The 144179-nt window shown below is 35.5% G+C and overlaps 1 protein-coding gene across 3 annotated transcripts; it reads left to right on the top strand.

Annotated features, from left to right (window-relative positions):
- Positions 1–37925: 37925 nt before the first annotated feature.
- LOC131071072 (serine/threonine-protein phosphatase 7) lies at positions 37926–92751 on the top strand. 3 transcript variants are annotated; one of them, XM_058006772.2, is made up of 5 exons: positions 37935–38632; positions 62639–63133; positions 64370–64516; positions 91444–91551; positions 92282–92751. In XM_058006772.2, the coding sequence occupies exons 1-5, from the start codon at positions 38087–38089 to the stop codon at positions 92354–92356; spliced, it is 1371 nt and encodes a 456-aa protein (XP_057862755.1). In that variant the 5' UTR covers positions 37935–38086; the 3' UTR covers positions 92357–92751. The 3 variants fall into 3 exon arrangements, 2 of the variants coding, with proteins under 2 accessions (XP_057862756.1, XP_057862755.1); XR_009112461.2 differs by lacking the exon at positions 92282–92751 and having other exon boundaries at positions 37926–38632; positions 64351–64516; XM_058006773.2 differs by lacking the exon at positions 64370–64516 and having other exon boundaries at positions 37926–38632.
- Positions 92752–144179: the final 51428 nt, after the last annotated feature.

The following is a 144179-nucleotide window of genomic DNA, read 5'->3' on the forward strand; positions in this document are numbered from 1 at the left end:
CAGTAGTTAGGAGACAGGTGAATAACTCGGAGTGGACGACCAGGTTTCAATGACGTAAGATTGACTTGGTTGACACTACTTAGGACATGTAATGTGCTCTTTTGATTACCTAAGACTAGGACATTGATCAGTTTCAAGCCATGAAGGTTCCAACAAACTAGGATGTCACAAAAGTGACTGAAATATGTACAAGCAAAAGCAAATATGCAGGAAAGCGGGAATGCCAATGTTGCGTTGATAGATGGAGTGCTCGAGTACAAGAGGTGCGTGTTTACTAGGTTTTTACCTGCTTGGCAGAGATTCATATATTTTTTTTTCACCAAGGTGCCTGTTTACCAGGTTTTCACCAGGGCATTTTCTCTTCTTTTTTTCTTTTTTTTTTCTTTTTTTTTTCTTTCTTTTTTTTTGAATTTCTTCAGGACATTTTCTGATTTTTATGATTTCTTCAGGACATTTTCCGCTGTAAAAGCTGCAGGAGTAGAGAATATTTAGGTGAAGAATTTCTTCAGATGGATGGTGTTAATCAGTTTGTAGAGTTGTTCTCCTTCCGATGTTGAAAGTTGATAAGCACCAGAGCCAAAAGTTGTAGTAACGATATAGGGACCCAGCCAGTTGGGTTCAAACTTCCCTTTGTTATCTTGAAACTATTGATTTTTAGGATTCACTCTTAGAACTAAGTCACCAACCTGAAATTATTAGTGTCGAACTTTCTTGTTATATCCTTCGGACATTCTCTTTTGATACACTCTGAGATGATCAAACGCCACTTGTCGATGCTCATCTAGCAATTTGAGCTCTTATAATCTAGATATTCTATAGTCTTCATCAGTAACAAGACCTTGCAAGGAAACTCTTAAAGATGGTATTTCTACTTCAATAGGTAATACTGCTTTGGACCCATACACCAAAGAAAAAGGTGTAGCCCCAGTAGGTGTTCTGATACTTGTTCTATACGCCCATAGTGCAGGATTGAGCTGCAGATGTCAATCCTTCCTGGATTTGTTCACTGTTCTATGCAAGATAGTCGGTAGGTTATGTTAGATGACTCTGCTTGTCCATTACCTTGAGGGTAATATACTGAGGACCAGTGTTGTTTGATTTTAAACTTCTCACAGAGTTCATCTAGATCTTTGTTCTTAAACTGTCCTCCATTGTTTGTTATAATTGATGAAGGTATACCATATCTGCAGATGATATAGTTAAGAATAAATAGACCTACTTCTTTTCTGGTTGCCTTGATGAGCGAAACCTCTTCTACCCACTTAGTGAAGTACTCAGTGGCAGTGATAATAAATTTATGTCCATTAGATGATGCAGGATATATTTGGCCTATCAGATCAAACGCCCACTGTTGGAAGGGTGAGTGTGTCACAAAGGGTATGAGATCCCTTGTCAGAGCGTGTATAAGGTGCCCATGCAACTGATACTTTTCACAGGTTTTAGCAAATTTTATAGCTTCTTTCTCCATGTCTGGCCAGTAGTAGCCAACCCTTAGTAGTTTGCATGCTAAAGTCAAACCGTTCAAATGAGATCCGCAAACACCTTCATGAACTTCAGATAATGCGCGTTGAGACTCCTCAGTTTCTAGACATCTAAGCAAAGTATTACCTAAACCTCACCTGAATAGGTCATTGGCAATGATGACGTACCATGATGCATTTCAGATTAGGTTCTTTTTTTCATTTTGGGAAAGATTAGCAAGAAAGACTTTGTCACGTAGGTAAGAGAAAATGTGGCTATAACAAGATGAGTCATGTCCAATAATAGATCAAAATACCTGGGACTCAGGAGATTCATAGGCAGGGTAATGTAACTCTTCCACCAGGAATTCAAAGCGAAAATTAGACTCCTGTAGTTGTGGTATAGATGCCAAAGTGGCCATTGCATCTGCTGCTCTATTTGTTGTTCTGAGGATCTGCTGAAATGATACAGAGGTAAAGTATTTCTTAAGGTCATCCACCATCCTCTTGTAAGGCATCAGTTTCTCATCTCTCGTCTGATATAGGTCATTAATCTGGTTGATAATGAGTTGAGAATCTCCATAGATGTGTAATTCCACGATCTTCCACTCGATGGCCAGCTTGATCCCATTTACCAAAGCTTCATCTTCTGCAATGTTGTTTGTGCAAGGGAAGAGAAGTTTGTAAGCTTTTGGAATTGAGTATTTCTGGGGAGTAATAAATAGTATCCTGGTACCAGAACCATGTTGAGTGAAAGACCCATCAAAGAACATCTTCCATGATTGTTCAGTAAGGTGCATGATTGATTCATCTGGGAATTCTATATGCAGAGGTTGATCATCTTCCAGTGGAGCTTCAGCAAGTTGGTCTGCAATAACCTGTCCTTTGATGGTTGTATGTTCCACATATTCAATGTCAAATTCTGTAAGGACCATGACCCATTTGGCCAGTCTTCCTGTAAGCGTTGCTTTACTGAGAAGATACTTGAGTGGATCAATCTTGGCTACTAGCTTAATAGAGTGTGCCAACATATAATGCCTTAATTTTTGTGATGCAAAGACCAAAGCTAAGCATGCTTTCTCTATTATAGTATAATTCATTTCATATGACACCAATGTTCTACTAATGTAATAGATAGCTCGTTCCTTTTTATTTTCATCCTGTTGTGCCAGAAGTGCCCCCAGTGAAGTATTTGTAGCTGATATGTACATGATCAATGGCTTACCTTGAATCGGTGGCATTCATATGGGTGGATTAGAAAGATATTCTTTGATTTGTTGTAAATGTCATTCACAATTTTCATCCCAGTTGTATTGAATCCCTTTCCTTAATACCTTTGTGAAGGGTTGAGCTTTGTCAGCTAGCTGAGATATAAAACGCCTTATGGACTGAAGATGGCCTTGTAGACTTCTCATCTGACTGATATTCTTTGGTGGTGGCATTTCCATTATAGCTTGGACCTTTTCAGGATCAACCTCAATTCCTTTTCTGGATATTATGTACCCAAGCAATTTTCCTGATGTTACCCCAAATGCACATTTCTTTGGATTTAAGCGGAGCTTGAATCTTTCCATTCGATCTAATATGAGGCCTAGCTCTTGAATGTGTGCATATCTCTTCATAGTCTTTACCAAGGCGTCATCAACATAATCTTCCATGTTTTTATGCATCATATCATGGAAAATAGTGGTTACTGCTCTTTGGTAAGTCGCTCCTGCGTTCTTTAGACCAAACGGCAGAACATTCCAGTAGAAGGTTCCCCATGCACATGTGAAAGTTGTCTTCTCTTGATCTTCAGGTGCTATCTTGATCTGATTGTAACCAAAGAATTCATCCATTAATGAAAACATCTCATATCCAGCAGTCATATCTACTATCATGTCAATGTTGGGCAATGGAAAATCATCTTTTGGATATGCCTTGTTGAGATCCCTGAAATCTATGCAAACTCTAATAGATTTGTCTGCTTTTGATACAGGTACTATGTTGGATATCTATTCTGCGTAGTCTATAGCTCTGATAAATTCAGCTTTTAGCAATTTCTCTAGTTCAGCCTTGACTAGTAGTGCCACATGAGGATGCATTTTTCAGAGTTTTTGTTTGACTGGTTTAACTCCTAGCATGATAGAGAGATGATGCATGATGAGATCAGGATCTAGTCCTGGCATATCTAATTATGTCCATACAAAGTTGATCTTATTTTCTAAAAATAGATTGCTAAAATCTTTTAACTCTTCTACTGATAGTGATTGAGCTAAATGAATGATATGTGGTATCTCTTGACTCCCAATGTTCACTGGCTGAGTTGGCTTGATCAATATGGAAGATCTCTCTTGGAAGTGACTTGGCAGTATATCAAGTATCTCACCTTCAGGCGCCTCAGAGAGGTTTTCACCTTTAGGTTCGTCCTTTATTTTCTCTTTTTTAGAGTCTGACACCGCCACAATGTGGTTTTCGCCATCAGATCTTTTATTCTTATTTTTCTTGTTTTTGCGACTAAGATACTTGATATCCACTTCAGTCATGTTTTCATTATGTTCGTTGGTGGAAGAGTACATGGGTTCAACTACATTGAGATAGTAGGCTAGTGTATAGTCATTAGCAAAAGTAGGTACATTCAAGGGTTGGTTTTAAAGGGTGCAATCAATCAGTTCTAGATGCATTAAGGATAAGGTTGGAATAGGCTCAAGGGAGTTCACAGTACTATCATCATTGTTTCGGACCGACCAGTCGAGTTCCAGAAGACTACCTTGCATATTTGTCTCGAGACGAGGAAGAGTTATGACACGATTATCGTCATTCATGTTAGTATGTATTGGACCTAATTCAACTGACCTACTTCTAGCATCGTTACCTACTTCAGACTGGGCTACATATCATGGTATAACAGTAGACAGTATCTCATCATTCATGATAGAGTAGTCATAATGCGTTGTTGAATAGTTGTTGTCATAGACAGAGCTCCTATCTGAGTCATCAAAGTCATAGGATGGAGTTGCTGACTCATCTTCAAGTGGTTTAGTGAAGGCATATATAGTATCAACACCCACATCCTTGATGCTACAAGTTCCTTCATGATTTGGTTCATTGATTGCTTGCATTTGACACACTTGTGGACATGACTTTGACAGTTCTGTTAATTCGTGTCGTCTGTTCCATTCAGCTTCTTCTGGACTGATGACTGGTTCTTTTTCTGTAGCTTCTAGTTCTTCTTGTGTAGTTTCATACCTGATTTGTCCTATCTCATTAGGAGGGTCGGTAGGTGAAGGAATTGCTTGTGTCTTTTCTTTCTTCAGCTGTCGTTCATAGTCTTCTTGTCTTTTTAGTCTGATTTCTTCTATTTCCTTTTGCATTCTTAGGCGTATCAGTTCTTGTGCATCATTTGTAATAACTCTGGATTCTTCAGGGGTGTCTATAGTAGATGTATCTGAGAGATGGTCAGGACCCCATTCATACTCATTTGAATTAGTTTTTGAATCATCTATCTGTTGTCTACCAGTATATGTGACCAAAATGTTCAGCGTTGCAAGCAATTCTCTGATTCTGTATACTTTGTCTCTCATATCCTCTGGGACTTCTACTTCCTGTGGTATTATAGCTAATATAACTGGAACTTGATTACCATATGTTTCCTCTCTTTGGGTGGGCAATTCTTTTTGTTCACCGTCACATTTCTCCTGAGTTTTTTGAGTATCAATTTCTTGTGTTGTTAAAGGTAGTACCTTTTTCTTCCATTTACGTTGATGGTGAGATGTGTGCTTCTGATCTGATGACTTTCTTGGATCATATCCCAGTCCAGCTTTATCATTGGCAGACTTAGTTTGTAACTAAATAGGTTGAACAATACCTTTTTGACATTTGCCAAGAGGACCAGTACCTGAATATCCCATCCGTTGAAGCATCTTATAGCCTAGACCATATTGTGTTGGAGAAATCTCACAATGTCGTATTTCTTTATCTACACTATCTTCTTTGAAGAGAGATTTAAGGACATCATCCCCTTCTATTTCACCTGCAAGAGAAGTAGAGGATTGTATAAAGGTGCCATCATAAATGACTTTTAGAGTTGAAGTTTGTGGCCTCATACCCTCTGATGGTTTTCCCAACTATCTTGGTGATGGAGGAAGAGATGTTAGTGAGAGTATAGGCTCTATCTTGTAACCATCCATGCCAGTGGTTGTGATTCTCAGTTTCTTTTCCAAATCTTTCAGCAAAGATTCCAAATTTTTAGCTGTAGAAGCTGCTCTATTATTAGGAACAAAAGCATCAGCACCCTATGTTAATGCATTGCAGGTATAACTTGTATCGGTCGGAATACTGACTTCTATTCCATTATAGGGAAATTTCAGGCATTGATGATATGTAGATGGTATTGATTTCATTTCATGAATCCATGGTCTACCCAGTAAGATGTTGTATGAAAGATGAAGATCCAGGACTTGAAAAATGACATCTCTTTCCACAGGTCCTACTCTGATTAGTAATGATACCAGTCCCTTAGAAGTTATTTCCTCTTCATCATAAGCCTTGATTGTTATCTTCTTTGTTGGATCAATGACATTCTCAAAAAATCCCAGCCGTGTTAATAGATTGTAGGTACAAATATTCAACCCAGCACCTCCATCTATCAAAATACGTTTAACGTGGTGTTTATGAATCATGGCTTCAATGAGTAATGGTTGGTTATGTGGGTGACTCAGTGAATTATCATCTTCTTCAAAGAATGTGAGATAGTGGGGTGAGGTCAGGTGACCTACCATAGATTGAAACTGATCTATGTCCAAATCTTTAGGGACACTGATGGTAAGTAGAGCCTTGTCCAAGACCTCTTTATGAGCAGAAGGGATCTTAAGAAGTTCTAAAATGGAGATTTGAGCATTGGTTCTCTTCAATTGTTCGACAATACTATAACCAGGAGAAGACGATGAAGCTGGTTGTTTCGATTTAGCCATGGTTGTGTTTGTTTGTCTATTTGGCAGTTTTGATGTTGTTTGATCAAAAGTTGGGGGACTAGCTCCTGGGAGAGAAATCTTCCTTTGAGCGCGAGTCACGGCATTAGCATTCTATGCTTGACTTTGGTGGTCTGGGACTATGATCACATTGCAATATTCAGGTTGAACAGATTCAATCATGTTGATCACATTATCATTGTTAGTGTAAGTATAATTGACTCTAGCTCCTCCCTTGGATTTTGAGGAATCTCCTTGTTCATAAGTGGGTAAGAGATCTTTAAAGGCCTTATGATCAGCATTAGTTGCGTGATTTCCAACAATGATCTTGCCTGCGTCAATGAGATCTTGGATTTCATGTCAGAGTTTCATGCAGTGGTTTATGTTATGTCCCTTGTTCTGATGGTAGTCACAGTACTCATTTTCTCTCCACCATTTGGGTCTAATTTCTAGGTCATATGGTCTGGAATTGTCTGACAATGTTATCAGATTATTTGCCAATAAAGTTTTAAAAGCCAATTCATATGACTCATCTAGAGGAGTAAACTCACTCTTAGGCTTTGAGACCCAAGCTTTGTCTTTAAACCACTCTCTTCTTTTCTTTGGGGGATTCTTTGTTGTAGTTTCAGCTGCCTTGAGTGCTTGTGTTCCACTGGCCAAGTTAAATATTATGAATTTTGTTTTTGCTTTGACAGTATCTATCACTCCGTCACTAACGACGTTCTTGTTGTTGTCTTTGCCATATTTCCAGTATTTGCTCTTTTCTTTAGAGCTAGAACCTTGCGATGTTTCTTTCCAAAGTGATATATCTCCCTTTTTGATAAGCACATCTTTCATTTTGACAGCGTTATCTACCATTTTGTTGAATGAAGGGTGTACTTGCATCTGGACACTGTATTTCAATTCAGGGACTAAGTTGTTGACGAAGATATCCATTTTCTCAAGATCTGGGATAGTTCGTGAATATCTAGAGAACATCTTTCTCCATCATTGGAGGAAAGTGAGAAAGGGTTCTCCTGTCTTTTATCTGGTATTGCAAAGCTCTATCATAGTGACTGGGTGATGAATGGTGTATGAGTATTGTTGTAAAAAAAGTTGGATTAGTTCTTCAAACTTTTTTATTCCTTTGGGTAGGCTTGCGAACCATTCCATTGCTTGACCCCCTAAACTCCTTGGGAAAAGGCGCATGAGGTACGTTTGATCACGCATAAACTCCATACAAGTGACACAAAACTCTCTGACATGATCTTGAGGATTTGAGGTACCATCGTATTTATCAAATTTTGGGATCTCAACTTGTGAAGGAAATGGAGACATGTAAAGGTTTTTGTCAAATGGGAATGGGCATATTGTGTCCAGAGAATATTGTTTTGGCATTTTATCTTTGTTTTCTATTCTTGTGACTGCAGTTTGTAATGCTTGCATTTGTTTGCTCATTTTTCCCCATGGTGTCTCTTCCTCTTTAGCAACGAGGGCCTCCACATTATAACCAGTAGGGAGTTTGGCACCTTGTTTTGCTAATTCTAGGAAATAGTCTTCTTTTTCCCTAGCCATGATGACCTTCATCATTTTCCAGAATTCTTTATTATTTTCACATCTATGTACTTTGTCTTCAGGAGGTTTAGGAAGCTCAGATTCAGTTGATGAATCACTGTCAGTGGCATGATTGCTGAAGTCGTCATGAGTATTTTGTTTATTAGCTTATCTTTCTTGTCTTTCCCCAGACATGGTGGGAGATAGGGGCTGACCAAAGATTGGTATGTCATAAACTGGTATCTGTGACAAGGATAGTTTATTGTAAAAGAGGTTTTCCAAAAAGAATGGATTATCTTTTGACACAAAGGGTGTTTCTTTTTCCTTGTCCTTTTTGTTGCGAGAATTTCTGGTTTGAACAGGCATTTTGTAACCGACAGGACCAAGAGCAAGATGTGTTGCAGAAGTCAAGATCAAATTGTAGCTAGTAGTTTGTTTAATGTAGTAATTAAGAGAAGTAACTTAAGATCTGGTCTGGTTTTAGGAACGATCTATCTTGTGTAATACGTTATCCAAGTTGACTTAGGTTTGATAAAATGTTTGTTTGAACTAGCTGAGAAATGATCGACAAAATCGTGCAACGCAAATGCAGAGGTACACTATCAAGGTTGTTTATGCTTATGAGGATGATAACCAGTTTTAGGCTCGCTGTAGACTATTTTGGACAGGTTTAACTGTTCTGGACTGGCAAAATCAGAGACTCGTACAACTGTATTTCTGAAACCGTACAATAGTATAACAGGTTTAGGACGACAACAATTTTGTATCGTACGAGTTGCTACCTAGTACCGTACGACAAATGGGTAGGTCCCGAACGACAAATGATTCTGTTCAGTTCAGTTTCGTATGACATAGGATTTAGCTTAAACGACAGACTGTTTGGTTTCGTACGACACAAGATTGGACTTAGGACGACAATTTAGTATACTTGTATGACACAGGATATGGTGCAGGACGACAATTCAGTAGACTCATACGACTATTCAAAGAGCAGAGACTAAAAATTCTGAGTTTTTCAATGGCTAAGTATGACAACTGAGTATGATCAATTCTGAAATGGACTGATTTTTTACCAAGATAGGCTAGTTTTGACACAAATAGAGTTTATCATTGAGTTGTTTGATCTATTTGATTTGTTTTCTCCAATTTCAATATTTCATTTTTTTTAATTCTAGGGATGAAAACATAGAAAACACGCAAGATATGTAATATTTCAAGCACAGCACGCTAACCCTATGGAAGTTGGCTTAGAGAAGAAAACCTTTGCTTGCTGACTTAGGTACACACCCAATAGCTAATTAGAATACGATCGTTGAGTCTCACACAATGGATTCTCAACGCTGTATTAGCCGACTCCAAATGCTAATGGGGGCACGATATGGCAAGTGTCTTGGGAGAGTTATTATCTCTCTTGCACAAAGATTATCAACCTTTCGAAGGTGAATCGGGTAGCTTCTATTTTATAGTTCTTAATCAGGAATTCTGTTTGAAATTACCCCTTGAAGTCATGCAAGCATGATTGAGGCCTATAGCCCAAAAAGGTACCGAAACAAGTTGTAGTCACGTAAACGCGATTGAGATTGTGAGGTCCTACAAAATGCCCGATATGAGAGATCTCAAAGAGAAAACTCAGATAATCCCATCCTCTGAGACTTTAATCATCAGAGACCTATTTATTATAGTGAGTTGGAATGATCAGGTCCAGTTGTACTCACTTGGGTCGTTCTCACAGGGTGATTACTTTTTCCCACTGTGACAGGCCCGCTAAAGGTACACAAATCTCAAAATTTAGAAAAAAGTTTCGAGGGTCTAGATTTCTGATTGTCTATAAAAGACAAGAGCATACTCTCCTACCTCTTAGATTTTTCCAAAAACATGAAAGACAGATTTGTTCTTTAACCAGATAGCAATTTAAGTGCCTAAAAAATGAATTTAAAGAATACACGATGTTTGGTTGATTCTCTTTAGGCAACTTGCAAAAACAACGCATCAGTAGTCATGTTGTTTTCATTCTTTGACAGGCGTATGTTTGATTTGATAGATTATTTGACAAGCATCCTGCAAGAAATTGGTCAGGCTGTAAAAATCTCAGGCAGACAGAAGACAATCTAAGGTCAGCGTTAGCATCATCAAAATTTAAGCAAAAATCTTGAAAGGTAATCTGTTTTTAATCTATCAGAAAACAAAATCCTACGACAATATTCATAAAACAAAACAACATAATAGTTTTATCGTACCAGTTAGAAACCAGTGTAGAACGACAAAAAGATAGCATAAGCAGTATGTCGTACGAGTTAGGAATCAGCATAGAACGACAAAATATAAGAAAATCAGTATGTCGTACAAGTCCATAGTCCGATTCATACAACAATTTAAAGGATATGATCTTGTTTCGTACGATAAACTACAGGCATCAATATAATGTCGTATGATGCAGTGAAACTGCTCGTACGATATTTCGCAGAGGCTGTACAGACAAAACCTGCAAGATAAAAAAAAATGATTTTGAGGCCAAAAAAGTAGTTTTCCGCCCCACTGTGGGCGCTAGAAATGTGTGTGTGAAAAGTGGACTAAGAATCTGTATCTGCAAGACACAACACTTCAATCAAGTCACTACATGCATGGTTAATTAGATATAATCAATGAATAATAAACCATAACAAATCGACCCATTGTCTTCTAAAAGATGCGATTATAAGATTGCTCTTAGATTATTTAGCAATACCAGTGACTAGACAACATCAAGACGAAGGATTTAATCTATATGAACATGATGAATGCTAGATGGATGCAATATTGATCTAACAAGATTTAAGCAATATTAAGATAAATGATTTAATCAATATGAAATAACTAACATGCAATATATCAATGAGTCTAGAGCAAAAACAGTATAATAACAATATATTCTCCAGCCTCTTTTGAATGAGAGATGAGCCTGAATTTATAGAAAATTCAGAAAGAAACCAATGGTTGAGATCAAAAGATGACGAGCAGTCAAGATTTTCCAAGAGGAAGCACAATCCAGGTGAATGGATGTGATTGGATGCTTTTCTCAGTTTTAAAGGAAATTGAACTAAAATTAAGATAAAATCAGGAAAAAACTTATTTATTCTCTATTTCATTCAATTTTAAATTTAATTGCTTTAATTGCTTTCTTTGAGATTATTTATCAATTTTTAATTTGTTTTTTTTTCAAGATTATCTCCAATTGATTTCTTTTCTCAAATTTTTAATTCTTTTTTGTCAATTAATTCCTTTTTTATTTATTTCCTTTTTTGACGATTTATGCTCAATTGATTTATTTAATTAAATTAATTCCTCTTTCTTGATTTGATGGCAAATTGATTTATTTAATTAAATATGCAAAAGATATTTAATTAAAATAAATAAGATAATTATTTAAAATGATTTACTTGGAATGATTTAATTAATTAAATAAATATTTAATTAATTTTGCCATGTGACATTTGATGATTAAAGAATTAATTATGTGCTCAAGATCTATTTAATTGCCTATGGTTGGGACCTTGGTGATGTTGTCGAGATTAGGGGCCCATGGTTTAGATGACCATTTTTAGGGTATTACAAATAACACTATCATAATAATTAATCATAGCCTTTACCAACCCATGGAGAAGCCTAAAAATTTCACCCTTGATTACTTTCAAGGCCTAAACAACTTGAGCCTCTTAAGCCTCGAAGTGACTCCCTTTTTCTATCTTATCAAAAATGGAAAAATGAGATGATCATATCTTTGAGTAATCTTAGAGACCCTAGACCTATTCCTCCTCCTCATGATGGACCTAGTATCCTTCTTACACCTTATATTCCTCCTATATATGTGTAGTCTTGTTTGCTACATCTTACAAAGGAAAGCACTAGGCATATCCTATTTTTCAACCTAGTAGGCCTTTTTGCATTCCTCCTCCTTTAAAGGAAGATAAGAAGCTTATGTCCATTGATTCTCAACATTCACAAGTCTCAGCTAAAACTAAAAGGAACTATTGTATGAGAGAACATTGATGAATATGTCATGCTAAGTCTCATGAACTTGTTTCCCAAACCATTTCCTCCTTGAAGACACCAAATGTTGACTTGGTCCCATTTTTCCATCCTATGCCTAACCCTAAGGAGGAAGTTCAACTTAAATCACCAAGATTAAAAATGCTCAAGAAAAATGATAGTTCATGTTATTTTCATATTAGAGATCCTATTTTTATTAATCTAGATGATGAAATGGATGAAGATGTTGTTCATGCTAACAATGCTAATTCTAATTATTTTGATTATATGTATGACCTTATTGATGTTAATCATGATCTACCTTCACATTTTTCAAAAGAATTAACCCTAGTTTCTATTGAAAAACAAAGTGACTCATCATTAGAGCATGGTCCTTGTTTGGAACTTGTGGTAGCACCATCTACCATGCTCAAAGTAGTTCCTCTTGCATCTTGTCCACCTTCCCAAAATAATGTTCAACAAGATTGGGAGGCAGATGATTTCCTTGATTAGCTTCATTCATGCCATAGATCCTCTCTTATATGTTTTCTCTTTTGTAATGTGTTTCCCCCATGATGTGTTTTTGTGTTAGGTTATCTTTAGATGACCCTTGTTACTCTATTGGTGCAAGGTAATAAAGAAGCCAAATATATTGTGGCATTCTTCTATTTGCATCTCAATTCTTCTATATGTTGTCACTTGTGTTGTATAGTTTGGGACAATGCAAAGGGTTTAAATCTTTGTTGGTCTCTTCCATGTTGACTCAAAATACACATGTTCTCTTCTTCCATTGAATTTGTAGTTCCACTACCTGTGGGGGATGAGGTCAATTCCATAGAAAATATATTTGATATATATTATTTATCATAAGAGCATACTGACCCTAAAGTTAGTGGATCTCTTATGTTCTTTTATGTTTTGTGACCATTATCCTTTGATTTGTCCTTTCTTAGGGGCATCTCATTGTGGTAACATGATTGTCTTTTGATGCATGCTACCTTAAAGCAATTTCTCTTGATAAGGCATATGTAATCACTTTAACATGGGGCCATACAATCCACTCGATGTTACACTTTATGCACACACCATGACAAATTCATACTCAAGTTACTTTGCAAACATAGCCTTTTTCTTTGTAATTTTGTATTTTTCTTTTTCATGACTCATAGTAAGCAAATCTTACTAGGCTAGCAGTCATGTTCTCTCTCTCTTTTCTCTTTCTTTTGATGTTCTTTTTATCTTGTTATTAGAGTAGTAAGATCCTAAATTCTTTGGGGCCTTAGTGTGTCTTGTCTACTTGATATCTTGATGAATGCTTTCAATGAAAATGTTTGCACTTTATTGTGAGTATGCTTTGTCTCATACTCATACTAATGTGGGGGCTAAATGTAGCGTCATAAATTATACTCACCTAAAATTTTGTCCTCACTTGGACTTGACTTTGGTGCTTCAGCTTCCAAGGCCTAACTAAAGTGTTTATTCAACTCATATAACCTATCAAACATTATTTTTCACTATCTCCACAATCTTCACCCAAACCTGGAGCCCCAATTTCTAGAACCTTGGTGCCTAATGCCATGGTCCTCTGAAAAAGGGCCCAATTTGGGGCCTCATAATAGTCACATAATTCTAGAAGGGACCTATATCCCATGTCAAATTGTGTTAGAAATTCAATATTTTTTTTCAACAAGCAAGTATAAAAGGAGCTCTACCCCTCTTATTTTAAACCTAACCTTACTCAAGATCTCAATTACACTTTAGCAAATTCAAGTGAGCAAGCAATCAATCTTTCATCAAGAACTGGAGTAGAAGTGAACTCAAGTTTTAGACATTGAAGATGACATCCATGATCTATATTTTATGAAGACAAAATAAATGAAACACTAATTCCTTTGTGAAGGTCAAACAAAACTTCATTGAGGTATATCATTAGTGTTTCAATCATTTTCAACCTTTCCCTCAAAAGGAAAGTATTTTACTATAGTCTTTCATTACATTTATCAATTCAATTTCATGGTTAATTCCAAAACCTAGGTTTGACCTAAGGCAAACCCCTATTCCCTATAATTTCCCCTTTCTTTTTATGTGCAAGAACAAGTATAGATTTGTGCTTGGGAGGATCATTATAGTTTACAGAGATGAACATGTTCAACTTTCAACGACAGAAAATTTGAAGGACCATGGCGAATTGATACTACCTGGTCCAGAAAAATCATGCCAAACTTTTGAGAGTAGATTTTAGACAGTATATATTGCCCAGATACAGGTCAGTGGCTCCATGTGACATCTGTAACTTACCGTTTTTGTCAAAATACTTCAATTATCACCTATTTTGCCCTAATAATCAACAGTCAAATCAATTAAAAAATTTGGAAGGAGAAAGCCCCTACTAAGGGAGGCTGGAATCTAATTATAATCTTGGTATTTAAAGCTAGATCTATTAGATTCCATCTCCTCCTTAATGTAATTATTAACTAGGTCATTTAGTGGTTTTATTATCTTAATTAACCCTAACCCTAATTTTATTTCCACCATTATTGTATGGTATCATTAATCATGTATGTAATGGATACTCCAAAATGGAGATGAATGTAATAATGGTTATTGGATATGTATTGATTTTGGTTTACATGCTTTAGTGTTGGAATCAGACACAATGTATAGTCTCTTATGCTCCTTTATCATTGGTGTTTAATTATGTTATCATAGGAACATTTCTATTGGTGTTTTAAAATGAACATAGATGTGATGGTTAGTGCTAGAGGTTTATTTAGTCATATCCTAGTGGTCCATGAGCTATTGACCTAATCTTGTATGTAGTGTTAAGGTTGTGGCATCAGGGAACCCTTAGAGGTGACTTGAGTTATCTTGGTTGGTGTTCTAAGAGTTTATTCTTCTACACGTGCATAATTGGTTACCAGTTGATTGACCATATCTTGAGGTTGAGTGTTACACTTGTATGTGTTGTGCATGATAAGACTTTAATACTAGAAAAAAAAAATATTTCCATGTGTTTCTTGTACAATATGCTCTTATCCTCTAGGATTCCTTGGTGAGGCATTACATCGGGTATTAGAGCCCATGTTCCAGCACTGGGATCTTTGGTTACATTATCATGCATGAAGTGGATTTTTTTGACACATAGTTGTGTGAGTGGGTGTGTGGTGAGTTAGCCATTATCTTGTTGTTTGGGTGCTTTGCATGGTTATTTCGAGAGTTCAAGATGAACCGAACTAAGTAGCTTGTGGTGGAGGAAGAATACCTCCTAGATTGTTTTCAACTCCGGAGGATGGATAATGTAGGGGAGGAGATTTTCCCCCTCCAAGATGATAAATCTTAGAAGCCAAATCTATCAGTCGCTACCTCGTCAAACATGCGCTAAGATGAGCCAGGGGATAACAAGTGACTACACTAACTAAAACATAGAATAACAATGCAGAAATGATAATATATAAAAATTGAATTCACAGAACAATGCAATATCAAAAGAAGGTTATACCTTCTGGATGACGAGCTCTCAGGTTTAGGATGGTAGCACGGGGTGCGGACACCAACGCGATGCGTTGTAGTCTGTACAGCCCACGAACAAAGATAGTCCCAGAAACATACCTGTGTGAAGTCCTTTATGCACAAACCATGTATGTCACCTGCACACATTGAGGCAGGGAAAAATGTTGGTGTTGTATAGGGGCTTGCCTCAGTCAGACCCCCATTTAGGTGTTTCCACCGCCACGGACAACCAAATAGATAGATTGGAAAAATAAATTGGAACTTGGTAAATTAAAAAGTAAATGCAAATGAAAACTAAACTTCATTTAACAGAAGATAACTCCTATTGCATGCAATAATTATTGAAAGATATTGGAATAATGGAATATTGGAAATAAATATTTAACAATCCAAAGGACTCATTGCATGTAAAAAATACTGGTGAAAGAGAGAGAGAATGATCATGAAGTCAAACCCCTCGTATTTGGATTCATGAGTGTGATGAAGCCCACTTGATCGCTTTGTTGGTAAGAAGCCACCACGAGATGACTGTAGCTTAATATTGGTAGAGTGTATGTCCAAGAGTATGAAGAGAGTAGTAAGATATCAAGAGCACAATGAGAGCCAAGAGCCAAGAACCCAAGATCGATAACCCTTCAAAATGAGCTAGGAAGGGTTCTTAAACCCGAAAGGGGCACGAAGAGTCGTTACAACGAAACGCGAGCCAAAGGACTCGCGTCGGACAACGTCTGACTCTCTGCCATATTTGAGATTTGACCAGCTTTTTAGGATGTTAGTGCGGCATGCAAACGTCCCCGTGTTGCACTGACCTCCATCAAAAAGTAGGCCCAAAGGGGCTTTCAAGGCATTTCAAGGCAACTTGTCTTTCGAGTCCATGATGTCAAAATAACATAATTTTGATCATAGATTCATCATAAATGCACCAGTCATCATGCACAAGTGTCATAAATGCACTAGGAATATTTTAGGACACTACATTTTGCCCCCACTTTAGTGGATTGATCGGTTGTAGGGATCAGTCACACTAAAGTAATTTGGAAATATATGTTCATTAAGCTCATGCAGTGCAATAAATACAATAGATGCAATAAATACTTAGCCAAAAAGGATATTATATAAGCTGCAAAGGTCAAGTCGGAAATCATGAGCAATGCCCCCAAGTATCCACAAGGAATCCAGTTTTTGGTATGACGAATTCCATACTGCAAGATTGGAAAATTTGTCGGCATGCAAAACAAATGAAGCTACTTTGGTGAGAAGAATGCTTAAGGAGCATTAGTACAAATATAAGAGAAAAATAAGATGAAGGCGAGTATATGCCCCCTCGTGTTTTTCCCCATACTACAGGCATTGATGGAGAGGTGGGACGTAGACACCGTGTCTTTTCAGCTACCTAGAGGAGAGATGACAATGACACTAATCAATGTCTACCACATCCTACGACTTCCTATCTGGGGGGAGCAAGTGTCACTAGTGATCCTTTCTGCAGTAGAGCTGGGTAGACAGTAGGAGTGGGCCCTAGGGTAGAGGGTATACGCCATAGGGCACATGTACCTATGAGCTCTGGGCCAGGGATGAGTGTTGATTCACTTGGTACGGTGCAACGTGATCATGATCATTGTACAACGGGTGTTGACATATAGTCGTGGTTCAAAGCTAGTTGCAGGTTTTGATCCTTTGATCCGGGAGATGGAGGAGAGGCAAACGATGTATGCATGGGGTCGCAGCATGTTAGCCCGTTTATATTATGAGCTCTCTCGGTACGTGCACCATGAGTACCATAGCCTCACAATGTGCACTCTCTTATAGGTCTGGGCCTTCGAGCACATGACTTGCATGCGACCAGTTGGATTCTCGGTGCTGATGTCATTAGACATGCCACGGGCACATACATATCTAGTACGACACGAAGGATGGCGGATGGGAGACCTCACTTACTAGATGGTCACCTTCAATCATCTCGGTATCAGAGATGTGATATGGTAGCTGTAGACGTATAAAAATGACCATATTCCTAAATGAATATTTTATGTTCATTTCTCTATTTGATTAAATCCAATTTAATTAAATTATCCACATTCCTCTATTTAATTAAATAAATTACTCAATTTATTTAAATAAATTCACTATACCATTTAATGAATAAATCATTTTATTCAATTAAATCCCCCTATCCACTTTTAATTAAATTCAAATTTAATTAAATAGTTATCCTAAATTGAATAAATCTAATTTATTTAATTTCTCCAAATTACAACCAAATTGAATTAAATCATTTAATTCAATTAAAACCTATTATCCCTCCATCCACTTGCAAAATCCCAAACCCCTTTCTAATCCCTTCTAGAATCTTCTAATCGCTTCTAGTTAACCTAACCCCTCCTCTAAACTTTGTCACATTCCTAAGCAAAAGGGAAGTCACTTCTCAAAAACTCAAAGTCTTTGATAACCATTAAAGGTTTTCAACCTTCAACCACCAAAATCCTCAAAGTCTTTGAAAACCATTGAAGGCTTTCAACCTTCAACCACTTAATCCCCAAAGTCTCCAATAACCATTAATGGTTAACTCAAACCCTCCCACATGGTTAAAACATTTGTTTTGACTCAACCTCTATCCAACCCAAGGGTCTCATCAGGCCATTAATGCTTTGACCATGATTATCTCTTAATCATTTGCACAAAGGTTTATCCTTCGATTAACTCTTAATCCAATGGGTAAGCCTAACTTAGACTTGACCCTTAGCCTTTAGATAACCATGAGGTCTTCTCAGGCCTTTAATGCCTCCAACCTCTTCTCTTAACCCAACCCTATGTTGACATTTGTCACCATTTCATTGGTGCCAATTGTGCACATGGATCCCCAACTTTCAAACCTCAACCCTTGATTAAACCTTTCAATCCTGACCATCCATTGCCCTATTTTTGCTATAAATAGAGCTCTCATTCCTCCATTCTAAACAATTATCTTTCAAATTTGAAGCATCACACTTATGCTCAAATATATTCAAGCTTTCATTTCATATATGCTCATCATTTAGCCTCTCTTTAAATCAGGAAGTAGATTAAATATGCATGTTTAGATTACTTTCTTTATCATTTTAGTTCAATCATAGACTAAATATAGTATGCTAGGATAGTATTCATACTAATCTTGTCATCTTATCGTTTAGTTTATTATCATACATAGCTTATAACACATTTCATTCTAAAAATCTATCAGAGCATCCCTCGTTCTTGCATTTGCCATCCCTGAACCATTTTGCTCAGTGATCTGAGAGCAAAACATTGGTTTGAGGGACATTGTGAGATAGAGAACCATGGGACCCTCCTTGGGAAGCTGAGTAATACGTTATTACTCCATAGCTTGCATCAAGAAGTCCTGTGTGTGTGTGTGGACTAGTATTCTAACATATTTTCACATATTAAGTTTTATCAGCCCACTTTTCCCGCATACAGTAGCCATACCGCAACATGGTGGTCTGGGCCATAGACCATACACAACTTCTATGAATGCAGAGAGAGTGTTTCCTACTCAGCCGCTAGGACCATGTGGTGATGTCATACTACTGGCGGCAATTTATGCGATAATTTGGGTAGGCGTAGACTATTTCACCTGCTACTTTGACCTCCACACAATCAGCCAGGAGTGTGTTACGACCACATGACCTGCCCCATCCCACCCTCAGAGATGTACAAGACAGTCCATAGGGGAGTGACAATGATGACATCGCTCCAAAGCTTGACATAGACAATCTCAGAGTCACACCAGGGTTTGTAGGCTGGTGGAGCAGGATAGGTCCAAAACTAATCTTCCCACTAGATGCATTTTGGAAGCGGGAAAAGTTTCCCTATGTCGGCCTATGATGAAAAATCAGCCAATTAACCCTAATTGGCAAATATATAAGATGCATTCTTCTCTCCTATTTGCATAAGTGGAATAAGCGAAAGTAAGGTGAACAAGCATTATTGTCATTCAAGCATTCAAGCATTGAGCATTCTCAAGTCTCCTTTCAAGGCTAGGTGTTTCATTCAAGTCAAGGATTCAACCATTGAAGATGAGACCTCTTGTGACATATAATTCTACATATCCTTTCAAACCACTCTTTCAACATTTCAATTGCATCCTCTCTTGAGGTGAATTCTATTTTAGTCATTTACTTTCATTACTTGCAAGTACTTTTCATCATTTGGTTAATTCCAAAAATGGGGTTTGACCTGAAGGAAAACCCCCAATCCCAACAAAATTTCCTCTCTTTTTCTGTGTGAAGGTTGCAGGTGCGCAACTGTATTTACAGATTCAGACTCCATTCTCAAAGGCGGAAAAACCCTTTCCAGTGCACGGATTTTTTGAAGGACCGTGTGCACTTTCAACATGGTCTCGACAACTTTTGCCTAAATTTGTAGGGGAGCTTTGTCTCCACATTTTACTACTAATTGCAGGTGCACAACTTCATCCCGCATTTCTATCTCAACTCATAATCATTTCTTTGTTGCTTTTACACTTAGTCTTAAATCTTATAATTCAAACTATTGCATTCTAAAAGAGGGGTTACTTTCACTTTCTAAATTCATTGTCAATTCACTTAGCATTCAATCTCTTGAGAGTGGATCTAGTGAATTCTTCCCCCCTCTTTTAAATGTAATGTGTGTTTGAGAGGTTGAAGATAATATTTTGTGAAACTTTCACTCCTTTCCTTGAGGTGAGAAAAGCTTTCCTATTGACTTCTCCATCACCCCTTTTCACCACATTACATTTTGGTGAACCCGACATGTTACATGCTTGACATTTCAAATCATTGCATATTTTTCATTTACAAGTTTAATTTTATTGCAAATTTACAAAACTTAGTGGTTAATTCAATCAAAACCCTAGTTTTCAAAAATTGGAATTGAACTTGTGTCTTGTAAAAATTGTTATCTATTTTTTTAGATCTAAAATTGTCTTTGCTTGTAAAATTCAATTTCATCATTGTCTTGTTCAAATTGCAAATCGAATTTATAAAATTAAGTGGTTAATTGTCAAAACCCTAATTTTTAAAAATCAATTTGAACTTGTGCAAAACTTGAATTTACATTTAATCTTCAGATTTGTTTTCTTGCCTAAAATTCAAATTTTCAATTTCCCTCCCTTTTTCAAAATTCAAAATTTTAAAATTCAGAGGTTAGGTCCTAAAACCCTAATTTTTTAAATTAATTGGATTTTGTGAAAATTTCAATCAATTTCAATTTTCTAGACATTCTTCAAGGTGGCCTATCCATTAGGTTTGACCTTTTTCAAATTTGCAATTCAACTTCTTGTCTTTTTCAAAATCCTATTAGGGTCCTATTTTCACATTCAAACCTCTATTTCGCCTATCTAAACTTCGTAAAATCAACCAATTTTTGGGGGTTAGCTCTAAAATCATCATAACTTTCATCCCTGAAAAATTTCTAAAAAAGTTGGGAGGACCATGTGCATTTTCAACACGGTCCCTGGCTTTTTTCTCGAAATTTCGAGAGACTGTTATGACTATATTTAATTGCTTAAATCCAAGAAATTGGTTGATTTTCTCAAATTTTTCTCTCTATAAAATTAAAAATACTTCCCAATTTCAATATCACAACTTTCAAGGAAAATTTTGAAATTAAGTGGTTAATTATAATCTGCCCTGAGTTTAAAAATTCAAATTTTAACAAATTTAATTTTGAAATTAAGTGGTATTCAATTGGCCCTAATTTTAAATCTCAAATTAGTGGTATTCAATTGGCCCTAATTTTAAATCTCAAATTATTACATTATTTTGGAAATTGTGTCATTTCTCCTTTCAACAAAATTCAAATTGTGTAATCATAAATTCCTTGAATTTTGCATTATTCAATTTTGCAAACTTTGGTCCCAAAATTCAAAATTCAAATTTTCCCTCTAGTGCATGAGTTTTACCACTATTAGTCCTACCTCTACTATCCCCATTAGACAAAGCATTAGAATTAAGGCTTCCCAAGGTTTATTTCTTGAGGAGATAGAGCCTAATTTGGGTGACTTCTTTAATGAGGATAATGATGATTCTAATGATGAATAAGAAGCTTTGACTAGAGTTTCCATAGATCAACTTTCAAAATTGGATAATCAATTTGACAACTTTCAATAATGGATATCCCAATAATACCCTAATAGTGAAGCTCTTCCATTAATTGAAGGCCTAAAGCGCATGATTCAAATTGATAAAAATGGAATTGATATATTACGTGGCATCGCTCATATTGTTGATTCTAATGTCATGCCTATAAAGAGTTGTGCTGAGAACTTAGGTTATTCACAACTTTCTACACAAATCAACCATTCTATTCATTTGACCACTCTAATGGCTAGTATTCCTACTTTCACTTCAAACATCATGGCTACATCAACTCAACATGCCATACCTACCACCATTAGTCATGGGGACAATCCCTCGACGAAATTGTTGTACGAGAGATCGTCGATGAAAACATCGTGCTATAGCTCGTGAAGTTGTTCCTCAAACTATTCAATCTCCCAAAACTCCAACAGTTGACATGATTCCCTTTTCTCCTAGACAAGATGTTGAACCTACATCTCCAAATCATAAGTTGCAAAAAACATGTGATGGTTTTACTCTCATTCGTGTTCGCACTCCTTTTTCTATAAATCTTGAAGAAGAAATAGGTGAAAATATTATTCATGATGGCAATACAATTCCTAATGCTTCTGATAGTGATTATGAATATGTTGATGTGAACAAATATTTATCTATAGATTTCTCAAAAGCCTTAATCCTAGCTCCTAGAATTGAACAAAGCAATTTAGCACATGAGCATAGTCCTTGTTTGGATCCTGTGATAGATCCATCTGTTGTGCTCGATGTCACTCCTCTGGCATGTTTCTCACCTTCCCTAAATAGTGATCAACAAGATTGGGAGGTGGATGACGTGCTAGATTAGCTTCATTAGCACCGTAGATCGTCTACCTCTCTCTCTTTTCTTGCTCTTTTGTGACCATTCTTCTTTGTGTATCCTCGTTCTTCTATGTTCCCTAGTAATGTCTACTTGAGGACAATGCAAAGCATTGAGATCTCTTTTGGTCTCTTTCATGTTGACTCAAAAGACACCTTCTATTCCCTTTCTTCCAAATTAGTTTCCTTTCTTTGGGGAATGACAACTATTCTATGCATATATATAAAATATACATGAGTTATCATACAGCATACTAACCCCGAGGAAAGTGAAACTACCTCGTGATTTATGTTTGTGTTTATTATCCTTGGGTTTATTCCTCAATTGGGGGCTAAATCCTTTAAATAACGTGCTCTCTCTCTTTATTTCTCTTGGGTGTATCTTCCTTAAAGCAACCGCTCCCGATAAGGCATGTGCGATCTCTTTAACATGGGGGCATACACTCCACTCAGATTTTCCTTCTGGATACTCAAAGTTACTTAGTGAACTTGGCTTTAGTTTGTAATTTTTGGTATCCATTCTTTTGATGACTCATAGTGAGGGATACCTTGCCACAGGCAGTCGTGGTCCTTCTCTCTTGATCTTTGCTTTTACTTTGTCAATCAATGTTATAAGATCCTTAGTCCACTGGGGGCTTGGTGTATATTGCCTCCTTGACATGGTGAAAGTCTTGCAATCTTGTTTCCTTGTACTTTACCAGTAGTATTGGCGTATGCTTGTACTCCCACTAAAGTGAGGGCTAAATGTAGCATCATAAAATTGCAACCTTGGAATTTTCAACCACATTTGGGTCTTCACATTAGCGAAATGAATCCCTAATCCTGATTGGAGACCTGAGACATGCTCACACTGCCCAAAGCCTGCATTTCCTCGCACCCCGCACTCTCCTTTGTTGCTTCTTGTCCTGAATTAGGGCAGGATATGGGCGTGGCTCCTTTGTCCTTGCCCTATTTCGGGCCCCCTCCATTCAAACTTTGCATTGGGATTTGCATTTTGGAACGGAAAAAGTTTCCCTATGTCGGCCTATGATAAAAAATCTGTCAATTAACCCTAATTGGTGAATCTATAAGATGCATTCTTCTCTCCTATTTGCATAAGTGGAATAAGTGAAAGTAAGGTGAACAAGCATTATTTTCATTCAAGCATTCAAGAAATCAAGCATTCAAGCATTATTTTCAAGCATTGAGCATTCTTAAGTCTCCTTTTGAGGCTAGGTGTTGCATTCAAGTCAAGGATTCAACCATTGAAGAGGATACCTCTTGTGACATACAATTCTGCATATTGTTTCAAACAACTCTTTCAACATTTCAGTTGCATCCTCTCTTGAGGTGAATTCCATTCCAGTCATTTACTTTCATTACTTGCAAGTACTTTTCATCATTTGGTTAATTCCAAAACTGATGTTTGACCTAAAGGCAAACCCCCAATCCCAATAACATTTCCTCTATTTTTTGTGTGTAGGTTGTTGGTGCACAACTGCATTTACAGATTCAGACTCCATTCTCAGAGGCGGAAAAACCCTTTTCGACACACGGATTGTTTGGAGGACACGATGTGCACTTTCAACACTGTGTAGACACCTAAAAATTTCTCATTAATCACGTACTAATTATTCGTCTAAATTAGTTAAATAATTCTTTAATTATTTAATTAAGTTAATTAATCTTATTATTCTAATTTCATATTTCCTCATCATCTTACTAATTATTCTATTTCCGATTCTATCATTATTTAATAATTTTAACCACTTTCTAATATTAATTAAATATTTATTATTTAATTAATTCTAATTAATTCCTCAAATTTAAATAATCTTTATTATTTAAATAAATTAATTCTCAATTACTATCTCTAAACAATTAATCATTAACCCTCTTCTAGTTTCTTTAAATTATTTAATTAGCTAATTAATTCTAATTCTTTTAATCTCATTTAATTTAATTAATTGATTCTTCTAATTTCATTAATTCTTTAATTTCTATTTCTTCTAATTTCAAATACATGTGCATGATTTCAAAAATCAAATTGAAAATCAAAGTCAAGTTCTAAATATATTCAAATACTAAATTGAATTTAAAATAAATTCAATATTTGAATTAAATCTCATGCAAAGATTAAATTGAAAATCAAAGTTAAAGTTCAAGCACATGCTAAATTAATTAATTCAATTATCTCTCCAATTCCTATTTCTATCTTTTAGTTAACTTTTTTCTAAATGAAGCTCTCAATTAGCTTTCAATCAGTTAACTATCTACTCCTCTTTATTTCCTCCAATCACCCTTTTTCATCTATTAATCAACTTTTTTCTCAATCAGTTAACTCAATTATCTATTCAATCAATTGAGTTTCACCTCTAAATTAGCAGTTCAACTATCAATCAACATGTGAGCTCACTTGAGTTCCACCTCTTAATCAATTTGTTCCACCTTTCAATCAATCCTCGCCAATAATCTATAAATTGAGCATTCAATCTCCATTTTCAATCCTCTCACAATTACTCAAGAACAATCACGAGCTTTGAATCTTTGTGTCATTTGCAGGTTGTCAACACAGTATCTAAGAGCCACCATACCACAAAGAGGAGAAGAGCAATGGAAGCTATACACAGTCTTGGAATAGGGGGGATTGATTGATTTAAATAATATTCCCGTTTCTTGCTTTCTGTGTTATTTCATTCTCTGTTTGTTTGAATTTTGATTAGTATAGGGATTCATGATTTTCCTTTTCATTCCTAGTTTACTTTACATTAGATGAATTTTTACATGCGACATTTTGGTAAACCCGACGTGAACAACAACTAATTGACCTTCTCTATTTTCTGTGTGATTTTTGCAGGTAGTACGGATTCCAAAGCGGATCTCATCATCACATAATCGTGTTTGCATCATCACGCAATCGCATAGACATGATTACACAATCGAGTAGACAGGGTCATGCATTCATGTGGAACCCATCACGTAAAAGCCCTTACAAGATCACACAATCATTCTATTAGGATCACACATTTGTTAGGAATATTGTTGTTCTGTTTATTTTGTGCTTTTGTATTTTCTTCTCTCTGTTCTATCAAATTCTATATGAAATTAGGTAAATTTGAGTATGGTTTACTTTTATTGCATGCTTAATTATGAAATTTTGTGGCACGTAAGGTACAATTCAAAATTTCAGGTGCCAAGAGGATGAAGGAGCAAAGAAGACAAGCCAAACGCTATTAGCAAATCCTCAAAACAAAAAAGAAGATATAAGATCTAGAGGACCAACCATCCATCAACATATACAATAGCCTAGTCATCTCATATAGGGTGAAATATGATTTGCTTAATATAGAATGGATGATGAGAGATCTTGCTAGAGCATCACAATCTGTTTTGTATTTTCTAGATCAGAATTAGCTTTATTTTTCATTTTTGTGTTTGGTTTGTTTGTGGATCATGCAATCTCTCTGTTAGGATCACGCAATCGCTCTGTTGGGATCACACAATTGTTCTGATAGGGTCACGCAATCGATTTGACAGAATTATGCAATCGGCCATACAAGATCACACAATCACTCAGGTATCATCACACATTCTTTTTTTTTGTCATAGTTTAGTTTTCTGTTTTCCATTGGTTATATTGGGTTACTGATTATATGTCTGCAGCCTGTGGCGAATTTATAGAGAGGATTAGATTATTATTGAATCATAAGCACTCATTCTCTCACACTTCAATTTTTGGGTTTTAAATTAACAATGGTTAAAATGGACATGCATGTATCACACTTCAGTTTTGGGCTTAAAATTAAGAATGGTTAAAATGGACATGCATGTATCACACTTCAGTTTTGGGTTTAAAATTAACAATGGTTAAAACTAACATGCATGCATTCACATTTCGGTTTGGTGTTTTAAAATTGACATGCACATGCGTATCTAACACCTAAATTTGGGTTTTTAAAACGAATGTGAATCAGGCTGCTCAATAGATTAACTCACATTTTTTTAAGGGAAAAAATATTTTATCGTGTTTGGGGTGGACCTACTGTTGCATTAACTACCTTTCCACCTATCTTTGGGGTCTTGGAAGAAAGGGATAAGGTGACAACAACACCCAATTTTATTTTATTTCAAGTAGTGAGGGGTATCTTTGACTGGGGATTTCATCACCCCATAGAGGTACTTCGAATTAAGATGCGTTGGGGATATCATCTCTCCTGGTGTACTCTCGAGTGGGTTTTTTGAGCCGCTATATAAATATATTGGTCAGGCGATTAGAGTGTTGAGTGAATTCGACGTATGTGGGGGTCTTCCTTGCACCGATAAGTTCAACTAAAGTCTTAAGTGGCTTTCTCTAAGAATCTGTTGTTGGATCGGGAACCTTAGAAATTTTTATAATAAGAACCAACTTAGTAGCTCAAATCCTATATTCAGTGATTCCGAGAGCGCGGATCGTACCCCATAGATTCCCTTCATGTACCTTGCATTGTGAGACAGAAATCCCTCAGTGATAAGATCTTCGGATCTTTGGGGTAAGAGAGACTGGCATGCTCGAGAAGTGTGTGCCATAGAGTGGAGCCAGTGCTGCCAGACTCTCTAGCTATTCATCTTGTTTCGGTATTTCATAAGGGCCTCATTTGAATGGTTTCCAATTTCCATCCTAAGATTGTCTTCTATGCTTTTATATGTATTGTTGTGTCAGACCAGTATTGAGTCAGTATTGGGCTATTTCAGGCCCTACCCTGCGTATCTTTGAATTCTCAGAGTTTGGTTGAAAACAAGTTCAGTCAGCTATACCTGCCTCCAAACAACTGTTCTCGGATTTGGGAAACAACAAACTTGTACTACACACAAAATTACTGGAAACAAAGTCCATTTTGAAACATCAAACAGTCCTGCAAACTCAAAATTTTACATACTTGTGACCATAGGCAATCCTTGCATAGTCCTCATTTACATCCTTACTATCATCCTTAGTCCTTGCATAGTCCTTATTTACATCCTTATTATCATTCTTAGTCCTTGCATAGTCTTCTTTTACGTCCTTATTATCGTCTATTGTCTTTGCATAGTCCATGCATAGTCCTCATTTACATCCTTATTATCATCTTTAGAAGTTGCATAATCTCTATTTACGTCCTCATTATCGTCCTCATATACGTCCTTAGATTAAGTCCTTGTCTAGACCTCACATACATGATGGACTTGTAAAGCACTGAGAGGGGACGTGAATCAGTGACACCAAAAACAATACTACTTTAAACACTAACCGGTAGATATACTTAACAAGTTTGTTAAACACTATGCATGTAATCCAAAATGATATTAGTGCATCCACAATAAGTAAAACATCCACCATAACACAAGTGTTTATACGTGGAAAACACAAATGGGAAAAACCATGGTGAGATGGGACTCACAAGTTAACTATCTGCAGTAATAGATAATTGATCGGCTAAGGTCTACAAAAAGTTGCTATGCTAGGAGCGAATCCTGTTAAATATCCCAAAGCTTAGTTAAAAGCTATACCCTGTTAAAGGTAGTACCCTGTTAGGAGTAACCTCGGTAGAGGATTTCTGAATCCAAACTAATGGATCACTTGATTAGAGGATTTGTACAATGAATCTTGTTAGAGATTACCCGGTTAGGGGATTTGACTATTGCAGTGATTAGAAAATAATAGGTGGTGTGATCTAGTAGTAGCACAACTTGCTTGAATAGATCCTCTTTTGTGCACTCAAACTTTCATTACCAACATACTCTTCAACTTAACACTTATGCCTTCGCATCAAATCATTTCATATAATATCTCCTTCGCTCATATAAAATAATTCATTGTGATGTCAATATATAGACATTTAAATTTCATGTCGGCCTTTAGAAATCATATCACAATTTCCTAGGTGCAGTGTGATGCTCTACAAAATGGACAATGTTAGACTAAAACATGTGGTCGTATAATACACAAAAACACAAGAAACAAAGACAAACGTTAGTGTTAATCAACCAAAAACAAGTCTAAGCAGGCATACCAAAAGAGACACTAAAAACATGATGAAATATTTAACTATGGAAGCAAATACAACAAGGCATCTCCAAATGCCTTCTACCATGCTCTTAGCTCCTTCTCCCTTGTTCCTCTCCTCTCCAAGTTCCAAATTAGTGTAGCTCTCAGCAACTTTTTTCACTATGGATGTCTTATGGAGATTCAAGATTGAAAATGCTTATAAACTTATGCTATGCAAGTGTAAAAATAAGCTAAATATGAGATGCTATGAAATGAACTAAGATTTATTTTAGTCCAAAATGACAATATATTAGTGACTTTATGCTAAAATGCTCTCTAAAATTGACTATAGATTAAATGCATGCAAGTTTTCAGGATCTGGATTATGAAGAAATGGACTCTATTTATAGGAAAAATGGAGCAATGGATGGTTGAGATTGAATAATCTCAACAAGGGTCGGGATTGAATAATCTCAACAAGGGTCAGGATTGAATGATATTCAACCCATGTGAGGACTTTCAACCCACTCCCAGAATGACAAGTGTCAATATGAGATAGGTTGAGAGGAGAAGGAAGAAGCATTAAATGCCTGACATGATCTGAGAGTTAACTTGGGAGTTAAGGTCAAAGTTGGGTTGAGTGAATAAATTCAATATTCAAATAATAATGTTTTTATCCAATGGATAAACTCTTGTGCAAAGGTTAAAGGGATAACCATGGTCAAAGCAATAAATGCTTGAGGAGACACATGGGACACATGAGGGTTGAGTTTAGGGGTCAAAGTCCCTAACCATGGGTGCATGTGGATTTTGTAGGAGAATGCAAGTGGGAAGAATTTTGGGATTTTCAATTAAAATAAAATCATTTATTTCAATTAAATGGTGTAATTTGCATTTGGATAGATATTTAAATAAATATTAATTTATTTAAATGTGAATGTGAATTTTGGATTTAAATAAATCTTAATTTATTTACATGAGAAAAAGGAAGATAAAGCATTTAAATGCTTGAAGACTTTGAGGGAAACCTTTAAAGGCTTAAGAAGACTCTAGAAGGAAGTCATTAAGTTTGAAGACTTTAAGGGAAACCATTAAAGGCTTAAAAAGACTCTAAAAGGAAGCCATTGAGTTTGAAGACTTTAAGGGAAACCATTAAAGGCTTAAGAAGACTCTAGAAGGAAGTCATTAAGTTTGAAGACTTTAAGGGAAACCATTAAAGGTTTCAAGTGGGTGACGATAAATAGAATTTTAAATAAATAATTTATTTATTTAAAATAGTTGTGCAACTTGCATTTGTAGGAAAATGCAAGTGGGTGGAGGATAAAGGTGATTTAAATAAATATTAATTTATTTAAATGTGAGAGATGGGATTTTGGGGGATTTAAATAAATATTAATTTATTTAAATGTGAGAGAAGATTTAATTAAACAAATATGATTTATTTATTTAATTAATGGTCTGAATTTGGTTAAGTGAATTAAATCAAATAAATTGAATAATTTATTTAATTAATAGGAGAAGAGGGTTAAGATGAATTAATTAAATATTAATTTAATTAATTAATGATTAATGGTTAAATAATCAAATAAATACTAAATATTCATTTAATTAAGTGGACAAATTTATGTGACTACACAGTGTATCTGGTCAAACAATCATAACTCGTCACAAAAATACCGCCAATTTTATTTCGGTGAGGATAACTCATCACGACTAGTGATAACTCATCACATAATCAATGAGTACCAATTGAAACAACAATACCGGTTGGAGTTAAACATATAAATCGTTTGTCCTTTGATGATCCTTTGATAATCTCTGCTGGATCTTCAGGGTGATGTCGCGTTATGTATATCCATATATAAATACACTCTGGTTGTCTCCATGTATATACCGATTGGATATAAACTTCTAGTATACCGGTTGCAATATAAACAACTTTGAAGTCACGCTGGTAGACAATATGAACATATGTGTGTGTACATGTGTTTCATCAATGACAACATATGAAGTCATTCATTACAATCATCATCAAGCCAACAATCTCCCCCTTTGGCATTGATGGCAACACTTAGAAAAAAATTCAAACTATACAACTAAGTGTGCTTACAAAAAAAATTGTACACATACATTTTTATTCCTACTCCCACTTACTACATACAAAAATTTGACAACACACATACATATACATACATATTTCTACTCCCCCTTTGACAACACACATACATATACATACATATTTCTACTCCCCCTTTGACAACAATGCCAAATTGGAAATGTAAAATGTATACATATAGCAAAAAGGTGTATCAAAATGTTTTACATATACAAAAACTTTAAAAATCTAAATCAAGGTGTATGCATTGCAATCCTCATAAAAATGTCACTAAAGTTACACTTCAATTGAGAAAAATCATGTTCCCATGTCTCTAGCAAGTTCTCAGTGATCACAATTGTGGTCATGATCTGAGTACAAAACTGTTCTATTGAATCAAGTATACATGTCTCTGGAGTAGCCAAAATTGCTTCTGCATTCTTGTAGGCTCTTTGCAATATGTCTACTTGGGGTTGGAGTAGATTCTTCAATTCCTTCAGGGATCCGAGTCGTTTTGCCTTTTCAAAATCATAGGTATCTAACATGTTTTGCAAATCATCCACAGATTTGCCAAAAACAAAAATAGAATCTTGTAATGGTACATATGCATTGCATATCTTCTTTAGCTCTTGCTCTGTTTCAATTTGCCTGTTATTGATATCAGGATAAAAGAATGAAACATTAGAAGTAGAGGCAAGAATTTTCCCTCTTGTTTCAATAGCTTTTCTTAATAAATCTTTATTAAGAGATAGAGCAATTTTTCCTGTATCAATCTCTTTCATAAGCTGCTCTCCACGCTTCTTCTCGTAGCTCTTCTTAGCATAAGTTTGTGCAGATTCTTTTAGGGACTTAAGTTGATCAGATGCATCAATGACTAACTGACCAAGTTTGCCAATAGGAGTTGACAAATACCCTGTAGCAGTTTCTGGTAGTAGACTTGTAAGAATATCCACAACATTCTAAATGGTTTCTGCTTCCATTCTCTGTTCTTTAAGTCTCTTCTTGTGTGCCCTAGATTGTATGACAATTGCAATCTTCATCATTTCTGATGCACTCATGTTATCATCAATTATAGGCCTTGTAATGCCTAGTGAGTCATCATCATCTTCATCAATCTATTGTATGACTAATATTTTTACCGGTTCAACATATGTCTCCTTATTAGTCTTCTCCTCCTCTTGTCCTTTTTCCTTCTCCTATTCAGAAATATATTTAACAACTTCTTCAATAGGTTCCTTCTGAGTAGCCTGTGAAACCGGTGAGAGTTGGGGTTTCACTGGTTGTCCATTTGCTAGTTGTTCCACTCTTGGTTTAGTTGTCGGTATCTCAGCTGTAGTAACCAGTGAATTTGTAATTACCAATGGCTGCATATCTGGTGCAAAAACATTTCCAGATAGATCTATTGCTTCTTGAATATCATCAACAAGTATGACTTGTTGGGAAATAGTGTCATCCTTCTTCTTGATAGGATAGACAACATCAACTTGCACAATTTCTTCCTCATCCATTTTTGGTAGATTAACAATATCTTGCTCATCTTTAGAACACTGTATAAGCTCTTGCATCCGTTGAATGTTGCGAGCTATTTGATGAGTTTCAATTTCTACAGGTTCCACTTTTCCACTAAGTAACTTCAATCTTCTTGACTTGAAAGAAAATTAAACTTTGTACTTATCAAGCAATACAATTAACTCTTCCTTTGATAAATCAGAAAAATATTGCACAAATACATCATCAATAATTTCTTTTTCTTTCTTCACATCTTCCTCCCATTTATTCAAAAGAATAGCATATAAGGAATCAAAAATATCTTTCTCAAGATCTCGAGGTAATCTATTATAATGGCATAAATAATTGATTACCTGTTGAACAATTTTTTCCTTATGATCTTCATTGAATGAATCAAAATGTTCTTTGACATTATCAAACCTATTTCTTCCCAATGTCTTTACCATTCTTTCAAAATTAGGCTCAGGCTTGTAAGATAAGACATTAATAGGCACAGTTGCCTTTGGCACTTCTTTCATTGGTTTGGATGCTTTACCAATTGCTTTCATTTTCTTGGGTTCCTCCTCAGTATCAATATCTTCAAATTCTGCTTGGAGAATAAGTTTCTGACCTCTTGTCTATGATGCAGTCTGCTTCTTTGCATATACTTTAGGTTCCAGTTCCTTTTTAGTTTGGACACTTCATGTCACTCTGGTGCTTTTTATTATCGGAGGTGCTTGCTCAACCTTCTTTCTCTTACCTTTACCACTTTTGGTTGGAACACTACTGGTTTCAGCTATTGCAGTTTGCTCCTCTGCAATATCCATTCTTCTTTTTGTCTACTGGAGATGCTAACAGGTTATTGGCATAACCAATCAATAAGTCATAATTGACTTCATAGCTCATGTCTTCCATTTCATCTTCTCTTGGTTCAATAGCCTCCATCAGACATAAATCAATGGTGACTGTGAAAATGATGTCCTTAGCAAAGTTTTTCACCACATCCTCAGGTAGCCTCATTCTCATACTCATTTTCTTCTGAAATTCATTGAAATATTTATTCATTGCAGCAGAGAAGGTGTTCCTCATAGCCTCAATGTTATTCTTAATCTGGTCAGTTACCGATAGATCCTTAGAGCATTCAAGATCACCAATTCCCAGTAGGAAATTCTAGAAATAAAAGAATAAACCAATCAACAACTGACCAAATTTAAACTTTTGATTGTTGTCCTTCTTGATAGATTGAAGATTCAACATTAATTGGCTCCTTATGGCCTCACATAGGTCATAATTAGCATTTTCAGCTATCATTTTTATAAGCAGTATGCACTGCTGCAGATGGCACACTGTTCATTCTACTAGAATAGAATATTCGGTAGCCTATAACCATAGTTGCTAGTTTAACTGTTGGGTCCTTAATGTTATTGACAGAAAAAGCACGCCCATAAGAGGTTGATGAGGTTAAAGTGTTTACTGTCTCTTTTGAAATTCGCCTTAGCTTAGGTAATTCACTGGTTGAGCAAAAACCAGTTACTGCTTGAATAGCCTCCTTGGTTATAGTGTGTTCTTTCTAAATACCTATTCTCACCATGAACATGACTCAAAATAATTCGGATATGTTTCTCTTCAAAATTTTCAAGAAAATAAGTTGCATTATGAAAACCTTTCTCATAAACCCTAATATACTCGGGTTGAATCTTTCCGTTTTCATGGCAAAGGGATTTCAACTGAGAATAAATTGACAATGATCTTAAATCCTCAATTTTACAATCAATGTAGCTAGACAAATCTCCTTTCACAATGACACTGCTAGGAACTTGACATAAGGCATTATAAGACACAATTTGTTCCAACTTCACAACCTCCATAGGTTTAGATGTGATCATCAATTTCTCTACATGCTTAGACGATGATGCCATTTCAGATAGACTAGATTCAAAGCAGGTTTTAACAAAGAAATACCTTAATTCACGCGCACTACCTTGTTTACCGGTTGATTACTCATGCACACCTGTTCTATCTTCACTAACCTTCAAATCAACTTTATCACACAAATCACGATACAACTTCGACTAAAATCAGCTAGCAATTCTCTCTTTGCTTTGCAAGTGCTCAAGAATTCTCTCTCGAATGAATTAGGGTAAAAATAACAAAGTAAAACTCGCTTTTATCCTTTTTACCTATTGCATTAAATGCTCGTCGCTAGGGTTACAAATCCTAATTACACTGCTTAACGATGCATAGAATATTAATAGGTGTAAAACTGGTTGATGAACTTCTGAAAAACCGATTGACAAAAGTTATCAAAATTTCACACATAACAACTCAGGATTCAAAAACTCTCTTACCATTCGTCTTTCAGGGGTCCAAAAGTAGATTTACCATTATGCTCCCCTTAGCCATATTGAAAGGCCCAGTTCACCAGTGCAGGATTCTCCACACTGGGTGAAGGATTAATTTCTTCTGCAGGTACATCATCACTCTTCTTTTTCCATATTCGGTTTATTTCTTCTTTGGTTTCCACAACATTAACTTTCTGCTTTCCTTTATGATCATTAGAATGATTGACTGGTTTGTTCTTTCTGGATCTGCAAAATTTTGCCATGTGTGTCGATTTATGACAATGATATCATGCCATTCTAACTGATCTCCAAGGTCCAGCATTACCTCTTCTAGTTCTCCTTCTGCAATTCATAGCCACATGACCAAAATTGTTACAAATGGTGCAAATGACATTTGTTACCTTTTCCATCTCAAGTGGACTAAACCGGTTGACATAGGGTCTTTGCCAGTTCATGTTACCCCGGTTATCATAGTTTCTCATCTAGTTGCCATTAGGTCTTGGATTCATATGAGGTACTGGATTATTTGCTCCATATATGCATTCAACTGATCTATGTCCATACATCTTGCATGTGAAACAATGACCTTCAAATCTCTTGGACATATACCTAGTATTTGTATTGTAGCTTGCATTTCCATTAGGTTTGTTTCTACACACATTTGCAGTATGACCAGTTTTATGGCAAACAAAGCAAACATGCTTAAAAACCTTCTTACCGGTAGGCTTTTTAGCCTTAGGAGCAGTTTTGTCCTTATCAATGTTGCTCTTTGTACCAAAAGACTCTCCTTTCTCAAATGTGTTAAAACCAAGTCCAGAGGTATCACCTTTCATCCTTTGTGATTGAATTTTCTCATCTAGAAAGGTAGAACTTTTGTTGAACTTTTCCAGTTTCCCATTAGCTTCAGTAAGTTGTCTGGTAAGATCTTCATTATGTTTTGACAGTCTCTCTCAGAGATGATGTCGATTCAAGATCTAGTTGTAAGGTCTCTTTTTCTTCTTTCTCTGCATGCCAATGCTCATGCAAAGTAGCATTCTCTCGCTTGATCTTGGCGATCTCATGATCTCTCTTTTTGACAAGATCTTCAGCTATCCTCCTGGCTTCCAATTCCTGACTCATGTAGATAGTTAGGCTTTCTAGCTCTCTCCTCAAATTTAGCTTTTCACCATTCAGTTTTTCAACTTCTTCAGCTAAAGCATCAATATTGGCCTCATCTGAAGAACTATTATCGGATATTTCCAACAGTTGTTCAATTATCACTCTCCTTTTGACTTGAGAAGCTTTCAGTTTGACCCTTAAGGTTTCAAGCTCGTTTCTACTTGCTTCAAGCTCTCTAGCCATCTCAAAGTAACTCATATCCCCCATGGTGGCTTTAGGGTTTCCTTCCAAGCGATTAATCTTTAAAGAAGTTAGGCTCTGATACCAATTGATGGACTTGTAAAGCACTAAGAGGGGGGGGTGAATCACTGACACCAAAAATAATACTACTTTAAACACTAACAAATAGATATACTTAACAAGTTTGTTAAACACTATGCATGTAATCCAAAATGATATTAGTGCATCCACAGTAAGTAAAACATCCACCTTAACACAAGTGTTTATATGTGGAAAACCCAAATGGGAAAAACCACAGTGAGATGGGACTCACAAGTTAACTATGTGCAGTAATAGATAACTGACCGATTAAGGTCTACAAAAAGTTGCTTTGCTAGGAGCGAATCTTGTTAAAGATCCCAAAGCTTAGTTAAAAGCTATACCCTATTAAAGGTAGTACCTTGTTAGGAGTAACCTCGGTAGAGGATTTTTGAATCTAAACTAATGGATCACCTGGTTAGAGGATTTGTACAATGAAGCTTGTTAGAGCTTACCCGGTTAGAGGATTTGACTATTGCAGTGATTAGAAAACAACAGGTGGTGTGATCTAATAGTAGCACAACTTGCTTGAATAGATCCTCTTCTGTGCACTCAAACTTTCATTACCAACATACTCTGCAACTTAACACTTATGCTTTCGCATCAAATCATTTCATATCATATCTCCTTCGCTCATATAAAATAATTCATTGTGATGCCAATATATAGACATTTATATTTCATGTCGGCCTTTAGAAATCATATCACAATTTCCTAGGTGCAGTGTATCTGGTCAAACAATCATAACTCATCACAAAAATACCGCCAAAATTTGTCAGTGAGGATAACTCGTCATGACCAGTGATAACTCATCACATAATCAATGAGTACTGGTTGAAACAACAATATCGGTTGGAGTTAAACATATAAATGCAAAGTGAAAAGTCAAAACACTTCAATTTTCACTTTTTGCCTATGATTGTTGAGATTACCATAAACCAACAATGAATGATCTCAAAACTATTAAGGCAACCACAAAACTATCAAGCTGTTGCAAATATTCATGATTTTGGTCCTTTTCATTTTTTCTTAATCCTCATTTACTAATCTCCTTCTAATACTCCCACCATATTAAAAATGCCCTTTTTCATTGAAATAATGCAAATTAATTTTTTTTACAAGATGCAGGTAGTTAAGAGACTACCGAAAATCCAACAATAACAATTGCAACTGTAAAACCAAAAAACTCGTAAACAATAGCAAATAACAACTATCCCAAGACATGTACAAGAAAAAGTGTCGTAAGTTCAAAAATAATTTGATAAAAGAAACACAAAAAAATGGACCTTTTACCCCCTCTCGCCCAAAAAGAAAAAGCATCACAACTTCAAAAATAATTTTATAGAAAAAACTCATAAATCTTTATACAACTTCTCCAATAGGGGAGAGGGAACAATAGGTGATAGGGGTACCAAAACATGTTACGTTAGGTGGATAAAATTGGCTCGACAGTGGTTCATTAAAAATGTCATATCAATGTTTATCCCCAAAAAAATTCCTCTAAAATTTAAAAAGCGACCGATCATGCGATACCATATCAGTCCACCATTAAACATGACTTAGTCCACACCTATTGATCTCATCACTTTTTTGGACCATTTTAGACACCTTCACAAAAATGCATGTTGATGTGGCATCATATTTGATCATGTGGACTTGAAAACAATTTTTTAAAGTAAGGAAATTGAAAAGCAAATTGTTGTACAACATTGAGAGTAATTTCAAATATCCACGAAGGATTTTGAGAAGCGCAAAGTTAGGGTGTACACTAAACCCTCTGCCCTAAATATGACATCAAATGAGTCCATGGTTAATACTTTTTTTTTTGTTAGTTCAAGGATATCCCCATGACCCAACCTTGCGCCCAACCTGCCTTGCCTTGATCGGTCTTACTACCAAGTTGAAGCCAGGAAGGGACGAGCTGAAGCGAGACAACTCCCTTAAAAATACACACAGTCACCCGCAAACTACTTACATCATAGTCCGTACTTTTTAGATTACTCACTTACTCACACCCAAGAAGAATGTTTAAACTTGTCCTTTCCTCCAAATTTAAAAAATAAATCCACCAAAGACCACCACCAAATTCCACTACACTCCATTACCGTATAAATTTAGCATTGATTACTCTCTCGACAAGGATCTAGCCCCACATGGATTTGTGATAAATAAATAGTTGCGATTCTCCCGGGTAACCAAGTGATAACAACGACAGCGAAGTTTTATGACGCAGGAATAACTTTGGGCCATGGCTTCTAAATTCTTGTGGAGTCCACCATATGATTAAAAAACCGAAAGCAAGTAAACTTGTGAAAAAGACCCCCCATATTCCAACAACAGGGACTCGACCGTAAAATGACCTGCTTGCGCACAAACTACAAAGGCAAACAGAAAACAAAAGGAGGTCTAATAGCCTTATGCTGCCCCTGCTACACCACCATGGCTTCCTCCTCTCTCTCCAACACCAACTACAACAATATCGAAGAAAATGATGAAGGAAAACCTCCCCCACCGCCTGGTGAAATACCGCTCAAATGGCCCTCCAATGGCGCGGTAAGCTTGGAATGGGTGGAGTTGTTAGGCGCCACTTTCGACTGGTCTTCGAAACATGTTGCTCCATCGGAGCTGCCGTCAGTGCTGCCGGTGAATGTCATCGACAGTTTAATAGTGGCGGCGTCCAAGATTTTGCACAGGGAGCCCAACTGCCTTCAGATCGATGTGCCTGAAAAGGATTGCAGCGTTGTTGTAGTGGGCGACGTGCACGGCCAATTGCATGATGTTTTGTTTCTACTGCGGGACGCCGGGCCTCCGTCTGATGGTCGCCTTTTTGTTTTCAATGGAGATTATGTCGACAGAGGTGCGTGGGGACTCGAGACTTATTTGTTATTGCTCGCTTGGAAGGTATAGGATCCTTTACCCTTTTTCCTATATGTGAAGTTTGGATTCATTTTTGTTTGTTTGGAAAATTTCAAAATTCTCTTGTGCGAATTGAAATTCGGCTTCCTGAGTTGGATCCTGTGCTTTGCCCACTTTGGATGATTTAAGGAAATTTGCATTTGTTTTTATTCGATTGGTGATATTTTCCCCAATTTCATATATATAGTTTTTTTGATTGTTAAGTTACCCAGGCTGATAAGTTTTCTCATTAGATGTTGAATGTGTTATTTTACACAATTCAAATTGAAGGAAAATTATCGCATCTATCTATAGATGTTGTATTTTACACAATTTCAAATTAGAAAAATGTATTTACTTTTATGTTTCAAGGGCAAGTTATCCTTACTGTTAATCTTTGCATTGGATTGGTTAATGTATTTTACATGATTTCATGGAATGATTCACCACTTAGTCCGTGGAAATCTGCATTGATATTTTTAGTTGAAGTATTGGGTTGCATTGTCATATCGAGAGTTTGACTTGTTCCGACTCTGAAGGCCCATTTTAGGGATTGTATTAGGCTTCAACTAAGAAAATTTCAAAATATTTGCAAACATTGGAAAATTAAATCAATCAAAATTCTAAATAACCAAAAAAATGATTTAATTCATCCAGAATCTCAAAAAATCTGTTCTCCATGCTGTAAATCATGTTATTCTCTTATGGGTGCTGCAAAGTATAGATTGAGATTTTATAATGATGGAGTGAGGGGCCGCAGTGCAGCTTTTATGCAATTTTCTTCCTTTATTTTGATTGTTTGATGCCACCAAGTTGAGCCAGATGGAATCATTTGGACCGACTTATCTTCAGGTTGGACACGTCTCACAAGTATGATTATAGCCAATTTTAACAATTAAACTATCCGTTGAAGATTTGAAATTGGATTGCATTATGAATACTCCAATTATTTACCAATTACACTATAGAAGTTTGCATTGATTTTATAGAGGTCTGAATTAGATGTTTTTATTGGATGAATCTCGCTAATACTGTGATTTGTGGGTATGCTTGAAATTAGGAAAACTGTAACAAACTAATAATTCTGTGTTTGAAATTACGGAAAATTGTAAGGAAGCATTCAGTTTTAAAAGTTCAGTAAACTTGGGAAACCTTTTTGGTATTGGACTCTCAGTGTATGTTAAAAATGATTGAAAGGAAACAAATGCATTTTTTTAAGAAATGCCATTTCACTGGCAGCCATGAATTTCCCTATTTGTAATTTATTGTTGAAGGTTGAGTGATGAGACTAAACAATGTCTCACCTATTAGCAGAACAAACTTTGTATTTTCCTTTAGAACAACTGATATGAACTTATTTGTGGAACTAATTCCTTATGACTGTTTTAAAGTGAATATATGGTGTGTTTGTATTTATTTCTTCTTGATGTTAAATATGCCTAAATGACCAGGAATTGTCTTATTTTTTGTATATATCCATGTCTTTTGTGTCAATAAGGGCCTTGTGAAGAATAGAAGAATCTAGAGCTAAAATAGTAACACTATGGAGTATTCTGAAGCCCTCGGAGCTGTCCAACCATTTACAGTCAGCTTTAGAATGAACTAACAATTGGCTCCGGAATAGCCCAGCCAGCTCTAGAATGTGGGGGATGGCAATGAAACTAACTTAGACTGGTGATGAATGACATTTGACACCTATCCTAGAAATTTGGCAGAAATAATCACAATTAGGCACCTCTGGTTGCATATTTTGTTGGACACAAGTTGTAAAGAGTTTCTTGATTGCCCTATTTGTAGTGCTAACATGCACGTCCTATTTTAGAGGAGTCAATTACTCCAACTGATTGTACAACTCAAGTAGCTACAACTTCATTTACCATCTAAAATTATAAATATTTCGAGTCAAGATTGAAGTATTGTTGTCCTGTACTTAGAATTTAAGAAAAGCATCAAGTTGATATTGAATCTATTTTATTTCATGCATTGGATTTAGGAATAAAGAATCGCTGCATGATATTCAATTTGACAGTCTTAGATAAGTTAGGGTTCTATAGACCATCTTCTTCAGATTGTTGATAGAATTAGTTAGTTGATGAATAAAAAAGTCAAAATAGAGAATATCTAGAGTGTAGGTAAAAGGAGAAGTGTATGAACCAATTTTATTGTTTTTGAATGAGAAGCAAGCAAGTTTGATGTCTTTGTAGAGTCAAAGAGCCAATCCTGAAGGCGGAGTAAGGCTTTTTCTTTATCTCAGTGTGATACTTTCCATTTTTTAAGTATTTTATTAATTTTTATGTTTCTAAATTTGTTCCAGTTGCTCAGTTTTCTGTGTAAAACCTACATGCATTTAAATTTGAATTTTTTAGAAAAGATAAAAATAGTTTTTATTTTATATTTCATGGAAGTGTGTTTCTTTTTTCAAGCAAGTGTATTTCCTTTTCAAGCGTGTTTCCTTACAACAACAATAGACTAGACTTGATTTCAATTATAACAAGTTTGTAGGCTAGGATAGAGTTAGTTGAAAAGAAATTACTGCCCTAAGAACTCAAAATCCTATTGCGTATCACCTTTGAACACCAGCCTGGATTAGTAAAAGTTAAATGATGAGTAATTGAAAACCTACAATGACGCCATCAATGAGTTGAAATGCTATTCCTTTATGACCATTGTTACCTTTAAACCTCTAAACTAGATTGACCGTGGAAACACTAAAATAAATATCTAAGATTGAATTCCCATGTAGTGTGATAAACCAATTTCATATAGGTTGTTCTGAAAGATTCTCTTTCATCCCTCACTGAATCTTCATATTAACTTATTCTCGTAATTGCCAATGTTAATTACCAATTGAGATAGAATTTGTGTAGGATAGTGAATATAGAGGGACTTTTGATTGCAGATTGGGTTGGATATATGATACATTCCTTTAGTCATGTCTTTTATGAGACTTCGATTGGTGACTTTTGGATGCTTTGGTCTGTTTTAGATTAGATATTGTCCATGTAATGGGAGTTCTAGGGAGTTATATGTGTCATTGGACTGTGATACAGGGGTCTTGAGGTATTTTTGCATGTCTATGTGTTCATTACCATTGGATACAGACTTTCTGTAGGATAGTGAATATATAGGGACTTGCTATTGCAGATTGGGTTGGATATGTGGATAGCAAAAGGCACGCTTGTGATATGTTTACTTTGTTTTGAGGTCTGTTTAGTTGGATTGGTTAGCCATAGGTTGTGGCTGCCATTCCAATTGTTGTGTTGAGTATATGACAAATGCTTGGTGTTAGTATGGAGGAAATGGACTTTAATGTATGTGTTTGGGTTGAAGCATGCCATTTAGAGTGTGATCTTTGCTTCAGTTTATTATCTTTTGTGCTTGGGCATGATGCAAGATAAGTGTCGTGGTCAAGATGGTGGTCAGCTGGGTGATATTGCAAATGTTTTGTTGAGGCTGTGAGCATAGAGTTAATTGGTGTAGCATGGTTATACTCTTGGTGGTTGGTTCATTTTGTCGAAGCCACTTATGCTTTTGCAATGTGAATATCAAGTGGGAGAATGTAGGATTCGGTGTGCTATTCACCTTGCATATCCTAAGGTTTATTGTAACTTATTGTTCATAAATGATTAATTATGTATGTATTTCCAAGAAGCATGGAGTGGGAAAAATAGGATGTCCATGTGGGGGTAAAGACATATGTAATTATTTTATTATTCTTTAGGGATATGAAAATATAATTGTAATGAGGCATTGATGAATGGGTTACATAGTGGACTTGGAAATACTGCAATATTAGTAAGGTGTAAGATGTAATTAGTGATTCATGGGGGAATGCTTGGGAGTCATTTATGCCAACTTGCATAATGAAGGTCAAAGATATTTATGTAAGAGTTATTATCTACTCTACGATGATCCAAACATGTGAGGGTTGTGAGAATTCTTACCATGCTATTTTGGGGCCTTGTTTAGGCCCATGGCATTTTGTTTTGGTATTTTTTGAGTTTCTTTAAGTCCATATGTATTGGAGACATGGGAAAAGTGATGTATGGAATGAATTTTACAAATTTATGTTGCAAGATTTGTACCAGAAGAACAAGAGTGGTGATCTCATTGAAGTATTGCATGAAGAAGCTTTGTGAATGTATTGTAGCCATATTCATTTGGTAAAACATTGAATTGTGCAGTGCTTTGTAGGCTGCTTTTTCCTAGAAGAGTTTTCCTAGGTTATATCTATGTTTCTGTCTTCTTGTGTTTGATTCTATTTTTCTTCTCTTTTTCTCATTCCTTGTAATGTCCTCACTTTAAAATAGGATTCAATAATAAAATTAAAATACAAAAGAATAAAAAATAAAAATTTAAATTAAAATATAAAAGAATTAAATTAAATATAATTAAAATTTAATTAAGTTAATGAATGGTCAAAAGGCCTGAAATGAAAAGTTGTGAATGGGAGAAGAGAACCTCATTTGTGAGGGAGGAAGAGAAGAAAGAATGGAGCATGTGAATCAAGGAAGAATCAATGGAAGAAGGAAGGAGTGGGAAGTAAATAAGGAAGTGACTCTTCGAAAGGAGGGCAGAAATTATGAAAGGTTGTGACTCTTTCAATGGATAAATGATAAGGGTTGTGACTCTTTTGAAGGGTGGTGATTGTAAAAGGTTGTGACCATAACAAAGGGCAGACATGATGAAGAGGTGTGACCCTCCCTCACATTGGAAGATATAAGGGGAGAAGATTTTATTTGATGAGGACATGGAAGCATAGCAGGAGTTCTCATTAAGGAATCAGATCAGACCTGAACCGTGATACACTAATCTCTTGTGGGCAAAATATAGGGTGATTCAAATAGGGGACATTACATTCCTTTTTAAATGTTGTTAACATGTCAAAATGTCGCTGAAATTTTTGTAGATTGATTTTCATGATAATCTTTTCAAAGGGTTAATGTAGAAACACTTGCATGTTTACTAGTTGAACTTTGTTTTGGGTTCAATTGCTAAGAGGTTTGTGGCTACTTTTTCTTACAAAGAGGATTTCCAATTTTGGTCTTTGATTACATTTCTCACACATGAACTTTGGATGCTCTTACAACCTGTGATATATATTATCAAAAAAATGTTCGATTAATTACCTTTGTTGACATCATCCAAGATGAATTTTTACTATCTAAAACAAGGCAATGGATTTTTGGCAAAAAATAATAATCTAAGGACATATGTTGAACTCTATATTTAATAATTACATCATGGACTTTCATTTCAACCGTTGATTAAATGATATCATACCTTGGAACAAATATCCAAACATAAAGTTTAACAACATTGTATATTGAAGGGCACAATCATGTTGGAATTTTCAATAGAAAGAAAATGTTTCAAATACGAATTCCACTAGATTTTTCTTTAGAAACATTTCCTCATTGTATGACTACAACTACTTGGTACATTGCTCTTTGTACAAGTAGGATAGGAGAATCTTGATGCAAAATTATGATTGGCTTCTTATTTAGTGTGTTTGACCTCCTCCTCCTCATTGGATAATTGTTTTTTTTCAAATCAAGAATTGATAAAGAAAGAAGGAAAGGAATAAATTATATTGATGTTCATGAATGACCAAGAATAGGTCAAAATGACTAGAGCATGCAATTGTAACAATAGTGAAATAATAGTGGAAAAAAGGGCCCTAGACTCAAAATTAACCAAAAGAGCAAAGAAAAGAAAGGAAACAATGAAATAGACAAGTGGGGCAAACCTAGCATGGTAACCTTGAAATACATACAAGTACAAATTGTTGTTTGTAACTAGGTCTATATATGGGTTCGGGTTGCCTTAAGGCAACATCTGAACCCATTTAGGACTGGTCCCTATCCTAAATGGTAACATGCCCCCAAGTCTAAACCCAGCCCTATACTTGCACGCCATCCTAAATATCCACGCCACAATAACTATATTGGCACCAAAAAGGGAAGGAGGCCGACTTGAATTAATAAAGGTTAAAGACATATATAAATAAAGATATCTTGCAAAGACAATTCATTCAAGTTCAGCGAATTAGCTCTGCATGAAAAGGTGTGAATTTATAAGGAGGGTGTGAACTTGTCTAGACTTGTGCGAAATTGTCCAAGAGGACATAGGGCATTTTGGTGCAGTCTTGAAGCATGCAAAAGGGGCAGATCTGATATGTAAAGATCAGATTCAGAAAAGCAAGCTAAGTATTGTATGTTGTGCAATAAGAGTGAATACATAATCTGACCTGTGGGTCTTTAATGCTGGGTTTTTCCTCCTTGGAGGTTTTCCCAGGGTATTTGTGTTTGTCTCTTGGTTCCTTGTTTCATTCTTGAATTTACTTGATTATAGTTTACTAAATTACAAATCTGATTAATAAACTAGGGCATGATTAAATGTTACAAATCTGATTACTGATCTAGGGCACGAATTTAACATGGTATCAGAGCTAAGGTTATACTAACCCTCAGATTTCAGTAAGCTCTTACCTTCAGGTTGCTGTTCGCCTTTTATTAAGAAAATGACAGGGGTGAAGTTAGAGGGCATCATCGGGTCCTCATCAAGGAGTCATTCTTTAATTCATTAAAGATTGTGGAGATTCGAGTGAAGAACCAAAGAAGGAAGTAACTGATATTTCTCCTTTCAGATTTTCAGATCTTTGGAATGCAAAGTATATACTGTGGAGTCATTACCTTATTCAGACCTTCAGAGTTGTTGATTTTCAAAATTGGTCTAAACCCTAGGTTGGTATATATTTCATGATTCTTAAACCTTGATGTGATCCGATCCAATTTTAATAATGATTGAATCTTTGATGGTATGGTAGATTTATTTAGCTACTAGACATGCAACTACTATTTTGTATTGCTAACAAAATCAGTTGTATTCCCACCAATCTTCAAACCCTAGCTAACTGTGCTAAGGCACATCAAGAGGAGATTGCGAATTATGGCTTTTGAAGATAGATTGCAAAGATAGTTTCTTTTGAGAAGCTTTCGGTTCCAGTGTCAGTGTTATCTAAACATCAACAGGTGTATTTTTTAAGTTCTTTATTAACTTTGTGATGAGAGACTTTATGATAATTGAAGGTTAAGTATTCCTGTTGAATATATGGGGTTTCTTTGTCAAGTTGTAATAATAAAGGTTTCATTATCAATATTTGCTTCTTATGGGTTTGTGCTTACTTAGTTTTGTGAAACCCTTGTTGGGTTGTGTGAAAGGAAAATAATATTCTCTTTGAATTAACCCGTGGTGGGCCAATCATGTTTTGAGGTTCCCTGTGACAGGTGTGTATCCTTGCAGGTCTACAAGCAAGTTTGTGCCTGTGTTATCCCGAGTTACCATCCTTATATCATCCCTGTTGCATTCGAGCTCATGTCATTAAATGTTGTGACAAATGCAGTCTTATCATGCGTCAGTTATCTGTTAAAATAATTGCATGATAGGTTGCTTTCAGTTATTTGGTTATAATGATGCTCTTTCCTACATAGTAGAAGTTAGAATGTATTGTTGTAAATAGCATATGTAAGAAGAGTGAAAGATGAACAAGTTAGTGGTCTCCTTCTGTGATTAGCATTGAGATCTCTTCAGGCTAAGGTAAGCATTTCACTTGTTAATTTCTTCTACTTCCACCAAAGCTGAATATAATTAGGATCTTGTTCAGCAAAGTATGAAGATTCTATTCTACTTGATATTTATCAATCATATGTATGTAGTCATACTATATCTTGTGATTGGGTTTCTACGAAATCTAAATTTCAGTTGTTTAGTTTGAAAGATGATTTGGCTTATGTATTTTGCTTGCTTGAATCTCACGCCTGTTCTCTTTTATAAGTATATAAGGATTCTTTCAGGCATGGTTATTCGGATGGGAACTAGGTTGTATCTCAGCTTCTCGGGGTTAAAGATGAAGGTTTTCTGAAAATTCACCTTGCAGAAGGTGAAAGTAAGAGAAAAGCAAGTAGCATCTTCAGTTGTATATGATTTCTGGTCCCTTTATTGATTCTTATTTGATTAAGGATTAAGAGGGAGTCCTATCTTCAATAAAGACTTAGTATTAAAGAATTGACAATCATTTGTTAAGTCTAGGGTTTTGTAAAGTTCTAACTTCCTTTCTTAAAGTATTTTGGTTTTTGATGTGATGATTTAACTCTATTCTCATCATTGGAATATAAGGAATAATTAGTGCAAAGATCTAAATTTATTGTCTTCTAGGATTAGAAATATGTCAAGGATCTAACCAAATTATTCCAAGTCAAGTATACTTTTGATATTTAGAATAATGGATTGTAAACCTTTATGAAAACTAACATAAAGATTTAGGATGTGTGTAGCAAAGTTTGATTTTGCAGATCCATCTGAAGACAAGCAGCTGATTGGTGGATGCCTCAGCTAATTCATGATCAAGGTTGAAGCATGTTGTTGCTGCCAAGCATATCTTGTTGCATTTTGAAAATCTCAAATGATTGTGAGCCGAAGACTGTAATCACCTCAGAAGGCTAACTCAGATTTTGAAGTGTCTCAGATAAGGGAAGTCGGTTCAATCTCCTGTTGTAACTTGAATACCCTATGATCTCTTAGGACTACAACAAACGGTCCTCAGTCATGCTGAGTACTACTGAAGCTGAATTCTTTGGTGCATGAATTGTATCAAGGAAATTTTGTGGTTTTGCAAATTCTTGTTGAATGGTTTCTTATAATTATTTATGATCAGAATCATATAGAGATACCTGAAAATTCAGTGTCTTATGGCAGGATAATCTTGCGTTGCAAATGTTCTCGCCAAGTCTTTTGAAGCTTGAGTACTTCAGAAGATAGACTTGGAGCTGTGGAGAACACCGCCTTGATTGAGAAGGAGTCTCAACCTCAGTGATGCATTGTGTTTCATCAACCACCCTCTACGGGTAATGTAAGGTGGTAGTGTAATCTTCTCAGGGAGAAGAGTAATTGTTACCATCCTCTGTGGGCAATGTAAGATGGTAGAAAAGATGGAATTTCATCCTATGCTTGTCTGCTAGATGGAAAGTGTACTAGATAGAAGATTATGTTTATTCATTCTTTGCTTGTGTGCAAAATGGAGGACTATGGTTTATGTAAATTCATTCTATGCTTGTGAGCAAGATGAAGGATTATGATGTTACATTCTTCTCTGAGAGAAGATTGAAATGGAAGCTCTTCATCATTCTTAGCAGGCAATGGATGGTGTATATGCGTGATAGATATCATGGAAAGAGTCCATGATGTGCATATATATACTTGTGTTTATTCATGTCTTGCAAGTGTACATGATAAAGTTCTAGATTCATCCTCTACAGGCAAGGCAAGATGAATATTACAAAAGGTTCCATGATGAGTTTCCATTATGTGATTTGGTTACTTATTACTTATGGTTACTGGCTACTTGTTGTGATCGTCTCTAAGGAGTGCTGGCTGAGTTCAGATTACAAATTACAGATTACACAATGAATGTATCAGGAAAAGTACTTTGGGTATTTGCTTCAACTTGGGCTCTGCAGTGATCTCTTGGGCATGTAGAAAGCAATCTTTCGTAGCATTGAGCATTGCAGAAGCTGAGTACATTGCAGCATATGTTGCATCCAGAGAAGCAGTGTGGCTTCGCAAACTCCTCGTTAGATTATTTGGTCAAGCTAGTGGTCCTACCACCATTCATTGTGATAATCAAAGCTGTATAAAGATGTCAGTAAATCATGTGTTCCATGATCGGTCCAAACATGTGGAAACACACTATCAATTCATTCGAGATATGGTGCAAAGAGGCACCATTCAACTAAAGTACATTAGCACGGATGAACAGGTTGCGGACATCCTTACTAAACCCTTATCCAGAGTGAAGTTCGAATACTTCAGAGACAGACTTGGTATTGTGGAAAACGGAACCCTGATTGAGAGGGAGCTCCAATCTTAGTGACTCTATCTGCTGCACTTTGATCATTCTTTGCTTGTGTGCAAGAATGAATTGAGTCCAATCTAAGATCTATATATGGGTTCGGATTGCCTTAAGGCAACATCCGAACCCATTTAGGACTGGGCCCTATCCTAAAGGGTAACATGCCCCCAAGTCTAAACCCAGCCCTATACTTGCATGCCATCCTAAATATCCACGCCACAATAACTATATTGGCGCCAAAAAGAGAAGGAGGCCGACTTGAATTAATAAAGGCTAAAGACATATATAAATAAAGATATCTTGCAAAGACAATTCATTCAAGTTCAGCGAATTAGCTCTGTATGAAAAGGTGTGAATTTACAAGGAGGGTGCGAACTTGTCTAGACTTGTGCGAAATTGTCCAAGAGGACATAGGGCATTTTGGTGCAGTCTTGAAGCATGCAAAAGGGGCAGATCTGATATGTAAAGATCAGATTCAGAAAAGCAAGCTAAGTATTGTATGTTGTGCAATAAGAGTGAATACATAATCTGACCTGTGGGTCTTTAATGTTGGATTTTTCCTCCTTGGAGGTTTTCCCAGGGTATTTGTGTTTGTCTCTTGGTTCCTTGTTTCATTCTTGAATTTACTTGATTATAGTTTACTAAATTACAAATCTGATTAATAAACTAGGGCATGATTAAATGTTACAAATCTGATTACTGATCTAGGGCACGAATTTAACAAAATTGTTTTGGAAGGGGAGGTTCCCTCTATGAGGTGGGTGCTCATGAAGACCAATCTGGCAATTGAGATAGAATCAAATAGAATTACGTGTTTGTATCTTGGCACATGTTGGAAGAGACAAGAACTATGTTACTGGTTTTGGTACGGATTGTGGATCCAAGAAGAGTGGCCAAAAATGGTGGCCCCTTTGGTCTTTTGCTTGCCCTTGCTTCGTATTTGCTTTGATGGCATAGGTACCCATACGCCATTCTTTCCATTGCAAGCTTTGATGCCTTGCCTAGGTATTTCAAACAAACGGGATTTCACCTGAATATATGAACTTGAATATCTAACATTACATCCCTGACAAATCCAAATATAGCTCCCACTACCTAGAACTAGTTGTATATCTAACATTACAGCCCAGACAAATCCAAATGTAACCCCCACTACCTAGAAGTAGCTCTATCATATCAATGTACTTCCATGAGGGAGAACTTGGGATCTGTTTTGAAATTAGGTCAAGGTATGGAGCTAGAACTAGCTACCATTGTGATTCTTATGGCAAGACATTTTATAAACAACACTTCCAAAAAACATTAAAACAAAAAAATAGACATTTAAAACCTAAATCTTTTGATACATTCATAGAAGAATGAAAGAAACTTACCTCTTTGCAAAAGTATTACTCTATGATCTTCTTGGCAGCCAATGGACACTTGTAAATATGTAGGAATGACGATACTGTTGTTGTATAATGCAGACCATTTGAGGCAAGAAGGTTTCTCTTGCTTCCAAAACACACATTCACACAATAGGCAATTTGCTGCCCACAAACTTAAATATCAATGGCGCAAAGATTGCAACAAAACTACTCAATTTTATTCATTCTCACCTCACAATCAAACTATTAATTTGCAACATATTTAGGCCTTTTCATTGGCCTCTCTCTTCCTGCACAATGTCCTCCCATACAGACTTTGAACATGGCCAATTCTAATCTGCTCTTGCCCTCACAATAGTCTCAACTACCCTCTCCACACTCTGCAGCTATTCTAAACCTAATAGACTTCCCCCCCTTCCTCTTTGGCTGAATCATTTTTCTGCCTATTGGGCCGATACCCCCACAATCTCTCTGTTCAAACAGTCATGCATTATCCTCTGCATTTACTGCATTTGCTAATTCGAAACTGGAAATCAAAACTTGAAAATGTTTTTGGGTGATGCCGATTGTTGGTCTGCCCGGATGCTCCTGCATCATTGTAGAACCTTCTAAGATCAATCTTTAACTCCTTTTGTTGATTCAACAAGCAAAAGTAAATGTTCAAACTCTTGGAATGACATTTGTTTTTCACAATGGAAAAGAGCTAACATGAACTTGTTTTGGTTTATCATATGTTTTAGAAGTGAATTTTAGGGTTTAAAATTCGTTTTAGGTTGCTTAAGTCAAATTCAAAGCAAAAAAAATAAAAAAAAGCAAAAAAAAAGGTGCAAGCAATGACAGGTTTGCTAGAGTTCCCTTTGATTCCTCGCAGGTTTGCTTGGGTTCATCCCAGCTGAATTGATAGTGTTTTTGCAGGATTTTATCTGAATTTGTAGGCAGACTGGATTGGATCATGGTTCTACTTCCAACTAGATCCGGATCCAACCTGTCTGCAAGCAGATTTGGCAACATAGGCCAAGAACATTACCATCTATCATTGTGGAAGTACCAATGCATTATTTGAAATTGCTCATTGGAGAGTTTCTAGGGCTAAGACTGCTAGGCTGGACAGTATTAGGAGATTGTTGATTCTGCTTAGAGTTTGAACAAAAGTTTGGCACACTTTATATTTCAAGCCCAACATGAATAATTATGTGCTACTTAAGCAGTTTATTCAAAATGTGAATGCCTCAATAGGACTGGCAACATAAATGTTTTCCATGGGTGAACAAGTAAATGAGACAATGTCTTAGCATGTAGGAGAAAACACTAAAAAGTGACCATTTTATACACAAATATGATTTGGGCTATAGTGTTGTTTCATCAGTCGAAACAGGTTTATTATGTCCAAATTGATGTGAAGGTCCTAAGCATTAAATTTGATTAGGCATTGCAAAGTTGCAATGGCCACATTAGGTTATGATGGAGATTTTGATGGAAGATATTTTTCACATAGCTCATAATTGGATTTACAACAAGCAACATTTTGTCAGAAAGGGATTCTTCTTTTTACTTTTAGACTAAAAACAATAAGGCGAGTTGGCTAATTGAAACTGACATGAGTACAATGATGGTTTAATGATCTTGTACTTTAAACCTATATAATGTTAACCACATATCCTTGCAAATACATTTTCATTCTGCAACCAATAAGCAACAGATTAAGGCAAATATGGTTTCATTTTTTATTTGACATACAACAAAAGCAAAGCACATGCTAAATAACAATGAACTTTTAAATCACAAATGTGTGCCTGGTAGACTGCTGCACAACATCTACAACAGTTTACGAATTATTCATGCTTTATATTCTCATCATCATTGACAGGTTTGGCTCTTACATGAGCACAAGTGGAAAAAATCTAATGATGTTTTTTTGTGAGACAAGTTACTTTCCTATTGAAATTATGGAAATCCCTCCAAGTACATCACTGAAATAATTCAGTTTTACAAGTGATAAATTCATAAATTTTTAGTGGTTGCCATAGGTTTTTAAACTGCCAACAATTTTAGTCGTCTGTTTAAAACAAATTTCAGAATTAAACTTAGTGAATGTGTCCATGTGTGCTGTTTACCTTTTGTTATAATCATGACATGAAGCCATAAATAAAGACACAATATTTATTTGAAGCCTTAAATAAAGATAAAAGATGTTTCTGAAGCCATGCTACTGTTGCTGGGAATATGCTTCAATCCTGGACCCTAGAAGATGCAGTGTAGGTGCATGAGAGAGGGGATTCCATTTTCCAGATAGGGTACATCATTACATACATATACATATATAGTTGTACACATGATTGTATATATACATATATATTTGTGTGCGTATATATACCATAGAAGCAAAAATTGTAAAAATATTTTGATTAATTGTTGAAACTGTGAATTGCCACTGGTCGTTATTTTTACCCTTTTAAAAATTGCCATTTTTTTGAAATTGTGGTCAATGCTTTTGACCAATCATTTCCCATTTAATCATATGTTTAATTGCAATGAAATAAGAAAAGATCAGAAACTATGAGCAATCTGATGTGCATTCATTCATCAATTATTATCACCTCTGCTCTTTAAGAGTGATGGCCAACAGTAGGAGCTGTATAACCAGCCACATGCAGCAATGTAGAAGCTGCATTCCTTGCCTCAACAATTATTTCGTGATCTGACAGAGGTGTCACAGGAAGGAAGGGTTTCTCAACATTGTCAGAATCAAACACATTACAGCTCTCCTCTGATTCTCCATTAACAAGCATAGTCTTGAAAACCCTCGCCTACTGCAATATTACTAGGAACGTCTATCAAGCTCATGGAATGAGCCTGTTAACACCATGCCCTTGAACTCTGCGCCAGAGATAGGGAGCACCTCCACTTGAAGATCCCAACCCAACTTAAGATCTCATCCAAACCTCTCCTAAATTTTTGACACACTAGGCATTCCACTCTCTTCACTGCAGCCTTGTTCTTCACTGGCTGGAGAAGATCAGAAAGAAAATAAGAAGCAACTTTTTAATGAAAATGGCTCCTCATGTAAAGCTTCAGATGGTCTACACCCAAAATCTCCTTTATAGCTGATTCAATCAGTCTTGCATGACAGATATCATATACTGGCCCTCTGAAGGCCATTTCGCTCGTCTCAGAGAATGAAAAGAATATTGGCTTCATATTTAACACAGACACATAATATTTAAACTGTCAGGGCATTAGCAACCAAGGATGCAAGCTATGCAGGTTTCAAAATAAGCAGACCAGTGAATAGCTACCAAACATGCAAGCAATGCAGGTGTCAAAATAAGCCGAGCAGTGAATAGCTACCAAGTATGCAAGCAATGCAGGCGTCACAATAAGCTGAGCAGGACTGCCCACATCAATAAATAACATATGAAGATGGTCCTAAGGTGTTCCCACATGTTGAGTGTAATATCAAACCATAGCGCAATTTTTTTCACAATGTAGGAAGAGCAGATACCAAAGGAGAGGATGATTTGGAATGATTTAAATTTTTTTAAGTCTAGATGTTGCCCTAAGGGAATCCAGTCCCCACATGATTGGTGGCATCATGGCCTTATTACCCAAGGGCACCTAAACATAACAACCTATGATGAATTCATCCAAAGGATTATCAAAAGATTTGATCAAAAACATCCTGAAAGATACTTCAAAGAATTGATACAGTTGAAACAACAAAGAACCGTAGAGGACTATGTAACGGAGTTCCGAAAAATTTCAGTCATGGTACTTGGGATTTCGGAAAGTAGACTAACATACCTATTCATTGAAGGGTTAAAGGAATCAATCTGGGGTTTGGTAAGTGCCCTTGATCCTACAACATTTGAAAATGCAATTCAAAAAGCATCAAGGTTAGAAAGTACTTCATCAAAAGACAAGCCCTACCCAAAGAATCTAACATCAAACAAACATACTAAATCCCCCATAAGAAAAATTGGCATCAAAAGGAATTTCCTCCTAGAAATGACTTTGAAGAACTTCAAAAAGGAAAATCATATTTCCATTGTAAGGAAAAATGGGAGTATGGGCATGTTTATAATCAAGAAGACCTTAAAAGGCAACAAAGGAGACGTTAAAAATAAAATTTTGTGCTACAAGTGCAAGGAAAAATGGGGGCCAGGACATATATGTGGAAAAAGAAGCCAAGCACGTAATATAGAGGCAATGCTCAACAAAGAAGAGTGGTGTTGACGTGTTTTTTATGACAGCATCTAACACAGAATAAAGTTACCAATGGTCACTTCACTCTCTCTTGATCAAAGTACGATTGCATGCTAAGATTGCAAAAAGTTCAAACAATAGACTCCAAGGTTCCTTTATGCTACGGACGCGACTCAGTTGGCTGATGTGATTGCTGGTAATCCAAGGGGCCTTACGTTTGGATCGTTCTTTCACTTATTTGCTGTGGCTGGAAATTCATCAGCAGATATGGCAATTTTGCGATGATTTTGCTTCGAATGGACTAAAATGAACTGAAAATAAAGGGGAAAGGGTTTAGAAGGATCTAAATCTATTCCTAAGGGCAGTGATATCAACAGTGAATGCTTTGGTGGAAAAATTCCAAATAAACCAAGCTCTGCATTGCCAAGATTAACTACAACTCTGCAAGAACTGGTGCAATCTTCTCAGGATGTTGAAGGATTTTCAAATCAAGAAAGTGCATTTGAATACCCAAAACGGCGCAATCCAAACGACTGTCCACAATTGAACTTAGCACAAGTTTAATGGCTCAGGCTAATTTTACACTGCAACTTACAATCAGCAAGATGCAAAAAGTATGAACCATGGAAATTCATCAGACACCATTACATTGTCCATTGAAATCAAAGCACATTATCTAACAAATGAGAAAATAAAATTCTACTCTAAGTGAGGAAGGTGAAACCATGCAAGTCTTGAAAAAATAACTTAAGTGGACACCATCAGAGAACAATTTTTCATTGTTATTATCTCAAAACTTATCGCAACAATTTCATACAAATCTCCCCCCTTTACAAATGAGGGGGTCACCCCTTTATATAGGCCTCAAGCCATGATTACATGCAAAACCCTAATTAGGGTTTCACCCTAGAAGATTCCCCACCCAAGATGCAACAAGGTGGGAATCGGCAATAAATACCTCATAAAGCCCATATACAATTAATTACAATCCTTCCAAAAATGGTACCCATAAAGCATTGAATGCATCGTCATCCATCAAGCTTGCCCAATAAATTGTAAATGCAATAAATATACCTCCATGCAAAATCGCCACATGATGCCATAAATGCACCATCATCTCCTGAACGTGATGGCTGCATGCAAGAAAAGAATCTGCCATAATGCCTTAAATGTGACGGCTACATGCAAAAGATGCTCCATTAATTCTTCATGCGTTGACCTGGCTGCCACTTGGCGAGAAACCCTTGGAGAGAGAAAACTTTATCTGGGAAGAATTTTCCCGAGATTTGAATTTTCCTAGCCGTGGAGAGGATCTTTCATCAATTCTGCACATTTTCTATTTTTTAGGAAAATTTTCGAATTAGGGTTCCACAGTCTAGGAGAGAGAAAATTCCCTCACGACTCCAAATATATCATCATTTTGAAATTTGGATGATTTTTGATGCCCGAAAATGGATTTTTCAGAAATTTTCCCTTGTTCAATTCATCCTTGATTTCTTCCTTGCCTTAGAAATTGTTTTTTTCACCTTCAATTCATCCCGACGTGGAATTCATGTTGTGAAGGAATTCTCCTTTGGAAAGAAATTTGTTCCTTACCCCTGAGGAAGGAAATTCTTCATGCCTTAGCCAATTTTTTTGAGTTTTCAATCCTGAGCATGGAATCTTCATGGTGGAATTCATCACTTCAAAGCCTTGGAAGAATTTTCCTGACTGGGCATAGGATTTTGACTTTGATGGATAAAATTCTTTCTTTCATGTTCTCCATGGATACCTTTGTTTGGCCTCTATATTCTTCCTTAGGCGTTATTTGCACTTCAGAGAGGGAATTTTGAAGTTTTCAATGAATTCCAAGGCAACCTTACTTTGGCGCCCTTCCTTGATGCCTGGCGCAATTCTTCACAGGGCATGGAATTTTGATGTTTTCGTGAATCCTCCATGATGGTGTGAGTTTAGCGCTCTTTCTAGGCTCAAGGTGGAATTTTCCTTAAGGCAAGGATTTTTAGTTTTTTGATGCTTTCCATGTACACCCTTGTTTGGTGCCATTCACCTGGCATGGGCGCAATTTCCTTATGAGGGAGGAATTCACTATTTTCCATGAATTCCATGGCTCCTTCTATTTGGTGCCCTGTGTACTCCTTGGGCACTATTTTTTCTAAGGCAAGAAAATCTTGATTTTCCACATTCTCCATGACCTCTTGACTTTGGCGCCCTTCCAACTCCTAGGGCGGAATTTTGTATTGGAGGAGGAATTTCACACTTTGGAGTTCTTCCTTGACTCCCTTGTTTTGGCGCCCTTTCCTGTGCATGGGTGGATTTTTCACTAAGGCATGGAATTCATGATTTTGGTTTTCTCCATGGCATGGGCACTTTGGCGCTCTTCCTTTTCTTAGGGTGGAATTTTGACTTGATTGTGGAATTTCATGCCTTGTTCATTTTCCCTGAGGCCCTGTTTTAGTGCCCTTCTTCCATGTTGGGTGCTATTCTCTACTGCGCATGGAATTCACTCCTTTTTCACCTTTCTATGCACAACTCATTTTGGCGCCCTTGTCTCATGGCGGAATTTCTTCATAGGGGAGGAATTCATGATTTAGAAGATTTTCCTTCACTACCCCTCTTTAGCAACTTCCTTGACTGTTGGGCGGATTTTTGATGGTGGGGAGGAATTCACACTTTCCCCGACTTCTCCATTTTGGCGCCCTCTTGAGGAGTAGGGCGGATTTTTGCATAAGGGGAGGAATTCATGATTTGTTGGACTTTCCTTCATCCCTTGGATTTGGCACCTTCCATAATGCTAGGGCGGAAATTTGCACAGGTGGAGGAATTCATCATCTTTCACACTTCCATGCATTCTTCATTTTGGTGCCTTAACTCACTCATGGGCGGATTTTCACATAGGTGGAGGAATTCATGATTCTTTCAATTCTTCCTTGACCACTCCACTTTGGCGCCCTCCATCATTCCTAGGCAGCATTTGTCACTGGGGAAGGAATTCACTTGTTTTGCAATCTTTTCCTTGTCTCCCTTGTTTTGGCGCCCTCCTAGTTGTTGGGGCACAAATCCTACCTAAGCCAAGGAATTCACAACTTTTCTATCCTTCCCTGACCACTCCACTTTGGTGCCCTCCTGAGGAGTAGGGCGGATTTTTCCATGTGTGGAGGAATTCTTGATTTCCTTTCTTCTTCCTGACTAAGGTGAATTTCTGAGCTTCTTCCGAATCAAGCTACCATAAATGGATTTGAGGTGATTTCCCCGACAGAGACAAATTTCTCGAGCTTTCCACTTCAGGAATGGGCTTCCAATACTTAGCCAATTTTGACTTATTCTATCTGCTTTTCAAACCTTTTGGATTTAGGAGTAGTTGTGAATGCTTGATCTTCATTGCTTGCTTGAATGGTCCTGTCAGAAATAAACTTTCCAAAAATAGAAACTTTCAAAACATTAGCGTTAGACCCCAAAACAGGACACAGGAATGACTTTCTATAAATAGAAACTTACTAAAAATAGTAAGTTTGATTTTTGGTAAAATGAAGACATTCCGGGGCTCAGTAAAATCCCTAAAAAATAGGAACTTTCTAAAAATAGAAATTTGCTTCGTTTTTGCTCAAATTTTACTGGGAGGCTCCTCAAAGGGTCCTGATTCTAGTTCCATGTTGAGTTTTTCCAAAACCCTACCAAAAACCCCTAAAATCTAGGACTAAAGGCAGAAACCCTAAAATTGATGAAACATGCCCTAGACTTCACCAAAATCACTCAAAGGAAAAGAAGACTTGACCAATTCAACCCCCCAAACACGTGCAAAGCAAAGAGACTGGAGAGACTGCTGCAAAAAAACCCAAAAAACAAAGCCAAAAGATCGAAAGGGCCTAAAAAGTAGGGGTTCCCATTTGCAATGGGGCGATGTGTGAAAATGTCACAACAAGTGGGAGGAGAGGAAGGAAAACCTAAGCAAGAAAAGTGTGATGATGAAGAACATGGAACCCTAGCTGCAATCTGTAGAGCATCCAAGTATCACCCTTTTTGAATTAAAAGTGTTATACACAGACAAAAAGTAACCGTCCTTGGGAATAGTGGGGTAACCCACAACTTTCTTGATGAAGGATTTTAAGGGCTTTAAAGTAGCCTTGGCTGATGGGTCCACTTCCCCATGTACTGAATAATTCCACAACTACGTATCACCTTGGGAAAGCATCCAATCCAAGAGGATCTCTACGTTGTAAATCTAGGAGAAACCAATGTAATCTTGGGTACCCCATGGTTACACTCTTTGGGACATTTCTACTTCCCGAAATTGGAACTTTGTTTTAAACATAACAGGCAAGAAGTCCTTTTATGAGGGCTATTCGATGGATTACCAAGAGTAGTTTTATTCGAGAGGATGGAAGTAATCTTTAGACATGGACAAGGGCAATGGGCTGCTCAATGCATGATTCTTGACAAATCCTCTTCCCAAGGCAAAACTATACACATTGATATCCAGCCAATCTTTGACAAACACAAGAAGGTATTTGGCAACATCCCACGTGACTTTCCCCCAAGAGAGGTTTTGAACATATTATAGAGCTTGAAGAAGGGGCTAGGCCCATAATCCCTACACCTTATAGGCATCCCCGAAAGTTCAAAGAAAAAATCAAGAAAACCATTAACAAGCTTCTTGAAATGGGTCACATTCAGCCTAGTTCTAGTCCCTTGCCTCCTTTGTGGTGCGAGTAAAAAAGAAGGACGACACTATGAGAATGTGCATAGATTATAAAGCTTTGAACAAGAAAACCACAAAGAACTGTTATCCCATTCCTAATATTGATGAACTAACGATGAACTTCATGGAGTAGTATATTTCTCAAAAATCGACCTACATTTAGGATACCATCAAATTAGGGTGAGAAAAGATGTCCCCAAAACAACTTTTAGATGCCATTTTGGACACACTGAGTTTTTGGTCTTACCATTTGGACTAACAAACACCCCTGCTACCTTCCAATTATGTATGGACCACATTTTGAGGAAACAACTAAGGAAATTTCTCTTAGTCTTCTTTGACGGTATTTTAATCTGCAGCAAAACTTGTGAGGAACATCTAAGACATAGACGAAGTGCTGGGAATACTTGAACAACAATCATTATTTTCCAAACTATCTAAGTGTGAATTTGGATTGGAGGGAATTTTATATTGGGACACAAAATCAGTGCTCAAAGTGTCAATGTTGATGAGGAGAAGATTGAAGTCATAAGGAGTCGACCGAAACCAAGGACCTTAACACACCTAAGGGGATTTTGGGACTTTGTAGCTATTACCAAATATTCGTCAAAGGCTTTTTAAAGATTACTACCCCATTGACTGACTTAACCAAGAAGGGTGCATTCTTCTGAAATGAAGAGGCACTACAAACATTTGATAAACTTAAGTAATGAGCTCTTGTCCCGTTCTAGTAATCCCAAACTTTTCATTACCATTTGAGTTAGAATATGATGCTTTTGGCGAAGGCATTGGAGTAGTGTTAATGCAAAACAAACATCCTATAGCCTTTGAAAGTAGAAAACTAAGGAAACTGAAAGGAACTATTCCATATATGACAAGGAGATGCTAGCAATCATGCATGCTTTAGCTAAATTTAGGCAATACCTAGTCTATTGGAGGTTCGTTGTAAAAATCATAAGAGCCTAAGATTCTTCCTAAATCAAAAGGATTTAAAGGATAGACAACAAAAATGGGCCAGTAAAATACAAGCCTATGATTTTGATATTGAATACATGAAAGGGAAAAACAACGTTGTAGTAGATGCCCTTTCATGAAGACCCCATCTATGCTCCATAACAAGCATCTCTGCAGATTGGAAGAATTCAGTTGCTGCCGAATATGCCAAAGATCCACAAGCCAATGACATCGTAGAAGGGAATATACGAAATGAAGAATATAAGGTGGTGAGAGAATTCATCCTATACAAAAATAGGGTATACCTTGTACCAAGCTCAAAGATGAAAGAGAAGATCATTAGAGAATACCATGACAACTCTTTAGCTAGCCACCAAGGATACTATAACACTTATAAGCAAGTAAGAGAAATACTCTTGGAAAAGTATCAAGAAAGATATCCTTGAACATTTTCAAGAATGTATGACTTGCCAAAGGAACAAAGCAAAACAGACATATCTAGTAGGCCTCCTACAATCACTACCTATTCCTAATAAAAAATGGGAAAGTGTTTTTATGGACTTCATAACTGGTCTCCCAAAGTACAAGGTACACATTACATACATGTGGTGGTGGATCGCCTTACCAAATATGCACATTTCATGGCAAATCCACCCACTATAGAGCTTCTCAAGTAGTCGATGTTATATCTTCAAGGAAATTTTTATATTACATGGCCTACCTAGAAACATCGTTAGTGATAGAGACAACTGATTCCTTAGCCTGCTTTGGCAAGAACTCTTCCGACTAGCAGGGATAGAACTCATACCAAGCACAAGTTATCATCCCCAAACTGATGGATAGACGAAGATTGTAAATAAATGGTTGGAAGGATACCTAAGGAACTATGTTACAGGGCAACAAAATATGTGGATCAAGTGGTTACACCTTGGGGAATATTGTTATAATTTCAACTTTCATATGTTGATAGGGATGAGCCACTTCAAGGCTCGTATGGGTATGAGGCAACCCCATTTGGAAGTTTGATCCTCCAGTGAAGTCATGTACTAGGGGCCAAAGACTTTGTGCAACAAAACACGGATATTATGACTACACTCAAAGATAATCTTCAGCAAGCCCAAAACCAACAAAAGCTCAATGCTGATCGGAGAAGGACTGAAAGGACATTTGAAGTTGGGGATTTGGTTTTCCTAAGATAACAACCAGTCATCGATCAAGGTAAGTGGAGCCGAGAAACTTAAACCCAAATTCTATGGGGAAGGTTGCCTATGAATTGGGACTACAGGGTAATAGCAGTATCCACAATAACTTTCATGTGTCCCGACTCAACAAAGGTGCTAGGACAGCATGTTACTCCATATTTGGAATTACCTCTGCTCGATGATGAAGGGAAGTTAATTCTGGAACCTGAAACGATTCTGGATCCCCTTCTAAGTTGACGACCCCATGTTGAATGGACGAAGTTTCTGCCACTTGTGGACCAATGGGGTGTTGTATCCTGCCCTTGGGCTTTAGATAAGAGGAATGTTTCGGGCGCCCTATCACGTTTTCCTCTCCAACCTTTATGATGGCTAATTGTTGGAAATGAATTAAGAATGGACACAATCATAGGTAGGTTATTAAGGTGACACAAATAGGGAGTGCAAAGACAGGCTCCCCCACTAAGTAGACCACCCCATGTTGGATGGATGAGGTGCCTGCCACTTGTGAGGCAAGGGGTGTTGTATCCTGCTCTTGGGCTTAGTGCAGGGGATGTTTTGGGCACCCTATCATGCTCCCCTCATTCAACCCCTATTATGGTTGAATTCTAGAAATGAACTATAGATTTAAGTATGTGATGTTAATTGCTTATTTACTTTTCAATTCAATAGACATTATATGATTTAATTATGGAATGCTATTTAAATTGAGGGATATTGCAAATGATTATTAGTACAATTGATTATATGTGAACATTTGTATGCTATTAGATCCCTAATTGGTTTATTGGCTGATATTATTACAGGGTTTACACCATAGTTTATGTTGGAAAGGAAATTGTTAACTAGTGAGTTTGCCTTGAATTTGTGATTTTAGGGTAAACGTAGGAAATCTCCCAAGAGGGGACATTACATTGCTCCATATCTATCAGGAATACCTCTTGATGTGCCATCAAGTACATTTTGAAAACCTCCTGAGGAAGAGGACTCCATTTCACCTTGTTTGCAGCATTATCTCAATCACAGTTTGATGCCGTGTATGATGCTGAATCCTTTGTGGCAAAGTCTTATTTTAAGATGTTAATATTTTCTATTTGCAACTTTACTAGTGTTCTCAAAAATGGCAGAACGTTTCATCATCCATAGATTGGAAATTCTCTGGACCTAAATAAATTCCTACCCACGGATCATACAGTTCTGTAGTGTAGTATCCCATCGACTTCTCTTTTAGCTTCAAAACCTTATTGCAAGTTGGAGGAGCATGCTTGAAATGGAAATTACACTCTTCACAACTCTGGGAATTCTATCCATTTTAAATTAATATAATATTTGATATTTATTAATATCTACATAATATTGAGGAGCATTCATGAAATGGATATTACACTTTTCATAACCCTGGTATTATATCAATATTAATTTAATAGGGATGACATTTTTGTTTGAAATTGGTGCGAGCCCACGCAAAGTATATCTGGAATGAATTTGTTCTTGCTCAAAACAGATATATTCTGGCTCTCTGTTTCTAATATGCAATTGTCTCTATCAATGGCCGATAAATTATGTTTAGTTCTATGTGAATGGTATTTGATTTGTAGATCAGTTATGGAAAAATATTTATTTTGTATTTTCCATTGATGCTGCTTGCTATATTAATGTTGGCTTGCAAATTTGGTGCTGCAGGTTTTTCTACCTCATAGAGTATTTCTCCTCCGAGGGAATCATGAGTCAAAATTCTGCACCTCTGTCTATGGTTTTGAACAGGAAGTGATGGCCAAATATGGAGATCAGGGCAGGCATATTTATCGTAAATGTTTAGGCTGTTTTGAAGGACTTCCTTTGGCATCTATCATTGCTGGTTGTGTTTACACTGCACATGGAGGACTTTTTCGCACTGGTGAGTTGCCTTCATTAAAAAGATCAAAGGGAAAGAAGGGACGCAAGTTTGTCTCAGGTGCAGATTCCAAAGTGTTAAAGCTTGGTTCTTTAGATGAATTAGCCAAGGCTCGGCGGGTAGTTCTTGATCCACCTTGGGAGGGTTCAAACTTGATTCCTGGTGATGTGCTTTGGTCAGATCCTTCAACTCATCCAGGTCTTTCTCCAAACACAGAAAGAGGGATTGGCTTATTATGGGGTCCAGACTGCACAGAACAATTTTTGGACAAAAATCATTTAAAGGTAAGATTACTGTGGAGCTTGGTGCATGTATAAGGCTTGCTTATGCTATTTGCTTTTCAGCACTGGCATCATTTGATTAACCTTTTTCAGTTATGGGTATGCAAACCAAATTTTTTAATGTTTGAGCCTTTCTGTCCCCTCATAGTTCACCACTATTTTATCACCATCTTTTTGTTCTTGGATTTAACTGGACATTTCCAAACAAGGTTGGCTGTGACAGTTTTACTAATAATTATGATTATTTCTTTGCTGTTTTACATTTTGATTTTATTTAATGTTTGATGTGGCAGAGATGCTATTTTAGCTAGGTTGGCTTATGACCTTGGCTACAAGGTTTAATGTCTTTTTATGAGACAAAAATGCTCAATTTTTTTGAACTATTCAAGGAATTGACTGTGAGCCATAATCACCAGGGGACAGTCGATTAAGAGAGCCTACACCAGTGGGTTGTAAAGCTATTAAGAGAGCACATGCATTTTCTTTATCAGGAAGTGGCATGCACAAGATAGATAGATGTTTTGATGAATATTAAAGAAATTGGATATGATCCAACATTGTAGGCAATAATTTACAACTTAAACTTCAAATTTATATTAAATCACCAAGCATAAGGAGTTGTAATGGTTACAATGGCACTTTGTAATCTAAGTAGAATTATTTATTAAGAAAATCGCTTCACTTTATATAGGCTCAAATTGTTCTCAAGAATAACTTGATAGAATAATATAATTGGTCATTAAGACCAACAATATAATGTATGCCCCTATCCTTTGAGGATGGAAAGGGGTAGGAAACTCTCAGACAGAATATCTACTGTCTCAAGGCTGCTACAGTCAATTGTTGTAGACTGGCTATAGAAGGGTGATCCAGTCTACATTAACCAGTGTGATCTTTTCTGTTTCATATATCTGTGACATTCTTTCAAGTATGAAGTGGTTTGTAATCCTTTTTTTCAGTGACATGTAAGCTTGATTATCTATAGATGGACTCAATGTTATGTAGGCATCAATGGTTGATCAAGATTTCAGTTCTTGTCAGCCTTGATTTTGGGGCCTTCTAGCAATGGTTGTATGAAGATAAACGTCTTGTTTGAATATAAAATCTTGAGCTTGAAGTATGAATTATTCTTTTGTGAAATCAAATAGTCTTGTGTTTGCTTGCTGAATTATGGCTTAGCATCATGATGCTACCTGTAATATAATGTTGAAATGTTGCAGTTTCTTTTTGGAGATGCAGTTGATTGTCAGGTCACACGAAGGACCTGATGCAAGGGAGAAACGAGCTGGATTAGGAAGAATGAATAAAGGGTACACCATTGACCATGTTGTGGAATCAGGCAAGCTGATCACTCTTTTTAGTGCTCCAGATTATCCACAATTTCAGGTTGGTGCTTGGTATTGATTATATCTGGAGTATAGAGTTTATTTATTCACTTGCTTTCTTGTTTGTGTGCATTGTTCATGGCATACACAGGATTTTATCTATTATACTTGCTGTTTAGAGTTTTTTGTATCTGTTTGCCTCCCTCCAAAATATCTACACATTTCCTTTCAATAGAGCTTTGAAAAATTGATTTAAATTATGTTCGTCAAGACACACAACAACACACTCAGGAAGAGTGAGGAGAGAACAAAAACCTAGCATATTAAAATTTGCTATGTTCCAAACTAAAAAAAGTTAAAAAATAGCTTGTAAGAAGATTCTTTTGTGACTATAAAAAATTGGAACTTGTATGCAGATTCATAAATAAATAAATAATCTGAAATAAATAAGGAGCAAGGAAACATGTAAATAAATAAAGAGCAAGGAAACATGGAAATAAATAAAGAGCAAGGAAACACGGAAGGGCACATTCTTGACTTTATCCTTAATGTAATATCCCCAACTAGGGATTACCTGAATTTTGTCCTAAATTAGTAATTCCACAATATAGTTTATCATTTTTTTAATTATTTGAGTGGCTTAATCTAGTCATTCAATAAACATGGATTAATAGCACATATTTTACAAAGAATGATAAACATGTCTTTCTACCTATAACCGATCATAGTTTAGTTTGGTAGGAAAGCCTCGAGAGGGCACCTGTAAACTGCTCAATCCAACTAAGCCCAAGAGCGCACAGTGTCCCACTATGACAACTCACCTTTTGGCCATCAAGAGGCAGGAACGTCCCACTATGACAATTCCATACCTTGAGGTGGCCTACTTAGCTTGGGAGAACCGGTAAACTGCAATTCCCTAATTACTTCCTCCATTCATTCTTTTGATTGATTACGAGATAAGACATATACACATATATTAATAATTAAAGTATTTTATTTATAATCTTATCCATAATATTTATAATTCGTTCTTTATATACATATAATCTTATTGATATTATTTCGAGTATATATGTTTGTATATCAAGCTATTATAAATCTTGCTAACATCATTATCATATATAAATCTATTATCCTTATTCTGTACTAAATCTTTTATATACTATGAATGCATATTTAGTTATGACTGTCTTACATATTGCAGTCTATATTACTATTAAATTCTGCTTAAGAACATTAGCAGGCTTCATATATTAAGCATACATATTAAGCACATCCCCATGCATACCACCAAGAACAAGGATGTTACTGCCTGTAACTTAATAACAGTTTTGATCTGATCTGATCCATGGTGACGTCACTGGAGGTTTTTGATTCCTTTCCTTTATATCTAGAGGTCACACCTCCTCATTATGGATGCCCTTCGGCAAGAGACACACCCTTTCACTATTAGCACCCTTTGAAAGAGTGCAACTCTTCATTACTTCTGCCCTTTGAAAGGGACACTACCTTTCACAATCAGATCTGCACTTATGATACCCAAATTATACCCCCTTTCAAAAGAAGTTCTCTTCTCCCTTTTATATCTCATGTTTAAGGGAGTCACAACTTTTCATCTTATGCCTTTTGACTGTTCATTAAACTTAACTAAATTTTAGTTATATTTAATTATATTCTTTTATATTTTATTTCTAATTTTATTTTTATTCTTTTGTATTTTAATTTTATTATTATTTATTATTAAATTCTATTTCAAAGTGGGGACATTACACTTAACCAATTTTCTGCAAGATTTTAATACACACAGACAACAAACTCAAGAAGAGTTAGCAGAGAACAAAAACCTAGCATATTAAAATTTGTTATTTGACAAACTAAAAAGAGTTAAAAAATAGCTCCTAAGAAGAGTCGTTTGTGACTATAAAAAATTGGAACTTGTATGCAGATTCATAAATAATCGGAAATAAATAAAGAGTAAGGAAACATGGAAGGGCACATTCTTGACGTTATCCTCAACAAATTTTCTGCAAGATTTTCTTCCTCCTGTTTTAAGATTTTATTTTTTCTCTTTCACAATTTCCTGATTTGGAAGTTGAGGCAACTTATGTGGTAGAACTTCATGAATAGACATTAGTACAAGAGGAAAATATTTTAGGATGCTATTGCTCATGCAGGACCAAACAAATTAAACTTAGGAGGTCAACACAATGGATGTTTATGGTTGCGCCTTGTTTTAGATTGAATATGGGGGTTCTATTAAAGGGCCCCATCCTAGCTAGAAACAGAAAACACACACCTTATTAATAAAAACATCTGCATAAACAAACCAAACATTGGGCAAAGCAAGAATGGAATGGCATATATATCAAAATTTGTAATTACCTACATAGATCTTTATAGCTATGACTTGAAGAAATAAACATTCTCATGGAGACACCAGGGCAATTCAGAGACATCTCATTAATCAATCCTTGTGAGCTGTTCTCCAGCAGTCATAGGTACCACTAGAGAGTCCATTTCTATAAAGTGATATCTTCTCCAACTTTAGCATCACAGGACCTGTTGCACCCTCAAGCGCATTGAATTTAATACCCTTGATATTTTTTGCTAACCTGTAAAATGCCTTTGTGATGAGAAAGTACCATGTGCTTCATTACCAAATTGATGTCCTTACAGAATGCATACAACACCTGAACGTGCTCCATTAAAGCTTTAACTTTTCCCTTTACAGCTGTAATGCCTACCTCCTTGTGAATGGCCTTAGATTTAGGCAGCCAGAACTACATATCTTGTTTAGGCATCACCATCTCGTCTAGATTGTGTAGGCATCACCATCTCGTCTAGATTGTCTACCACCTCCAAAGCCAAGCTGATAAGCAGATCTTGAAGGCTCTCTCTAAGCCTTCGTTCATACACTGCCATCTTAAGATGTCAGGACACAAACAGCTAACGATTTTTCTAAGGCAGTTCCATGGCATGGAGGGTCCCTGGAGTTTCCCCCACTCACCATCAACCCACAAATAACTATAGCACCTGGAGCACATCCTAGAGCTACAATCAAGTGGTAGAACAAAAATTTGCTACCGCCATACTTAATGGTGCATAGCATCTCCCATGAGAAAACAGCTTCTTATCTGACAATTATGAAGGATATCAATGAATGACATTACCCTTATATGTGCAGGAAGTCCCTTACTAGACAAAGCTTCATAGTCATAATGACTATCAATCTTTGCATTACTAGCTATTAACTCAGGGAGGGCAATCTTGCAGAAGAAAATTATGTTTGCTGAATATCCTGATTTGCCAAATATTCTGCTAAAACATGTTTATCTCTAAAGCAGTGTGATATTATTACTATCAACTATTTCTTTCCATTTAAATATTGCTCTAAAATGGCCCTGAGCTTGCAATTGTGCCAATATTGCTTACTCATCGCTTGCACCATTATTTGTGAGTTCCCTTCAATCTCTAGGATTTGATGGTCTACCACATATGTTGTTTGTATTCCTGCAAGAAGGGCCTCCTGTTCCACTTCATTGTTCATCTTCTTAACTAAAAGTTTTGAGCCTGCCAGCTCAAAATTACTCTTTGTATCTCTTATGACAAAGCTAGTCGCTGTTGTCCCAGGGTTTAATTTTGAAGCCCCATCAAAATTCAGTTTTACCCCAACCAATGGAACCTTCCACTTTTTATTTTCACTATTCTTACAAGCTATGATCATGTAAATGGGAAATTGGCTTCAGTGTTATTCACAATGAAAACTGTAAGTCTAAGAAGGTTTCCATTCAATTGCTAAACATAAATAATCTGGAATGCTGAAAAGTAGGCTTCATTTCTGAATCATTTGAAAGACATTGGTTTATGACCTATGATAGAATATGGTGAAGAGTGTTTTGAGTTTTCTATCAAGGTGGAAATATGGTGATGACTCAGATATGGAAGCACCTATATAATTCGACACACAAATTGGCATATGGCTTAGAATGTTTTCCTTGCAAACTATGCTGTCAGTTGTGTTGTTGCACCCAATGGAGGTGTATAACAGATACCGACCTAATTTAATTTAAAATAATGTCTAGGGAACATCGCTAGAAGAATACCTGACACAGTTCAATTAAGTCTAATTCAACTGAAAGATTTGAAATTTGAGCATTTTGATGTCTTCAAATATACAGTATATACAGATTGCATCAAATGTAGTCATAATCTAATATGAGATCAGTGAAGATTTCGGGCTAATGTCTTAAACAACTGCACTACCCATAGAATCTGGGAGTTAGCAAGAATGATATGAACCAAGGCTGGAAGGGGACAATGTTGACATTTAGTGTAGGGTATTGTTGTGACATTTTCACACATTGCCCCATTGCAAATGTGGACACCCCACTTTTTCGCTTTTAGGGCAGGTATTTTGCTTAGGTTGCCTTGGTTTATCAGTAGTTTCCTGGTTTTAGCCCTTGCTTATGAGAGGATGTCAGTCAGAATGTTGAAAGGATGTTAAAATTATTAAAATGATCCTAAGTGTCAGGTTGCCTTAGCTTATCAGTTTATTTTTCTAAGTTTTGAGTTTAATTTGCCCTAAAATTCGAGCAAAAATGATGAAGATGTTGCAAATTGGTGAGATTTTCTGTATGCAAGTGCTAAGAGTCCCCTATAGGAGTCGTTTTCCCGCTCCTAGAAGGTGAATTAAGCAAAGTTGCATGGACACGGATACGGTATCGGATATGGATATGGCTATTTTTTTCAGACCCCCAATATGGATACGGCTGGACACGTCATTCATAAAAAACACATACACATATTTAGCACAATTTTCTAAGTTATTCGAGGAGATTTTCATTACTTCAAAAGCAATTTAGACACATAATTTCTACATAAATAATGATAAGTTGATTTAACATTTTACAATATGCAAAAATAGAAGAGTTGCATTGGAAGATAACCCAAAAAATGGGTCACTGAAATAGAAAAAACATTTCATTTGTCATTTCTCATTTGGTGTAGGTTTTGTTAATACCATTTTAAAAAAAAAATGCATTAATGAAGTTTTTAAAAATTAAATTTAGGAAGATTTATGTCAATTTTTAAAAAAAATCAAATCACATTAGTATTTAGAACGGTTGGAAATCTAGGATTTTTGGGCATGCGTGGGTACAATATTCGACGTGTATCTGGGCTGTATCGGATACGTATCCGTTTCAGAAACGGGAACGGATATGGGGAAACATGTTCCCGGGGAGGGACAAAGGAGTTTCTAGCAACTCTAGAATTAAGTCATAAATGCACAAAGTCCCAATGGACTCTTGTTTTCCTCTACTCAAATGCAGTTAAAATGATGAATGTCTTGATGCTTAACGATAAAAATTATAAGTCTGGGCATTTTCAGTGCAAAAAACACCTTTGTCCCGATGGAAAACATGAAAATAAAGTCAAAAAATGAGTTATCTTGATGAAGGACGTTCTTTTTCCTGAGTTTTAAGGCATAAAAAGGACATTTTTCCAATGGGTCATGATTTTCCCCACTCATTTTTCTGATAAGGGGCGTTCTTCCCCAAGTATCTTGAGAATTGTCCTAATGGACCATGTTTTTCCACTAGGAGGCCCAAAATTTGACGGAAATATTCCCGATGAGGTGCAAATTTCCCCAGGAATGAATGATGAAGTTTAATGCGGACAAAATTCTTTGTCTTGATAAGGGTCATTTTTCCCCAATGCTGATTTATGGACAAAATTGATGGAATTCTTGTGTCCAGATGGAGATTGAATTCCCCAAAATGGGATGTGTGAACAAAAGTGACAAAACGAATATGATTTTGGTGTCTAGATGAGGATCATTTTTCCCCAAGTGCCTCCTGTGATGAGTTATGGTGAAATTTAATGGAAACTATTCACCCAATATGGATCGATTTTCCCCAGTTGGCTCAAATTTAATGAAGGTGAAGGATTTTAAATGCAAAGGAGGCCAAATTAAATTGTTTCTGCCTTGTTATAATTTATTTAATGCCCAACAACAATTATTTAATGATAAATATGTGATCCCAATGCAAAGCGATTTTCCACCAGGCTATTATAAAGGCAAGTTTTTATCCCACATTGCTTGTGTGGTGAACTATCAAGGCAAAAACATGAATAAGTATGCCCAGCCAGCATTATAATATTATTATAGTTGCCTTGATGTGATTGTTGAAGATGCTGATTGGAGGCAGATTGAAGACTACAGTTAAGTAATTTTTGTCTAAGTGTCATTTAGACACCATTGTTGAAGGATAATTGCAGATTGAAGGGGGCAATTTTGTCCAATCAAGTTTGGCGCCACCATTAGAGGGGGATTGACAGTGATTTTGTGTGGCTGGTTATGCCACAATTTTGGGCGATTTTTTGAATGCATTTGTGGCGCCATTGCTGATGTAGAGGGGCGACTTCATCCATGTTCAAGTTTGGCGCCATAGCTGGAAGAATTTTTCGACACCATTGCTGGCTTTAATTTGAAACTTCATTCCCAGCCATGTTGATTTGTTCTTAGACCATTTCCAGCTATCATTGGTGAAGGGCGATTTTGTTTGGACACCATTATTTGAAGAATTTGGAGGTATTTTGTTGGACACCATTGTTGGTGCAAGTCTGAAGCATCATTTCCAGAATTATTCTCAGACTGAAGTACCACTTCCAGCTAACTGATGTTCACCATTTTCTGAGTATTTTCAGACTTTCAGAGGGTGTATTCAGACTTTAACATAAGAAAATCAGACTTCAATACACCATTTTCTGAGTATTTTTTAGACATTCGAGGGTGTATTCAGACTCAAAACTCATAAAATCAGACTTTATTACAACTTTGATATAAAAAATAAATCACTTTTTGAGTGTTTTCATACTTCCAAGTGACATTTTCAGACTTGGGTATACTTTTTTGAGCTTCAAATTAATCATTTTCGAAGTATACCAGGGTGTTTTCAGACTTGGTACTCAGAAAATCAAATCTGAGACAACTTTGCAACACCTAAATCAACCATTTCCAAGGGTGTCCTCAGACTTTATACTAAAACATCAGACCTCAGATTGTATCAAACATGCCATTTTCTGAGTTTAAAGGGTGTCTTCGGACTTATTTATTGCAACCAGACTTATCTTATGTCTGAAAATAAGGTTTTCTAAGGACAAATTATCCAAATTTTGATCAAATCCTTTGTAATTTTCAGAATTATGTTACATAGTCCAATTTTCTAATTGAAATCATAACCAAAGATAATTTTGGAAAATTAATAATCAACTTACCCATCGGGAATGAGGACAAAGTAAGGAACATTGAAGTGTCCTGACGAGGTTAGAATTTCCACTCCATCAAATGGTGTTTGAATCAAACAGAATTTTCAATGACAATGAGTCTCGATGGGGGTTGGGTTTTCACTTGAGGGCAGAATTACAAAGGAAGGGACAAATCAATTCAAATGAGGATCGATGACAAAGTAGCCCCTATAGGTTTCAATTTCCACCAAGTGAAGGAAGGGACAAGGATAATGCAGATGTTTTGAGAATTGATCTGTTCGTATGAGGATAGATTTCACACCAAGGTTGAAATAAAGTTTATCCCTTAGGTGTTTGATTCAATATTTGTTTGTTTTGTAGGTTTTCTCCAAGGAAGGATTGCATGATGATAAAGGCTTGAGGAGAAAGAAGATGCATCTTGCAAGGATACCAAGGGCTCAACACTTTAGGGCAACAAATGCGGATGAGGAAGATCGACATTTCAAATATTGGAAGAGGGTTTCAAAACAAGGATTTCAAAAGCAAGGTGTGGACTAGATCAAACATTAAGAAGACTTCACCTTGATGGTGAACAAATGAAGGAAAGCAAGTTCAAGACATATGCACAAAGGATTTCACATCAAGGAATTAGGGACTACATCAAGGAATCTCAAAGTCAAAGAATGTTAAGGAGGAAACAATTCATGGAGAATTCCCTAACATATGGATGAAATTCAAAGTATCACAAGGAATTCCAAATGTCATGAAGAATGTTCAAGGCAAATTGATTAAGTCTACAAGCAGGTTGAGGTGGCATTCTAGTCACCATTCGTCCAATCAAAGGGGTAACAAGACAACATTCATTCAAGGAGGGAATAGGTGACACATGGCACTACATCAAATATTATTTATCTTACCTACCCTCATCTCTCATTGGCCAATGTAATGGTGGTTGTAAGGCCATTGATCTTGAATCGATCTGAGCCATTCATTGTAATGAGCTATCTATAAGGCTCAACTCTCTCATTTGAGAAGGTTAATAGAATAATAGTTAGCAGTAGAGGATTAGAAGAGTAGTTGCTAAGGCAATTAGGAATTAGAAGTTAGAATAGTAGTAGAGTAGGAGAAGAAGAGATTGTTGCAAAGATTTTTAAATGAATATACTCTTTTCATTAAAGATATGGTGAAATGTGTTAATTCAACAAGTTGCATGGTTTCCAATTCTCATTTGCTTTTATGTTGATTAGATGAATGGAAAATTTTGTGGATGATTAGTGGTGAATTCGTTTAATCCATACCACTAGCTTCTTGCTGATTGTAAGTTTGCCTTGTGTGGTCAATTGGAATATGAATCGAACTTATTTTCAATTATTGTCCGTCTATTGGTATGCATTGCCTCGATGGTAATAATTCGAACATTAAACTTACCTTAGAAGATTGCACTAGCTTTGTGGAGTTGTTGACTGATGTCAAAGCAAAGTCTAGTAGAGTCTCACCAAGTCATCCACTACATCCTACATTCCTAGGAGTAGATTAGACTCTAAATCCTTTCCTTTTGATCTTTCTTTGTTAGATGAGTTAGTCCCGAGTTCTAGCAATGTCCAAGTATTCAAGCATTCATGTACAACGTAAGTCCCCTTGTGATTCCAACATTATCACATCAACCTTTGAGCTTATTCACACGTCAAGACCTGACATTTTGTAACCTTGGTGTTGTCTCATTTGATCACGAATCATAGCATTTGAGAGACTTTGTTCAAGAGAGGATAAGATACCTTGGTATTTTATTCTGTGTTTGACTGTGCATAAAAAGCACATCAAGAGAATTGGCACTAGAAGGAGGGCCTGATCGCAATGAATGCTTGAATAGCTAAAATCCAAATTATATCAATTCATATTTGCGGGAGTAATCTTATGACTTTTTTTACCCCCCTCCACGCTCGACAAAATTTGTATAAAGAAAGAAGGTGATCGCTGGATTATCAAGTGGATTCACAAAAGATGCTAGAACCAAAATGAGCTTTCAAGTTGAATTTGAGATTTTATAGATCTCTCTTAATGTCAAAAATCCAAAGAAGTGAAAAATTTCAAAAATTTCAAAAAAAACAAAAACCAAAAGATTCAAAGAAAAGATTTCTCAGTGGAGCAATAGTCTCACCAGGATGAGCAAGAAGTTGATATCCTTCAACTTTGGTGGAGATTGAATGCCCAGCTGCACCCGCGTAGCTTGTAGGAGTTTGCAAGGCCAGGACAATGTAGAATCAATGGGATAGATGAACATGATGAAATGCATTGCTTGACATTCTTGTCAAGGATGGAATTGGCAGTGCAAGGAAAGATCTTTTGGGATGTTCCCAAGCTAGAGGCAAAAGAAGGCAATTTTAGTGCCCCAATGAGCAATAATCCTCTTTCACAATTCATAGGGATGATCGAAAGTCGTCTTGCTATCAAAGGAAAACTGCACGTAGAAAAAATATTGCTACCTTCATGGTGTAGGATCCACAATGCACCCCATTCCGAATTCACTTGCTCATGGTGCCAAGAAATTATCAATCAAGCCAGATGCCAGTTTGGATTGCCGATCCTACCATGGGATGAGCATATCAAGAATGGAGCTTGGAGTGCTTACATCACTCTAGTACGCTATAACTTCATCACAAGAGGAAGGATCACAAGAAGATGATTTAATTAAGCTGGTTGAGACAAAAGCAGTAACAGGCAATGATCAAGATATTGGTCCGACAATTGAGGAAGAATGTGATTCATGCCCATGGCAAGAGGACTTCGTTGAGGAATACCAACCCATGCTACAAAGGCAGATCCTTGAGAGTGAATTGCAAGAAGTCTTAAGTAGGAGCCTTGAAGGAGAAAACAATTATGTTGATATGTTAAATGAAGAGCTATAGGCTATCACAAGTGAGCCCAAATATGAAGAACAATTTGAGGGGATGCTGCAAGAGCTTAAGGACAAAATACAAGAGGAGTCATTGCTGACATTGTTCCAAGACAAGCGAATTGCTACCATAGGCATGGTTCATCACCAATTTCGACCTCCTGAGGTATTGTTGAATGGATTGCAAGGAGATAGTATGGATGAGCTAATTAATCAGGATGTCACAATTGAGGATAACCTTGTGTCCAAGGAAGTTGAGGAAATAATGGAAGAAGTTAAACTTAGCAAGATGCTAGCAGGTGAAGATCAATATGTGGAAACATTAAGGAAATAAGTTCTACAAAACTTGGATGCTTGTGAAGATCATTTAACACATATTCAAGAGGAAATTATCCTTGATGAGCATTTAGTTTCGCAAGTTGAACAGTCGAATGAAGAATGTCAAGCCATCCTGAAGGAAGAGACCTCAAACATTATTAAGATAGAGCTAAAAGATGATGAGCAATTCGATGGGGTGCTATCACTTGGGATCATATACCAGAAGCAAATCCACCCCCCTCGTCCATAGCTTGCCTCTCCAAATCATAGATGTCATCCTCGATAAACAATGGAGGCTGCTCTTGCGATGTCCAATCATTATAAGGATCTATGCCATCCAAATCAATTGGACCAACCAGTGTTTCGGGTTTCCTCTACCTTCCTTGTGCGCAACTAAAGATTATATTGCACAAAGACAAGGTCATTGAGGTGTTTCTGAGTTAACATGTTCCTCTTATTCGTGTGGATGGCCTCAAACAAGCTCCAATTGCGCTCACAATTGGATGAACTACAAGGCTGGCATTAGATTCTAAGGGCAAATTTTTGGAGATTTGGGTATTTCCACCCTAACTTCACCACCAAGCATCTACAAAATAAAATATTGAAAAGTTAGAAAGCAAAGTGAAGACATATTTTATCAAATTATGAATAGTTGTGACTTGTAAACTTGTAAATTTGAATTTTGTAGCTTGTAAGATGCATTTGAAAGACTCCAGATGTTATACATGGGGTTTGAGTGGTTCTTCCTCTCTTGGCCAGCTATGAAGAGAATAGCTTATTGTTTGCGTCCTCATAAATTTGGAATTCGGCCACAACAAGGTAGCTCACCTCAAGCTTAGGTATCATTGTTTGAATGCGCGTAGTGAGGCCCTCCATGACCTCTCCATTGGGATCTGGGTAGGAATCCTCGAACTTCATATGGGATCAAATTGCATGAATGGGTTGGTGAAGTTGATTGTTCCACCTATCAATAATTTTTCATATGGGATCAAATTTCAAGTTGCCCCCCTTGTAGTAATTTTTTATAGACTCCTTGGCCCTATGCATGGCCTCATAAACATACCCCATTGGGGTTTGATCCTCATCTATCAAGTGGAGAACTCTAACCAAGGGCTTTGATACCTACAATTGAAAAATACAAAAAGATTAATCATTAAAGTTACTAATTAATAATGAGAGACTTAATAAGAAGAAATTAAATATTCAAGTTTTGAAGTTACCTTCACAATCTCTATAGCTCTTTGTGCAAATAAGTTATCGAAGACTATGGTTGCAACACCCTTTCCTTCAAGCTTCTTTGAATAAGTTGAGTCTAGGCATGCTTGACTCACAAACATTTGTTTCAAAACCGTCAATGAACCAAGAATGCTTTGCAACGTTAAGGAAACCGTCGCAAACCTTCTGACATTTGCTCTTACCAACTCTTTCCCTTGGGTGTGCTCTCTCATCAAGTGAAGAACCCAAGGGTGATCGTAGATGTATTTTGTGATCCTCTACAAGTGGTGTCACCCAATCAAGTTTTCCTATGTCATCCAAAAGAAGGTCAAGGATATGTGTTGCACAAGGTGTCCAAAAAAGTGTGGGGTGTTACTCTTAGAGGATTCTACCAATAGCCATATATGCTGGCACGTTATTAGTTATTATTTGCACCACATTTTTAACTCTCATCTCCATGACAATTTGCTCCAACATTAGAGCCAAAGTTTCAACATTTTCACCTTGTTGGAGGCATCCATCGATTTCAAGGAAATCACATTATTCTTGCAAGCAACCAAAAAATTAATGATGGTGCGGTTTTTGCCATCTGTCCACCTCTCGAAAAGAATAGGGCAGCCACATTTTTTCCATTCTTTTCTTCGGTCTTCCACCACTTGTCTTGCCCAATCAACTGCATTCATGAACGACCTTCAAGAACGAAGTGAAATTAAGTCTTAGTACACAATCTTGATAAAAAAACAATTAGAACATTTATAAATTAAAACAAGTGGACTAAGTTACTTGTTAGAAACATGGTTGCTGTTGCACCACAAGATCAACCTATTTATGCTCGATACAATTGTGAGACGTAATGAATCCATGAGAGGTGGTCAAGCCATGTCGCGAACCCGAGCACTGCGTTGCACAACACAAGGAGACCAAGGGTGCACACCTTGCAACAATCCCTTCCCCCCTTGCGCAAGCGAGGGGTTTGAACTTGTGACCTAGGCTCTATACCACTTGTTAGAAACACGATTGCCGTTGCACCAAAAGGTCGACCTATTAATGCCTGATACAACCATGGGACTTAATGAATCAATGGGAGGTGGTTAAGCCATGTCACAAATCCAAGCGTTGCGATGTACAACACAAGGAGACCAAGGGTGCATGCCTTGCAACATTACTAACCTCACACTCAAGTCCTTGCGAGAAGGGGCCTTGTATCCTTCTCCCGAAACTGTCAATGCAGTAACTAAATTAAGCCAATAAGGATTGTTTGCCACATTGAAATGGATGTTGTTAAAGTACCAAAAATCTACACATGCAATGTTTGTTTGCTCATGCACCTCCCTATTCCACCCAGCTGCCTTTAATGATGGTTGTGCTCTAGGTGTGTTCCTATGCACAAATTAATCACCTATAGACTCCGACACTGATGGTGGTGCAACTGGTGCTCTACTAGTAGTTGAAGTGGTGGCCGAGGTGGTGGTGGATTTGTGGATATGTGGGCCACGAATTGTTGTTGAAGTGCTACTTCTTCATATTCAAAGTGGTATTTGAAGCGGTTTATGCCTCCATGGAATAGTCTTTCACACATAATGCATATTACCGACCTAGGTTCGGGTCTTTCAAAGGCATGCTTCCAAGCCTTGTCTCCAACACCTTTAGAACAAGTGCCTACATATCTAGATGGGCACGCATCTACTGATGGGGCAGACCTTGAAGATGAACCAACTATAGAACCTTCTCTATTTGCCTTTATAAATTAATGGTTAACCTACACATACAAAGTGAAAACGCAAAGTTAATATTTTAATAAAAAAATTTGCAATCAAATTAAATTTGTTTAAATAATTTTAGACATAGTTGAAACTTGGAAAAAAAAGTGTTAGGGTTTGATTTTTTTTTTGAAAAGTAGAGATTCTTGAAAAAACAATGAATAATTTAGTAAAAATTGTCAAAAAATGGTGTTAAATCTTGTTCATTGGACTCTAAATCAATTTAGAGTACTTAGGAAAGGCTATTGTTGAGGCTATTGTTGATTTTCTATCAACCTTAATGCAACAAAAAAGAAATAAAATGTTTTAAAAAATAGAGAAAAAAAACTACTTGGGACTCCGATTTTGCTTTGAAATCCGCTTCAAATCTACTTTTTAATTGACTAAAAATGATGCAAATCACGTTGGAGGAGCTTGGGAGGCTGTTTTCACCAAAAGAGATAACTAAAAATGAAAATAAAACATGCTTTTTGACATCCTTGCCCTTTTACACACACGCGAACGAATTTTTTGGCATGGACACCTTGAATCTTTGCCAAAAACAAGCCAAAAACTTGTGCGAGTCAATGGCGAGTTTATTCGCCAGGCCAAAATACTTGCAAGTTTTTTGCCACTTAGCAAGTAGTCCATCTATGATCTGGATAGAGTTAATCTATTTCTTTTTCCTCAACATTTCTATGCACAATTGTTTAATTGATTTAGTTTGGGTATTTCTTTGATTGCTTGTAACAATGGTACTTCAATATTCATCTATTTGATCTTCTATATAAGGTGAGTTTCATTTAAAGAAATATATTCTGGAGGGCATTTTGGGGTTACTTCTTTAACTCTCTTCACAAAAGGGCGTTGTTTCAAAACATATTGTTTTTCTCTGGTTTTAAGGTTAACTCTTGGAAAAAGATTTGGAGAAGCGTTTGGTAATATTTTTAGTGGAATTTTTTTGGAGGCTTAAAAGGCTTCTCTAGGGAAGCTCTAGAAGATGAATTTGAAGAAGTTTTAGAAGACAAATCTTGAGTTTTTGAAAAGATCCCTCGGGGTGGCTTTGGAAGATAATGCCGAAAAAGTGTTGGGAGGGTTTTTTTTAGACCAGCCTCCTCAATTGATATTTTATGAGGTTTTCCATTAGGTTGCTATCACTATCATTTTGATCAACATGATTAGCTTTATATTCTAAAAGTATTTCATCCTCACCACTTGTTATTTCAATTATGGTAGGTTGACATGATTGAAGAAGAGTTTTCCCTAAGTTGTACACCTCCAAAACATATAGCCTTAATTCCAGCCATGTTTTCCTGTTTAATAGAGTACACGAGGCAACCTGATTGTTTTTCTTTAGATTAGCGATCAGTTGGATTGGGAGTTGAGGTTGCATAACCTGTTAAATGATTTGCCCATTTTGGGGGTACCCAAGAGTAGGGGTCCCTAGTACTATGGTCCTTGATGTTGAGGACAAGGTGCTGACTTTTGATTTTTACACCAATTAGGCTGTAGTCGTCAAGGTGTATTTGAGGATTGTCTATAGGAAAAATTGCTTTTTGGTCTTTGTCCTACATAATTAACCTCCTCTATTAGGGAAGACTTTTTCTTGGAATTTATGATCACATGAAGTAATTCACATTGGTCAATATGGTGGATTCTATCACAAACTTGATAGAAATCAATCTTGTCCAAAAGACATTCTCATAGTAGGTGTTTGTTTCTACATCTCAGGCAATAGATAGTGTGTGTTTCCAATTTTTGAGTATTGTCCTATATTGCATCAAGGGTGGTATTTAACTGAACATGAACATCAATCTTCAAATTTGCTATTTCTTCTCTTAGTTGTCCTATTTCATTGGCCTCTCTCATCAAGCTAGGTTTCTTAATTCCTCCTCAGGTTCATTAATAGTTCCTACAAAGCACATAGATCTCAGTGAGATTTAGTTTGTCCATGTCTCCCTTCTCTATTAAATCAAGAGCTCTTTGTGCATCGTCATCAAGTCATTTTAAAAATATAGTTTTAACTAGTTTAGGAGTCATTATATCCTTGCCACATTGTTTTAGTATAAAGAGAAATCCTCCTTTTTTTATAACAAAAGAGCTTATCTTTTCTATCACTTACCCTGCAATCAACTTGATATTCATCCAGAAATAAAGTTTCCATTTCTTGCCATGTGCTGGTTGACCCTGAAGACAAACCCATAAACCAACGAATAGCCAAATCCGTTGGCATAGGGCACAAATCAAGTTTCCGATTGTCAATTTTATAATCATATATTTGGCAAAGGATTTTAAATTCAAAAAGGAACTGGTTTTGATCTTCTGAGGCCATGCCTCTAAAAATGGATAGTTTCAAATTTTGAAAACTCAAACCCAGCAGCCCAAAATAGGACTCAGGCTTGGGACTTAGCACGGACTCGGCAAAAGACTTGGCTATGACTTGGGAAAAAGGAAACCCTAGTTATACCAAAAGAAAGAAGAAATTAATGCATTTAGAGAACATAAAAGCCTAATTTGACTATCAATTTGTCATAATTCAAACATTACATATGTCATATAATCTTCAAACACTCAATATTTGAAATTTCATAATTCATACTCATAGTTTCAAATTTTCAAATGCATAACAGCATCATGAGTTTACAGATGTTTACATATAATAATATGTGCAAATGAGAAAAACAACCAAATACAATTGACATCTTCTTTCTGCTCCTAATGTAACTCAATTTGTCGGGCCTCAAATAAAAGGTGCTACAGTATCAAAATGATGATGAATTGTTCTTCAACATTGTCTTTTTGGATCTCAAATGCTCCTCTTCTCCTCTCCTTCGTTTCTTATTTTTCTGTTCAGACCTGTTTTGGACAAGATTGGACCCAAAAGAGTGAAGAAAAACTCACTTTTAATATTTTTTACCTCCCTAGCCACACCCTAGTCCCGAGAGTCTATGCCTAGAATTTGGGAGTTCAAGTTTGGGACTTGTGGAGAGTATTGGGGCAAGACTCAGAGGAGTACCTCAGGAGTCAATGGCAAGTGGACTCGGCTAGAGATAAACCTTGAGTGTTTGGAGAGTTTTGGAGGATACTCATAGAGTTCTCAAACTATGGGTAGGATAGAGGGAGAAATATTCTTCATTGGAGAATCCTCATTTGGGTTTGAGTTAATAGGGTAAGTAAATGTTCTTTCTACCTTCCTTTTTTCTTTTCCATCGTTATCCATGATTTTTGCCAAAATGTTTTTAATTGATTGTTAATTTTCAAGGATTCTTTGTGAAATCTCAAATGGGTCCTGATTGACCAGTTGGTGTTGACCAAATTTTTCAACCAATACTTTTATTCCCTCAAGGTCTATTGGTGTTTGGAGGCTTTTTGCAATTAATCTTCTGTGTGGCCCCCCTTTTTCTGACCATGCAGAAGAAGTTATTAATTTTCGTATCACTGATTTGGTTATCTGATTGTATTCCTAATTACACCTAGAATAAAGAACAAGTGCTTAGCAACGGTGCCAAAAAGTGATGAGGTGTTGTTAAACTTTGTATTTAATAAATTGTTATTTTGTCAATTCGGGTGGTGTCCAATGGTTAAATGCAATAGGCAATCAAATATCTCATTCTAGTGATTGCTTCAAGCTACAGAATAGAGAGAATGGTTATACAAAATCTAAACTATGGAAACATTTGAAATCTAAACTAGCAAATTGTTCAAAATTTAAACAATGGAAAACACTCAAAAGTTTTACAGTATTGAAACAAAGTTTTCAAGTATTTGATTGTTTTGAGAAAGAAAATCTACACCTCTAAACTCTTCAAGACATCTTCAGAAATAACCTTGCCCACCACCTTGTCTTTAGGGAGGTTTCTAGTTCTATTTTGATTGGCAACTATCATCCACCCACCCACCCCTAAGTCCGGGGGTTTTCAACTTTCCCCCGGGCTATGGAACCCCCTACTATTTGAAGGGCTCCCACCCGCCCCCAAATAAAATAGCCGTGTTGGGAGGTTTCTTCGAAACATTGCGGTTTGTTGTTGTTCCGTCGATCGTAACACAAGCACTTTTAAGTTTTTGATCAGTTTTATACAGAATCAGATAAAAATTCCCACGTAATAAATCCTTGAGCTCTTTGAAGTAAGACACAATAACCTTTTTCATCCTTACTAACGTAGTTAGATAACTCTTTCCAACATACCGGTGCATGGTCAGACATTTAGACATGTGCTAAAGAAATCTTTTATGTGCTACTTATATTATGCACATTGGAATAGACCTCAATTTGTTTAATCCCTGAATCTAAAAATTTAGCATTTAGTTGCCCATCAAATGATTTTATTTCAATTTTAATCCCAATATGTGTGGTTACCTCTGAGATATTTAGTAAAAATATCCTTTTCTTCTAGGTCGATGCCCAACAACGTGTCCTATTGCCCGAATCCATTAGTGTAATCCTGAACACTTTACCCACTACCTTGTCTGTTTTAAAAATTACTAAATTTTCTAATAGATGTTTTAAATTTTAATCACCACAAAACAAATACGGAGAGTAGATACAACTGAATCCTGATAACTGCTCCAATGGCTCACTGTCAAAACTCCAAACAACTTCAACAACTGAATTCTAATATTGGTTACAACAGCACTCACACAAATCTCTGATGATCCAACCCAATCTCTTCATGCATTTATATAGATGCTGGAATGCCTCCTTTGTGCAATAGTAGGACCTAGAAGCAAAATTAGAATGAGAAAAGTCAGACTGTTTGTTTCAAATTCCAGGCCATGTATCAGGAAGATATTGCCAGTTCATGCAAGCAACAGTTCTGTTTTTTCTAAGGCAGTTACGGAACAACTAATTAATGGGAACTAGCAGTTTCGTAATTGCCTCTTGTATGACAGACAGGTTCATTCTATGAACAATTTGAGTGTTCTCTGTAGCATAATTAGACATGATATCAAACCTCCAGGCATGTTGGGTGTGAGCATGCCGATCTTGCTTTAGAGTTGTTCCCTTGGACATATGTAGATTGAAGACCACACCCAGCCAATGAGAGTGCCATGATAGTTATTATAATGAAACCATCCCTCAATGGAACCAACGGTTCTGTAATTGCCTCCAGGAACTGGTGGTTTCATTCTGTGAACAAAACCTGTTCTTTTCTATTGCTGATATTTTCTTGGAAGTCTCATATGAAGTTTTTGCATTTCCAGATTCCTTATGAAATTAGCTGCATCATCCATGATAAGTTGAATTACATATTGTGGTTCAACTTTGGTCACTATCTCATCAAACAAGAAGAAAGTTGTGTTGGTCAATTTCATTCTATGAGATACATCCGTAGATTAAAGAAAAACCATGCCATTCTTGGATGATGGAAGGAAGTTAATCAATAGACATTATTTATATTTGTCCTTTCATTTGACATTATAGTGCACCTTGCCTTTACTCATCCCTTTGTGACGTTTATAAGCAAATACTTTACTAGTATCTCACACTACATCTTTCAATGTATCAACTCTAAGGCACTTGTATGACAAGGATTTGAAGTTAGGAGCTGCAATATCAATTTTTTATTTTTGCTTTCCAATAGGGAGATTGTGCAACATTGAATGGGATGCTAGAACAATACCAAAAATAGTCTATTTCTTTTCTAGCTTGCAAATGAACACTCTTTCATTTCACGCTCTTTGAACATGAATAGACTTTGAGTGTGGTATGGGGTGAAAAAAAATCATTCACAAGACAATTAGGTTTCTTGAAAGAACCAGACAATTTAGATATAACACAAGTTTTTGTGAGAAAATTCCTCATTTAAAAGTTCTGCACCAACTTTGATGCCATTAGATGGCCTTGTGGATAATTCAATAGTATTCTTTGACTTTTTAACTTTGCTTTCTATAAAGCCTTGAGACTAGAGTTGAAAAAATCGGACTTGGCAATGACTCAGCTGACCCAAAAATTTTAAAAACTTGGGACTCGCCAAAAAACTCGTGTGAAAAAACTGGCAATAACTCGGCAAATTTATCGAACATCTGAAAACATATAGATCATAAATATATATTATAATTAAAATTAATATATATTAAAAATTTCATATACATGTTATACATTAATAAAAAAATTTCATATACATGTTATACATTAATAAAAAATAAGGATATTTATATTTTAAAAATATTATAATATATAAAATACAACTTTTTAATTTGTAATTTTTTAAATTTTATATAATTTTTAATTTGTAATCATATTTTATAATTGTTAATATATAATTTAATAAATCATAATCGTGAAACAAATTCCACATAATTGTAATAGTAATATATTGCAAATTTTTAATCATAAAAATTATATTTTGTAAATTTATCCTACCAATCGTTTAAACAAATTCATCCTAATTATAAAATACATTGTGAAGGGTCTGCCTTTGAGCTCTTTTCTAATTCGTGAATCAAATTCATCATTTTATTCATGAAACAAATTTTTGCAAATATGAATATACTATACAGACATGACCTTCTGTCGATCCATTTTCCACCTAGTATCTCCCATCACAGCATAAATCGCTAAAATAGGTGTATAAATTTTAGGGTTTAGAAATGTAATTGTAAAATCTCCTCCATCGTGATTGGGAAAGGGTCTAAAATGAGTAATGCAATTTAGGTTTTGCAAGTTAAAGTTTTTGTTTGTTTGTTTTTACAGCGGATTTTTCACCCAAAACCCTGTGATTTTTAGCAGGGTTTTGCTGTTATACTCGCTGCAAGTTAGGGCAAAACTCGTCCGTGAGTTTTGCAGCAAGTGACTCGCGGCCAAATAGGGCTCGCGAGTCTGCTAAAAAATCGCAGAGTTTTTTAACTATGCTTGAGACGGTAAGGCTTGGTAGAGTGCACCATCAAAACTATTTTCCACAAGCCTTCTATTATGCCCTAGCAATTATATCAAATGTCATTTGAAACGGTCAGTTTTCCTATCCTTTTCATTCCCAGGAAAATTGTATATACTATTTTAGGCTTTGTAAATTGGGCACAAATTTGCATAGGCCTGCACAAATTCTGAAATCAAACCCTAAACTAAAAAAAATGGGCCACTATTGGTTCATGTTTAACTGGAAAATTTAAAGTTTAAATAAAGATACAAACTTCAAATCCTAATAGTTAGGGTTTAATTGTAATGCAAAGTTTAATGTTTGTCTTATTGCCAAACATACACACTAACTATTAGGGTTCAAATTGGAACATTCAAGCTTTAAATTTTAAGTTCTAGAACCTAGCAAAGCGATAAGTTCAAACTTGGAATAAGCCCTAATGAACCTTTTGCGTGGCAACTTAAAGGTCAAAATAAATGTGGGAAACTAGAAACAATGACCCTTGAGGTGTGCTCTATTTTTTTATGATGACAATACCATGATCATCTATTCACCTGTGCTTTGAAATAGTTTGATTCCAGACTGAAAAGTTGGAAAAATAAGGTGTAAATGAAAAAGCCAAGCTTTAGAGGTGAAGGTGGTTTGGTCTTTTCAAAGACCCCCAAAAAAGCACTGGTTATGTAACTATACATAATCACTAATATATAGATTGTAAAGGCCTCCATATTATTAAAATATTAAATTACATAAATACACCAAATTACACACATACTCAAGCATAAATTAAGGCAATTTGCTCAAATATATAAGAATAGAGACATGATTATAGATTTCGACATAATGTCTAAGTACATAAGCCCCAAGATTAGGCAAAACCTAAGGAAAGTATTTCTTTTACCAAAGACCATAAGGTCGAATACAATGAATACATAAGGTATGTAGCTGATGATAATCCTTACAGGAACTCTCGACATCTATCTCCCTCAAGCATAATCTAATGATATCATGATGTGGAAGAGAGTGTGAAGCATAATGATTCAATTAGCAAGCATATACAAAGAGATCAAATAAGCTTTGGCCAAAACACCTCTTTGGGCCGACTATCAGCAAATAAGTTAGAGCAGAGACTTACCCTTTGGAAAATTACTCTTCTCTTTTCAACATATTGGAGACACACAAATGATACACATTGAAAGCACACCAATGCATATAAAAGCTTGCAAAAGCATACAATAGTACATAAGCACATACAAGTGCATCATTCTATGCATATCCACACAGATTCTTAACAAGAATTGAATTCTACTTCACGCAGCTATTCTAAGAGACAAACATATCCACTATTTATCTTAAATGCAAAGTAAAAATATAGTGATGATATCATGATCCATGATCTATTCTGTACAAATAAATATGAGTCACTATCATGTAATTATTAAAGACTATCAACTTTACTAAATCCATCTATGTATGAAGTAATGATATCTAAATATATATAGAAAGTCGTCACTCATCATAATATCAAGTATCATCAATTTAATGGTGCATAAGAGTAACTTATTATATTGGTAACATAAAGATCATCAAATTGCCAGGTGCATATTATAAAATGCTATTTGACTTTATTTTATGATCAACATATACTCCAATATTTTCCCTTACTACAAAATACTTTAACTAGGAGAGTCCTATTATGATGTTATTCAAAGGATATATGCCATTAAGGATAGTTTATTCTTGTCATTAAGTTTGCATCTATATAATGCCAAATAACTAAACTCTTTAAGATAAGAACATAGATTATCCTTCAGGATGTTATTCTATCTCAACATTGGTTTGAGGACGATGAAAATGGATAGAAATTTATTGAAGTACTAGCTAAAGACCTTATCACTTGTTCTTATGTTCAGTAGAAGAAACTTCGTATTTCTTGACAATACATTGAATTTATAACCTTTAATTCAAAGAGCTTTAATCATCATTATTTTAAAGTTGAAAAGTCAAACAAACCTATGATTCTAATTCCTTGAAAAATAAATACAGAGTCTCATTGAGTAAATTTCCTAATCTATTCTACAATTTCATGTAATGAATAATAATCATTTCCTCTATTTTTCGTATTCACCTAAACAATCATGACATCATTCCTTTTAACTTCTACCAGACTCAAAATATTTATAAAGGATATCTTGAAGTCAACACTAATCTTAATGTAATAAGACTACTATAAGCAAATAGGTTTAGAGATAACCCTTCAATTTAATAGTTTCAAGGTAATTTAAAGTTTCAACTTGCCTGACCTAGAGAAATATGATCCTAGTTGTATAAGTCAAGAATTTTATCCTAGTATTGAACCTTATCTGAAATCACCAATACGCAAAAAGGTTATATCTACAATGTTCATGGTGAACCAAGGTTAATGTGTTACTTAGTTCACAAGGTCTTATGCATATGAATCTGTGAACTATTTAATGTGCCTAAAAGAATATATACTAGAGATCTAAACATAATAATATCCATTACCCAGTCGTTAAAATAAATATTCTCAAGAAATTTCATGTAAATTGCTACACAACCCCAATATGTTGATGTGTTCAAATTCCCACTATTTAACTCCAACTCAGTAATAATATCCTAAAGATCTCATATCTATGTTATAAAAAAAACATGTACTATTGAAGAAGCCAATTCAAAATGCCCTGTTAGGGGATATTCTAGGCAATAATACTTATTTGTGATATTCGAGGCAGTAATATTATTGACAAAATGCCTTACAATACCAATCTATACATTACATAGAGAATGGATGTGTTGTGAAGGATTTAGAAACTCTCATGCAATTGCAAAAGGCAGTTGTAAAGCTGAAAACTACTATATTTACTAGCAGTTGTAAAGAGATAACCAAGATAGCACGGATTGGAAAAAGAAAATGGGTATTGACTTTTGGTTAATAGCAGACAGCTACCTATCTGAGTATTACATTTGATAAATATGTTACTGAGCCTCTTGTCGCTACGTTATTAGGTGAGGGAATAGCCAAGGCTAGGATGCATTGAGCATTTGATGAGGGTTACTGGGTATCTGACCGCTTTCTTACTAATTTGCCTAGCACCTCCATGGACCTAAGGCCATGATGCATTAAGCCTTTCATGACAGGCATGCTCATCTAGACTACCTATTTGGCACGGAGAAGTTTCAATGTGTGAAAGGATCTTGTATGTCCAAATTTCATGTAAAAGACAATATTGCATATTATGATGCAACAATGGAGATATATAGGAAACAGTCAAGATTTAGAGACTTGTCAAAGAAGAGTAACTATGATGTATAGACGCAGCCTGGTGACAAATAAATCTAATCCATTCTGTCCACAAGAGGGAATAGACTAATATTTTTCATAAGATCAGCTGTAATATTAAATCTTGATCTCAAAAGATTAAAAACTTCAGATCCTTGACAAATGCAAAACCATGCAAAGTGCTAAACTGATTTCTTCGAAACAACTGTATTCTAAAAATTTCAAATTTAAAACTGGTGTAGTAAATTGGGCTTGACTTATGCTTGATGCTGCTCTTTTGGGTTCATACCCTTTTGACAATGTTCACAGTTACCTGCTATGGTTGAGCTTGTACTCCATTTTTGTGTCCAGAACCTATGCCTTCTTTCCAATGCTTCCCATGTGAGCTTCTTCCTTTTCATGATGGCCTGCTCCTTCTTGAAAGTATGCCCTTTAAGTTACTCCCCTCTTGTGTTATTAAAAAGAAGAGGTGTCTTAAATGTATACCTCATTCATATCATGTTTTCCACTTTCGGCTCAAATCATGCCCACCTTTCATGTCTGCAGCAAGCAGTTAATTCTGAATTCCGTTGCTGCACTGCATGCCAATGCATGATCTACCCATCTTCCGATATTATAGAGGTGAATTTAATTCATTCCATACTCCATTGTGGTGCATTCAATGCTCACTGGTGCAGTCCACACACACTATCCTCATGCATATGACATCAGCCTAAAGAATAATTGAATCTCATAGCAAACTGCCTAAAGAATAATTGAATCTCATAGCAAACTTATGCCTCTTCCACTATTAATTTCCTAATGCGTATCTCCCAGTGCTGGGCATGACAATCCCCTTGTAACTCTTTAGTTAGGTTCATTCAATGCATATCTGGAGCCATTATGTAAGGAGTAATCAATAGTTTTTATATGACCTAATATTTGGAAAGTATTTAAATTTAGACAAAATAAACAATAATAATAATTGATCATATAAAGGGATAGCACAATTTTGAGATAATTTTGCTCGTTTTAGGAAATAATTTTTTTTTTTATTATTTTCTATAAACTACTACATGCACCCATTTGTTTCTAAATTGAATTTTAAGGAAATATTCTTAATTAGAGGGTAAAATTTAGGGTAATGACATAGATCCAGACAGTAGTGAACATACTCAGTTCTGTTTACATAAAAATAACATGTTCACTTGTAATGCCCCTTTTTGTAAAATGCCCTAGTTTACCATAGATTACAATTCTTAGCTATTAAAGGTGGGTTAGTGAGGGAATACCATCATCTCTTTAATAGAAAAAGCCTACAAACAAGTTAGGAAATTAACCTACAAATTATATAATAATTACAAAAAACTAACTATGATGATACATAAAATAAAGAATGACTGGTTATGATCCATAAAGTAAAGAAAGACTAACTGTGATTCATAAAGTAAAGTAGAGGTCAGAATCATAGATCATAACTAAAAGAATCCCAATCATAGCAAGCTAGGATGGGTAACTTGATAGGGTGTCTTATCAACCGTTCTCCCTCAATCAAGCCACCTTCTCCTACTCACATGATCCCATCTATCACCATGGTGGAGAGGACAAGTATTTCCTCAATAGGGTATCCTAAGTCTAACCCTCCCAAGCCCAAAAGCAGAGCACCTTTTCCCCCCTTTGGCCTCATGTGGACCCTGCGATACATATGAGGTGGCGTGCTTAGAGGTGATCCCACCACCGTTCTCCCTATTGCAATCCTTCATGTCCCAACCATGGCTGATTACAATAATCAAACAGAATATATATATATATATATATATATATATATATATATATATATATATATATATATATATATCACATATCCCATGTATAATAGCCATAAACAATCACATAGCATCAATCGGAAATGAGCAGATTGGAGATAACATGCAGTATGCTATATTGAATAATCATAACAGCGATCCGCTATCAATAGTAGTAGGCAGAAAGTATTATCAGATATATGCACAAAAACCTCATACCAGAGTATCGCTTTGTCTTAATGATAATTGCAAATTCGATCTTTCCTTCTATGCTCTCTTCTTCAAGGACTATTTGATGCTTTTCACCCGCCCCCATTCGATGCTCTTCTCAGAATACGCATCCACCTTCAAATAGGATGTGAGGAGATATGCGGTGAAAGGAGATATCTCTTTACACGACCCCTGCCCACAACTCCTCATTCGTACCTCGTTGACTTAACTAATATTAATGACTACTGATCCTTTTATATCTCATGTTTGAGGGAGTCACTACTTTTCATCCCATGTCTTTTGACCATTCATTAACTTAATTAAATTTTAATTATATTCTTTTAATTTTAATTTTAATTTAATTTTTATTCTTGTGAATTTTATTATTATTATTATTAGCCATTAAATTCTATTTCAAAGTGGGGACTTTACATCACTACTGCTTACATCCATAAGTTATCTCTCACAACCAGCAGTACTGCTTTGATGAGAAATATCCAAGATTATTCGATACATATTCTGTTCTGTTTTGTCATAATGTGCCTTTGGTATTGATCATCTAAGTTGGATTTAAATTTTTAGTGCCTAAATATAATTTTAATAAAGTCTCAAAACAATGCACTCTTGAATTTATCTCTCTATAGATGTTTCATACGCAATGGTGGGTTGATTTGAGAATGGAATATTTTGTTGGAGTTTCAATTCGTTGGATCTTAAAGAACTGTTAGAATAGATAACGTGTAGAAAAATAAATAAATGTGGTAAAATAAAGAAAACCAAACCACAGGGTAAGAGCAGATCTTTGGTGCTAGGAAAACTTTTTGAAGACCAACTCATAAAAGTGGTTCAATAATAATATACTAGTAAAATGCTTGTTGAACACTTGCTACAAAGGTTCTCTGAAACTATTTGTACTCTCACAAGGCTTATCATCAATTGGTGTGCTTTCTGCACAGATTCAGTTAATATTAATTGTGGGCCATTGGATTTTACAGACTTTACATTTAATCTAAGCCTCTGTAATTTGTTACAAACCCTTACACTTTATTAAAATGGCCCAAAGAACAAGTTTCACCCACAATAAACATTTCTCTTTCAATAGAAACGGATGCAGGGAAGATGATTGAACTGAAGTTTAACAGCTGGACAATGGTATAGGTTAAGACTTAAGAGTGCTATTATTTGTTATTTTGATTCATTGTTAGTCTTCTGTGTTTTAATAGTTAAAACAAACAAGAGTAAAAAAGATGTTAATGATTTCTATTTTCTTCATTTAGTTATCATTCAAATAGGAAATTTTTGAAATGCATTTTTTATTTTCTAAATTCACAAATGCGTGTAACTAAATTTTCTGCTTAATTAATTTGTTTAAAATGGATTCTTTTTTATTTTTTCTAAACCTGGAATAATTGGATCTGATGCACAGGCAAGTACAGAACGCTATAATAATCGAGGTGCATACATTGTACTGGAGCCACCTGATTTTGCTACTCCAACTTTTCACACGTTTGAAGCTGTAATGCCCAGGCCAAAGGTTTGTTTCCAACCACTACTTTTTGGTGCAAATTATCACTTCAGCATACCAATTGAGTTTTTCTGGAGTTCTAAGCTAATATTTTGTTTATTGACACATGGTTTTTTTACCGGTCAGTAGCATCTCAAATTGGAATGTTTATCTCATAGTGGTTGGACCTTTTGTGTTATTAATAGTGAACAACTCCTTAAACAGCAATCTTGAGCCACCTTTTCTTGATTTTCCTGATGGAGGCCTAGTTACCTCTGAGTGGGAAGAGTTGATGAATGTTTCCTATGTATTTTAGTTCTCATAGGTTTGTTTCATGGGGACCCATTTGAAAGTCCCTAATTTGAGAAAAAGGAGCTTCTCACTGGCATATTTTATTTAGCTGTACAGTGGGAAGCATCTTATTGAGTTTATGATGGACTATCCTGCTTGTCAATTGTTGGAAACTACCACCACAACAGTTAGTGCATAAGAAAATGTTGGTACTTGGTGCTTTCACTAAGAGCTAGATCCCATCTCTTTGAAATTTGGTCCCCAAAGATAAATTCTGAAATGTAATTTTCAGAGGCACGGTGAAAAATGCATGTTGCATTTGTGTCACTGATACGATGGAAGATGCAAAATCTTTTTTAATTTTATTTAATCAGTCTGTTTAGTTTATTCTAATTGAAGTTTGGATTTGTGATTATTTATGCATTCATGGAAAATAGTGTCTTACGTTTGACTTTGTTGATCTGTCCAGGTTAATGCTTATTATGATTATGAGAATGCTATTGATTCAGATGAAGAGCTGGATTTGGGTTCGATTTCAGCATAATGGGATATTTGGATTCTTGTGTTTGTAGTACACTTTTGTCTGAATCAATGTATTTTATTAGATAGCTAGTGTAAATGCTTTTCAAGTCTGCTGTTTCTAGCAGATTGTATCATTTATTTATCAGATTTTTGTTGTAAGGTTGCACTATACACGAAGAAAAATAACAGTAAAGTATTTGTCAATATCTTCAAAGAAGATATTGTCTGATCAAACAAAAGGTTGCAACAGCTAGTATCAATTTTTTGGGGTTTAAGTTTATTTATTAATCAAGGCTGATGTCAGCAAGTTGTCAGTATCACATTTTGGCAATCTGCTAAAATATAGCCATTGATGGAGGATAACCTTTATATTTTCTTCTTTAGTAAATATTTATCATAATCAAGATTTTCCTCTTACCCAGAGACTGTCAAACAGGATTAAGTGCTCCGTAATGAGGAATATATGCATGTGAGATCTTGAATACTTACCTCTTAGGAATTATTTTATAATTGGAGTCTCCTTTCTAAATCTCCAATGCTATTACACTTTGTAAATATGTTGCTCTTATATTTTACGTTGCCTGGCTATTTTGTTTGGCAAGTTTAAGAAAGTAAAGGAATTCATCTTTTAAGTTATTTTCAAATGTGACAATCTGTATCGTCAAACATTAGCCTGCAATTTTAAAAGCGAGAAATCCTTAACGTGTTACTGGTAAAACATGATGTTAATTCATTAATGATATATTTTGCAACGCAATCATGCTAAGGATTTTGTACACTTTCACCCCATGCAACGCCTAAACCAAATTCTTTTCAGGGTTTTGCATGTGTAATATGAATGCAATTCCCAAATACAATCATGGACAACACTGACCAAAACGCAAGCAATATATTTTTCCTAATTAAATGTATTCAAAACCATAATGCAACAAATATCCACACACTCCTTCATTTCACAGCGTGTGGAAGAGATGTATTGGCAAGCACAGATGAAAGAGACGAGGTGTGGCATCTCAATGATTTGCATTTGCATGCAGCACACTACACATTGTGGAAGGAATGACTAGGAGAAAAAAGGACCTAGAGTGAAACCCTGAGGGTAAACCACTCTGCAAAGGTCTCAAAGGAGTAAAGAGGAACATACTCATAGCAAAGCCATAAAACAATATTAGCATCATTTAAGTGTATACCTATCTTTAGAGGATATACGTAAAGTATGCCGAAAGATATCATATTTGTTCATTGTTCCACCTAAAAAATAATAATATTATTATATTATAATTGACATTAAATCATTATTATATTATGATATTATAACTAAAATTAAATTATTACTAGTATATCTATATTTAAAAAATATAGGTAAATTATGCCAAGAGATATCTTATACTAGAAAGGAATCTGACGATTAGAACAATATTAGTAGTATACAAGAGTTTCAAAAATATGGATAATAATAGAGTTGCTCAAGTATGTACCAGCATTATCTAAGATGACAACATGAATCTGGAATTTAGAATCGTTAGATACACACAATGCCAAGCCGTGTCTTCCACTAACCTCTCAACGCTACTTGATTTTATTGATTGTTCCCTTTTAAATATTATGACACTCTTCCACTATCATTTGAATGTAACGGTTTCATATAGTTGGAGACAAGTGGTGAGGGTTCTATTTTATTTGGAGTAATAAAATAACACCTCCACAAAAACCAAAAGAAGACATATTTCATGCATTTATTTGTCATTTGCATGTCAAATTGTTTCAAAATTGAATTTTTGTTTACGGATATTTTGATGTCATTGTAGATGCCTCTCGGCATAATTAAGAAATGATTATATTATTAAATTTTGATATATTTTTGTTATTATATTTTTATATTTCCATTAAACTCTTTAGAAGAGAAAAAACTTCTAGTAGAAAATTATTATTATTATATTATTACATTTCTATTAAATTTTTGACAAAAGCCAAAAATTCTATTAAGACTAAAATATTATTATATTATTATGTTCGTCTACAAAAATTATTAATGATTTCCAACAATGATGTCAAATTGAATGGTTCTAGTTTTTATTTATGAATTTTTTTACATCCATTTTGTGAGTGTAATACGCCCTTGCCATCCATAATTATTAGATGTTACTTTTTCATGGCATTGTTTTTACATTTAATCTTTTATTAAATTTTTAATTCAATTCATATGAGAGTTTTCATGATCAATGCATTTTTCAACTAAGCCAACACATTCTTTGCATTATCATACAAATGGAAAAATAAAAGAGTAATATCATGCTAAATGCAACATTTGCGAGAGGGAAATGTATTACAATGTTAGTAAATGTATTACATTGATTAGGGTAGATAGTTAGAGAGGTAGTTTCTGCATGGTTAAACTATTTAACTGCTTTTTGCCGTATCCACCACTTTATAAAATGCATATCAAATGTAATATTTGATATTAAAAAAATATATTTTATGTATTTTTCATAACAACTGGCATCAGAGCGGTCTCCCTGAACGCCTATGAATATGCAATGAGTATTTGAAGTTGTGCATATGTTTATGTGCCTGTGAAAATGGTGTGAGAGAACAACAAACAATCTTTGTGTCTATGCTGCAACAATCCAAGCAATCTTTGTGTATGTAAAGTGATTGTACTTCCCTCTTTCTTTAATCTACAAGGGGAAGTTAGGGCTTAGAAACAAATATTGCAATTTTAGTGAAGTGATTATTGAAAAATAAGCAGGATATTTCATTATGGAGATTGTGGTTGATATGCTAGATAAATATTTTGGTTTTAACTTTCATACTTGGAAAATAAAAATTTAGATGCAATTAATGAATAAAAATTTATGGGGAATAGTGAGTGGAAAGAAATGAAACCTACAATTGCATCTAAATTATTAGAGTGAGAGGATAGAGATGATAAAGCCAAAGCTATTATTGGTCTTGCTCTTTTTGATTCGGAATTACATCATATAGATTTGGATACATCATCAATAGATATTTGGGATAATCTCAATAAATTGTTTGGAGCAAAGGCATTAAATGCAAAATTCTCTCTAAAACTTCAATTGTTTAAGTTCAAAATGGAAAATGGAGTCAAAATGTCAAGTCATATAAGTAGTTTGAGATCTCTTATCAGACAATTAGCAGAAGTTAAGGCTCCAGTAAATGATGAAGATGCTAAGGCTATCAAGTTAAACAACTTGCCTGCAAAATACAATAATATTATTTTTACACTCAACCAAATAACCTCCCAAAGTTTAGAAGATATGATTTCAGCCCTTTTAGCAGAAGAAAAGAGAACATATGCAGAAGATTTAGGTGGTGTTTCTCAACTGAAAAATGCATTATATGTTCAAAACTATAATAAAAGATCAAGCACAAGTAATAAAGACATTAAATGTTTTTATTGTAAGAAAAAGGTCACAGAGCTTGGTCGTGTAAAAGTCGAGTTAGAAAATTTTCTTAAAGGAAAGTTCAAATTAAAAATCAATGAAGAAAACATTTCTTATATTGAGAATGGGGATTCATCAAATGATCAAGTTATTATTTATGATTCTCTTAGTGATTCTGGAGAAGTGCTATAAGTCTTCACTTCATTGGAGGCTAGTGGCACATGAGGATGAAGGATTTCTATCATCTCAAGTTAGCTTCTCACTTTGAGATAGTGTTTTGCTTGAGAAGCATTTTTTGGTTTTTTGGTTTCTTGTTTATTCCTTGTTGTTGCTGGCATATTTGAAGATACATGTATTGTGAAGTTTTTTTTTGGAGATAGGTAAGGGGTTTGGTGTAAAGCTCAATATAGATGGTTGTCCAGTAGTACTCGAGGCTGTATTCGAGAATTATACCCTTCCGAGGGTTATCAGGCAACTTGATGAAGCCATGTGGTTGGAGGGCTCAATATGGATTGTTGCTGGATAATTTGGGATATCAGATAGAGGCTACACCTTTCTGAGGGTTATGAGATAGCTTGATGGAAATAAACTTGATTCATAATTTGTTTGTTCAAATAATTTTTTCACAAAATGTGTATTTATATTCTTGAATCAACAATTTTTATTATGTAAGGCTTAAGGGGGGTTTTCTGGATAAACATTTATAAAGAACAATGTAATAGGGGGAATTGTTAGTATAATGTATTACATTGTTAGTAAATACATATTACATTGATTAGGGTAGACAATTAGAGAGGTAGTTTCTACACGGTTAAACTATTTAACTGTTTTCTGCCGTCTCCACCACTTTATAAAATGATATCAAATGTAATATTTGATATTAAAAAATGAATATTTTATTTATTTTTCATAACAAAGGCAAGTACAAATGTAACTATTACGGATAAGATGAGAAGCATAGCAACACGTATCAATAACTTGATTCCTCTTTTTGAGAAATATGCTTTTATTAATGTATCATCGTGAGTTGTGTATAAGAAAGTAAATTGAAATGCATGCATAAACATTCACTTTTGTTTATGATGATAATATAACAAGAAGAGAGAGAAACAAGTGTTTCATTCTAATCAATAACTTTGCAATAGTTAAATGATTAATATTGCCTCTTTAGAATATGGAGATGTTCATCCAATTACAACAAATATCACACACAAAAAAATTGTATGTGAAACCTTTTAAAACAAGGCAAAACAACATTTTTTTTGCCACAATTCATTCAAACAACATTAGATAGATATTGAAAACAAAAACTTATGTATTTCATATAGGAAATTAGAGTCAAAGGGTGCAATCAAATTGATACAACCATGATTGCATTGTTTTGATATCTACATCAACAATGAGGCCCATAAACCATTCAAGGAGGACTTGCAAGTAGAACTTGAACCCCATCAGAAAGACAAAATTCAATCAAGATATGATCAATGCCCTAAACACTAGGCTTAAAAACACTACTATTTTTTTATCATGTCTTCATAATAATAATCTACTAGCTAGAATTTTTTTTGATAATTGACTTAATAGTGAATGGGTCTCAGAACCCTCCTTTATCACTTTTGGATTTAAAATACAATTCTATTATATTTTTGGATAAGCTATTTACATGATTGAATAAATGTTATAAAAAGAATGAAAAATAATAACACACACACACATGGAAAATATACATTATTTTTATTTATTTATTTCCACATCCAATTATGGCACATGTTGTAGGAAGAATAAGAAGCTTCTAGAGGATTCTCCACCACCTTGCATGTAACTCCCCCACTAAGTCTAATCAATTTGCATGAAGTCCAAAATTGGGAAAGAATCTCCTTTTTAATTAAATTTTCTGGATAGTGGAATGGAGGGAATTTTCTTATAAAATTATATGCAAGTTTCAAAGAAGGGAGTTGATTATGTTTTGAAGAAAATTTCCCAAGTTTTAGAAGTAGATCTTCTTTGGTAGTCTCATTTTTCGTTGCAGGAATTTTAAGTTGTTGTTTGAAGGATTTCTCTCAGGTTGCAAGGAAGGATCAAAAGGATAACCAGTGGATTCAACATCAAGCTCGATAAACCAGGTTCTCTCCTTGTTATTCACTTATGAGGAATTCGTATTATCAAAAAATAGTTATAGATCTTCCTTTATATAAAGATTTTTTTTTTAGATTTAAATCTTTTATTTAGGGATAAATAATAATGATAATGTTTTCATATAGTGCATGTAAAAGATAGTTATTTATTTATTTTATTTCCCTCAAGAAAATATGCACATGATCTTGCTTTTTGTTTTTCTTTCAAAGATTTTAGCAAAAGAAAATCATATTCCTTTATTTGTTTAAAATCTCTTTTTCTGAGATTAGAATTATTTCCTATGTGATTTGAATCTTTATTCTTCCCTCTAATTCATTTCTCTAGTTCTTCGAATGGAAATCTGAATCTCATTCTTTAACCTCCCTGTGATTATTTTATATCTCTCTGTGATTATTTTTAAATCTCTCTGTGATTATTTTAAATCTCTCAGTGATTATTTTTAAATATCTCTGTGATTATTTTTAAAAATCTCTGTGATTATTTTAAATCTCTCTGTGAGTATTTTAAATCTCTCTACGATTTTTAGTTAAATAAATCTCTCTGTGAATATTAGTTAAATAAAATCTCTCTGTGAAATGAGTTGAATAAAAATTTCCATGTGAATAAATCTTTATTCTCATTGTTTACATTAATATTATTTTTTATTTCATATATCTGGTTATATAAATCTCTCTGTGCAAAAAGGAGTATAAATTTCTCTGTGTTATTCATTCCTGTAAATAAATCTTTATTCTCATTTGATTACATAATTATTTTTTTTCATATATATCTGGTTATATATTCTCTCTGTGAATATTAGTTGAAATTGAAGAATATATTTCCCTGTGAATAATCCTTTGTGTTATTCATCCCTGTGAATGCTGGAAATAAATTCTTTCCCTGTGAATGCTGGAAATAAACTCTCTCTCTCTCTCTCTCTCTCTCTCTCTCTCTCTCTCTCTCTCTCTCTCTCTCTGTAAATATTAATCCCCTATTTACTATTAAAACAAAAAAAAATTCGCTCCCTATGAATGCTGGAATAAACTCTCTCTCTCTCTCTCTCTGTAAATATTAATCCCCTATTTACTATTAAAACAAAAAAAAAAATCGCTTATTTTATTTTTGTAGTTAGTTTTTTTTATATATTCTTTTTAAATTGCAATTTGGAATTTTTAGTAATTACTTTGGGTTAAATTTTAAGTTAATTGCTAATAATTATTTTGTTTAAATTTTAACTTTAATTGTTAATAATTGCAATTTAGAAAATGTTAATTCTTTCCTTAGTATAAATTTTAAGTTATTGAATTTAACTTAGAAAAATTTATAAGTATTGGGGATTATTGTGTAGTAAATTCATAATTAATTTATCCTTAGTAAATTTTATATTTGTAAATTATATTATATCAAATTCTTTTAATTAGAGTTATTCAATCCATTTAAGATCAATTGGGGCACTTAGTTGGCCTTTAGCAATTAATTCACATTAATATGATTTGAATCAAATGTCTAAATTAATCACTATTTTTGGATTGCTTAATCATGCATGCAAGTTACACTATTCTTATATCATGCAATTACTTATAGATTAATTACATTTATTGACGTTATCATCTCCATGCAAGTACACATGTAATTATTAATATGCAAGTTTTCATATGCAAGTTATATTTCAAGTCATGGTTTTTATTCTACGTAATTCATCAAGTAGTTATTTCAATCAATTAAAATTATGCATGTTCAATTTGTAATTGTTTTCAAGCATGATGTTTTCATAGCTTCTTAGTTAGAAAACTAAATAAAGGAAGATGGAAACCAAAACCTAGTAATGTTCGGTATATACGGTGCCTCTGGGTCATGCTTACGGGTAATGTCGTCGTGTTGAACTACTGCACTTAACGCCTAATAAAGCTACATCAACGACGTCTGTGGCATCGTCCCTATAAATCGTCGAGGAGTAATAAGGGACACTTGGAAGTTAAAATCCAAGGGGCGGGTAATCCCCCTTGGATCGATAATCTAATAAGATAAATTTTTAATGATTTTACATCCGTTGAGATAAACCATAGTAAACCCCCTTTAGGGTTGGTTAAGTAAAATGCTTTTATGAAATTGATTTAATCTTGAAGAGATATTGGTGATTGACAATTTGGTCAAGGGTGACGCTCATGATCGGTGTTAGGATGTAGTTGTTAGGCCACAAACAATAGGCCATCTTGAGCCTTTGTTTAAGTGCTACCACCGTGGGTAGCAACTGCAGAGAAACTGTCTGGGACATTGACCCTAGAAAGGGTTGCGTACCCACTAATCAGTTTACATCAAACCATAGAGTAGAAAATAGAACTACATACTTTACACCTTGATTCCGTGCCGAAGCGGGTATGTAGGCAGTCTTGGGACAGAGTTGTCCCTCGTACTCAGGCGTTCGTGGGTGGGGTCTAGGCTTGGTATAGAAGGATTGAATAGAATCCTAATTTGAAAGATAATTAAAATGGAAAAAAAAGTAATTCAATGCATACTCGGAAGGAATCCCGTATGGATTCGCTTGACTTCTTGAGGCTTTAAGCCAAATTCTGAGGCGGAATTCAAGCTTGTATTATGTTATTTAATTACTCCTAAGGATGGCGACCTCGGTGCACTTCTGTTAGAAGAGTGTAGTACTTAATGAGTGGCTCAAGACCCGAATGGTCCCGATGAGTCTAAGTCTCTGGCCAGAGCACCTCCTATCCCGATTGGATAGATGCCTACCCTGTATGGGTAGATGCCTATCCCATATTGGATAGATGAAATCTTATGTCCCGTATGGACAAATGCCTAACCCATATGGTTAGATGCTCATCCCGGATGGATGAATGCCTAATCCTAATGGATGGATGCCCAGAGTATGCGATTGAATCAAACACAAATGATTAAATTAAACCAAAAAAAAAAGAATGGTCAATTTTGTTGAGTTAATTATGGTGGGTTATTACAATGGGGAATAAAACTTGGCATATATATATATATATATATATATATATATATATATATATTTCATTTTGTAGAATGATTCAAAAACAACTTTTTGTCATTTTTCTAAAAACTCATATCATGCAAGCAAGAGTCTTGGAAAGAGTTACTGGAACATTGCTAAATCCTTGTTCAAGGTAAATAGCCTAGTTACTGGAACATTGCTAAATCCTTGTTCAAAATGGATAAATGTTAAGAATGTATCTACACAAATGTGGGCCTGCCTCCTTACCATAATTGCTCAAACCGATTGGGGAAACACTACAAGTAGAAGATATTCATTCAACTTTGCCCCATATGTATGTAAGAATATTGATTCTTTCAATGAGAAGAATCAATTCATATTTCTCGTGCAAATCTGATGGCCATAAAAGAATAACGCTACAAAATTTTAAATAGTAGGAGAAATCAAAACCCTAATCCTCCTAAAGTCGCATACAATGAATTAAAGACTTTGAAATCCTTTGAGGAAGCATCCGAAAGCCACATTGGAAATGAGTCCCTATATGTAGGAATGGGGTGTGTGCACCAAGATGGTGTGCAAAAAAGTGGACACACCCCCCCAAAAAGTTGGAAAAACACAAAACACACACGAGTTATTTGAAATTTAAAAAACCTCGTATGCATTTTGGTTCGTTTTGCCGAGCCTAAACAAAGCAAAACTATGTACGAGGTTTTTCTTATACTAAACACGTAAGCGGTTTAGTTTTCAAAACCCCGTACATGTTTTTTTGTCAATAAATTTTTTTTGACAGCGACCGTTGGGTCATTTTCACCCACGACCGCAAGAAAAAATACTTCAAGGGTTTCAAGCAACACAATACACGAATAAGGTTTTTAAAAATCAAACACACGCATGATGGAAAGAGGTATGAGATCAATTTTTTTCATCTATTGTATGCATTTGATAAATTATATTCGCAATTAGAATGTAAATTCATCATTTTTTATTTTTTCTTAAATTTTTTGTTATGAATGCATATCAGATTTAGAAAATAATGCCCCCAACAAGACACACCTCTTGAAAACTTAGGGTAAAATCCACAGGAGAACCCACAACCAAACCCTCCAACTTCTCCAACAGACCATTCATAAGCTACATAGGAGGATTTGATAAACCAGTTAACACAAAACACTATCAAAATAACTAGACTGGTGAATAGACTGAAGGCATTCGATTATGAGCATCATGCATCCCTTGCCACAACCCTATAATCATTGGCTAGTAGTGCCAATGAAGTTTCCAATCAAATTACAAAAAATGGGGAAGCTAAAAGGATCGATGTCGTGCTTTTTATGCTAGTGGGTTGTCATATAATGAAGTGCAAAAAAAAAACATAAGCACAAATATGTGCTCTTTATTTGTGCTCTTTTTATTCATCCCAAAACGGGTGATGTTGGCATATGCACACTCCAATGAGACATTGTAGGTGATTGAAGGTTTTGTCATTGATGACAACCTTACAATCCTATGACACCGACAAGGCATTCCACCGGCACTAGCAAGATCAGACTCTACACCAACACACAGACCACTGACACCAGTAGTGAAAGGAAGCATACCGACATAGAAGCCGACATGAATTTTGTTGTTAATATATTTTGTTTATTATTGAAAAATCATTGTAAGCCAACTTGGCAAGTTGTAAAATGACTCTTATATAAGAGAGATCATTGTAGAACAATTAAGTAAGATAGAGGAATATAATTAGGCAAAATAAGGCAGACCTATTATGCGAAATATAGGTTAAGGGTTTATGTAAGAAGCAGAGTAGAAATCGGTACTGGATCTGGCATTATAGATGCTATTTTGAAGCAATACAAGACACTGGATTTATATAATCCATCTTGTAAGTCAGTGAGACTTCCTATTTTGTATTTGAGCAGTGAGCTCTAGGCACTTGGCCTTCCTGCATGTGTAGGCCCTTCTTGTAGCAGTAATATTCTCTTATTGGCCAGTAAGCGAATATTGTGGGTCACAAATCCCACCGAGGTTTTTCCCACACCGGGTTTCCTCGTTAAAATATTGTGTTATGGTGTGTTTTCCATGTGCTTGCTTTTGTCTCTGTTTATTGCATTACTTTTTGTTTACTGGTACACAATATTAATATGCTCTACATGTTTTAAGTTAAGAAAATATTACAACCGGTTAGATACTGATTCACCCCCCCTCTCAGTATCTGTGGGAATCCTAACAATTGGTATCAGAGCCTGGTCCTCTATTTTCAAAAGCCTAACAGCTTGAGGAAGATCTTGACACCGGTAGAGATGGAAAACTTGATGAAGCAACTTGAAGGAGCTCTCTCAGACTATGATGCATAAAAATTGAAAAATATCAAACTTGAAGATGATCTAAAGGCTGGTCAGGATATCATTCAAGCACTTCAAGAAAATCTTACTATTTCAAGAAACAAGAGAAGAGAACTTTGTGAAAAGATGCAAAATGAGAATGATGAAAAATAAACTCTTAATGATATGATAAACAAGTTGAATCAAGAGAACATGACAACAAAGAATGAGATGCAAGATATGACTATGAGATTCTATAAAGAAATTGAAGATAAAAAGAAGAATGAAGAAGATTTGACTAGAAGACTAAGTGATGCTGCAAATGAGAACACAAGACTTAGCTATGAAAATGATTTGTTGAAGATAGATCTGATGTACACACGGAATGACTCAAATGAACTGATGAGGCAGAAAGAAGTCTTAGAAAGAGAACTAGATATTGCAAATCAACATAAAGAGAAATTCAAGAAAAGCTCAGAAAACCTAATGGTGACACTAATGGTCTTGGCTTTGAAACTGGTGAAAGCTCCGGTACTGCAAACACATAGGATCATGGAAAACCGGTAAGACAACCTACTGCTTATAAATTCAATGGCAAATGCTTTAACTGTAACAAGTATGGTCATAGAGAAAATCAATGTAGATCTAGAAATTATCAGAATACCAATGCGCCCACCGATCAATGTTCAAAATGCAACAAAGTTGGTCATAACTCTGAGAATTGCAGAATGAGTGTGAGATGTTATGTTTGTGGAAAATTTGGACACTTATCTAATCAATGTAGAACACAAACCAGCATAGGTTATGGAAAGGCTATTCAGAAAAATAATGTGACTTGTTATGCTTGTAACAAGATTGGACATATTGCAAAATTCTGCAGAAGCAAGGCACCACCGGTAGACAACAAAGGTTCTAGTTTGAAAGGAAAAGAAAAGGTTGAAGAAGTTAAGCAAGAATTCTCAAAATAATAGATTAGGAAATCAGAACTAAATGGTGTTGGGAATACTCCTCCACTGGTAGAACCAAGCAACACTCCACCGACTGAACATAGTAGCACTCCACCGGCAGGAGTCTCTTCATCAAATTCAAGAAATTTATTTGAGGGTTTGGCAATCAATGAGACATATGCTATGATTCCCTCGGTTGATGGTAAGAAATTGAAGTTACTTCTATACCGACAGTTATGTTAAGTGATTACTTAATCGGCATGCATTAAATGTGGTAGTTGGCAAATTGACATTATAAATTAGTGTTTTTGGCTCCATTTCACTTCACCGAGCATTCAAACATTCGAAGAGAACGAAATTTCCAGAGCTAAGGCATTTCGAGCAAAGAGGCAAGACATTTCAACAATCAATCTTTCCAAAGGCAGAAAAAAGGAATTTATAATCATGGCATCCTCCTCTGTACCTGAATTCATAGCAAACCCTACCATAGTCGAGGTAATCAAATGCCCTAGGCCTGTATTTCAGCTAGTTCCCAAGATAGCTAAAAAGGATGATAATGTTGGTGCATTTTCTCAAATCCCAAAAGGAGTTGTTTTTGCAGAAGACCCTAGAATGTATATCCATTGCCACATAGAAGAATTAGGTGATGAGGAAGTCAAGAACATGTACAAGACCGTCATATGTGATGATTCAAGTAATGTGAAACCTGAACACAAAATTATTGAAACCCTAGGATTCACAGAAATTCTCTGCATTCCAGAATTCCCCAAGGAAGTGATAATGATAGCATTGAGCAGGGTACATGGAGAATTTTTCTAGCTAGATTCAATTCATAAAATTACCAAGGAAGCTGTGAAAGCTGTAACAGGGTTACCTTCCACCGGTAACAGACCAGACAAAACAAAGAAGGTCTCAAATGACCTGGTAATAAACCTAATAGGTACAACATTCGACAAAAGGTCTTTAAGGGTTAATGATGTAACCGACATAAATGTAAGATTCATTAGCATGATTCTAGGTTACAAAGTAACTCATACAAACAGACTTAACTCAGTCTCCAGTTTATTCATAAAAGGTGCACATGATATGGTAAATGAGAATGTGAAAATTGATGTATGTGAATGGTTAAAGGATGAATTGATTGATAATTTAGGGAAGATCAAGAAGGATAAGAAAGGAACATTTAGATTTGGCAACTTACTTGTATGCTTAATGCTACACATAACCAAACATGTGCCCGGTATAGGTATCAAAAACTTTGGATTTGACATACTGGTAGGGAAAAAGTTATCAGACTTGTTCAACAACATGGGTGAAAGCAAACAAAAGAATATTGATGAGTATTTTCAAGCACTAAAGGCCAGAATGAACAAAAGAGTCAGACTGTCACAGGAAATTGTTAACAAATACAAAGATGATATATGTTTTGTGATTAAAAAGGATGAGATCTAGATGGAAACAGTTATCCCAAGAACAATTTGGGTTACTAAGATGGGTTATGAGACTGATGATCACATCATTGAAACATATGCAAAAGCCCTTCTGGAAGCACCCAAGGAACCTAAGGAAGAGGTGTTTGGTAGTGCTGAGACCATTGAAAGCCAAATTCAATCTAAGAAGAGAGTAAATAAAGTTGAAGCAATTGTGAGATGAGGTTCAAGGCAGGCTAAGGCTATCAAAGAAGATGTATTAAAAAAAATCGGTATCACTGAAGATGAGTTACAGGCACAACAACCAGAAAATCACCTTTCACCGGTGGCAACTTCTTCAGAAAGTGACATGCCAGCTGAATTTAAAAGAGTTGTGAGGAAAAGACAACCTTCACCGGTATCCACACCTTCACCTAGAAGAACCAGGCAAAAACAATAGGCAGTGAGGCCCCCGGTCAAGAAATCTACTCCTAAGAAGAAAAAGTTGACACCAAAGAAAAGGACTCAACAAAATATTTCTTCGATTGACAGACTGTTGGATGAAATCACAGAAGAAGGAAAAATTAAAAACATCAACAAACTATATGACTCACTATCAATTGATGATAAAGAAAAAGTTGAAAACAGTGTTATTTTACACTTGGATATCTACAAAAAGTTCTTGATGCAAGTTGTAGATGAACTACCTGATGAACTATTCAAGAGATTGGAAGCAAGAAGACAATCTGTTGTAGAACTTGACAAGAAAATTAAAATTGAAAAATTACTTGTTGTTTACCTAGTTAACTCACCGAAGGAGATAGATAATCTAATTGCAGAAGCCAACCGGTCAATATTTTCTACTGCACACCGACCTATTGCACTAATGGTTGGAAGAGTAAATGAGGTTGCAGAAGAAACTGAAAATGCATGGGATATATTCTTTGTTGAGAAAGAAAAACAGGAAGAATACAGAAACCCTAAACCAATAAAAGTATATCAGAAAGACAAGGACAAAGGTAAAGGAAAGGTTGGTGGTCCTCCAAGCATCAAAATAAGAGATAACTTATCCCCACCACCTCCAGTTACTCCATTGGTAACAACAACTGAAGATCAACTAGCTGATGAGAGTATGGATGTATCACAGGAGGATACAAATCCTAATTCTGAGGTACTATACACAGTAGATGTTGATACTCTGAAGGTCAACATTGTGGTAGATAAGGACACAACCGGTAAGATAGATAAGGCTAGTGAGCCACCGGTAGCTGACAACATTGATAACACTGAAGGTAAACCGACAGATGGGAAAACAAAGACTCCAACAAATCAACAAAAAGAGAGACAAGCAGAGCAACAAGCTCCGGAACAACAACAGGTTCATGTGGAAACAGTGCCACCGGCAACAAGAGAACAACAAAAACCTTTCCTTAAGGAAATGGAAACACAGACTGACCTACCAGAGGTCATTGTAAGCAAGGATATTGCTCCCACCGATGCAATTCAGAATGTCAGCTCTTCAACTGAAGGATTTAAATCAACAAATGTAACTAAAGTTCTTTTGGACTCCATTAAGAAAATAACAGATTGCAGTTCACAGGCATATAAAGCTATAGATGACACAATTCCAGTTTTGAAGATGATAGATCCAAAATGCAATGTAGATAATAAGGATTCATTGAGACAACTCGACACTTTGTCTAAGTTCATTACTGACAACACAGTGATAGTTGAACAAATAAAGGAGGAAGCATTCAAAGAGAGGTTAGAAAAGCAAAAAACATAAATTCTTTGAGGAACAAATAAAGAAGTGTACAAGGCCGTTTGACACACTTCTACTGGAACTGTGCAGCACACTCAAGGAGTTCAAAACTTTGTACAAAGACACTTGTAAGACAAACTTTTTAACAGTTGACATAGATAAGAAAATGAGCAAGATACAGGAGGAAATTAATAAACTTGCTGACAATTTTGTTAATTCACCTGATACATTATCAGTTTTTGAGCAAAAGTTAAGTAGTTTTGAGGAAGAATTACTGAAGCTAGAGAGAGGAAAGGAGAGAATAATAAACAAGGCTAAGAATATGAGATTAAGACTTAGTCCAAGACTAGACTATCTAGCATCCCTGAGGAAGGAAATATCTGAGGCACTAGTACAAGGACAGAAAACACCGACAGAGCATATGCAACACCTCACCGCTACAATTCAAAGAACAGAGGCAACAATAAAAGACAGTAAGAAGTTTTTGGAAAGCATAAATTTGGTTTTGGCGGATCTTTTTCAAATTGTAACCACCCAGTTACAAGGTTGAGACAGAAAACTACAACTCTATTGACACTTTGACAACCTTTGTCATTGATGCCAAAGGGGGAGTAGTAGTATGAGAAAATAATCAACAAAAGACTTATCTGCTCAGGGGGAGCTCACATATTTTTGGTACACAATTTTTGGATTACAAGTTTTGGAATTTTCTCATGAGTGTTGCCATCAATGCCAAAGGGGGAGATTGTTGGCATATGCACACTCTAATGAGATATTGTAGGTGATTGAAGGTTTTGTCATTGATGGAAACCTTACAATCCTATGACATTGACAAGGCATTCCACTAGCACTAGCAAGATCAGACTCTACACCGACACACAAACCACTGACACTGGCAGTGAAAGGAAGCATACCGGTACAGAAGCCGACATGAATTTTGTTGTTAATATATTTTTTTTATTATTGAAAAATCATTGTAAGCTGACTTGGCAAGTTGTAAAATGACTCTTATATAAGAGAGATCATTGTAGAACAATTAAGTAAGATAGAGGAATATAATTAGGCGAAATAAGGCAGACCTATTATGCAAAATATAGGTTAAGGGTTTATGTAAGAAGCAGAGTAGAATCCAGTACTGGATCTGGCATTATAGATGCTATTTTGAAGCAGTACAAGACAATGCTTTTATATGATCCATCTTGTAAGTCAGTGAGACTTCCTATTTTGTATTTGAGCAGTGAGTTCTAGGCACTTGGCCTTCCTGCACGTGGAAGCCCCTCTTGTAGCAGTAATATTCTCTTATTGGCCAGTAAGCGAATATTGTGGGTCACAAATCCCACCGAGGTTTTTCCCACACCGGGTTTCCTCGTTAAAATATTGTGTTATGGTGTGTTTTTCATGTGGTTGCTTTTGTATCTATTTATTGCATTACTTTCTGTTTACCGGTATATAGTATTAATATGCTCTACATGTTTTAAGTTAAGAAAATCTTACAATCGGTTAGATACTGATTCACCCCCCCTCTCAGTATCTGTGGGAATCCTAACAGGTGAGACCTTATCTCTTATTTCAAAGAGGTTTCCTATACACTAGTGTAGCCATGTGCAAATGAAAAATGCTTTTTGGGATAGGTGGTGGATGGTCTTTGACCAACCACCTTGTAATAATTTTGAGGTTCCATTATATTTTTTTAGGAAACTATATTGTGAGTTTATCCTCATTGAGCGGTCGAACTATTTTGATATGAGAGAGTTCTAGGGTAGAGGTAAACACTCCACTCAAGATAGACCTTGATCTCGGAGGGTACTAAACTCCCAAAGTCACATCCCCCTAGCACCAAAACCTATGGTCCATGTCACGATCCCAATAGCCCTGAAAGAGTCAATGGAGCTACAAACTCTTCAAGCGGCTACTGCATTGACCGATGTCATCATTCAACATGGCACACAGTTATCACACCCTCTTGGCCCAAACGATGATCTAGTAGTTGAGCCCATTCAACATGTGTGTCCCAGTTGTTTAGGTATATGCACTAGGATGAATGTCGAGGCTAGTGCAGATGGTTCCACATCCCATTTGTGTACAATTTGTGGGAGTAGATGTCACACTACCACTGTAGAGGATGTGGCGTTGATTGATGATTTGATGTATATGGTGTTTGGTGGTCACACATAGACATGTGTGTTGATTTGAATTGATAAAATTTTATTTAATAATCACTTAAAAATTGTAAATGTAAATGAATTTTCATTTATATATCGATTCAAATTGATACAAATAATATGCATTTCAGGATGCAACAACGGGTGTTAATACACCATATGATATTCCTCCCGCAATTGTTGCAATTGCAGCTTCGATGCCTGAGGAATAAATTTTGTAACATGTTAAAATAGAATAGTACCTTGAATTCAATTTTTTTTTATAAGATATACTAACTCTCTTTAATGTATATTTATTTTGCTTTTATAGGCATTGTCAGGGGATCAAATGTCCCAGATTGATAATGTTAGGCTCTCGGCCATCAATTTTGGCCTAGAAAGCTATGCAGTATCACATTTTACACACCCTTTTTTTATGTATTCTTTTGATTGAATATGCAATTCATTTAAATTTAGATTTGTTAAATTATATTTAATATTATCTATTGAAATCTCTTGTGTTAATTTTGTTTCTTTTAGGGTACCCCACACGTGTCTAGGACACTTCCTCGATGAAAGATATCTTCAAGGACGCCTAAATGTCAAAAGGTAATTGAGCACATTTTTAATTGACACAATTGTTTGAAAAGGTTGAAATTGTCTTAATTCTAACTTGTAGATTGATTAGTCTTTTTTGTCTCTTTTATATATAGTGGTAATTGGGATTTATAGAACTGATGAATGCACATGATACACTAGAGGATCAAGAGAGGGAAGAGGTATATATCTCTACTTTATTTTCTTGATTTGATGATTATATGCACATGTACATGTGAACTTTAGATAAATTCTAATCTTATTATTTTTTATATAGGAAATAGCTGCTTCATCAATGGAGAGCCGTCCTAAGTCTATTGGAGAAGCATCCTAGGCTCCGATACACTTTTTTTCTATATATTGTAGATTTTTAGTGTTTTTGATCTATATATGTTATTACCTTGTATTAATTATATTTAACCTACAATACTTATCATTGTATTAGTTGTATTTAATCTTATCATTTTTCATATAGGAAATAACCATCGTTTCTTCATAAATGGCGAGCCCTCCTAAGTCTACTGGAGAAGCATCTCAGGCTTCGGTACACTTTTGTTCTATATATTGTAGATTTTTAGTGTTTTTGAGCTATATATGTTATTACCTTGTGTTAATTTTGTTTAACCTACAATAGGTCTGTTCTTGGTTTGGGCATAACGCGGATCCTCTCAAGTTCCATTTTAAGAGGACTCCTAAGTTTGACAAGGCAACAAAAGAAAAGACGGTAGATCCCAGATCAACATATGAGGTAATATACAATTCAATTGCAAAGAAATTATAGTTGAATGTATAGTTATGTTGATAATTGTGAACTATTTTGTGCAAAAGGATTCTAACTTGGCTTTTAAATCGTGGTTGTGTAGCCATCTACAAAGCTGCATATAGCATCAAAGAGGCTCCATTTTTAATGATCCGCCACAACTATAGGATCATATAGTGTCAGTTGTGGTCATCGAAGGACCAATACATCTAGATATAGTCTATGTTTTTATTGTATATCGATCTGGACATGGCATATGTCATATTTTTGTAAAACTTTTATTGACTTGGCATATATGCCATTTTTTGTATACATACACAATTATTGTGCATTTCGATATATAAAAATGTTGGTATTCGATCCAATAAATGTGCATTGTGTTTATTATTGTACATTTTGTTGATATTGATATTGATATTGATATTCGATACATACACAATTTGTTCATTGTGTTCATTATTGTGTATTTTGATATATATAAATGTTGATTTATAGTTGATATAGTTATTTTTTGCTCAAACAAAGACATACAATTCATTATGTGAGCAATATATCCAAAGCGCTCAATGAAATAAGTTTGAATGACAACAAACAAGCTTACAAAATTGTAATAAAAGAGCCTCCATCATATAATCATTAAAATTTCTCTCTACCTAAAAGAGTAGTTGCAAGCTAGGTATTGCCAAAACTAGTGTCTTGCTAATCAATTACTTCAACTAAACAAATGCCTTTTGTTGAATTATACCCCATATAAAAGACTTAATAATTGCCATCACGGAATGTGAAGCATTGCAACCGTGAATATGATTTGATAAGTTTTTTCACATATTGAACTACCCCTAGAAAACTCCATGTCTCAATCACAATGAAAGTCTTGGATCACTTCAAAATAGCTTCCACTTTTACTAAATTCCTAACAATAGCTGGATCCTTGTCTGATAAATTTTGATCTCAGCTACTCCATAGACTTGGCTAATCTTTGATATCAGACTTAGACAACTATTCAATGTATTTGGTGACTGCCCTTTTATAAAGTTAAATGAATATTTGCCTATGTAATCAACAATATGAATGTAAACAACAAAAATCTATTTTATACAATCATGGGTTACAATGAAATAAGGTGATTTGATAAGATTTCTAAAATATTGAATTAACCCTACAAAACTCCTTGCCTCAATCACAATGAAATTCAATGGTTTGATCCATGATAACGATCACTGGATGTTTTTCATTCCTTTCTTTTATATCTGTCAACGTGAGTGGTGTGGGGGTACCATCATGCTTGCAATGGTCAAATTTGGGTTTTTATCTTGTTTTGTGTTATTTCATCTAAATAAGGTCATTTGAGACCGTTAATGATCATTTGGAGTCATTTGTGATAGTTTGGGGTCATTTGGATAAAAGATGTAAAAGTTGCTTAGTTGTTGTCAAGGTTGCAAGATAGGCTAGATTTGATTCTGTTCATCGTGGAAATGAACTAGTAGCATGAGTGTGTTTGGGTGGGCAGGTTTATGGTAGGCATGCTCCTGTTGTGCCTCCCAACTTGTTGGAACATCTAGAGCCATACCTTACCGCCACGATCTCTCAAATGCCCTAAGTCCAAAAAATTGTTGAACTTTGTTTCTCGCAATCTAGGATGTATACAATTGATTTGTTTGAACCTATAGGTTCATGTGAGGCCCATCTATAATGACCTATCTCAGTTTTTGAAGACTCGGAGCCATTTTCACATGGTAGCATTTTTCAGTTGGTGCAAAAATCATTGGATGCATGCAATGCAAGGTTGCAAAATAGGTTAAATTTAATTTTGTTCATCGTGGGCATGAACCAAAAAAATGAGTGCATTTGGGTGGGTAGGTTTAAGGTACGCATTCTCCCGTTGTGCCTCCCAGCTCGCTGGAACATCCATAGCCATACCCTACCAGCGCGACCTCTCAAGTGCCCTAAGTCCAAATAATTGTTGAACTTTGATGAACTATTTCTCGTAATCCAGGACACATACGATTGATCTGTTTTAACCTATAGGGTCTTGTGAGGCCCGTTTACAATGACCTATCTTGGTTTTTGAATACTCAGAGCCATTTTCACATGGTAGCATTTTTTCAGTTGGTGCAACAATCGTCAGATGCATGCAATGCAAGGTTGCAAAATAGGCTAAATTTGATTCCCTTCATCGTGGGAATGAACCAACAATATGAGCACATTTGGGTGGGTAGGTTTATGGTATGCATGCTCATGTTGTGCCTCCCAGCTTGTTTGAACATCCAGAGCCATACCCTACCGACACGATCTCTCAAGTGCCTTAAGTCCAATTTTTTTTTGAACTTTGACGTACTATTTATCACAATCTAGGATGCATAAGATTTATCTGTTTGAATCTATAGGGTCATGTGAGTCCCGTCTACAATGACCTATCTTGGTTTTTGAAGAATCAGAGCCATTTTCACATGGTAGCATTTTTTTAGCTAATGCAAAAATCATCAGATGCATGCAATGCAAGGTTGAAAGATAGGATAAATTTTATTTTATTTATTGTGGGCACAAACCAACAACATGAGCGCGTCTGGGTGGGTAGGTTTACGATACACATGCTCCTATTGTGCCTCCTACCTTACTGGAACATCTAGAGCCATATGGTAAGCATACACATGTACTCATAAATAGTCATAAATTAGGTCATGTACTCATAAATAGTCATACAAAATTTTAAGTATAATAAAAAATACAAAATGTATCACAAAATTCTAATTATGCAAAAAATTACATAGACAAAAATTTGCATATACAAAAATTTACATATACAAAAATTGACATATATTCAAAAAATTTCCTCTAAAAATGGACAAATCAGCTCTTGGCTATTTAAATATACAATAAAATTATTTACAAATGAGCTCATGGGCATTTATATATAATTTGGCATATAATTATGAAAAATCCAACTTATGGTCATCTAAATATACAAAATTTGGTATTTAAATATGTACAAATCATCTCATGGCCACTTAAATATACAAAATTTTGCTTCTAAATATGAATAAATTAGCTCATGGGAATTTATATATACATACAATGAATATAGAACAATTCGCCAATGATATATACAAAATTCTCAAAATTATTCTACCCTGAACCGTAGAATCATTGTAATGCTCCAACAATTGAACACTTGTAGATGACCCAAAATCAATCAAGTGAGCCTTCTAGATCGGCTCTAACCTATACTGTGTCAAGTATTTCCTCGTGGTCAGATTCACAAACTTTCCATAAATTATTGTTATGAGTTCTACCATGATACTTAATCAATTGAATATTTGTTGCAACAAGGTTGGAGAAATGAAGAATATGTCTGTGTTTCAAAGTCCTCGAACAACTAAACATCCAAATTATTGATAGGGTATCTCCTAAGCCATATGCCTATCATGACAACAGACCCTATTGGGTACTCAATACCTTCTCCGTCAATGATTGTGGTTGTCATTTTTCTTTTAGGCTCAATACAACGACACAAAAAGTAATTCGTTCCTTCTTCATTGTTCTCTTCTGCAACAACTACGTACACATGACCTGCATTTTATAAAATAATAATTAATACAAAAAAGAATGTGCGATGTAACAAAATGAGCCAAAAAAATTCTTGCAAAAAAATTAACCAAAAAAATCACCTGGTTCCACTAGGTTGGATACATGGTTGAAATCCACTAATGCTTACTTCGGGTTCAATTGCAGTGCTTTGGGAACTTGATATGTATCAATTGGAACCAATGGTCTACAAGACCATTTGTCAACCCACTCTTGTGATTCACATTCTTCCCACAAAAATTACATACATGAAGAGAAAAACAAACAATCTGTCTAGTATAAATTACTAGTGAACTTGCATTTGAACTACTAAATGAGTGCATGTCACTCGATCCTGCAACTGTACAACAATCTTGATAGTTTTCAATGTTAGATTCACTGATCAACTAAAAATATCTATGAACCATTGACATACCTGCATTACCTGGTCCTATTGTAGAGTTACACCATCACACAATTGTTGTTGCATATATCAACTTAGCACCACCTTCGTACTTCAATTCTCCTCTAGCTAGGGCTCTTTTTATGCATGCTCCTGCACCATTGTTCTCCCCCTTTCCATGTCCAGCCTCAGTGAAATTCCAAAAATGTTGTACACCACTTGTCACATGCATCCTAGTAAACCAATAGAACATCCTTGCATTCTTGAATTGTGAGGTGCAATTATCTGACCATATTATGTGTTGGTTGTATCGTATGTTTCTTTCCCTTAAATTATCATAGAAAAATTTAAAGCATCCTTGCACAAACTTTGATGAATGAGTATGATCATCACTTATGTAGAAGTGATACTCTCTTACAACCTTTCTATCCCCCTCTATGCTATCATCTGCATGCATGAATGCTATGTGTACAAAAATAGAAACTTGTGTAGAATGTAAATGCATAGATTGCACTTCATTTTAAGGTTGTAGCGTATAATTTTCAGCAAAAACAATGATAGAGACAATGGTACCAAGAGGAAATGTGTCGTTACATAACTTGAATTTATCATCTAACCACCGAGCTCTATGTGTATGCATTATGTACTCATAAAATAGTTTCTCTTGAAACATTTTCATAAATTTAGCTACACATATATCATTTTTCACTAACTAACATCTCTTCAATTCTTTTCCATCTTTAACCCCATATGTGATTGTCTTGTATTTTGCAAAAGAAACTAATTTCTTACCAATTTCATGTGTGCTCTTCAAATGTACACATCTTGGTAAATGTTGCAAACCACTACATGTATCACAAGAACATTTTAGACACATCATCTTATAATAAATGCAACCATCATGTCTTTTACATAGCACAATTGAAATAAATTCTCTTGGTGACTTAGGAGGTGCTTGTATATTGCATTCCTGCAAAACATCGTTAGAGTGCAAAGTACAACATATATGATGATAAATATCATAGTGCAGGGAAAATTCACTATGCATCCTACAACAACATGTGGTGCATACATCATTAATCTTAACATAAAAAGGTTTTGCCATTTCAAAAAATCTTTGACTAATTCTTATTTGAGGAAACTTTTGAAGGAATCTTTCATAAAATTTTGTTTAAGTCATATCCAAATAGTTTTTGGCATGTGGCTCATGATTTCTAGATCCAGTTCGCCTTCTAACAACATCTCTTTGGTTGGGCGAAACCCTTGTGTTGTCATGCCAAAATATTTCAATTAATGTACTTAGTGCATCAACAACAACCTTGTCTTTGTGCGGTAGTCTACCTGAGAACGCCCAAAGAGAATTATTGTTAGGATCCTCTATTTTCTCCCGCCTCTCTAATGCTTTACGTAGTGTTGTTCTACTTATGTTTAATGACTTACTTGTTTTTCTTATCAAATGATCTTTTTTTATTTTCTTGCTCATTATGGTTGATGTAATAACACGTCGAGTAACATTATAATCTTTTGTACGTGATTTTGAACCAATAACTTGATATACATCAAATAGATTTCTCACAATGGTTCTTTCACTATCACTTTGTGATGATCTTAGGCCTAGAATTTTCATTGTCTCTCTAAAATTCAAAATTTTAATCATTGCAACAATTAATTGGCAACTTCTAGTTTGATTTAAGTTTTCAAAATTGTGTTGCCATATTCCTTTAACCATTCATATACAAGTTCATTCATTTATTTTATCAGGCATTGGCTTCAAAATATTCTCATCGATGTCAGTTAGATACTTTGGTTTCCTACAAATAATTCTAGGAGGTGTTAAACTTAGTGCATTGCATGCATTAGGTACATTCATTTCATCAAATTGAGCTGGTGTATGTTCATCATTTGATTTATTATTCATTGTGGTCTCTTATTCAATTGCATTAGGTTCATTCGATAAATCAAATGTTGTTGGTGCATCTTTATCGTTTGTTTGATTATTGATTTCTTCTTCAATTGCATTATGTTGTGGATGACATACCTTCTTGTCGCATTGTTCCTAGTTCATGTAATTTTTTCATACGCTACCTTTGTCTTTCCTTTTCAGCGTCTCGTTGTTCAATTCTTCCTTGCTTGTTCTTTCCCATCGTTAATAACGATTGTCCTAAATAAAATCATTTTTCACTAATTAGAACAATAATTCAATCATTTGAAATCATGCAAAACAAAATTTCCCTTACTTTGACATATAAAACTATCATAGAATCGCAGTATCAGTTGCAGTGGGGCCTTCAATGACTTAAAAAACTCCTTTTGCAATCATTGAGGTCATTGACCAAATAAAAATATGTGCAAGAAACACGTACGGGTTATGTTTAGTTAACACGTATGCATAATTAGTCCCTAAAAATACCCTACCAGTCCAACGTTCATAATTCCCATTACCTGTATGCACTTTTTATGTTCAAAAACCCGTACACGTTACTTATAATAAAGAAAGGGTGAAAAAAAGGGAGAGAGAGAGAGAAAGGAAAAGGGAAATAGAGTTAGGGAGGGAGAGAGAGGGAGAGTGAGAGGATGAGAAAGGAACCTAGATAGAAGGGGGGAGGGAGAGAGAGAAAGAGTGGGGAGGGAGGGAGAGAAAAAGAGAGAGCGTGAGAGAGAGGGGGATGGTGAGGGGAGTGAGGGAGAGGGAGATAGAGAGAAAGAGTGGGGAGAGGGAGGGAGGGAGAGAGGGATAGGGAGAGTGAGAATATGGGAAAGGAAGGGAGATAGAAGGGGGGAGACAAAAAGAGTGCGGAGGGAGGGAGAGAAAAAGAGAGAGGGTGAGAGAGAGAGAGGGATGGTAAGGGGAGTGAGGGAAAGGGGGGGGGAGAGAGAGAGAGAGAGAGAGAGAGAGAGAGAGAGAGAGAGAGAGAGAGAGAGAGAGAGAGAGAGAGAGAGAGAGAGAGAGAGAGAGAGAGAGAGAGAGAGAGAGAGAGAGAGAGAGACCAGAGAGAGAGAGACCAGATGAGAAGGAAGGGAGATAGAGGGGGTTGGGAGGTAGAGTGGGGGGAGAGAGGGAGAGAGAGAGAGAGGGATGGGGTATGGAGGAAGGGAGCGAGGGGGAGCATACTGGTTTATTATTTTCATCATTGAACCTGATGCTCACTCTTAGGGGATGATCTGAACTTATTTTTGTAAGCGCACTGCTTTTTATATTGCAATAATGGTTCATCTTACCCCTCAGGAAACCATACGATCTCTTAGGACACCATATGCTTCTACTTGGGGTCGTATGGTGTGCTAAGGGATCTTATGGTGTCATTAGGGGTCATGTGGGGTCCTAAGGGTCATATGGTGTGCTAAGGGCCCTAGTGATTTGAACTTATTCTTGTAAGTTGTATTGGCATTGGTTTTTATATTGTAAGAATGCTTCATCTTTCCCCTTAGGACACCATATGACCCCTTAGGATACCATATGAGGCCTTAGGATATCACATGGTCCTACTTGGGGTCATATGGTGTGCTAAGGGGTCTTATGGTGCTGTTAGGGGTCATGTGGGGTCATAATGGGGCCACACATGTGTTACAACACCATATGACCCCTTAGGACACCATACAACCCCTTAAGACATCATATGATCCAAAAGGGTTGTATGGTGTGCTAAGGGGTCATATGCTGTCATTAGGGGTCATGTAGTGTCCTAGTGGTGCCACACATGTATTAAAACACCATATGACCCATTAGTACACCATATGACCCCTTAGGACATCATATGCTCCTAAGGGGTCATGTGGTGTGCTAAGGGGTGACATGATGTCATTAGGAGTCACATGGGGTCCTAATTGGGCCACACGTGTCACAACACCATATGACCCCTTAAGATATCATACATGGTTCTAAGGGGTCATATGGTGTCATTGAGTGTCATGTGGGGTCCTAATGGGGCTGCACATGTGTTAGAACATCATATGACCCTTTAGGACACCATATGATCCCTTAGGATATCATACATCATCCTAAGGGTTCATATGGTGTCATTAGGAGTCATGTGGGGTCCTAATGGGGCCACACGTGTTAGAACATCATATGACCCCTTAGGACATCATATGGTCCTAAGGGGTCATGCAGTATGCTAAGGGTTCATATGGTGTCATTAGGGGTCTTGTGGGGTCCTAATGGGCTTGCACATGTGTTAGAACATGATATGACCCCTTAGGACACCATACAACCCCTTAGGACATCATATGGTCCTAAGGGGTCTCATGGTGTGCTAAGGGTCATATGGTGTCGTTAGGGGTCCTAATGGTGCCACACATGTTACAACACCATATGACCCCTTAGGACACCATACAACCCCTTAGGACATCATATGCTCTTAAGGGGTCATTTGGTGTGCTAAGTGATCACATGATGTCATTAGGGGTCTTGTGGGATCCTAATTTGGCCACACATGTGTTACAACACCATATGACCCCTTACGACACCATATGACCCCTTAAGATATCATACATAGTCCTAAGGGGTCATATGGTGTCATTGGGGGTCATGTGGGGTCCTAATGGGGTTGCACATGTGTTAGAACATCATATGACCCCTTAGGATATCATACATGGTCCTAATGGGCCATATGGTGTCAATGGGGCTCATGTGGGGTCCTAATGGGGCCACACATGTGTTAGATCATCATATGACCCCTTAGGACACCATATGACCCCTTAGGACATTATATGGTCCTAAGGGGTCATGTGGTATGCTAAGGGGTCGTATGGTGTCATTAGGGGTCTTGTGGGGTCCTAATGGGTCTGCACATGTGTTAGAACACCATATGACCCCTTAGGACACCATACGACCCCTTAGGACATCATATGTTCCTAAGGGGTCATGTGGTGTGCTAAGGGGTCATATAGTGTCGTTAGGGATCATGTGGAGTCCTAATGGTGCCACACATTTGTTACAACACCATATGACCCACTAGGACAACATATGACCCCTTAGGACATCATATTCTCCTAAGGGGTCATGGGGTGTGCTAAGGGGTCACATGATGTCTTTAGGGGTCACGTGGGCTCCTAATTGGGCCACACATGTGTTACAACACCATGTGACCCCTTACAACACCATATGACCCCTTAGGATATCATACATGGTCCTAAGTGGTCATATGGTGTCATTGGGGGTCATGTGGGGTCCTAATGGTGCTACACGTGTTAGAACATCATATGAACCCTTAGGACATCATATAGTATGCTAAGGGACCTTATATAATGTCATTAGAGGTTATGTGGGGTCCTAAGGGGGAAAGCGAGGGAGAGAGAGAGATTTAAAGAGGGTAGGAATGCAATATAGTAAGATATTGAGAGACTATATTTGCATATATTTTACATACATATATGTATACATACACATATGTCTACAAACACACATGTATACATACATATATGTATACATGGACATATACATATTATATACATATACATACATATTATATATACATATTATACATATACATACACATATTATATACATACATATGTATTTCTATATATTAGGATGTCTTTATGTTGACATAACTCGTACGAGTTTTGTTCTCTCCAAAACACGTACAAGTTTTGTTGTCTCTAAACCCCATACATGCTATTGTTTCTACAAACCCTATACATGCTATTTCTAAAACAAAACCCCTACGCATTTAGGCTTGTGATTAGGCTTGGATGACAGGGTTGAGGGTTGGAAGTTTGATTTCCCTCCATTTCCCTCCTTTTTGATGTGTTTTGTTTTATCAAATTGGTTTCTCGACTTTGTCATCATCAAGTTTACACTGATGAATACTAAGAGGGGGGGGGGGGGTGAATTAGTATGCCAAAAATCAATGCACTAAAACACTTACACAGTCTAAAGATAAACTGGCAAAGCAGTCTAACAGTCAAACCGGTTACCACACATGCAAACCAAAATGCGAATAAAGAATTCACCCACAAAAGAAATACTACCATAACACAAGATATTTGATGTGGAAACCCAAATGGGAAAAACTATGGTGAGATGGAACTCACAAGTCACTATCTACAGAATAGAAACCAGACCGGTTAAGGTCAGACTGGTTAAGGTCTTACAATGTTCTTCACCAGAACAGATCCTGTTAGGAATCTCAATCTCTGTTAGGAGATAAGTCCGATTAAAGACTACCTTGTTAGAGGATTTTAGATTCACATGTGTGAACCACCTTGTTAGAGGATTTTACAAAGGCTTTGAGGCCTACCTGTTTAACGGTTACAGACTTGTCAAAGATGTGAGTAATCAACAAGTGTTTGATCTATCTAATAACACAAACTGCTTGGTTAGATCCAGTATTGCTCACAGATAATGCATTCCAGCATTACTTCAGTCTTCTCTCTCTCTCTCACAGTTACAATTTGATCTTCTTAGAGAAGATCGTTCTCAACTTCCACCTTAAACCCTAGCACGACATTAACCCTTTCAGCAACAACTTAAAACCCTAGACATGATGTCCTTTTAAAGGAATCTGATTTCATGTCGGTCCAATAGGATTACATTACAATTTCTTAGGTTCAATGCATCTAGACGTACTCAGTAACACGACACAAAAAGCACCGTCAATGTGTCAGCACCGTCAAACAATCGGTGGATTGGTAACTCATCACAAAATGCCGGTTGGACAAAAATGAAGACTAGTAAGAATGTGTTGTGCCGCTTTGTTCCCTCATGTCGCTTGGGATCTACGAACCGCTTGGGGTCGACATGCCGCTTCAGACCAGGAAACACATTCTGCAAAATCACCACTAGTCTAAAGACTAGTATACAACATACCGGTTGGAACAAATACCGGTTGAGCACAAGCTCATACACATAAAGGGGATCTCAATACAAGTGTGTGTCCATCAATGACAATCACAACATATACAACAAAAATGCCAACATACACCTCATCAACTGGGTATTTCTAAAATTGCCACCATATTTTCACCCATCTTTTGAGCTTTCTAACCATATATTTTTTTTTAAATTTGAACAACAATAACATTAATCTTGAATTTCTTTTACCAGTGTCTCCATAGCTCTTAGAGACATATGTGTACCATTGTTTTTAATAACTTTTGATCTACTTATACAATTTTTTATATATATATATATTCTTGTAGTGCACTTGATTCTTTACACTTAAAAAAATATTGCATTTTTTATTATTTTGGTGCAAGTTATGCTTCGTGCACGAACAAATACCTAATTTTCAGGATGTACTGATTCGAAAAATCATTAAAAAAATACTCAACAAAAAATTACAAAAAATACAAAACTTATAGTACTCACTCTTAACTATCTTTATACCAAAGGATTTGTCAAAATATTAAATTTAACTATGACTTTTTTGATGTGCATGTCAGACACTATGTTATGTTTTTCAGAAAAAAATCAGTATCTATTTTTCGTGTAGGAAGGATTTGAACTCCTTAATCTTATCTAATTTTTAAATAAATTTATAGTTTGGAAACTAGATTCAGAGTACTACAATCTTTGTTCTTTGAGTATCTTCATATTCTGAGTGGATGACTCTTAAATTTCTCCTCCAAGTTTAGATTTAGCTAATTTCAGAAAAAAAAAGTGTCCACTTATACCCCCCTTTTTACACAACATCTTGGTGCACTTACCTAGTGACATATAACAGTTCAATGATATCACCCATGGAGGTCCCAAAATGGTGCAGTCACCGGTTAGGAGGGACCTCAAAGAGATAAGTATGGACTAGTCAACAAGAGTAAACACAGTGGAAATACAAGGATAGGATGGAGGCAATGCAAAACAAATTGAATTATATCATGAGAACTGATTACAATCAATTGGTAACAACCGGGTTACAGAAATCGGCTCACTGGCCTGCTAAAACATGTTTAGGAACAGGTCGCAACCAGGACTTCAAATCTTAAGATCTATCTTCTATATTCTATATCTTATCTGATCTGCATTCAAATGCTCAATTATAATGATTTATACAATCCAAGGGATCTGGTCGGCCCAAAAGGGATCAAATGTCGAAGAACAAGACCTAACGTGTAAAACCAACAAGGTCGGCCTCTGCCAAAGAAGTCCCTCCAAAAAATCCAAGGAATGAAGTGAGAATCAAAGGGAAGGTTGGCCACACGCCAAGGAACATCTTGAATCAATGCTTAGGGATCCGCAAGCTACAGAAGGGATCCGATAGATCACTAATGCAAATAGGTCCAGGCAATCGGTAACAAAAGACTGTCTCAGAAACTGGTAGCGATAACTTTATGGAAAATGATCCAAATGATCCACGGCTTGGGACTAAGGAATGTGGTCAAGTCTTCAAGCAAAATCCAAGTCCATAGGTTTTGGTGAGCCAAATTCGGGAAATACAAAAAGAAATGCTGAAACTGCAAACAAAAAAGGAAAAACAGAAAGAAATATATATATATTTGGTTGATGCAAGATTGCCAAGAGCTAGGGATGCTCCTGCATTAGACATCTGAGGTTGTTGAAAAAAGTGAGTCTCTCACTTTGCTGGGGTCAGAGAAAAATCCAGGAGGTCTACCTCTGCCTAAGAAATCCAAGATGAGTCTTCAACTAGTCTTCCTTTCCACTTCACAAAATACTCCTTATACTGACTGCTCTAGGTACTATGCCTAATCTTACTATCCAAAATGTCCTGAATCTGATCTGGTTACTTCCAGGGTAACTATTTCTCCAAGTCTTCTATATTGTCCTCACTGAATTCGGGTTCATGATACTAATGTAGGTGTGCAATATTGAATATAGGTGAAATACTCAAATTATACGGTAACTCCACTTCATATGCATTTTCGGAACTAAATTTCCTTAATATCTTACAAGGTCCAAACTTCCTCATCTGCAACTTGTTATAGGTTCCAAATAGGAATCTTTCTTTTCTCAGATACACCATCACTTCATCACCAACTTCAAATTCCTTATGTCTCCTCTTCTCATCTTCCTTCTCCTTGTACTTGTTGTTCATGTCTTCCAAATGCTGCTTAACCTGAATATGCAAGGTTGCCATGATCAACAAAGTCTTCTGCTTCTAAAATTTTCTTATCTTCATTGCTGATATCTCTTAACTCTGATATACCTCTAGGGTGTGCTCCAATAACTATCTCAAAAGGTGTCATTTTGGTACTCCTATTTACTGAATTATTGTAGACAAACTCTTCTTGTGGAAGAATCAAATCCCAACTTCTGGTTTTGTCTCCAACTAAAAATATTAGTAAATTTCTCAAGCTCAGGTTAACTACCTCTGTCTATCTATCAGTTTGAGGGTGAAAAGTAGAATTGAATTCCAAATCTATCTTCATCTTCTTCAAAAGTGTTCTCCAAAAATAACTAACAAACTTAGTATCTCTTTTGAAACTATGCTCTTAGGTAATCCATGCAATCTCACCATTTCTTTGAAAATAGATCTGCTACATGCACTGCATCTGATGTCTTCCTAAAAGGTATGAAATGAGCCATCTTTGAGAATATATCCACCACCACGAATATAGAATCATTCCCTCTCTGTGTTTTAGGCAATCAAAATATGAAATCCATGCTTATATCCTCCCAAGGTCTTTCCGGTACTGTCAAAGGTTTTTACAATCCCACATTTTGACTACTACCTTTTGCAACTTGACAAATTCTACAACTCTGCACAAATTTCCTAACATCCTTATGAATCTGGGGCCAAAAGTAATGCTCACTCACCAATGCTACTATTTTGTCAATACCAAAGTGTCTGACTAATCCTCCACTATGCTTCTCCTTTATCAAATTTTCCCTCATAGAACTATTAGGTATACATAACTGAACTCCTCTAAATAACATGCAATCCTGAATGAAGTAATCCAACCACTTGCTTCTATCTTGCATAACCGGTTCTCTACATGCTCTCCAAGGTTCTACAAAATCCAAGTCATCATCATACAAGGTCTTCAACTCCTCAAATTCTAATATTGTCACTTTCATCTCTATAAGAAAATTCCTCCTTCTACTCAATGCATCGACAACTTTGTTTGACTTCCCACTCCTATGCTTCAACACAAAGGTGCAACTCTGCAAACATTCTACCCATCTCATATGTCTCTGATTCAACTTACTCTGTTTGTTCAAATACTGCAAGGCTTGATGATAAGTATATAACACAAACTCCTTAGGCAATAGGTAATGTCTCCATTTCTTCAAGGCTTAAACTATAGCATAAAACTCTTGATCATACACTGAATATCTCCTTTGGGCATCATTTAACTTCTCACTGAAATAAGTTACTACTCTCCCTTCCTGACTCAAGACTGCTCCAATTACTGTTCCACTTGCATCACAATCTACTTGGAATACTTTGTTTAAATCTGGTAAAGCTAACACAGGTTTCTTAGTCACTTTCTTCTTTAATAGTTCAAAACTTTTATTTGCTCCAATGGTCCACTTGAACTCCTTCCTGTCTCCTCTCATTGTCTTAGTCATAGGACTACAAAAAAAACTAAAATTTCTGATAAACTTTTGGTAGAAACTATATAATCCATAAAATGATCTTACCTCTCCAATTATTTCCGGTGTAGGCTATTCAACAATTGCTTTTACTTTCTCAAGGTCCATCTTCAAACCATCCTCTGATATCACAAATCCCAAATAGAATAACTCTTCCTTCATGAAAGTACACTTCTTTGTTTATCAACATCTTTTCTTCTCTCAACCTTTGCAAAACTTGTCTTATATGCAAAAAATGCTCCTCTTTTGTCTTACTGAAAATCAAGAAATGTCATCCAAATAAACAATAACAAACTTACCCAAGAATTTCTTCAATACCTCATTCATTAACGTCATGAAAGTACTCGGTGCATTAGATAACCCAAAAGGCATCACCAACCATTTATATAGTCCTTCATTTGTCTTGAATGTTGTCTTCCACTCATATCCTTCTCTGATCCTGATCTGATGATATCCGCTCTTCAAATTTATCTTTGTAAAGTATTTGGCTCCACTTAAACAGTCCATTATGTCATCCATCCTAGGCAAAGGAAACCAATATTTCACTGTGATCTTGTTTATTACTCTAGAATTAGTACACATCCTCTACTCTCCTTTCTTCTTAGGTGTTAATACTGCTGGTACTGCATAGGGACTCATACTTTCTCTTATCAAACCTTTCTTCAACAACTCTTGCACTTGTCTATTTAACTCTTCATTCTCTGTCGGTGTCATCTGGTGTGCAGCTTTATTAGGCAAGCTATCTCCATGAATCAAGTCCATGCAATGAATGATACTTCTCACAGGTGGTAATCTATCAGACACATTATCTGAAATAATTTCTTCATACTCTGCCAGCAACTCCTTTATCTCCTCCGGTTGTTCCTCCTTATGCTTCGGATTCTCAGTCTTATTAGGAACTAAGGCAAAACATACATTCTCATGTCTCATTCCATCTAGGAATTTCCTTCCACTCACCAAATAGATCCTAGCATTCAGATATACTTCACTCTTCAAAGGCTCCTCTAAGGGTAACAAGGCCTGCTTCATCCCATTTTCCACAAATAGTGTATATGTTCCTCCTCCCATCATGTATTGCCTATCTATCAAACTACGAAGGTCTGCCCAACAAAAGGTGACAAATGTCCATAGGCATAATATCACACAAGACTTCATCATGATAATTCCCAATTATCAATTTTACCAAACATTTCTCACTTACTAAGAACTTATGTTCATCCTGAATCCATGTTATCTGATATGGCTTAGGATGTTTCAATCTTTCCAGATTCAACTTATCACCATCTCTTCTGAAACAAGGTTATCCAAACTACCACAGTCAATAACAACTTTACAACACTTACCAGATACCTTACATTTGGTCTTGAACAAATTCCTCCTCTGCAAGGACTCCTCATCTTCTCCAGTATGACACAAAAATCTCCTCATCATCAACAATTCTCCTTCTTCCAGTTTGTTAGCTGATCTGGTGGGGATTTCTTCCACCAAGGCTATTCTCCCAGTATTCTCAGTCTTCTTACACTTAAAATCATAATGTCCTTCTCCTCCACACTTAAAGCAAGCACCTCCGAATAATATCTTGTCTTGTCTTCTGTCATCTTTTCCAAAATTCTCTTTCCGATAACCATCAGGTTTTCTTCTCCGATAGAAATTTGTATCATCCTTCCGGTATGAACCACCACATTTGCTTACTTCCTTGTCCTTGTTATGATCTATATAGGTTTCTCTTCCTCTGGTATATCCTCTTCCTCCTTTATATCTTACTCAGGTAAACCTTCCACCTCTACCTCTCCGTCTCTTCTCATGTGTTTTGTTCAGCTTCTCTTCTGCTTTCATGGCATACTAGTAAGCTTCTTCAACACTCTGAAATCGTCATCCGCAATCAATTCAAATATATGGCAACTTGTTCAACTTCATCATCAACATGTCTAGATTTGATATTCAACTTGTAGAATTCTTTGGTATACTCCTTCACACTAGATTCCTTCTGCTTCAAATTTTGTAACTTCTAGAACAGATTCATCTGATAATTAGCTGACATAAACTTTGATTTTAACTTAGCAACCATTTGATCCCATGTTTTGATCTTCTCTTTACCTCTCCTCTATCTATCAACTTACAAATGCTCCCACCAAAGAGATGCATGACCTTTCAACTGGGTACAAGCATACTTCACCTTCCTTTCCTCTGTGGTGTTCTCAAAATCAAAATATTTCTCCATCTTTCCAATCCATCAACTCATCTGAATCCAACTTCTCATCATATTCTGGTGGGGTAAAATGTGGTTTGTTATTCACCCTAATCAAAACCCTCAAAAACCTTTCTTCATCTGAATCAATTGCCGATGGATTTACTTGTTCTGTCAGGGCTTCCTCTCCTTCATCTTCACTCACATCTTCAATATGTCAGCTCTTCTCTGAGCTATGTCCACGACTTCCAATTGGGCTGCAATTCCTTGCAACATTTCCATCACAATAGGGTCTTCATTCCCACGCACTCCACCATTCCTATTTCCTCTTCGCACCATCTTCATGCCAGTCCTCTATAGTTGTAGGTCGGATCCACAATCCACTGCCCCACAAAAAAATTCTCAAGACAACACAATCTCCAGAACGAAAATGCTTTGATACCACTTGGTGCAGTCATTGGTTAGGAGGGACCTCAAAGAGATTAGTCTGGACCAATCAGCAAGAGTAAACACAACAAAAACACAAGGATATGATGGAGGCAATGCAGAACAGATTGAATTATATTATGAGAACTGATTATAATCAACTGGTAACAACCGGGTTACAAAAGCCAGCTCACTAGCCTGCTAAAACATGCTCAGGAACAGGTCACAACCAGGACCTCAAATCTTAAGATCTATCTTCTATATTCTATATCTTAACTGATCTGCATTCAAATTCTCAATTACAATGATTTATACAATACAAGGGGATTTGGTCGGCCCAAAAGGGATCAAATGCCGAAGAACAAGACCTAACGTGTAAAACCAACAAGGAAGGCCTCCGCCAAAGAAGTCCCTCGGGAAAATCCAAAGGATGAAGTGAGAATCAAAGGGAAGGTCGACCACATGCCAAGAAACATCCAGAATCAACTCTCAGGGCCCCGTAAGCTACAGAAGGGATCTTGTAGATCACCAATGCAAATAGGTTCAGGCAACCGATATCAGAAAACTGTCTCAGAAACCCATAGCGATAACTTGCCAGAAAATGATCCAAATGCTTCACAATTTGGGACTAAGGAATATGATCAAGTCTTCAGGCAAAATCCAACTCCACAGGTTCTGGTGAGACAAGTCCGGGAAATACAGAAAGAAATGCTAAAATTGCAAACAAAAAAGGAAAAATAGAAAGAAATATATATTTTTATGGTTGATGCAAGATTTCCAAGAACTAGGGATTGCATCACAAAGTCATGATATGAAGAGGTGGCTAAAGGCACTTTCTTAAAGGATATTGAGTTATCTAACTAGAATGCAGAAGTTGTAATGACTCATGAACCAATGATTAATGAGAAACCAAAAAATCTAGAAGTCCTTGAAATACCTAACAATATCCCTCATAAGAAGAATGCCCAAGAAATTATTCTTGACAAGTTAAAGAAACATATTAAATAGACAAAATAACAAAAAATTACGCTCAAACTTGACATATTTTACAAACTTAGTTGATTTTGAAGGGATTCCATTTGATTGTGATTTGAGAAATGCATAATTTACCATTAATTATTTTAACCCTCTTTTTTAGGATTTCGATAATGATATTACAAAAGAGGGCAGAGAGGGTTGTAATGAAGAAAAAAAGAGAAACACTGTTAGTAGGACAAACAATTCTCAAATACCTAGCAAAAAAGACAAAGGGAATAGTTTCTTGATTGTTTTGATAGATTATATAAAAATGGGAAAGAAAATCCAACCTTTCATATCAAATGATGTTGAACAACGTTAGTTGGAACATTCAATAATTAGAATCTCTAGACAAGAAGTATGTTTTGAGAGCTCTTTGTAATCATACTAAAAATTGTGATTGACTTTTAATGCAGGAAGTGAAAATTGTTGGGTTTCAGCTAAGCAACTTGAGATTTGTATGGAAAGAGTTTATGAACTCTTACACTAACTATGAAAGGGGTAAATTAGGAGTTTCTATTCTTGATAGTAACAATTTGAGTAAGTTTATTATAAACTCTAGATTCTCTCCTTGTAATAGATGTTTGTAGATAGAATTTGAAAAGAGTGGCACTAAATTTGGAATTTGCTTTGTATATGCATCTAATGATTACAAGGAAAGAATAGAGTTTTGGCAATGGGTGGCCTCTTCTCTCCCTAATGTTCCTTATATTATTGGGGGGATTTTAATATGATAGAGAACAAACAAGACAAATTTGGGGGCAACTCTTGGATATGGAAAGGTAATGAGCAATTTTTTTGGTCTAGAATGAAAAATCTATTGAGATTATTTGATCCTTTGAAAGGAAAGAAAAAATATAGAAATAGTATATGGTTTACATGGTGTAGCAACCAAGAGATTGGAAAAATAGTATACTATAGGTTGGACACATTCTATGTCCAAAAAGACACCTTTTGCTTTGGCAATGATAGTAACCCAAATAGTGTACAAGTTGAGCCAAGAGCACTCTCAGACCACTATCCTATAAAGGAAATAATTGTGTTCAAAGCCACTAGACATGAAAAAAGCAATAAAGGAGTATTTTATAAAATTATCATTGAGCTTTTCAAATAGAAAGACTACATAGATGGCATACATATACTTGAGATATTACCAAAACTCTATTCCACAAGGTTCAAGCCAAAGACTGTTGGAATGGACTTACTGAGAACCTTCAAAGGCTTCTGAGTAATATTTGTAAGAGAATAGCCATTAATATTAGGAAGAAAAAATTCCTACTACAAGAATTGTTGATAATAGACCATGACTTGCAACTTGATCCTATCAATAAAGATCCAATTCAAAATCTCAAGAATATCCAACACAACTTAAGAAAATATCTAAAAAAGAAATATCGACGACCTAGGGTCAAAGAAAAGCTCAATTTGGTTTAAGGATGGTGATAAATGCACCAAATATTGCTTTAACATTCTATGAGCTAAGAATACTATGGGAGCCATAGGGCCTATTCTTTTTTAGGATTACTGGTGCCATGATAATGAAGATATTAAAAAAGTATTTATAAAATTTTATAGGTAATTATTCTTCGCAGAAGATAACAACACAAAATGTCTCCACACTCAAAAAAATGTGTAAAATGATCATTCCAAACATTTTTAGCCAAGATATGGCCAAGGAAGTGAGTAAAGATATTTCAAAAGAGGATATCACCAATGCCTTCCTATCCTTTCAAAATGGTAAATCTCCTGCAATTGATGGACTCCCAATTGAGATTTATAAAGCAAATATGTAGTGGTTGGTTGATGAATTGTTTGAAGTATACAAAGAAGCCATTGGAGAAGGTTCCCAAGGTAGTAAGATCAAATTAGGCATAGTTAAGTTGCTACCAATATATGGAAACAAGAGATATATAAAAAAATGGAGGCGGGTGAACTCGCAATACTGGTTCCCATTTTTTGACCAACTTTGACACTTAGATGAATATTTAAAAAAAAACCTTCACTTTTTGACACCTATAACTTTTAAACCATTAAGAATTTGAAGATGATATAAACTAGTGATTTTTAACATCTTGTTTGTAGATTCTAAATATATTTTTTGCAAATTTGTTTGAATAAAATTTTATTGATTTTTCCATCTCCCTCAACCATTTTTTAAGAGTGATGTGTATCCCAAAACGCATAATTTTTTTTCTATAAATGATAAAAACTTAATTCTTTTGATTTTGGTTTGTAATATCAATACCCAGGGCATGCACTTGGTTTGATAGTGATATGTTGAATATTTTTTATTTTATTAAGTTTTGAAGTTCGACTAATTATAATTTGGATATCGGTGTATGTTTGAACACATAACTTGTTCTATATATATATCAAAATTCAATTTTCTTTTTTTTGTTAGAAAGAAAACACCAATACCTAGTGCATAGATATTTTTCAGAATTTTTTTGAATTAGTTTACTATTTTTCCCAATGCATTGAACAAATAAGTTCATGTTCGGTGAAAAGCCTACATTCATAAGAAATAAAATAAAAATATATTAATGAAATTAAATATATTAAAAGTTATACTATTTGGAAAGATTATAATAAGGACTAAATACTTAAAAAAAAAAACTTTTAAATGAATTAATTTGACCCCCCAAAAGCTAATGTAAAATTGGTTTTTTATCAGCATATGATAGATGCAAAGGAGACTCCATTGCAAGTATGATTTAGAAGTAGAGAGATTCTATCCAAGAAATTTTGATCTAAGAGTCTTTGATTTAACTCTCTTCAATTAATTACTTCAAATGGAACCTCTTAAAGCTTAAATCATTATATTTTAAAAAAAATGTATTATTTCAGCAAAAATCAGGATGTACCAAAAAGTGGGAACCAGCTTTGTGAGTTCACCCAGGCCCACCACTTTGTTAAATGTTTCTTACAAAATATTTGCTCAAATGTTAGTCCTGAGACTAATTGACATTCTTCCAATGATTTTTAACAAAAATCAAACAAGGTTCATTAAAGGGAGGTATATCCTCGAAATTTTTTTAACCAGCTGGGAATGATTGAATTGGGTGAAGAGAAACTCACAAGATGTTGAAATCTTGTTGTTAGATTTTGAGAAAACCTATGACCGAGTTGAATGGTCATTTGTGCTAGTAATCTTGGCAGCAATTGGATTTTTGGAATCCTTTTTCCAAGATTGTTGGAGTGTTATTTAGGGATTCAAATGCTCAAATTGACATCAATGGGGATCTAACAAAATATTTTGCATTGGATAGATCCATTAGGCAAGGATTCCCTTTGGATCCAACCCTTTTTATTATTGTCTTTTATTGTCTTTGAAGCTCTTTATTATGCATTGAGAATTGTGTTGCTCGACCCAAAATTGAATTGTATTACTCTTCTAGATGATTTTTCCTTGCTCAACATTTAGTTTGCTAATGGCATTACTTTGTTTCATGCTTTGAATAGAGAACATATGCTTAATCTAGTTAAGAGGTTGGATTTCTTATGTCTTTCATCTGGCTCTAAAATATCTGAGACTAAATCCATATTGTTGAGTTCGTCTAATCCTCCACTTGATTGGTTTGCATCCTTTGGTTTGTAATAGGGTGGCCCTAGAGATATTTTAAGATATTTGGGCATTCCATTTTCTATTTGTCCATCACATCCTAATATGTAGAGTTCGATGTTGTCTAAGATAAAAAGGAAATTGAATAGTTGGGATAAAAAATATTTATCCCTAATAGTAAGAGTTCAGGTATGCCAAAAAACCATTTCCTCCTACACCATCTACTATGCATTTGTATGATCTTTTTTTTTTTTTTATCAAATTAACAAAGTTCAAAAAAATAAAGGTGGTTCCTTTGGTCCGATGGTAGAGGAAAAAGTAAAAAGTGTGTAGTCAAGTGAGAATGGTCTTGTTTGAGCAAAGAGATGGAGGGCTTAGGACAAAAAGATCTAAGACTCCAAGGCATTGCCCTAGCCTCCAAATGGATTGTAAAATCTATGGAAGGTAGTGAGCCATGGAAAATAATTTTGAAAAAGAATATTCAATAGGTAGTTCCAAAAAATGTAAAATTATGGAATACAATCATATGCATGATATTTTTTTTGGAAGTTTCGATGCTATTCCTTTAGGATCGCCTATTTTTTTAGTATATGGAATCCCTGTGAGTACTACAGGAATTATGCAATTAAAATGGGGCATAATGAAGTATATTAATTTAGATAAATATTGTGGAATATAATTCATAATAATAAGTCGTTGATCTTGTTGCAAGGATGTTATGCAAAGAAATGGAACTTAAAGGGAATCTCTTCACTTAATGACATATATATGAATAATAGACTTAAAACTTGGCCTTCACTACAAAGTGAAAATATTATGATAGATGCATGCAAAAGAACTTATTGTGTATTTATGAATACATTGTAAAAGGGTAAATAACTAGTCAAGATTAATTATAATGACAGTTTCCATTATAAATTCATATACACTAATGGTTCCCTCTTCTTGAAAACGAAGGCTCGTTTTCTATACAAAATATTATCTCAAAACAACAATATCTTTGAACATGTTAATAAAATATGTCAATTGAATCTTGAAAACAAAGAGTGGTCTAATGTGTTTCAAATATGTTGACGTAACAAGATAGAACCAAAGAAAATTTGTTTTAGATGGATCCTAATCCTTCAAAAACATCATTGGTGTTAACCTTGTCTCATCTTTTATGTGGTTGCAAAGAAGATATTATTTATATCTTTTTCAAGTGTGAATTTGCTTCTGCCATTAGGCTTTTATTCATGGGAAACATTGTGGGATGGGATATTAAAGAGAAATTGTCTTGGTTTAAATTCTTAATTGGATATGTTAAAGGACTTGACAAAAAGTCTAACCTCTTTTGGTTGTTTTTGTCTATTGAAATTTTGTGGTTTTTTGTGAAAAAAGGGGAATGAGAATGTATACCAAGGAAAGGAAAGGATCCTTACGGAGTCTAAAATTAGACTCACCCTAAACTTGAAGATGCCAGCGGATAGGTCCCTCAAGATTGTTGAAGAAGGCTCCTCACTACTATACAAAAAAGACATGCAAACGTAGAATATTGGCCTTAGGATCTGAGGAAGGTGGACAAGAAAGTTTAGGAAGAATATATTAATTTCTAGAATTCCTATTGTAAAGAATAGTAATAACAACTTAGGAAGGATGTTGCTACAAGAGACCTAGAGATGACTCATCAAAATTTAGATTGTTCTAGCTAGGAGAGGATCTCCCCCCCTATTGGAGCCTTTCTTGGAATATACTCCTACCAACTTAGTAGGGTGTAAGCAAATAAAAAAACAAATTCAAAGAGAAATAGATTGTTGAAGAACATAGTGAAGAAGAAAAGAAACAGGATAGTGATAGTGAATGATGATGCTATGTAATTAATTATACTGAACTACTTACTTTACATATGTATTATTGAACTAGTTGATATGTTTGTTTTGTATCCAGTGTACAACCTAGTTGGGGCTTAGTTGACATGGCTAACGTGGTCACACAATTGTAACTAGACTATCTTTTTTTGGTAATTGATCTTAATTTTTTTTTTAAATAAATACAATATAAAAATAAAACACTACAATGAAAATCATCTTACCACTATATTATGGGGGATGGTAGAATAGGTTGCCCAAAAATAAATTACAAGTTTTTAAACTTCTTTCATTGTCAGTTTTATAATTTAAGTCAGAATGTTTCCAAAATGATATTTGTATTTTTTCATAGAATTATAAGTCTAATAAGCTATAAATGCTAAGAAAACCCCATAAGAAAAAATATTTATTACATCTTTATTTTTCTAAAAGAAAATATCATTCCTATAAATAGTAGGGAAACCTGATATAAAAAATATTCATTACAATTTTAATTTTCTAAAATAAAATAACATTGATTCATATTTTAATAGGTCAAACTACAAGTTCCATCTTATGAAATCCACCCAACACTATACCAAAACACTATCATCTCACCAACAATCGCTCTGAAACACAACTAAATTTCAACGAAATAAATTAACATTTATTTCCAAAATTTCTCAAAGATTATAATACTAAGTAAATGATCTATATACAACAATCATTAAGATCCTAGAGAGTATAAATAAGGAGTTACATTTAAACAGACATGGATACTTCAAACTCGACAAAATGGATAATCTTAAAGATAGACAATAATGAGCTTCAAGATATGTATATATCTTCAATAAGCTAATGAGAATAACTACCTCCCCACCATATGATTGGCAGTCTAGTCAACCTCGTAGCTTGGGAGAAGGGTCAATAATCCACATGCACAAACTTTTGGTTTATACATTTGACTTAGACACACAAGGCTCATAAAATTCCTCACAACTAAACTACTCACGATTCTTCACAAAATGAAAAAGAGGAGATTCTACTCTATAACAAGCCTCAGGAACTCACCATCCATGTAGCTTCCTCCCAAAAAAGAATAAACTATGTTAAATACAAGGAAATCTAAGGCACTCAAGAGTTACTCATAAGCCATTCATTTTGACACTCAAAGCACATCATTTCTCTCTACATAATTTTTTTCTCAAACCCATCATGGTTTTCTTTTAATCAAGCACACATCATATCAAGTTACTCAAACTTACACCCAAGTAACATAAAAAAAATATTTTTATTCTTTTTCAAATATGAAGAAAATCATTCAACAGATGAAAGCATTCTTTTCCTTCTTGAAGATCATTCAAAAATGTTGGATAAGGTGTTGTAAATCTTGCGCAAAAAACATTTGATATATTGCAAAGTTATTTTCACATGTCTATGGGATGGCACACTTTAGGTGAGTTCACTATTTTCATAGGGGATTTTTTATGTAACATTGCAAATTCATTTTATGTCAATGGTACATTGGATTAAATTGGTTTAATATTTGGGGGGTTATAGTTTAGACAACACATGGTTTATTGCATCCATGGGAAACATGCATTTAATGGTTATATTCTATTATAAAATAGACTTAATATTGTAAACAATAATTAATTCTTGGGTAACACATTGCAAGTCAAATTGTAAATAGCAATATTGGTTCCTTAGAGAACATGTTGTCACTTGGTCTTGGTTGCATGACCTCACACCCACCTTGGAGATGAAAATGGATTCATTAGGTTACATTGAATATTGGTGTTTGGGGCATTAAATAATAGTGGAAAAGATCATTAAGAAGCTTCTAGTATTTTTTTATTTTCTTGTTGCTCTCTTACCTATAAATAGAAGGATTTAAATAGAGGTTATTTATATATTAACAAGTTCATTTTGAGTGAAACTTAGTCCTTTAAGGCTTGATTTGCTTGTTGATGAGATCACGAGGAGAACATAGTGGAATATGTGGCTCTCATTTATTCTTTAATTAGTTTCATGATGAAAATAATGATGACTACTCATTGATATAGGTCATATCTTCCATGTTTTCCTTGGTTGAGAGTGTTGATATCCATGCCAAGTCTCAAAGCCTAATATTATATAATAACTAATTTGTTGTTGAAAATGCATTGGTTTGAATTATTTGTAGCTTGGGTTTTCCCAGTGTACATTAGTGCTTCTCTCTTGTGTAGTTGTTCTTTCCTTTATTCTTATTACACTTCAATACTACTAGAATTCATATAGGTTAGATAGTTGTGAATTTCTTTGTATAGAATTTATTTTTAGAGCTTGGACATCTTGTTAGAATTGTGAGTATTAATCCTTCATACTGCTAGATTTAGTTGTAGTCAATTCTACTTATGGTGAACACTTCTATAATGAAGGTAGATATATTTAATATAACACACTTTGATTATCTAGTGCTTAGGATGAAGGACTTTCTTGGTTACAGTGACTAAATTGTAGATCATGTTGCTAGTTTCCTTGGAGCTCATCCTTACATTATTAAAGTTGGTCTTTTGGTGACTTTGACTAAAATCTACTATCTAGTAGTATGGGATAAGTCCTTGGTTATGTGAATGTTGTTGGGTTGGTCACATGGTAACTTAGATCTCATGGACAACTCTCAGGTACTTGGTTGTGAGGATATTTTGGAGATGGGTCATGTTATGACTTTGAATTCAAGATCATAGATATCCTTATTGGTTCCTCTTGCTACACATACTTAATAGAAGAGTTAGTCATGTGGTTGTCGTGCCTGTGAAGTGTATACCTACGGCTGCAACACAAAACACTCAATAGATAATTACAAGAATGGTTAATGAATTTAAAGCAAAGAAAGATAAAACCATAGCTAAGCGATCTATCTCCTCCTAGTAAATGCGAGTATGAATTTTGCTCTCAGATCTGGTTAGGAAAATTCCAGTGACTTGACTACACCTAGATGGAGGATTTAAATGATAAATGATGCATTTAAGCTAGCAATGATAATGATTAAGCTAGATGATTTCATGATTATGCTAGAAAATATGCTAAAATGATGCAATTAAGCTATGACAACAATGCTCAAATGATAAACTAAGATTGCATATGCCTATAGTAATAATGCTTGAAATGCAAAATGTGATGGGATGAATGAGATGGGATCCATATTGCTCCAAAATGGGGTCTATTTATAGGATTTCCAAGGTCAAGGGTGAGGTGGCAGGAATCAACGGTCAAGATTAAGTTTGAAGATATCAATGGTGAAATTGGAGGAGGTTGGAAAAGAGGTTGGATGAAAGGGAACAATCGGAGGTTGGTAGGAGAAGGGGTTGGATGAAAGGGGAAAATGTCATCTCCATGGTGACAAGTGTCAAGAAACTTCTAGAAAGGTTGGATAAAAGGGAACATGTGCAATCTCTATGGTGACAAGTGACAAGTGTCAAGAGGCTTCTAGAAGAGGTTGGATGAAAGGGAACATTTGTCATCTCTATGGTGACAAGTGTCAAGAGGATTCTAGAAGAGGTTGGATGAAAGGGAACACTTAGTAACAAGTGTCACAAAGCTTTGCTCATGAAAGGGCAAAGTGTCCAAGGAAAGGGGACATGGTGGTTAGGATGTGCAAGCGAGGATGGGGTTAGGAAAACCCAGGGTTAGATGGAATGGGTTAGGTTTAGGAGTGGTTAGGTTAGGTGGCTAGAATTTAGGAGAAGTTGAATTTAAAAATTTAAATAATAGGAAAAGGCTAATTAATTTCAACAACTCATGAATTTGACTTGTTGTAATTAATTAGGGGATTTTAGAAAAAGTGAATTTGATGGGGGAATTAATTAATTTGAATTAATTAATTAAAGGGGATTATTGAAATGAACTTATTAAATAAATCATTAGATTTATTAATAGGTAGATGAATGGGAGAATTTGATAAAATTGGTTATGAATTCAATTAAATTGGGAAGGAGGATTAATTAAATAATTGTTTATTCAATTAATTATCTTCAGACCATTTTTAGGTGTATACATTTTGCCCCTCTTTGAAGCGAGGTGTGATGACGCGTTGATTCAAAGAATAATTTTCTTTTGATGATGATATTGATTTGATAGGATGCCCCAGACCTTGATTGATAAAATTTGTGGTATGAGTATGCCCCCTCGGGAGATCAATTGAGATAATTGATTTGTTGGAGTGATTGGATAATTGCGAAATTGATGTCCCGATAGATTTGATTTGATTTCTGCAACTGTGTTTGATGAAAATGCGAGTTCTTTGATTAGCTTGATTGATTAGATTGATAAGATAGAGATTCAGTCTGGTTTCAAGAATGACACCTCTTGTATAAGACAAAGATGATCAGAAGCGTCTGGTTTCAGGAACGATATATCCTGTATAAGACTTGATCAGAAGCGTCTGGTTTCAGGAAAGATACATCCTATATAAGACATGATAAAATAGATCAGATGTGATCGATTGATAGAATGGATAAGGTTGATTGGATAAAGAACTATCAGTTTGTTGATATCAGGTTGTAGGATGATTTAGATTTGCTGATATTGGTACGTTTGAGGGGGTAGCATAAGATTTGCGCTGGGTTGACGATATCTAGAGAGAGATGAGTCATCATTTTGATTGTGTATACACCTATGGTAATACATTGATGATTTCTGCGATAGATTTGACCTTGGATAAGATGAGCTTTTGTGATCCCATGCAAGACTGAAATGCAAGCTAAACGCTAATGCAAATGTTAATGAAATGCAAAGCTACGATTGGACCAGTCACTTGATTATTGCATTTTAATCATCATTGAGCTTTTTAAAATGTGGGAAGTGAGTGCAAACATCGATGGTATTATTAAACCATGATGACCTAAGCACTGCTTTATTGGATTTTGATATGGCAAGTTAGCACAAGCATCGAGGTATAATTAAACCAAGATGACCTGAGTGTTGCGTGCGTAAAACAGGTAGTATTAACCATTTCAATATGCAAATTAGAAATGTCTTCGATGATACTCTGATGATCATGTCCTGAGACAAATTTGCACATATTAATGATTAATTTTCAGACAGCAGACAAGAAAAATATCATGTTCCTTCCCTGTTCCTCTAGTCAAAGACATCCTGGAGTCACTCAGAAATCATGATAGTGAAAATCAATTATAGAAAAGTTGAACAATCATGTTAAAATCATTATCCAAAATATATCATCCATTGAAAAGTGTGTGATGTGCTTAGATTGACTTTGTGATAGTTTGATGGTTGATAATTTGATCTCGTGTTCAATGTTGGATATGTCACAGTTTTCGCTTGATAAGAGTTGTCTAACCGTTTGTTCTACTTGTTTGATTATGTCATGCCCAAAATTTAGGGCAAGAACGGAATAATTTTTTTTTTTAAAATAATAACATAATAACATTATATTGACAAATATAAAAATGCTATAACATATTTTGTCTTAACTATGTTTAGATTAACTTTATCTACTAGCTCAAGTAATCAAAATAATTAAAATTAAATGCGGAATTCTAATTGAATAGTTAAAAATTAAAAATAGAATATTAAATATTCAGTTTTATTGTCTCATCGAATTAAATCCATAAACTAACTTAGTCGATTAATCAACGCAGATAAAAATAAATCAACTAAGGCCATTAATCGATTTGGAACTAATTAAAATAGTTCCAGCATATAACTATGAGTGTCTATATTTTAATTGACATTAATTAAAAATATAGTTAAAAATAAAACAACTAAAGTAAGCAAAAGTTAAATTTAATTAAATGCGGAATAATGATTCTTCAAAGAAATTATTATTGTTTGAACGATTTTAATCACTAAATTGTCCTAATTAAAATTCTCTCAAATAATGAACAAATTAAATTTGTCCTATCACTTTTACTTTTAATGACTAAAATTATATTCCAATCAATAATTGAAATGTGTTTAAAACTAAACCAACAAAAAGGGACAATTAAGTTTCATTATGTCATAATTTGCACAAGATTTAAAGTCCCTAATTTTTTAATTCAATTTAGAACCTCTCAATCCATTTAGTTTAAAATAAATATTAACTTCATAAATATTTTATTTGATACATCACAATCTAATTAATTTGAATTAAATATTAACTTCATAAAATATTTAACACATCTCAAATAAAGGATTAAACTTTATAGTATTTTAAAATTAACCAATTTAATTCTCTTCTTTAATAAATCCATATGTTTATAAAAGAAACATATAATTACCTTGTAACTCAAGATAAAATATTTAATCTAAAAAAAACCTTTCCTTTCTACTCATGTTTTCGAACTCTTATACATATTTATATATGTGTATGTATAAATATTTATATATATAAATATTTAAATTCATACATATAAATTTATATATTTATTTAATATAATAACCCTCACATCTTTATTAAAAGAAAACTCATGCAAACCCTAACTATGGGTATTTATCATATAATACCCTATATTATTTTAGAATTTCTTTGTTATTTCATTCTACCCTAGCCCTACTCGGGCTAGGGTTTTATTTCTTTTTTTTTGTTTAGAATATTCTGCAGGGGCCGAATGGCAGCAATGGTGGAGAGGGTTGAGGAGGCGGCGATGCAAATGAATGGCGGAGGCGGAGGTTTCGGGAGGGCGGTGGCTATGAGCCCCGGGCGTCGCTCACTATGGACTTCCACAGTGGCGGCGACCACTGTGGTCGCTCACAGTGTCGGCCTTAGGGCCGTCCACTGTGGGAGGCTGCAGTGGCGCCGACCACTGTGGTCGCCCACAGTGGCGGCCGCCGACCGCGCCATCCCACTGTGTTAATGGGGGGGGGGGAGAGGGTAGGTTATGGCCGAGCCCACTGTGTTAAACACAGTGGTCCGACGTCCCACTGTGTTAACGGGGGGGGGGGGGGAGAGGGTAGGTTATGGCCGAACCCACTGTGTTAAACACAGTGGTCCGGCGTCCCACTGTGTTAACGGGGGGGGCGGGGGGGAGGAGCGGGTAGGTTATGGCCGAACCCACTGTGTTAAACACAGTGGTTCGACCATAACCTACCCGCTCCCCCCCCTGTGATTTAAAAAAATAAAGTTTTTTTTTTTTAAATGTAATTTTATTTTTATTTTATTTTACTTTTCAATATATATATAGGTATGTTTGTATATATATCAGGTATATATATATATCATTTAATATATATATATACACATATGTATATACATACATAGATATATATATCTATGTATATATATATATATATATATATATATGTATGTATTTTGCAATGTATTTTAAATATAAGTATTTATTTATATTCATTTGATGCATAAGGAGAAATAACATTACTGTGCATTTAATCTCTATATATTTTTTTTGTTTTAAAAAGAAAAAAACTACATAAGCAGATTGCTAACGAAATCCTGAATTAAACCCATGTATATTGTTTTTTTTGTTTTTTTTAAAACCCAAAAATACTTTATTGCTAAAAACATGGGTGTACTAAGTTAACCTTAGATTTATTTTCTGCATAATGTAACTCACTGAATTAAAATGATTTAACACAACAACTACAAAAATTTATTTTTATATAGACTAGATAAGCTATCTACCTTAGATTTTAATTTCTGCAATAAATGAAAGAGACAATTTCCAGAACTATATGGCATTTATAGAAATAGGACTAAATATTTTATTTTCAGCCTACAATATGCATGCAACTCTAATTTATTCATTTCCTTTTTATTTTATTTTAAATGCATAAGAATAAACTAAATTTCTTGCTATTCAATTTATCATACATACATCAGAAATAAAATTTTCTTTTGAACTTTGGAAAAACTAATTTAGGAATACTCATTTCTTTTCTGCAATAAATAGCATACTGAAATAATACAACTTTTTAAAATGTACTTCCAAGACACTATTGTCACTTTACAATGGGTCTCTCATTTCTAATAAATGAGGACTTTTTCAAATAATAATTACATTTACAAATAATTTCCTCCAACAAAAAAAAACTCCTGCAACCTTCCACTTGTCCTATTCTTTTCTTCCGACAACCTGCATTTTAAATCAAAGCTATGTCCATGGAGTGCTCACCTCCTAGCCTAGGCTAACTAGTAGCCACCCCCGAGCTCGGAGAACCAAGCCCTAGACAGGTAACACACATGCAAACACAAGAACAAGGGAAAACAAAATTTCAAACACAATCCCAACCCAGGCTACACTGCACCACACATTTGTGATGTCTTTTCAAGGGTGGTAGTGGACCAAGTACCTTGAGGAGACTGCAAGTATGGTAAAACATATAGCCACCTCATGGCAAACCAATTACATCAAGTGTAACAACCCCGCATTCCTTATGCCCCCCAAGGCATTCATGCCTTATTTCCCTCCTTATGACCCCTAATGCATAAACAAGCCATGCAGCAAGGGTCACATAGAATCCCTTGTGATCACTCTCATAACGAGAGCCTCTCACTCGAGGGCTGTCACTTCTACCACCCACAAGACCATCCTCTCTCCCAAGAATAGGAGGTCTTGATTACTCCCAAAACACATACATTGCATAAGCTCAAAACACCAAATAAATTTCCAAGAAATACATGCACGAAACTAGTCTCTTACACAAACATTTCTTTCAAAATGACATGCAATAAGAAAACATTATAAGAAAAAAAATAGAACCAACCTTAAACTGCCCAAAGGTATGCTAGTTTTGTTGAGGATGAGCAACCCAATTCCACAGTTCTTCTCCTTCTACCCTTAGCCAAAATTCTCAATCCAAAATCTATCTTTTTCCTTTCAAAATTCTTTTGTCTCCAAAAATGGAGAGTGGGTGATTACCCCCAAAATCTCTCTTTCTTGCTTAAGAAGACACTAGTGTGAGTTCTCTCAAGTTTCTAAAACTGAAAAGGAAAGTAAGGTAAAATGGAAAGGGAACTCTCATTCGAAAAGGAAGGTTCACAACTTAGTTCAAGTCTTCAAATTTCAATTTTCGCACAACTTAGAAAAGTCACTTTTTAGGGTGTCTAAGTGGTCACATGGGAGTAGAAACATGCCTAAAATTACTCCTAACCCTTAGGTATACCTTATGGGCTTTAGGAAACCCTAATAAAGTACCCCTAGGAGTCCATTTAACCCTTTTTAAATCCCTTTGAAGTTTATTTTCGGGTCAAACCTATGTTGACAATCCCAAAGATTCTTTACCCAAGGCATTTATGGAATCACATTACATTAATTGAAAAAGCTATAGTTAAACAATTCCCTCCAAGAGACCAATTTAAAAACTCAAACATAAATCAACACGTGTCAAGTGACACGAAGAAAATACTTTTACAAAATTGCACACGAAATCTTGTCTCTTGTTGGATTTAAATAAATCAAATAAATAACATTTAACACACATGCATCATTTACTATTACGAATAAAATACAACACAAACGAGGTGTTGTCTCTCCAAATAGACAAACCCTGGTTTTACGAACATACATAGGTCTCGGTTTGGTTCTCCATAATATTTCCATGGTCACATGGATATCTTTTCTTGTGCCACTCAAATGCACATTAGTAATTTCCAATAACCTCGTATAATATTAAACACATGAATTAGAATACACATCAAACACTTCACATATAATTTACATTTGAACAATTCAATATATCTCATATCCAAATAAATCCACATAAGCAATTATCACAATTCTCATAATTTCACTCCATACATAAAACATGCATTCTATTTATATCATCATAGTAAAGTCTTGCAATTCCAATAATGACATACACTATCTTAAATTCATCCTATTCTAGAATCATGTAGAGTCCTATATCATAAAGCATATAAATGAAGCATCAATCCTACATCAATGTTATCCAAATCATGAAATCCGATAAGTTCTAAATCCAGGTATAG

This window comes from Cryptomeria japonica, chromosome 4 (assembly GCF_030272615.1).
Source record: "Cryptomeria japonica chromosome 4, Sugi_1.0, whole genome shotgun sequence".
Lineage (NCBI taxonomy): Eukaryota > Viridiplantae > Streptophyta > Pinopsida > Cupressales > Cupressaceae > Cryptomeria > Cryptomeria japonica.

Coding starts and splice junctions, on each gene's coding strand:
- LOC131071072 (XM_058006772.2), top strand. CDS start 38,087: ATGACCTGCTTGCGCACAAACTACAAAGGCAAACAGAAAACAAAAGGA. Junction 64,517..91,443: donor CAGATTATCCACAATTTCAG/GTTGGTGCTTGG, acceptor TCTGATGCACAG/GCAAGTACAGAACGCTATAA. Junction 91,552..92,281: donor CTGTAATGCCCAGGCCAAAG/GTTTGTTTCCAA, acceptor TGATCTGTCCAG/GTTAATGCTTATTATGATTA.